The sequence below is a fragment of the Enoplosus armatus genome, chromosome 11 (genome assembly GCF_043641665.1).
Source record: "Enoplosus armatus isolate fEnoArm2 chromosome 11, fEnoArm2.hap1, whole genome shotgun sequence".
Taxonomy (NCBI): Eukaryota; Metazoa; Chordata; class Actinopteri; order Centrarchiformes; family Enoplosidae; genus Enoplosus; species Enoplosus armatus.
Genome location: NC_092190.1, coordinates 22926702 through 23055317, shown reverse-complemented (window position 1 = coordinate 23055317; position 128616 = coordinate 22926702). Strand labels below are relative to the sequence as shown.

Below are 128616 nucleotides of genomic sequence, written 5' to 3'. Positions count from 1 at the left end.
GATTGCAAAAAATATTCTCACAAGGCTAAGCTACAGTTTGCTGTACTTGTTTTATGTGTTCAATACAATATGCAAGATAAGTGAAGAGACTAGCGGTGCTAACCGGGAACACACACTGTAAAAAATGGCTCAGAAGGACAGACATAGCAACATATGTCTTTTTTTTTTTGCAGGCAAATTATCACAGAAGTACGGTGTGTTTAGCTTAAACTTCACCGCCATACAGGTGCTTAAAGCACTGAGGTTAATGAACATCCAACAAAAAAAACAAGCATGCATAAACTGATATATGTCTATTATGAAAAAACATTAACTGCTATTGCAGTTTATACAGTATATGCACTTAATTCAACTATCTTGCAGCATAAGGAATAAGCAAAGAAGTGCTATTGTAGCAACCTGTCTTGTGTACAATGTTGTATTGCTGGGTTTCATTGCCACCTAGACTTTGGAACAAAGGTTATTTGTGATTCTGAGCAAATTTTTCTTACGTTAAATGTAGCGAAAGTGTACGTTTTTTCTGAAATTTCACGAAATTCAAAGTGCAAATAATACTGTTCGACCTACTGATCAATTTACAAAATTAAGAATTTGACAGCCCTAGTTTAAAAGACATGGTTGTACAATATTATGATCCGCAGATACTAAGTGCTTTTTGATGATGGTCTGAGCTCTTGGGGATGGTACTGTAAAATCAGATTTCCTTCTTTGCCCCCTGGATCAGAGGCATTAACTCTCCATGGTCCCATTTCACAAGGGTAAATGATTGAAAAGGACAAGGATATGCCTCTGTGTTAGTCCATCAGGGCACACGAACCCCTGTGTTTGATGAGGAGCATTCTCTGAAAGAATATACAAGTACCTCTGTGTGTTCTCAGTAGAGATCCACTCCTAATTAACACATTCATACCACCCCCCTTCGCTGCACCCCATGCTTCCCCTGGGCTCTGGATGAACTGTAGAGAGTCCAGGAGAGGACACAGACTTTGATAATTAAATCCTGTTTCGGACAGGATTGGCGAACTAGCCCTCAGTTTTATTGTGTTTGCTGAATTTCTAAGTAGCCTTTACAATGTTTGTGTGTATGCTACCATTCACTTTTACTATGCTCAGTGTGTGTGGGTTTGTGCGAGTGTGTGTATATAGCTTTTGTACATTTCAAATAAACTATCTCCTCTTTTTCTGTTTAAGTCCCAGCGTTGTGTCTTCTTTGATATAACATGGTCGGAGGCCCCTGGAGGCCACATGAAAGTGGGGCTAGTGTGCTACAAGTGAAATTACATTTGGCATGTTCGCAAGACTGCTGTCGAGTACATCTCTAAGGGCAAACACCAGTATACTCACTGTATGAAGGCTGCACACACATGAAGAGGAGTCTGAGCACCACGTTTTAATGAAGTCAAGCAACAGATATTAGTGCAAACAACCTTGATTTGAAAAGATGGTACTAGCACTGCACATACACATATTTTCAAATGAATGCACAAACCAAACCATGAAGTGAAAAGTTTGACTATTTTTCATATTTTCTCCGGGGGGGGGGGGGCAATGCTGGAGTCAAATAATTTCTGTCCATTTCAAAACGGGACCATAATTGCAGGTAACCTCTTTACTGTACCTTCATGTGTGATCAATAAGTGGCAGTTATTAAAGGAATAATTCATTCATCAACATGGTTTAGCATAGTAGTCATTACACATCTTTAAATAACTGCAATAACAAAGTTTTCAGTAACAAGTTGTCATATTATACCCATATAAGTTAATAATGGCGAACTTGTTAGCAAGTAGCTTAGTTTCAGGTGATTATACACTCATTTCTGCCAATAGATCCCCCTGAATCCTATACACTGTTCCTTTATGTTGTTTTAACAAAGATATAACACCATAACTGATGTGGTGTCAACTTAAAAAACACATTCCTTTCTCTTGTCTTAGAGTTGGGTCTCTTTAGATTGCTCTATGATAACTGCAGCGCAATGTTTGTCTTTGCTTTGAAGGCCCGTCTTTCCTCTGTATACATCTGCGTATCTTTCTTGATGCTCTGCTTTCAGTAGTTGATTCATGATTGTTCACTCATGCATGCTGGACCAAAAGAAGAAGAAGAAAAAACTGAAAACCCAGGTGAAAAAGGATACTCCATACGGCGCAAAACGCATACAGAGCAGTTTCTAAAGTTAGATGGCATGTTGTCCAAAATTAACCGCGGCAGGTCGGCCCTGAAGAAATGGGTCTGAGAGCAACATAAAACAGGAAAGAAGAAAAAGAGAGGGAAGAGGTGGTGTGAGAGAAAGGGGGAGAGTTAAAATCAGGAGAGAGCTGCTGTAGAGTTGAACAGAGCTAGTAAGAGGTGAGAAGCAGGAGAAGGACTCAGGGAAGGGGGTGAGGGAACAAGAAAAGATGCAGAGTGCTAAAAGAAAGAGAACAAATCACTTTTAATTTGACAGCAAATTCAGCTGGGGACTGGTTAGAAGTGGAGCCCACTGATTGCTTTTGCCACTGGAATTCCTTATTCTCTTAGAGAGAGGATAGGAGAAAAATAGCCCCGGGGTAAGGAGCCTCACCAGAGAGGAGAACAAGAGGTTAGTGAGGCAGATATGGATGATTAGACTAAGCACACAGATGAGGAGCGATGGCATGCTCTGAAGCACACAGCTTCATACCAACAGGGCACTGACATACAATGCAGTGCATCCATATATATGAAAAAGCAAAGGGATCAACCATTGTACAACCTAGCATGGACTTCAAAATGAAGACAGTGCGAGATGTTAACTGTTGGAGAAACTGTACAGGGGTTAAAGCTTCGCAACAAAAAAAAAAAGTTTCCGAAACAGTCAAGTTGCGGGCCGTGAAATCAAAACAGTGAGTTAAAAAAGGGCTAAAAAGCTCTGTCGAGCTCAGGGGAGCTGCAGAGTCGGTTGATGGTTATCCGTGGGTTTGTCACTTCAACATTTCACCATTTGTTCATGTAAAAAATGCTTTAAAGATATATCTGTCTGTCTGGCTTGCCTATACTCAGCTATTCAACGAATGAATTTCACACAGAAATCACTCACATTGATCAAAGAACATCAGGAGCAAAACCCTTCAATCCCCCAGTCTGGTCTTTTATTATTGGTGACCATAATCCGAAGGTCAATTCTATCTCGAGATTAGAGAAAATACGCTGTTTTAACGGTCCCATTTAAGGTGATCATGCAAGTGTCGCCATCATCCGAGATCTGAGAGATGTGGAGAGGAGGGAAAGGGGAAGCGTCCGATCTCTATCTGTGGAATCCTATCGGCTCAGCTGTCCCCGTATCGGCCCAGCATCTCGCTGCAGGGCTCTGGAGTGCTGCTGCACGTTAAGTAGAAGGTATTCGCAGGACGTCAGCTGTTGGTTGGCGACATTCGCACCCCTACCAGACAAAACAACACGTGTCAGAGGGGCAGAGGATCAAGCGGATCCTCAGCTGACCCTCAGCTGACCCTCAGCAGAACACGCAGCAAAGCCTGACAATAGATTCTCATGTACAGTAAAGCGCTCGTAGCTTTAAAGTGCAAGTAGTGGGATTTTCATGGGCCCGCAGCACCAGACAATCTGCATTAGTCTGAAAAGGTTATTCTTGAGTAACAATTTATTTTGATTTTACAATCCTGCAAGAAAGTAAAGTTCTTGAAAAAGCAGTGGTATTATGTTATCATGAAATATTCCCTCATTTGTCTCTCTGTAGCCACATCTCAAGGCTCTATGGAGGGATGGCAATGTCAGTTGAATCCTGCTGAGCTTTGGTTATTCCCTGACGTTTCCGTGTTGGTTTTAGTGAAATGCCTCCACAACTATTTGGGTGGATTGGATTTAGTGCTATAGCGCAGCACATTTAGCATGCCATCATGCTAAATATCACCTTATTGTCACTGTGAGCGTGTTAGTCTGCTGGTGTTAGCATTCAGCTTCACAGAGATTTGTGATCAAATGCCAGCCATATTAGCCTTTGACACCAGTGACGCAACCTTTACTTACTTTAGTTACATTTATTTTATAGTTATATATAGAGAACGTTTTTCTTTCTCTTTTTTTTGTATCTTCACTCTTTTTCTTTAATCACCCCGATCCAGATCCATCAGGTCCCCGAAGTCTTCTTTTCCGCTTGAGGGAGCGTTTAGTTAGGCCAACTTAGCAGTTCACCAGTTCCCAGTGGTGTGTGAACAGTAGTTCATTGTTTGATTAGACAAGCTGCTATAGGCAGTTTTCAAATCCTTCCTCTTGTGGAAATGAACCATACAATTTTTACCAACATCTGTCTTGTCTCTCTCGCTCTCTTTAACTATATAAAGGATGTGTGTGTGTATGTATATATATATATACAGTGTATACATATATATATAGTTTTGTCGATGAAACGCTGTGCTAACATGAGAATACGTGATTATCAGATTCATCACCACCATCACCTCTTCTATGTTGCTGCCATGAATTAATCTAAATTGCTTTTGTGAAACTGTAATAAAATGGACCAAAATGTGCGTTTGAAATGTATCCCGAATGTATTTTCGGGTATTTGAAGAAGTATCGGAGTGTGTCACATTTTGCTCTTTGGCCTTTGGGGGTCAGGTCATCATAATAAAGCGATTCACTGGCTGGGGCTGTTGTGCCTTTCTCCCCAGGCTTGGCTCAGTTTCTCATCAAAGGCTTCCTGCGTTGAGCTCTGTGCCCACTGAGATCAGAGGGACGTGACCCGTGTCTGAGTCAGGGTTACCTACTGCTCCAATAGAGCTTTGGCCCGTCCTGCTGCTGTTGCTGGTTGCCCGAGGGCAGAACGTGCCCCGCTAAACTCTGGAAGTGCAAGAATTATGATCAACTCGCACAGAGCCTAGGGGACGTCCATGATGAAGGCCAGCATTGTGGCCTTCCTCGGGGGTGTAAGAGTCCAGGGTCAGTCCCTAACCCGGATCGTGACCTCCCCTAGGTTATCCTCTATTGCCAGCCAGACTGGAGGTCAGATGCTCTGAGAGGTTCGTCATGAGTAGGCCGTTGTGGAATGCAATCGTTTGATTGAAGTCAGGGGGGGATCTTCTGATTAAAGTCTTATGTGAGCGAGAGTGAGTGTAGGGAGTGGATGACCTCGCCTTAGCTCTCGGTTTTAAGCTCCTCTTTTATGCTTTCTGGACTTTTCCTCTTCCTGTTGCAACTGGCACAAAGAATGTACGCCCACTCATCTCGCTCACCAACTGCACGTTCCCTTTGAAATGAATGGTCTTAACAGTCCTCACAGGTCATTCTGATTTTTGAGGCATAATTTGCACTCACTGTTTATCTCCTGAATAGCATGCCATTGGTAGAAAACCATACAAACTCTTTAATATTCCTGAATGCATTCAAAAGTTAAAGATAGATCTGTTATTGTGAGAAATGCACCGGGTAAAGACCACAGGGAGTATGGGCTGATGTTCCTTTGGTTTTGGCTCACTCACATTTTCTTCAGGCAACATTGACCCAAACACCTCCTCAACACTGAAAACCTCATCCTAGCATTTTTCTTCTGGAGCAAAGGAGGCCAAAGGAGGTTTCCCGCCCTAAACCTGAACCCTTGACCTTGTTTAGGGGTTGGGGGACCTGGGTTGTAGCTGATGTTGCCACATAAAAGCAGCCAAGGCTGGACTAGTATTTTTGCATCCACAACACTGTAATTATGTTCTGGAAATGCCAACTAGAACTACAGTTTGAGTAGCTGAGAGACAGTGGAATGACTGGGCTTCAAAAAAAAAAGGCCTCTACAGCTGAATTTACTCTTACAACCTTGCAAACAGATATTTTAGCGTGTTTGTTTTCCGTAATAACATAGGCCAGGAATCCTTTCAAAGATTTCAGCACTGAGATAACCTCCATACCATCATAAATCAGTGGAACAAAGAGGATGTTGGTGCCATAAGGCATTTTAGAGAAACCAACCACAGCACGTACAGCTCTGGGGTCAGTTACCTGCTGCAAAGAGTCCCAGCTGGACTTGAGTTTAACATGAGGCCTTACCATCTCACAAGTATCGTATATTCACCCTTCTTTTCCCCCAGGGCGGGAAAAGGCAGGAAAGGGGGGGTCTGATGCAGCAAAAAAGAAAAAAAAATCGGCCCAGACAAAACACAGATTGTTTCCCTCCATACAATGCACAATGGACCACTTGCCGAATAAAGTTCCTCTTTTGAGCACACACAGCAGGTCTGTGTAGAATGGTAAACTGCTGTAAGAAGGAAGGAACAAGTGTTGCATGTATCCTGGACATAATGCCAGCACGTGGGATGTTGTCTATTTTGGGGAGCTACTGCTTCCCTCTTTCACTCTGTCACCTTCTCGTTTCATTTTAAAGCACTGGTGTTTGGTTAAACTGCGTCTAGAAATGCAAAGAAAGTTGCTCACCACTGTCTACTCAAAGGTCTTCAACGACTGGTTCGCAGCGAAAGGCTCTCACACACTGAAGGATGGACAGGCGCCAAATGCCTCTTCAACTGCGTATTTCATGTCAGCAAACTTATTAAAAACAGGTCATCAGTGTGCAATGACACAATTGCCCAGGTGATGCACAGTATACACCTTAAATAGTGTCCTTCATCTAGTCACTACATTGTGTTTTTGTGTTTGTGAAGTCTGACAATATTCTATATTTTCCTTATGGTAAACAAATCCCATGGAAAGACCGAATGTGCTGCTGTAAATACTCACCAGTGCACTAAGTGTGTTTTAATCCGCGACTGAAAATAGTCCCCAACAGATTGCACTATTTACTCCTGTTTGAGTAACACTTGACCACATGGGGGCAGTGCAACAGGCTGTGAACACAACATTGACATATTATCACCTTATTAGGTTGATATGGTGAACATGATAGCGAACAGTTGCCCATTTACACATCCAGCATTCATTCTGAGTCTCGCCTCTGTCCACCTGGGGAATGTAAGTCCAATGTTCACACTGCTTTTAGCTCTGTTTTAGACTCCATCAACTCCTGAGAGAAATATCTGGCTGCACCTGCAGGACAAACATGCATGCGATGTAAAATGGTTCGTCACAAAATGCAACCTGCAGTCACTGGTACACACACATGCATGCCATACTTCACATATCAAACAATATTTACAGTTATTCTGAATGTGACACTTTGTCATATATACTTTTATAAAAAGTAATCTATGGTTGACTCACAATATTACATGGAACCCCCAACAATCTGGTGCTGTAACTGGGTTAAAAAATGTGAGGAGTTTTTTGAAAATACAGCAATTAGACGTTTTTCTGATGGCAGATGGCAACATTATTTTGTCCACCACCTGTACAACCATGGGTGTCATGTGCACCTAATACTGTTATATGTATAGTTATGTACCTAATGCAAAACACTGCCTTTCAGTCTCTCAACATTTGATTGTCCTTAACATCTTTGCACCACAAAATATAAAATAAAATTGTAATTAAATAAGACAACCTGATGTCATGCCATCATCTAATCCTCTAATCCTCCATAGATGAGCACCATACATGTATTTTGTTCTTAGTTGCAACCTTACCCAATGGCAGACAGAAAACCACTCACTACTGGGCTTTTAGTGTAACTCAGGTAGTGTGCCAAAGTCCTCACTGATATCCCTGCTTTTAGCACTTCAAAGTGTCAAAAACGTCCCATTTTAGGTGACAATGCATTATCACACATCTAATCTCCGGCTGCATGGGTGGGGGTGACTAAGAGCATCATTTTGACTGACAACAGGATGCTCCTGCTAAATGCTCAAATAGCCAACATGGGGTAAGGGCTGCACAGCTATTCTGAGCCAATCATCACGCTTGACAGACTTGAATGTGCATCAAAGAACGCTGATCTGTATGTATCACTAATGCAAAAACATTTAGCTGTCTACACATGGTAAATGCATCATATATATATATCTACTGGTTCCAGTGGACAATTTTAGTCCTGACTCTCTAGACTTGAAGGTCTCAGATGTGGACTAAACAAAGTCATAGCAATAGCATTGTAATCATAGGCACATACTTCTCTGATATACTTTAATTCTCGTGTTTAAGCTGTGTGGAACACTATACTATTATATATGGTATGTTTATTGCTACACTGACCACTTGACTATTGTACTTAAAGTTTCTCAACACCAACCACCTCTGGATCACACAGCCATGTCAGAACTGTGATGGTCTGTTCTATTCAATGGCAGGGGGGGAGAAAAAACACGAGTGAGAGATTGATTTTCAAAGTACAACGTTTTGACAAAACCATTTTCCCACCCTGGCTTCACTACCGCCTTTTGCTATTTATGTCAACACATTTGTGGCTTTTCACATCTCGCCAGCCAGAAAGAAGCTTTTACTTTTGTTGAAAATGAAGAGACGGACTTTGGGTGAAACTTAGAGCCAGTACTTCAGGAAGTGGCAGCAGAGTACTTTAGTAAACCTCAGTTTCCATTTTTAAGCTGAATTGAGCGCCTTGTCTGTTTTTTAGCCATGCCAGAATCTGGCTCTGTGGATGGCAGTGTTTGTCTGTTGGACGATTGGCCAGACTGAAATATCTCATCAACTATTGGATGGGTTGCCAAGACATTTTGAACGGACATTCATGGTCTCCAGAGGATGAATCCTACTGACTTTGGTGATCCCCTGACTTTTCCTCAATTACTCAATCTCAATTACTAAAACTATTGGATGAACTGCCATGAAATTCAGTACAGACATTCATGTTCCCCTCAGGATGAACTGTAAGAAATTTGGTGTCAACTTTTCCTGTAGTGCCGCCATGGGGTCAAAATCTGTCCAACACTACTGGCAAAACTAATGCCTCTTTAACAATTAGCAAATGTTAGCATGCTAACACACTAAACAAAGAGAGTTGACATGGTAAACATTGTACCTGCTAAACATCAGCATGTTAGCTTTATCATCATGAGCATGTTAGCATGCTGATGTTAGTATTTAGCTCAGGACAGCCGTTAGCATGGCTGTAGATCCTTAGCCGTTTTAAACAGTAAATGTGACCTCATCTTGTTTTACAGCCTCATGGGAGGATGATCTTGGTCTGACCTTTTCCTCGAAGTCCGCTGTTTGAACAAAGTCTCAAAGGAGGGAAGGCTTTTTGGTCAGGGGCTTAATGAGGATGATGGTCCTTTAAGTGCACAAGAATGTCATGAGCGTTATACACACACACAACACACAACATCTTTGTAAGATGGAAATGGTTTTCTAGAAAATCGTAAGTAATTTCAGGGGCAATTCAGCTGATTATGTACGGTGCACCAGACGTCTTAGTTCCCTGCAGTGACTGGCCTGGAAAAAAAAACACTTGGAGCTTGAAATGAGCTCATTTATCTCAGCGTTTTTCCAAAAAGTAAAACAAATCTAACCCAATAATCATAACAATAAGTGCATTTTTCCTCCGTTGGCCGTTTATAAATCCATGCTGCCACCAGGGTATGGAAGCCTCTGACTGCTAGTCTTGATGGAGACGTCATGTGAGCTGGCAGCAGTACAGGGCCTCTGAGTGTAAAAGCTGTTCCCCTGTGTTCAGAGTGAAAAACCTGCTTTGTGCCGAATCAAAAAGCCCTCGCTGGTTTTCCTATTCTCTCCTGGCTGCGTATCTCTGTGACTGCGGTTCTAGGAGCCAGACCCCTTCCCAACCCCCAAACCCCCCTGCTTCCCCCTCTCATTTCTGTCCATTAGCAATCCAGAGGGGGAGGTTTTGCTGAAAACAAACAACAACAAACAAAAGAGCAAAGTGGGGCGAGGAGTGTGGACGGGGGTGCAGAGGGAGAACTTCTGTGTGAAATAATTGCGAGGAACAATTTCAAACAGATGTCTGTTTGGACTTGGCCCTGGGCTCGTGTCCCCGTTAAATATAGTGATTTGATTGGAAAACAAGCAGTGTGAGATGGGCTGGCGGCCAGCCGGACCATTCGGGGGCTCTCTAATGACCCCCGAGGGTCGAGGGGTCGTTGGAGTAAAAGCAGATCAGAGAGGATGTGGGGCCGGCGGCCAGGACAGGGCCCATAAATCTAGCCCGTTCTCAGAGGAAGCTATCTTTTTTCACTTCACCATCAGAATTAAAATACAATCACAAGCGTCACATTGTGCTCCCGCCAGTGTGCAAAGGTTATAATTCAAAGCTAGCAGACAGAGTCGGGAGGTTGGGTTGGGTGGTAGTGGACTTTCGGGAGAAAGGTCAACAGGGTCGTGTATTTTAGGCTCGATGAGAACTGCTGCCCAGGGGGTTGTGGGAAACTGTCCTACAGATCCACATATTAAAATCTTTGATTACTATGACTTGGCTGAAAAAGCCTGCCGTTAATCACGGAAGCAAGTGTGACAGTGCGATCTGTGGCGCGCCAATGTCTGCTATTCTGAAATGAATTCATAGCGACGAGTCATAGAAATATTTATACCAATCCTCTAAATCCAGTTCACGATCGCAGCAATAATGTTTCATGAATGGGATGCATTATGCAGCGGGAACATTTGTGAAGGCAAAATCTCTGAAGGCATAGCTGACCGTGAGTTTTCCTTCCAATTTTCAGCCGGCTCAGCTTTTCACAGATGTGTTGATGTAGGATGGACAGCTGCACTTTATGGCGGAGTGGTCGCAGGATGATCGGGATCATTTTCATCCCCGCTGGCCACTGAAGGAACACACGTGCTTTTCAGTTCGTCAAAAGTAAGAACTTCATCGGGCTGCCAAAGAAAGAGAGGGACCGCAACAAAGGGCTTAGTCAGACTTGATGGTGAGCTGAGGTCAGCGTTACACAGCTCTGATACGCTCTCTGCAGGGGAGGAAGTAGTGTGTCAGGATCACTCTGAGACACACACACACACACACACACACACACACACACACACACACACACACACACACAGAGGCCAAAGTTTGTACAGCGAACATGTACGAGTTTTTAAGCATGACAAATGAAAATATCTTGACTGAATATTCTCCCAAGCTTATGCTTAAATTCAAATCATTTTCTAATGAATATAAATAATAACTAGCAGACCGAGCTGTCTGGTTTGTTGATTTTTCTACTGATGGAAAAAAGAATGCAGGTCAAATATTAAGCTCGATGCTAATGGGAACGGTGTTGTATTATGATCAATACCTTGACATGAAAATCAGCTACAGTATAAATAATTAGTGATGTGTTATTCTGTGTCTCAACACTTTGCTGCTGGCACTCAGCTCAGAGCCCATTTGTTCCTAAAGTTGACGAAAGTCTTTAAAAACAGGTTGCAAATATATGGACAGCTCCTCAAACAGGAGGAAATAGAGCTTTAGATGGGGGACTATTTTCAGTGGGGGGATTTATACACACTTGGTGTGCTAGTGAGAATTCACAGAACCAGGAACATGCTTTAGTTAGTGTGGGTATTGTTGATAAATCTAGAATATCACCAGCCTTATTCTTTAAATTATTGTTAATGAATTAGTTTGTCTGTCCCTCCTCTTCTGGAGAATATTACAACTCAATATCCTGTTGTTCTACAGGGGAACTCCACCCATCCTAAGCGTGCTACAGGTCCTGGGGAGCCCAACATGAGTCCAATGAAGTTACAGGAGTTACAATGGCTGGATTTTAAATTCCTGAACCTTTAACGTTTTTTTCTTTAACATGTACCTTCTGAAGAGACGCAGCAGGATGACACAGTAACAGGCTCGCTTTCACTTTCCAACCCGCGTATTATGAAGATGTAGTAGCTCCGCTCTCTGACAGCAGGCGTATAATGTTTCGCTCAGTCACTCGGACCTTGTTGACCCTCCATGCCAAAGGTGCAGGTTTTCACTTTTGTGTGGGTGGCAGCAAATCACAGTGCTTAGTATCCGTCATGTAAATGTGTTTCATTTTTCACAGACAAAAGCCAATCACAGCACACGTGCAACAGTAACAGAGGGACGAAGGATGACCACCTGTATGTTGTTACTTTCTTTGAGTAAAAGGACATGTGTCCCTGTCTTCTCCTGAATCTACACCTATGTTTGGTATCCACTGCTCCCTTTCACTACAATATCCTACAGGGGGGACACACGTATCACCAGAATGACCTTTGACCCCCACATATACTTAGGGCTAACATCTGACTCAATCCATCTTGACAGGCGCGGCAGAAAGACAGAAACACTGCACACTAATGACCAAACTAGCTTGTTGTTGCCATTTTGCAAACCTACCATCATTTGGCATCTATGTGCTGCTTCTGCTCAAATCTGCACATACAGTCTCTTACAGGTGTTTTTCACTTGTTGAGCCAGCTGCTGCTTTGACATCAGCGTGACACAGACGGGGGCCTGTCTCGAGGCCGAGAACCTGCGCTCAGAGAGGCCAGGAGGCAACATACATATTCAGTGGCAGGCCCCGCACCTCCCTTATCATCATGACCCACACGGTAACACAGCGTCTGCAGCTCCCCTACAGGTGCTTGTGTGAGAGCCTGTGAGCAGAAATGGCTATGGGAGCAGCATTGTCCTGTTGACCAAGTCAAGACTGTCCATCATCCAGAGAGTTGGATGGTGACCCTGCGACTGTCTATTGCCTGCCGCAGGGACACACCACCCTCCTCCACCCTCGAGTTCACTTACAACCATCTGTGTGTAGTTATTATGCACCCTAAATGAGGAGATTCTAAAATGTGTTACACATGTACTTTTTGGTTTGCAGAACTATAATAATCATGTGGCATATATTTAAATATGTTGTATAAAAATGGTGTTTTCCTATTTTGTTCACTTATAAAGCAGTGATTCATTTCATATGATTAGTGTCCAGTGGCAGGACATCCAAAGTGAACCTATGCTTGCTTTGACATGATTTTTCTGAAACGTAACCCACTACCCTCTCTGTGTTTATGGGTTTTGGACACTGGAGCACAAAACACAACTGAATATTGTATCTCTTCAGTCATATTATGGGCAATAATACAATCATGACCACAGACACAGTGGAACACATAACCCAAGGATTTGATCATTTCTGCGCTCGTGGCGCCCTCCCCTGTGTGATACATGTAAGAACACCCTTAACTGAAAAACTTGACACAATGAAGTACTGTACTTATTGCAAATACCTATATATTTAATGTAAGCGTATCTTTATGTTGTTTTTGTAACTTCATTAGTGACTATGGCATGTAAACAAAATGAAACAGCTTAGTACACTGCACTGTTTATAGTGAGTTTTAGTGAGTGATGTGTTTGTGACGGGATGGTAACAGCTTGTGCACATGGTGCAGTAAATGGTAAACTGATTCTCACATGGTAACATCTTTATTAGAAAGGTAATGAAAACCTCAACGTCCATCATTGTTTTTCATGGAATGCAAAAAAAAAAGAAGCTATTTGAATAAAATCTCTAAAGTGATGTTAAATATGGAAGACAAAAGGTAAAAACTATTGTATTTCAACCATTAGATCCGTTAATGAATAAAGACACAAAATTAAAACATCAAACATAAAAAAAACAACATTTCAATCTTCAGTATCTAAAATAAATGCCTCGGTTAAATACAAGAGTGCTTGTTTTTAGGTAGAAAATTATTGTTTACAGGCAAATTAAAGCAAATCGGTTGTATCAATAGTGGAACATGCAGAATCAAAGACAGCGTGTGTAAAACTTTGCAAATTCATACTTAGTTCATACTTAGTAAAAGTAAATGTATTGTAACATTTATGATGCAGATTATTTCATTTCATAGAGCAATATATTGTAGACATTTACTCGCATGCAGAACATGACAAAAAAAATGATAGTTGAATTCTTTTTCATAATGTCATTACATTTGAATTTTCAGTAGTAAAATATGGCTCATATTTACAATGACTTGTGAGCTACAGTACACATTTTAATATCATAACATAACATTTTTAGGCATTTGAGGCTTGATATTAAGGTTATACTTGACAAATGTTTCCCTTGACAAAACAGTGGTATCAATAATGTAATATAGAGAGCCACAGGTACACACAGAAACGTACCGTTGCACAATTAATTACGATCCCTTTTCAAAGTATACAAGGGTGTAAAAGGATACACACATGCAATACAAGTAAGAACATCCTTAACTGAACAACGTAACTTGGCACAATGAAGCACTGTGCTTATTGCAAATAACTATATACTTAATATGTGCATCTTTATGTTCTTTTGGTGTGTTTGTGTGTTGGAACAGGCTGCTTTCAAAGTTTAGTTAATGTCGAGTGCAACTGGGCCTTTCATCGAGAAACCAACAAAGAATGAGACTTTTGACCCCTCGGCACGCCCGCTAAGCTGACTTCGAAACACTGGAGTGACTTCGACCTTCAGATCTGGGATACAAGTATCTGCCAGTATCAACCTGCTTTTCACCTCGCCAGTGACCCTGCAAAGGAGCTCCCCCACCTTCTCCTCTCTCCATATTTCGCCATTTTCCCACATGGAGGGAAACTGCCCAGCCCTGATGCACCTTTCGATTTTGCCAAGGTGTACCAGTCGTTCATAGCCCTGCTTCTTCCCCAGGAAGAAATGGACAATGGGCCTCTTGCCATTGTACACTTCCTTCATCTGTGTGTGATAGGAGGTCCTCATCTGGCAGATGTATTTCCCCAGACTTCTACATTGTGGATTGTGCTGCTGTGGCCACAACAGCACAACTGCAATGAAATGCAGAGGCAAATTATCATTTAATGGGATTCGCTCACGCAGAACATTGCAAAGGAGATCCATTAGCGTCTGGTATGGCCGAATGTGTGCTGATTCCAGTTTGATGACACTCAACACAACAGTGACATAGAGCAAGTTGATTCTCTCCTTCACAGTCGGGTCATTAGCACAAACAAAATCATAATGTTTGAAAATATTCTCCATTGTTTCAGGTGGCGTGCCATTTGAGAGACAATTCAGAATCCCAGAATAAGTATCAGCTCTTAACTTCTCCAGGTATTGTCTTGCCTGATGTACTCTCAGCTTGAGCTGCATGGTTTTATTCTTCAAAAGAGCCGCAGAATCTGTCTTGCAGAAAAGATTTGCATATATTTTGAAACATCTGAAAAGCTCATTTTGGGCCACTTGCTCACGACTGTCTTTCATTCCAAATCTGGAGCCCAAGTTCACATAGAAATTGTCAAGGAAGTCAATGTTCATCTTAATCCTGTATTTGAGGTTGTAAAGTACATCCTCAAACGGTCTGAGAATGATGTAGTAGAGTCTGTGTTTGTTGCGCCGTTGATCACATCTCTCTACATCCTGAAGTGTAACATCTCCAGAGAGAACTTCACTCATTATGTCATGGCGGACATTGTTAGAAGAAAATATGGGGGTCTTTGCCAGAACTTCAATGACAAGTACTCCGACCTGAATTTCTCCCAGGCATCCTGATGTATTGAAAGGGCAATTGTCAGCCTTGATTTGTAATCGCTGAATTGACTCCTTCTTTGCAAGGCTCTGTGTTTCCTTGAATGCATCTATTACTGACTTAGCCATTTTGAGAAATGTGTCCAATCTGTCAGGACTAATAGGCCCTTCCTTGCAGTTTGCAATGGCATTCTTCAGTTCATGCTTGATAACTTGTGCTGATGTGTCTGCAAAATATGAACTGTCTTTGGAAAGGTCTCTTGCTTTCCCTGCCCAATGTTTTGCCTCCAAGAAATCCTTCTTTTTTAGGTAATAGTACCTGGCTAGTAACTGAGAAACAACGGCATCTTTCTCAAATCTTTTTGATGCATTTCTTAGCACCATCTCTTCCAGTCCTGGGGTTTCTCTTGCAATGTCTTGAATTAGTGGAGAGAACTGAGATTCCTCTTCCATTGAATGATGTCTCTTCACCAAAATGTGGTGAATATCTTGCAGGAGTTTGTCTTTGCCTTGTGTGCTCTCATAAAGCTTGTCTGTGGTCAGCAGAAGGTCAGTAATATCAGCTTTGGTCACATTGTGTGTTGTTGTAAGTTCCTGCAAACAGTGCTTTGCAATACTTGAATGGATCATTTTCACAGCTTTGAATACTACCTTACCCTCAACTAAGCAGCTGGCAATTAAAGTGGAAAATTTCCCAAATCCTTCTTCGACTTTGATGGTTCCATAAAATGGTTTTGGTTGAAGACCAAGAAATTCCTCACACAGAGAGACGGAAAGACAGGCACCCTTGCAGTAAACACTCAACAGTACTAAAACAGCCAGGAGCTGTGCTTGTTTCTGATTCACGTTGAAGCTCTTCAGGGTGTTGTGGGCCACACCCTGAATGTACTCTGGCTTAAAGTTCTTCTTCATGATCATAAATCCATAGAACGTTTCAGCATTCTTGTGTGTTTTCTCTATTTCTACAAGTTTTTCCTCCAACAGTTTCTTCTCCTTCTCAGAGAGATCATTTCCAATGACTACTGTGTCAGTTGGTTCAGGCTGTTCAGAGGACTCTGACCTCATACAGTTCAGGAGAATTACCTGTGCAGACTTAGATTGAATGTCTTTCTTTGCGCATTCTTTTTCAATGAGCTGCTGCAAGTCAAATACTTGTTCCTTATCGTCAAAGTCATCTATCATCAGCAAAACAGGGACCCGTGGTAATTGCTCCTCATGGTCATACATTAAAAGCTTGACCACTTGTTCAGCTACTTCAGCAAAGTCAGCATTGCTGTCCCTGAGGACAGCACAACGGAATTTGTCCCGGAGAGCCCATAAAGTATGCATGGCCAAAGTTGTCCCACCACATCCAGGTACATGCATGAGGTTGAACAACACACAGGCTTTTCTCAGGGAGCACAAATCTGGTATGACTGTGTTCATGATGAAGTCAAACTTGTCTCGTTTGATAAACGGCGTGGATCCAGGCTGCTCTGAGAAATAGAAATTCCACCATGACACTTTTCCTCCTTTGTAGAAGTTCTCCTCTATGACAATTTTGTCCTCGTTTCCTCCTTCACATTGGTTCACGCACAGGACCTCTAAGGTATTCAGGCTACGCTCCACTTTCCTCTCAAGAAGCACTTTGCTTCCCCCACCACAGGGTAAGAAACGCTGCGATCTACGGTTCTTTGACAGAAGACTAAGGACAGTGCCATTGACTTCAGCAAAACTGAGCTCATATATGCATCTACCAGCGATATTGATTCCGCACCGAGCCTCAATTAGGTCCCTCCAGGAGGTAAATGCTTTTTCATTGTCACATATACAAAGGATTTGCTCTGGGCCTCTGAGCTCCTGCCAGAATGTACTGAAAGTCTCAACAAGAGGGTCCATCTTGTCACTCACTGTTGACAAAAGTAAGAAAACGACAAGGAATCTCTTGTTTGGAAGCACATCTTTCCGACACAAGAAAGAAATCACATCTCGAATGGAGGCTCCCTTGTCCATCAACCATTGGTCTATTTCTGAGGGTGCCTCATCCTCAATACCTCCATTGCAGAATACCCAGCTGGTGTTTCGAGTTAATTTCAACTTGCTTGCAATGTCCTCAACTCCTTCTGTGATTTTATACTGTGCTGGTAAATGGACACTTACTGTGCTCTGCTCTTTGAAGTGACACTGTAACCCATGTTTAGCTGATTCTGGATCAAAGTCCAAAACAGCTGTTGGGTTGAGTTCTACAAGAAATCCTAGTGATTCAAACTGGATTGAATGTGATTTGTTAGTTACTATCACATACCACTCAAAGTGTGACTTATCTAAAGAGAGGGTTCCACCAGTTATCATCTGACTTAATCTGGAGCCTTGAGTGCTGCTTTTTATCACATTGAGGTGCTTCTCTTCAGCTTGTTTTCGGAGTTGCGATAGTTGAGCTATACTGTCAACAAACTGGTTGTACTTTTGCAGAGGTTTGGCAAATGAGGTTGGTGCGAGGAGATCACTGCTGCTACCGCCATCTCGGACAAAGAAGCGTCTTGATGGTTTTGTTTCTTTAGATTTTTCTTTTTTCTTGGCTTTTTTTGTGTCCATGTTGAAAGTGTGGTAGATGTTTTCTTCACAGATCATAGAGTCAGGAACTATGTCCACTTCTATCACACATTTGTCAGATGATGTCATATTCTTATTGAGAACCCCAACAAATCGAGGAGGTTTGATGGAAATTTGAGCAGTCTGTTTGTGTTTATGCTCAAAGTGACTATCAATGGCAGATTTTAGTTCATTTGCATAAGCCTCTTTGTCCTTAACAACCACTCCCAACACTTGACCATGGATGAAGTTAGGCTTGTCCCCTATTCCAAAATGTATGGTGCCGTTGGTGCGGCTATTCATGCAGGCAGCTGCAAAGCGAATAACCTCATCAGTGAACTTGCTCATTTCCGTTTCATCTGTTGTCTTGGTGAAAGCTTTATACTCGTGGCAGGGTTCAATAAAGTCTGAGGCACCCGATTCTGTAATATCGAGAATGCCGCTCTCCATGTATCTATATGTCTCATGGTACCTACAAAATGGATAAGGCTTGCATGGTCTTCCAGGCTGATTTGTAGAGCTTGTTGGCTCTTCCTTCTTTAATTTCACTACCTCATCTCTGGAATGAATGATAAGTTTTGCTGGTCCAAAAGTCACACCCATTTTGTTTAAGTCTGCTGTATCTAACAGCAAAAGAGTACGCCCAGTAATGTCCTGCTCAAACAGTATTTCTGCCATTCTGTCATCCATATCCAACTTGAGAGCCCATCCTCTCACTTGATGTTTACTCCAATCCACGATGTCAGGTGACAGGTCCTCCTCCTGACTCTAAAATAAAAAGTGTTTATTTTTCCAAATTGTTGAACTCAAATTACTGCACGCTTCATTATTTGTTGATCATATTTAGTGTTGAAATATTAGGTGTGGTAATGCACAATGATTTGAAGTGGTGTACTACATAGGAAGTGAACAAACTTTACAAATCTGTGTTAGTTTGTTAACTTTATCTTTAAATGCATTTGAATCTAATGTAAGACCTCTTTTATTGTAGTTGACAGTTAAATGAATTATGGTATAGGAGCATCTAATCCCTAAAATGCTGATAATTTCAACTGTTATTTACCTTCATTTCGCCTTGATCTGCCATAACAGCGTTGGTTCCTCCTTCACAAACGTAGATCACCACTGCTACAAAAATAATTAAAAAAGAGCAATTCACAACAGAGGACTAGACACTGTACTGTAGCACATACAACACAAGATGTCATAGATGTCGGCTTTACCTTCATGTTTCCTGATAATCTGTGATAGCTGGCTCTCTTCTCACAAATCTTGACCACTAATGCTGCAAAGGAAAGTATAAATATTAATAAATTGATGTATATAAAATGAGCATATTTAGGACTCGGTATTGAACTGTCTGCAACTCTGAGCATCAAAAACTCAGCAAATGTCTATAGAACTTGTGACATTTTTACTTGTCAGTCACAGATGTAACTAACATTAGTAATGGCTCTCTGACTAAGTTTGGTTCCAGAGCCTTGGCACTGAGCATGATGGCTCGGTCGCGGGTTGTCATTTGTCATTTTGAGGGTCGGTCATACATTATATGAGCCGGCCTGATGGCAGATGCCAGGGGAATGAGAGGGAGTGGCATGCTGCTGCAAAAGATACTGGAGACCGCGGTAGACAATGAATGATAACCCTCATCCCTGAAGTATTTTGGTTTAGTTTTCTGTCTGTGTATTTGTTAACCTAAATGAACTGGAGCTCTCTGCATGGCTGTTGACACGAGAAGAGGACCGGAGCGGACCTGACTGGGCTGGTCTGACTATGCGGTCAAATCAAGCACCAACCTCCGGGTCTGAAAAGTGAAACCAATGTGGAGGTGCCTTAAACCTGCATTCTTTCTAATGGCCAGCAGAGGGCGACTCCAATGGTTGCAAAAATAAGTCAGATTGTATAGACGTCTATGAGACAATGACCTACTTCTCGCTTGATTAATTACCTCAGGGAACATTTTCCTCACGAGTTCATGGTCTCAATTGCTAGTTTCAAGTCTTCTCCAATACAGCCTGATGTTCATTTTGTAAATTATGTTTCCAAGAGTAAAATAGACGATAAAACAGGATATGCTTTAGGGCGGGGCCACTTTGTGATTGACAAGTCACACGACCTGTCCTTTCTTGTGTTGACAACCAAGGCTTTTAACATATGTATGGCCTGTTAGTAGCTGGTACAGCCATAAGGCGGCATTCAGACCAAATCCGGCGCTGCAGCAAAAACGGCAGTCCTTCCATTCATTTTGAAGGTGGGTGGTGTGTTTAGGCTGCGGCGGTTGGGACCACAAGGGGCTCTGCATTACCACCACCTTCTGGATTGGGGGTTAAAGTTCACAACATGACGTCACACGAATGGGCCACGTAGTATCGCTCCCACACCACGCACACAACCCTGCACTAATCGCCGCAACCGCTGGATTCGATCTGAATGCAGTCTGGAACACTTCAGTGAAATCGAAACCATTATGAGTTATGCCTCAGCTTGTTATGACAAGTCATGTCAGCCAAGAGAGAAGGCTATTGTCTCACAGTACGCCGTACTGATTTATCACCCAACTGTAATTGGCACTGGAATAACAAATCAAATAATACAATGAAATAGAGTATTACAATAGTATGATAAAACAAACCCTAAACAGGTATGGAACAGCATTATGTAATTACTAACAGATGGAAGGACCCGTTTGGTTGAGTGTTTTGTGGTTTTCAACAGATATTATAAAGAGAGTGGTCAGGTTATTTCTACCGGGACATCTCAATAACTTACAGGATTTGTAGTATCAGCACTGGTGTTCGTGAGATGTAAAACTGAATTAACTACATTTAAGTGTTAATGACTGCAATAGTTACACTTCACTTATGAATATCTAATTGTTTCACATCAACACTAATGCAATGTTTGAATTCCCTATCTAATCTGTTTTCTCAGTCTGATGGTGCAGTGAGAGGCAGTCTTGGCTGAATGAGAAACTCCTAATTTCACCAGTGTGCTCTCTGGTGCCGGCTGTGGTTAAAATAAAAAAACCAGGAAATAAAAAAAAACCAGGAAGAAGGTGTCATTTTAAAACTGTCTGTTCATTACACAATTCCAACGTAGGCTACTTCAGCAAACAGAATATTATTATTGTATTATTATAATTGATTAAGGGCTTTTCTATGGCTGTGATAGGAATGAATGCAATATCAAAGAGGACCAACCAATCTAAAAGCTGCAATAAAGCCATCAACCGAGCTGAGCCAACATGGGCTACATCATAAAACTGAGGATATATTGTTTTTCATGTCTCTCTGATCACGCACACACAATACAGACTTACCCACGTTTGCGTCCCTCGCTGTGTTCCGCGCAGGTCTTCATGCGGGGCTGCTGCTGCGACGAGTGAGGAGGAGTGAATAAGAGAGAGGAGAGAGATGATCAGTGGCGCCCGGTGCCCGGGGAGGCTGTCAGTTCAGAGGAAACGAAACACAATGTTAAGTGTGTGTGTGTGTGTGTGTGTGTGTGTGTGTGTGTGTGTGTGTAGGGGTGTAGCCTATCAGGGTTTAGTAAGAACTGCCTTTTGAAAACTGTCGACTTTTCACTGAACTGCGGTCAGTTCTCACCAGCAGGTTATTGTTATCAAGCTGCCAGTATGCTTCAGCTGAACATCTTCTAAAGAAGCACAAGAGGTCATTTTCTCTGGCGCGATCCTTATCCATGTGTCTTGTGGGCTCATTTTGTGTTTACATGCCCATATATACAGCGAAGCAGTTTTTGGTTGTTAAAGTAATTCATACTGGCCATGAAGAGAGGCAGTTCCAGTGTATGAGATGGGGGGACAAAATCCACAGTCCTCATTTTGTGCAAAAATGCATTCCACAATTCGGCCAAAGCTAATAAAAGGCTTAAGCATTCAAAGTAAGCCAAATCAAGAGAGCATCTTCCAAAGTTACGGCCTTTTTGGTACAAAATTCCCTCTTTGTGTGCATTCGAGAGCGATAATAATAACCTACTGTTGTTTCGTTAGCTGCGGGGTTGAGGAATAAAGACCACGCCTGAAGAAAATGACATTTGCAGGTACATATTTAAGCTGTTTCATGTGCTGCAGATGACAGCTTGCTACGTACCCTGGTAAGGTAGGGGGTCAAAGCCTTACTCTGAACTTGCTGAGACTGTCGACCACATCATCCCACGTCCCATTCGCTCTACAGAGCAGATATGTGTGACGCCGTTTAAATTCCTTTAAACAGTCACTGTACTTCCAACGTGATTCTCTGTGAGTGTGCCCAGAGGTTGGTCTGAAGGCGAAAGACTGAGAAATACTTCAATTCTGTTGAATCGCTTCTTACAAAACCCGAGTTCATACGTAAATGTGTGCCAGATGTGTGTGTGTGTGTGTGCGTGCAAGTAGGAGCCTGAGTGACTAATGTGGTGATCGGTTCATTGGCTGGGGGCCTCTCTTAATTAGGAGCCAAGCCTACCTGTGGTTGAGTGGCAGAATACCACAGATTCCAGGAGCAGCGTTGGGCTGCCATTTATGTTCACTTCAAGTAATTGTTTAACAATTCTTTTTTTATGCTTTACATAAACAGTTGATGAGGCCGTAACGCGCCTTGCTCACTGCCTGCATTTTCATATGCCTGAATAAAATCTGTGGACCCACAGACAACAGTGCAAAATGCTTTATTCTGAGTGAAGTGCACTCTGTGGTAGAGCCACGGTGGTCAGAATCCTCCTCCAAACGGTCTGTTGAAACGTACGTAAGTAGGCATGTGCGCACAAAACACCTCCCTCTTTCCAAGTTTCACATTACACGCTCATCGAGAACGGAGGCTTCATCACTGCGTTTCATAACTGGGGACAAGCATGAAAAACGAGCATTGCATTAAAACAACATAATACAGTTTTTGTTCATTTGTCTGCGTGACATTTGCTTTATTGCCACGAAAGTCATTAGCTTGCATTTGTAGGCGTTTAAGCCAAAAAATGTGAGCGCATGTGAAGGAGTAATACAGCAGGGTTTGCCACTAATTACAATGCATGAATCAGTAACTTCACAAAAACACAAATAAAATGAAAAGAAAACGAAACAAAATCAACAGTAAACTGAAGAATTAACAGCATTTACTGTAAATCTTAGTGAATGTCACACATTGTAGTCTAGAAGGACTTTTATATACAGTCTGTACAATTCCACTGATGAACCTCCTGAGTGCCGGTCGGTCATTTCAACACAACGTGGTAGCCGTCGGTGTTTTCATCTGTGTGACAGAAAGCAAGCCAGTAAAAGATCATTCAAAACCACCAGTAATCAAGCCAGGCGCCGAGCTGCTGAATGTTTTGCGGCGAGTTGTGAGGTGAAAAGGTGAACTGCAAAAACAATTACCCCTCATGGTGCTGAGGATGAAGCTCGTTTCCTCCCTGAAGTTCTGCACCATCTGAAACAAATGGATCGACCGGTGTGAGCACCTGCAGTTCATCATCATTTATAAATCCTCCCTCACGACCATCCTTTTACATGGTGTCACCATTAGCTTCTGCTAGCCTAGAAATAATGAAGGCGAATAGTCAGCGCGAGAGAAAAGGCGTGGCTCAGCAGATCTCTCTGCCACGGGGAGTTTATTTTGTTGTTGTCACTGTGTTTTGGTCAGCTTTGGCTGTTCGTCTTGTCTCCTCCCTGTTATTGAGACTGCAGTGCTATATTTCTTTTTTGTAAAGAGTTTCATCTGCTGATGCTCAACTGCTCATTGTTATTGGGATTATTTAGCATATAGCATGCATATATGTTAATTGCCTTGTAACACCTGAGTTATAAAGGGTTAGGGTTATTATTTATTGTATTGCTTGTTACTTATTTCACTTCTTCATGTAACTGAACTCCCTTCAGCACGGAGCAAGCACTGCGTCCTCAGAAAAAGTTGAACTCTCTCCAATGTAAAGTTTTCTCCTCTCTTGTCCATTTACGTTGCAAAAACCATCAACATACCTGTGTCTTTAACAGCGTGTTGCCATAGCAACAGAGCTCTCACCTCAGGCTTAGCCAGAGGGAGAGGCGGCTAACTTTCCTACCTCAAATTAAGTCTTCATATTTATGCAACAGGCTTAATTAGACTTGTCTAGACCTGGCAATGTAAGATCAGTCTAAGGCCAAGACTAGTCTTAAACTAGGTTTGTGCAACTGAGTGAGCACTTGTTGACTAAAGTTGCTCTGTATCACAGTGACAATACAACCTGATCAGGTGAGCGAGTGAAACCCGACCTGTTTATAGTTAGGTCGGTAACGCAACAGTGGTGTCCAGCGTAAATCCAGGATGGCCCTCATATAGCATATATATATATATATGTAGGGTTATAGGGTATATATCAGTGGATGGTTCAAAGGTGCGTGGAGTTAGTGGTTGACAGAGGAGATGTTGAGGGTACCTCGTCAGAGACTAAGACGTGGATCCCGGTGGGTTTTTGTCTGTAGATGTGTGTAATTTGCTGTGGGGTGATGCTGTACAGCGTAGCGATCTTTTCAGACAGGTCCAGCAGCGTCAGCTCCTCCAGGTACAGGGCGTGGTAGACTGCAGGGAAGACAAAGGAGACGGGAGGGCTGCGCATGAACGAGCTTCACGTACAATTCCACGACTAGGTCACATTATTCATTGTCAAAACGTTTTCCCTCGGTGAGTTTTTGTATGCTTCTCTGGCCAAAAGAATATTCTGATATTTTCCTATTTTAACTGTGACCTCAATCATAAACATGTGGCTGTTGTATTGGTTTGCATTGTACAGGTGTACCTAACAAAGTGGCGTGCACACTTACTGTCTCCACCCCCCGGCTTGATGGGAGGTTGGTGTCTGGCCTGCTGCTGACACACATAGATGGTAAGACGGGGCTGTATACACCTGAAACGTGAGCAGAGACTGTGAGCGACTGTAGGTAGAACATGCAGTAGTAACCGGACTCAAGCTTCTGTGTTTGCCTTCTTGTCTACCGAAACACAATTTTAGGGCTTATGTGCAGGTAATGGGAAGGTTCTTTACACAAATCTGCGTTTGTTTTCTTCATCAACTTTTCTCTAATCTTAGCTTTGTTGTGACAAAAATGAAATTGACCTCTTTGGGCCTTGAACTCTTCAACCATTTGAGAAGTTTACAGCAAATGTCTGTTTGGTTGGAGGTGCCTGAGAGGCAAAGGCCGGGGCAAAAAGAGCGCTCCTCCATATGCACATGTAGAAATGCTTGCTTTGGTTGCTGCTGCTCCTTAAGTTGAATGCTCTTGGTGCACAGTGACAACCGAGGAAGACTCAGACGAGTGTGTCAACGTTGTTATCAACTCAGATCTTTGCACAAAACACGAGCCTCTACGTCACCCAGCTTCCAGCACCACCTACAGTATTTTGCAAGCACAAAAACAACTCTGATGTGACCAAGCACGTGGAAGTGTATTACAATGCCCCACCTTCCTTTCATGGTGTTGAAGAGGCGAATACCGTCTGCTGGGCCGCAGACCTGGATCAGATCCTCCCTGCTCATCCTCAACAGATCAGCACCTGCAACAAGAGCAGAAAACCCATCCTGCTTCCTTCCTGCTCAAAAAACTGATCATTTCTCCCTGTGACGGAGCTCAGCTGTGTGCCTGCTCTCCCCTACTGTATAATTGTCCCATGGTTATAAGGTGTGTTGTGATTTTGACCCCCCCGTTACCTGAGAAGCTGGAGAAGAGCCTTGAGAAAGGTGAGAACCTGTGACGGTGCAGCCACTGCTGAGTGTCCTGCAGCGAGGACGACGGCAGGAGGTGCTACATGTCAAAAAGAAGAAGAGCCCTTGAAATGAGTATAGCAGCACAGCATCCACTGTCTCCAAACAATGGCCTAAAAGGAATAAGAGAGCAAGATTAACACTTTCACACTGCACCCGCTCGCCGCTACTTACATCAGAGCAGCCGGGCATGAGCAGCTCCCCCTGCTGGTTTGGAGAACAGTTGCTACAGAAACGAGCACACGAGGAAGAAAGAACAGATCGGGGAGATTGGTTGAGTGTCCTTGATCTCTGAAATCGCCGACAAAGCTACTGAAACCCGGTCCGACCCGATCGTACATTTTGACATTGTAGGCTTTGGCTTCACTTCAACAAGCGATGCGACTTTTAGTCCAGAGCTTCATTAAACTACATGAAGAACAGGTTTTGGGCGTGGATGCTGACTCACCCATCTGTGAAGCTACAGGAAGTTGGTGAGCTGTGGTAAACTGGTGATGGCATGCTGCTGCTGCTGCTGTGGTTGGTGAGATTTAGGGCATCGGGCCAAGGGGAACACTTGAGAGAGAGAAACAGAACAAAGAAGAAGGAAGTGTTTTTTGATTATTCAACCTGGCAAAGTTAATATTATTATATTATCACCCAGCTCTGCCCCCTCAGCTCTGTATGGCCTTTTAGCCTTTTTTAGCCCATTGTTTTGGTTTTTCCCGCCTGCAGTATTGAACAAAAAACCTTCAGTGAGCTTTGTTTTTTTTATTGTTTTTTAGCCCCCAGGAGGAGACACTGTCTAGCTTGGATGGAAGGTAAATTTACAATTTAAGTATTGTACAATCCTGAGGTGCTCTCTCTTTATGTTCCATTTTATACTTCACCGCTTTTCAAAGGGAAATATTCTACTTTTTACTACATTTATCTGACAACTACAGTTACAGTTTCATATTTTACTTGTGATCCATTTAGAAATATCCACTGATACGGATGAAACCAACAGTACATTAAGTAGTTAGCTCCACCTCAACCAATCACAGTATTGAATAGCTGCTTACACGTTTATGCATAAATAATAAAAAATACAATGATATTTGTCCCTATTATAATATAACATTCTGCATAATAAGCACTTTAAGTGCATTCTGCTGATAATTTGAATGCAGTATTTTTACATTGAGGTATTACTACTTTTACTGAAGTACAGGATGGTTTTCAGTGATCTCTTTTTAAGATCATTGAGTGCATGCTTTTGTTTTTCATGCATGTGAAGGGCAAACCGAATTAACAGAAACTGCTGAAGCACTTCACTCAAGTGACGCACCAAGAGTCCCAATCATTGACAGAGCTCAGCACCGCAGCAAGCGCACCTTCAAAAAGAATATCAGTATCAAACAACACATTAACGCACAGTGACGCAGCGCTGGTGGAACATGTACTGTGAGCATCCACACAAGAATGTACCACCGTGGGGTCGAGTTGGAGCATTACTCCACGGCTGACAAAACGAAAGCGATGTGCTCCGCCGTGTGATGAACAGTGGGCCTCACCTCTTTCAGCAGAGTGGTCTCGTGGGACGGTTGATACTTTTCTCTGTCTTGAAGAGCCTTTTTGTCAATCTTTTCCCTGTCTGTCTTCAGTTTGCGATCAGCTCCTTTAGGCTTCCCCCCCAAAAGACAACAAAATGACACATTAGAAGTGACATATATGAACCTGTCATAGATACATGAAGTTATATTTCTGATGGATCATATAGCCCGACGATTATTAAAGATGTGGACAGAAAACATGTAGGGAAAAAAGTTTCGTACCTTGAAGACTTTGACCTGGCAGCTGGAAGAATGGACATGCTCCATGTACTCCCCGTGTTCGTTGGTGGTGAACGTGTCCACCTGGATACGAAAAGGCACTCCTTTCTCCCCGCCATGCTTCCTGGGGGTGAACTCAGTGCTGATGCAGTTGACCTGAGAAGAAAAAAGAGGGTTAGGCTTAGCCATATTTGTATCATGAACTTCCCGAGACGTTTCACCAGAATCTACCTGTACCTGGATGAAAACAGAAGCGTTCTTGACGGGATCCCAGAGGAACTCAATGGTGTTGAGGTGCAGGGGGTGTGAACGAGGCTCCAGTATCCCCGCTGACAACGGGATATCTGCAAATAACCAGAGTCAACCAATTTACATTTGCAATAAAAACATATTTTCTGAAAAAAACAAAACATATTTTGGTTGGTCCACCACTTCGGTCCAGATTGAAGTAACTCAGACATCTGTGAGCTTTGATGTATCGGGTCATATGTTAGTACAAACAACTCACCTATATCCAGGATCCGGTCACCAGGTCTATTCCACCTCCATCCCTCCAGCTGCTGGTGCTCTATATACTGCAGTCGACGGTCATGGAACACCACGCGCACAATGCTCTGTGAACAGGCAGGATCAGGCGTTCAGGCCGGAGCACGGCTACAGCTCGAGCAGGGCAGCTCGCACAAAGCCGAACAGCCGAGCTGTTGGGCAAAGTGCGAAAAGGCTCCCCTCATTTATTCATTAAAACACACTGAGGTAGTTTCATTAGTCAAGGGTAAGGAGGAAATCCACTGTGAATTCCATCCCCATTCCTACCCGTTATACATCACTCATGCTCCATACCCATGAGGAAAATGACCCACTGCCAATGAGCTACATGTGATAACATGTGAGATGCAGCACCAACCGTGACTTTCCACCTAAAAATCAGAGCTCCCACATTCACTTGGACATTTAAAGCAAATTTAAAGATCCCTTGAAATTGACACTTGAGATTCCAGAGAAATTGCTATTTCCTGGAAAACAGTGCCCCTTCAGTGGTGACCTCATGCTGCACTAGTTGAACTGAAAACTCACTGCGAAACAATCCCGGCTTTCTACCTTTATCCAATCCAACTTTCTTTACCTCAACGCTAAGCCCATTTACTGAAGTACTGATTCAGTTTCATGGGACCTTTAAGGACTTTTCAAGGTCTTGTTAGGTGATATTCAAGCATACAATTTGGGGGTGCAAGAATCAGGCACCACTGAGAACTTATGATCAGGTTGAAGAAAAATGTTTGGTTCCATTTATTTTCCAAAGCTCATAAGACTTCAGACAAACTTCAGATGACTTCCAAGGCATGTGGGAACCCTGAACAAAGACAGTCCATGTCTTAAATCTGTCAACTGACCCATTTTATGTTGGCTGGCAATCCATCTTGTCGCCATATCAACCACAAATAAATAACATTGTCCCTGCTCATAGATCAGGATTTCATTAAAGGGGTACTCCACCGAAGTTCAGTTTACCCGACATGAGGAGTACCACTCACTTCTTAAGTTAGAGAAAATGCCCCTGGTGACGTCACCAGGTTTTTCTTGGATTGGGCTTGAGACCTCTCTTTTTTAACAGAAAGCCTGCCTTACAAACTGGGATGTAGTGGGCATTTAGGAGGCAGTGAGGGTCTAATTATGGGAAATGTAAAATCCCGTATTTTGCTGCTTTGATTTTGACATTTCTTTTTTGAATGTCTCTTGTGAGTCCCCTGTCTTCACGGAAGCGCAATACTAAATCACTGGGGTACAACCTTTTTAAAGCCTGCCAGGGCATGAAATCAATCAACGAATGAAATTAGGAACCTTTAAACATGTACCATTGGGATATTTATGGAGGGAGGCGCTCGCATGACTGAGCACCAGTACTCAAAAAGCCCTGGACCCAGCGCGTCATGTGTTTGCATAGATGCCACCTGTCCCATTCTCGTGTTTCTAGGATGCTACTGCTAACATCAGTCAGTCTCAAGCAATGGCAGCCTGACGACAGAGACATGTCAAGTGGATGCACTCGCACAGAAATGAAATAAAACGACCTCCCCTTACTCTGAAGTGAGTGTGCTGACAAACGTCTTCGCAATAAATGGAGTCACTTTCGACTTACATCTTACAGTAAAATTCCTTTACCTTTTCCTTTATTGTTTTTCCTTATTATATCTTGATTTTTCTTACTTATGTCTCTTGTTATTGCACTATCCTGTATGCTGCTATAACGATGCAAAAGTTCCCCGCTGAGGGATTAAGAAAGGACACACAACAACCTGTGTGCTGAAAATGAAAGTGGCATGACAGAGATGATGGGCGGCTAATGGGTTTTATTCAAAAAGGAATATGATGCTATGAATAAAAAAAAGGAAAGACACATAGTACCAGAAATAATATAGTATAGTACTAATAAAGTATAAAGATGCCCAAATCACAGTAATGCAGACAAAAGCAGATTGGTGTGTTCAGATGAATCGCGGAGAGTGTGTGTGTGGTAAAAACGTGAGGGTAAGATGAGTTGAGTGTTTGTAAGTGGTCAATGTGAAATCTAGGAGAGAGGAAAAGTAAGTTTGGGTGATAGTACCGAGCTCTCCGAGGTCGACACCCCACCCCTGAAGGGAAGTTGAGGGACCCTAGACAAACCAGGAAATGGATACATAAAAGCAGATAAGAGGAGAAAGTGAAAGTCAAAAACAGACAAACACAATACCTTACACCTACCTTTACATATTTGCTGCTTATATCTGTATACTCCACTAGTTTTCTGTTAAGCATACGGATTTCGTAGGACTGACCTACATTTTAAAACATTAAAAAAAAAAAAAAAAACCTGATTAAAATTGAAAAATGGGAAATCAGTCAATCAGAAAAGAGAGGCGGTGGAGATAGAAATGTAATCAAATTAGAAACTTTTAAGCCAGATATGAAGGCCAGCCACTAGAAAACGTTTACATCTCCATCCTGATCAACTATGATACATTAAGTTCAACATCACAAGAAAATATCATTAAAATAGCCAGCGAGGGACACTATTGGACTAATTATCAGTGCGTTTTCAGTATGGCAACAAAGCTAAGCTGAGGGCCCTGATGGCAATTAACTAATTAATACATGCCATCTTTACATGGCAGTGCAGATGTTACAGCAAGCTCACTTTCATTGTGTTTTTACTCCAACCAAATTACTGCACAGCAGATAAGCAGGGCAGACTTGTAGATAAAGAAAGGTAAATAAAGCACAAGTAGAAAACACAATGTCACTGTTCAACAAGAGAAACAATTAGAGTTTAGAGAATGATGTGAAGCAGAAGTGGAAAAGAACAATTTGGAAAGGATAAAAGACAAAAAAAGGACAGGTGGGTGAAGTAGACTAGAAGATGAAAGTCAAATGAACACAGATGTAGGAGCTCATGTTGCACAGATAAATCAGTCATAATGCCTTTCAAATCGTACTGCTGTGATTTCAGTAAGTTAGTTATTCTAAAGACTCAGAGGCTTTTTGTCTCACGTCTAGCCTGGTCTATATGTGTGACTATTAACAACTGTCTGCAGAAAGCTATGGAAGCAGAAAAGGGCCATAACAGTTGGAATTTCATAAGCAACTGAATACCGACTTGTGACATTTAACCATGTTGAAATTTAAATATCACTGAATTTATAGCATTTTACTTTGAAATCCATCTGTCTGAATGTATGAAATCCATCTGTCTGAATTAACCCTTTTTAGGGGTCAAGTCAGGTAAGAAAAAAAAAGAATCAGGTTGCTTTATATTGGTTAAATCCAGATGCCGCTGCTACCCAGGACAATTAATCAAACTTGAATAGAATCGATCAGACCTCCGCCCTATCAGGTTGTGTCCTGTCAGTCACGTGATCCAAGAAAGAAACGTTCAGATGGGTGACTGGAAACCTGGGACAAACTTTCTGAATTTGTGACGTTTTTGAAGTTGCGTTATTTGGAACAACCAAATTCAAACCACATGAATCCAGATAGATGGTTTTCAAAGTAAAATATCCGAATGCTATACATTATTATTATTTACTGAGTATATTTCAATATTAAGTATTCAGTAGGGGTGAAGTTTAGATCTGCAACGATGAGCCGATGAATCGATCAACAGAAAAGTCAGTCTGCAACTGTTTTGATGGTCGATTACATTTTTCTTTGTCATATATGGCAGTAAATTGAATATCTTAAAGTTTAGACTGTTAGTCAGACAAACATGCAAAATGAAGACATTACAGTGGCCTGTGAGAAAACAATCGGCGGATTAATCAGTAAAAAATATAAAAAATAATGGTTAGTTGCAGCCCTAGTCAAATTTCACAATTAGGTATACAGCTGCTTATAACGGTTGTAATTATTATGGCCTTTCTTTGCTTCCGTAGAACCAGACAACTTAGACTCTGTGAGAGCCTTAGCAAAGGGAATCTCTACAGGTGACTTAAATCGGGTTCATTGATTGTTCTGTTGCAGAATAAAGCTCATCTGGCAATCCAACTGCCCTCTGGATTTGATGACTCTGCATAAGTCTATCCCACCTGGTGTCTGTCTTTGTGTATATCAGTCGCAAGGGTCCCAAACTGCATGGGGTGTACATTTCAATTCATTCAAGTCACCATGGTTTAATTTACCAAGATCTAGCCTGAGCTTGAGTCATAATGCTTTTGAGTTCCTGCATCAGCGCTAATCTAACCCTGCCGGGATTACGTGTGACAAAATGAGCTCCGGTCCGTTTAGTCAATGTGGACATTCAGCTAGCAGGACAGATAAGCTACCTTGGTTGAGATAAGTGAGACTCTCCTCCTGCTGCTTCACAGCCGGCGAGGTGGCTGTGCACAGAATGTACTGGAAGGGGGTCCTCTTGGCGCCATTTTCAGCCATGAGCCTCGCTTCTTCGTTCTTCAAGAACGGTGCCAAGGCCTCTCTGCAAGAGACCAGAAGGAAAGAAGAGGGGCTGAGGGCGGGGATGATGAAGGTGATTGTCCTGTTAGTGCAAAAGGTTGATGTTGCAAAATACAACGTTACTCATCTGTATGTATTAGTTTGAAAAAGAGATCAAAAGGAGTCTATATATAATCTGTAGTCTAAATGTGGATTTTGAATGCAATGCTCCTTTAAAAGGAACCGTTGACATTCATTTTAAAGTTTGAATTTCACATGGCAGTTTAATGTGAATAATAAAAGACTTCAATGTGCTGCTGGAGGCAGAATGAATGCAACATTTTAAAAATACACTTCAAGCCCCTGGAGCACGACTTCTCTCCACATATTCTTGTGCAAGTAAAGCAAACATCACTGCTTTGCGCTGGCACTTGGATTTAACCTGTTGTCGATATAACTTTTCCCAGATGCAGGCGCCTTGAAATCCCCACGTTTCTGAAGCCTCTCAGCTTCTGGCTCGTGCTTTACCTAATGTAACTAGCCGAGTGGTGGTGGTAGGACTCAGGCTGGGAATGGCAGAACAGCATATTTTCCAGTGCGGTGTCTTCTTGTATCCCAGGACCACAAGGGGAGGACGTGGAGACAGACGGAGACAGCTTTGTGCCTGCTGAGAGTTTGCAGAGAGGATTGCAGCCAGGCCTCATTGCCTGCCTCTTATATACTGCCCCCCACCCCCTGTGATGTCATCAGGACTCTCATCAGCATACCTTGGATGACCTTTGAGAGGCGGAGTGTGCAGGGCACACCTCCCACTACCAATGCCTAGCTGGGTTGATGCATTAATAGCAGCTCCACTTGACCAGTTGTTGACACTGCCAACAGCATGGCCATAAAGCTTGACTTTAAACCCACTTAGGGTTATGATGTTTGGGGGTAAATTTTTGGAAAACAAACACACGGCAACGGCCACAGGTTTTATTCAACCAAGAGAAGGGCAAGTAGCCTTTAAATGAGGAGTAAACACAATTATCTTCTATGTCTTCTATGTGTGATTACAGGTCTGAGAACAGCCATGGAGAAGTAGTTCATGGCAGCTAAATGTCCCACCAGCAGTAATAATATGAGTAGTGATGGAGGGACTGCTGTGCTCTAATCCCAACATGCATTTTTCATCTTAACAAGTGCTAACAAACTAATGGAGGACATCAGGTTGAATACTGTCCGATCTCTTCAGCGCTCCTCAAAAACCAAAAACAAAAAGGCAGAGAGATTAGGAGCGGGTCAAGTGAAAGCCTGCTCAGGTTAATGTTTACACAGGGCTGTTAAGCACACCTCAGCGCTTGGATGCATGTGCTCATAAATGGATGGACAACTGGGCATTACCGCTGCCAGTGGCCCTGTGGTAGTCACGGAACAAGGTTCAACCTGCGGGGGTGGGTGGGGAAGAAAATTAGGGGAAGACATACAAGCTTCGACTGACTCTTTAAATCTCACGCAAGATTAAAACAACGTGTTAGCAAAAAAAACAACAACAACAACAACACACCTAGATCAATTTATTTTATAGTTTATTCATTTCTAGAGCAAACAAGTTCTTTACATTGTTGCAAATCTATCACAGGTGGAAGTTAACAAAAGAAAAAACCCTTCTGTACAGTTTATCATGAGAGAACAAAATAAAATATATAAATACAGGTTTGAATATCACACGACCGACTGAGACGAAAGAAAGACAGTGTACTGTAGAACATGCATAGTGAACAGTTTGCAAAGGAACACCGTCGTGTCTGTTTCTAAGACCAGTAATGTGATAACAGATGCTAGCGACCAGTAGTTTGCTGAAGGGGGGGGGGGGGGGGGGGGGGGGGGGGGCGTGTGTGGATTTCCTTGAATTGGGAGAAGCCCCCGTTGAAAAACAAAAAACAGGCTGATGAATGGTTTTAAGAGTTCAGGAGAAGGAAAAGTAGAGTGCAGACGGGCATATTACAGAGTGTACAGAGCTGCATGTTGCTGAAATCCTTTTCAGTACCAATACTTCAAAAGCTCATTATAACACATGTAAAGTCTGTACATTCATTCACTTAAATAACCACCATCGGCCCACGCTCAGTGGACCCCCTAAATGAAAACGCCACTCGACTACAACAGTGAGTCCCACCATTGGCCGTCCGAGGACTCGGGCTGTCCCCCCAGGTGAAATCCGGAATACTTATATTTCCTTATTGTTAGCAAGTGAGATAGCAGAATGGAAAAGGCAAAATGAGTCTGATCCCTTCCTACAGTAGATTCACTGCACCATGATGAACCAAACCATACCCAATAACAAGAACCTGATCAGATGGGGGGTATCTTCCCAATCAGGGATCTCTGGGGTAAACTACGGGAACCCGTCAACTTACAGGGTCATTTTGGTATTTTTAAACCAGGGCCCTATTTTTTTTAAACATACTTTGGGGTCTAAATGACTGAAAGGTACAAAAGGTTTTGGAATTGGTCCAGTAGATCGCCTCAGCTGGCAGCCAAGAGACGGGCTGCAACGTGATCCTTGGGGGCAACTGCGCCCCTCAAAGTACGTCCACTTGAAGTGCTCGTTTTTGCCAGTGACAACATTAAGTGAAGGATCCCTACAGAGACAGACCCTTTTGTTTAACCAGAAAAAGAAGTCTGGCTCTGAAATCTCGCGAGAGGTGAGGTTTGTCTGTCTCTGTCGGGGTCCTTTCCATGACGGTGTCAGACACTTAACACTTAACAATCTGACTTTTATCCACTTTGATGCACTTTGACAGGCGCCTGATTATGTTGCAGCCCGTTTTGCGGCTTCCTTCTGTACCTATTTGTCATTTAGACCCCAAATTATGGAAAAATAGGGCCCAAGTTTAAAAATATCCTTTAAAAAGAGATCTCATTTCAGCAATCCAACATTTTAAAGCTTCTTGATACCTCAAACCTGTCACTGAAATAAAAAACTCAGAGGTATGATTTCTCAACACCCTGCTTGGACACTTCTACCAGCTTAAATATACCAAAGACATGGTTTTGGTCACAGTCGTAGCCCCATTTTGTACCTTTTACATATGAGCATGGCTAATGTGACCACCTCCTTTACTGAAACATTAAGTCGGAGATGAGTAATCTGATGATGGTTCAAGTGCACTTTTAAAACAGCCAGAAACCCGGGCCCTTCAAAACAGCACAAAGTTGACGAGTGCTGCAGGTTACATGCAAGTTATTTTTGCTAACGTGCAAAAAAAGTGAGCGAGTCAAACTGTTCACATTTTGTTTAGTTTTTTTTGTCCATTGATATTATGTAAAATCTTGCGAAGCAGTGGTCCAAAAAGTGTATGTACAAAATACCTTTTGTTTGTGGATTTTCGGTTATTGCAGAAGCTGTGGTTACGTGAAGGGGAACTGAAGGAGATCAGAGGAAACAACTAATACTGTATTTGCATCAACACAGGTCGGGAACGCTACCGGGTCCCTCTGGCTGCAGATTCACATTTTTTGTTTTTTTTTGTTCTGAGAGCCAAGAGTTACAGTGCAGCACGTGTCCCGCTCACTCTCCGCAGTCCCAGTCAACAAACATTAATGTGTGTGAAGTGAATAAGGCCTGGTAATGTCTTGTCGACTTGTCTCGGATCGCTGGTCTCTCTCCCGACTCCGGGGGGGGGGGGGCATCTGCAGTATTTACAAAAAGGACCTCCTCTTTCAAACAGAGTCCCTCGACTGAGCAGCAGCCGAAGACATTTACAGGTAAGATTTGTGAAAGCAGCTTGAACAAAAAAGCACTGCTTTCAAACTTAATGCAGAAAGTTCAGTGTGAAAATACTGCCGAACCGTTCGTGGTCACTACTCCTGCGGCCTGCTGATTGTGAATTTTAAGACGAACTCAGTTTGACAGCGAGTTCATCTTCTGTACCTTAAAATAAAGATTAGCACAAAATTTGAACGATTGTCAATTCTGAGCTGGAAACTTTGCTACCTTTGTTCAGTGTAACGCTGTTTTCTTTTTTGTGAAAGGGGGATTCAATTGATTAAGCCACTCTTAATTACAAATCAGAAAAAAAAAAAAGATCCACAGGCTTCTACGAGCCATGCTCAGGACCAATAAACTTAAAACATGAACTAAAAATGCTCATACAGTACTCTCTTTTTTCCTGTCACATCGTTCCCTTACACATTTCATTACACATTATTTGGTTTTTATGCTCCCCAAACCAGAATTCATCCCAAAACCTATGGGCTTGTTACCATCACTGGGCCAGCCAAATGACATTTCATTCCAAACTGTAGTCGATTTGACAGAAATAACATTTCCTCCGATGATGAACGTTTCACGGCGTCGTGTATGAACTCCTTATTCTACCAGATCTGAGGGCTCGAGGAGAAACGCGCTTCCATCGACAAAAGGCGGCGCGGAGGTCGTGGGAACTGAGCATTTCCTGCAACCCAAAACTCCACGTGTGTTGATTCTCTCCCCCACCAGTCTAAAACCAATCCACAGTTACATTCAACAGTTTCTAGAGCAAAGGTGGGGAGGAGGAACTTGAATGAGCGATGGGCTGACAGGATCTCCTCGAAACAGCAGGGAAAGAAAAAACAAAAAACGCAGCGAAGCTCGAGTTGTGATGAGGAGGAAGGGGAAGCTCAAGAGACGGAGATGTCCCAAAGAAGCGCGCCTATGCCATGGAAATCCCTCCCAGCGGCGTCCATCCACGGGGGGGTTTCCGAATGAAACCTCCCTCCATTAACTGTGAGAGGAGACGTCTGAGGAGCTGCTGCTATTGCTGTTGGTCGTCTGGGCCCGCTTGATGTACAGGTTCAGTAACTTCATCTGCAAACAAGCAAAGACGAGAGATATTCATCTTGTACGTTGAGAAGCAGCATCACCTCTGACTGGTCTTAATACAGTTAGGGTCTTTAAGAAACCGAAGACATCGAAGAAACAAGACACGTTACGTCAAACTGGACGACGGGAAGCAAAAAAGGCACTTTCAAATAACCCTAACCCTAACCCTAACCCACAAGGGCAAACAAATCACTCTTTGGTTAAAATGGACGTGTGGAACTGGTGATGAGGGTTTGCAAGTAGACACTGCATTGCTTTAAAGTGTCATCAGACAAAATGTTTAGCAACCACTGATGTAGATTAAATCCCAGCATACTGGCAGTACTGGTTATTTTGACACAATTATAACCAGAATGTGTGTTCAAAACCCTTCCATTCATTGTGCTTCTCAAAGAAGAGATCTATTTCATCTCGCCTTTCTAACTTTAGGGCATCGGTTCAAAGGTTTTAAGACAAGAAGTCTTGAATTTTAGACCACCAAGAACAAGGCATCAACTGTAAAGAGCTGAAAATGGATCAACTATTTTTGATTAATAATGACTAAGGATGCCTTAAACACTGCAGTGCACGCTAATAATTAGCTGGAAGTGCGGCAGCTTCACAGGTTTCAGCAGTGATCTCTCTATAGCACTCGCTCAGCAGAGGCTCACCACGGATGTCTTCAGAATTGGGGGGCCATCTCTTATGAGAGGAAAGAAGAAGCTGCTGTGATGATGAGGAATGATGAAGAACCAACAGGTAACCTCTTCAGTAAATGCTCTCAAAGCTTATTTCCTCAGATGTGCAGAAGAGGAGATTGTTTTGGTACTTTATAATGCCTTGATGCGTGTTCAGGATGAATAAGCACAGAATTTCGTGGCCTAGTCTATGTTCAGTGGGACGGTCTGGTCTAAGCTGTTTGCACTAAGACCACGTCTCAAAGTACAACTTGAGAATGTGGCCGTGCTTCCTCAGCCACACACCGTGTACATCAGACCCCTTTCAGATAACCAGCTGTTCCACAGATCATAGGTGGACAGCGGGGGGGGGGGGGGGGTTGGGAGGAGGGTCGCTCCATTCAGGTGAACCTGACCCTCAACCCTTGCGTAACCCACGGACGCATGTTGTAGTAAAAGTAGGGCAAATATGACCCCGTGCTTTACAACAAACAACCGCTTGAAGCCTGCTGAGACATAACATGGGAAGATGATAAGGCTCAGCGTCTGTTGAGGAGGTTTTGGTAACCGTGTGTGTGTGTGTGTGTGAATGCAAAGACTTGGCGGCGGCCTCCAGTACCTTGCTGCCCGTGAGCTGTGCCAGGTGGGGTTTGAGGTCCTCGCCAATCACAGAGTAGATAGCCACGAGACAGAACACGCTGGCCTTGCGAACGCTGCTCTCTGTGTTGTCATAGCCCTGCAGAGAGACAAGGCAGCATCACACACACACACACACACACACACACACACACACACACACACACACACACACACACACACACACACACACACACACACACACACACACACACACACACACACGGGGTCAGCACGAATGTGGGAGGAGTCGCAAAGGGTGCAGAGTACGCACAAACATTTCCAGGGACAAATAAGGCAAATAATTCCCAGTGTCCAAATATGAACATTGTCCAAATATGCCTTTTTGGAGCCGACAAGGATGTTTCTGCTCTGTCTGTCCCCAAAACACCCTCTGTTCTCGTGTTATGTAATCCATATAAATTAGGACCAGCATTGCCAGTTTCATCAAATTTTGAGTGAAGAAAAAAATAATCTTTTAATTTAATCTAATTCTCAACTAATAGAATGAAATCTAATCTGATCTCATGCATAAACATGTGGATCAATCCAAATCCGTATTTCTCTGGTAACTGCTGAGCCAACAGCTTGAAGTGTTGTAGCCTCGGACGCAGACCTGCAGGAGTCCAGGAATGATGTCGGGCAGCAGCTGCAGCAAGGAGTCCTTGGCGATGCGCTCGATGACTTTGGTTTGCATCTTGATGGCAGCCAGGTTTATGGGGTAGTCGGCTGTCTGCACGATAGGGCACAGCACCTTGATGCACTGCTCCGGGTGGATGGAGCCGGCCAGCGTGGACGCCGCCTCCTCAGCTGCTCGCACCACCTAAAAGCACACGAGCGCGCACGCGTTAAGATCAACATAATGTGGAGGGGAAAAAGAGAATGAAATATTGTGTCTGACTTTGAACACTCTGTGAACAAACTGTGGATTATTATTGATCTGGACGTTCCATCGAAGGGTAGTCTCAGTGTTTACTGCGTATTTTATATTTAATTTGTTCCCAACATTTGATCTTTCTTCACCCACTCTCTGTACCCGCTGCACACCTGACCGTCCTGGTAGGAGGATTTCTCACTGTCATTTACCCACAGTAAACCCCCCCAAGGTTTTTCTATTGGTATTGTTCACTTAAAACTTTTTGACCTCCAGGCTGTCGTAGGCATGCCATATATTGGCATGTTTTTGGTGCTACACATTTTTCTACACAACTTCAAAACAAAAATAAAAGTTTTTTTACCCAATATGAAAGTTTGTCCAACCTTTTTTGTTGAAAACACAAACGTTGTGTTAAAGGTTTATGAATGTATCTAACAGAGTAAAACTGTAATGCACAATATGGAGAGGCAGTGATCGCCTCTGTTTGAAGCTGCACAAATATCTTTTTTTTATATTAACAATGGATCAAATGGCTATGTGTAATGTGGAACGGGTCACTTGTAGTGATGAGCCCAAACTCTGCAGCTCTCGACTGAGCCATTTAGCTCCTTTTAGCTCTTTCTTTCAGTTGGCAAACTCCGCTCTCATCAAACTCGATGAACGCATTGTTCGCTATAGCTAGCTGCTACACTGGTGAACACTCCACATAAATGCTAATATCGCTCCCTATCTGCTGGGTGTATAAATAGGCTAACAGTTTGCTAACACATTATCCGTAACATCAATAATATGTCAAAGTTCTCGGCTTGTTCCGCTGCGCCCAAGTGAAAAAAGGATATAATAAATGAATGCAGCTTTAAAATAATGCAATGTAGAGTATTCTGTAGTTTTCATGCAGGGGCTGTGTACCTCCTTGTGAGAGTCTTTATGAGCCTCCAGTGTCTTCATGATGGTTAGCTCAGCATAGTTTTTGAAGCGTGCCGGCTGGTTCCTCAGAATTTCCTTCAGCACACGCAGGGCCATGGCTCGGATGGTGTGCTGGGGGGAAAACGGCGGCATGGGCGGTCAGTTAAAAAGTAGAAATATCCTGCTATTTCACACTTGAATCCTTGATGAATGACATACATTCACTCCATTTCTTGAGATTATCAGGAGTGCGATTCACCACTGGTGCCTGTTAAGCTCAGTGGGAATCAATATCCTCTGCACACAAACAGTAGTTTGCAGTTTTATTGCATGATAATTAGAAAACCTCCATAGAAGCACACACACACACACACACACTCAGAGTCACACACACACACACACACACACACACACACACACACACACAGAGCCGTCGGAGAGCGTACATCTTTATCTCCCAGTGTCTCCAGCAGGAGCAGGAGAATGGTTTTAAAGTGTTCGTCCCACACAGCCATGCTGTCTTCACGTGTGATCTTCAGCAACTCCACCAGGGCGCCTTTACGCTCCTCACAGCGCTCGTTGTGATTGGACAGTTCCTTCAGCAGGTCGGCCACCAGGTCCGAGTGGTCCTGGCCGACTGCTCGCCAAGAGAGGATGAGAGGAAAGAGTTACACATCAAATCCAATACAGTTACTGACATCTTGCTGTGGCCAAAACATTATGTCATTGTCATTTAATCTGGAATCAATTCTATTGTTTTCAAGACTAGTAGAAAAAACTAGCAATGCTTTGGGAAAATATTGACCTGTTTCCAAAGCAAATCAATGTATTAGTGAAGTAATCTCTTGGTCAAACCGGATTGTAATTTAAAATCTCTTCTACTTTTAAGGCTGAAAATAAAGTGACATGGTTTGCCAAGAATGCAATGGAGGCCTCAAGTCATCAGCACTACGGGACTTAAATGTTCATTTTCAGAAATGAATTTTAATCCACTTTACATGGATTTTCACATTAAAAGGCCTACGAATTTGACCATTGGAAAAAATAAAAGTTTGCGTACACAGTGGAAGGATGGATGTGCAACTTAATTCTAAGATGTGACGTTATTCGTTTATTTTTCCAATGGTTGTCCATCCAGAAAGTACTTGCGCCCTTCATATTGTTATATCATATATCTTATTATATCGCTGTAGTGTGATTAAGCTAATATCCTGTGTCCTGTGACATTCAATTGTTGAGAACATAATGCTATTCATTATGCCATGAAGCTAGATGAGTAGGCGACGTATTGGACACAACCACCCAAACATTCAGTTCATCGCAGAGACCACAACCATTAGTGAAAGCCTCAACCAGCCAGCAAGGTCTGCAGTAAAAGCAGGATAGGTTGAACACACAGGTAGCGGGATGAAGTTAAAGGGATTTAGAAGACCGTGAAAAAATGGTGATGGGAAGTGAGAGAGCTGAGTGACGGCGCAGTCAGTAAATCAGTCGGGCAGGGGAGGCATCTTTACCGGGAGCAAAGACCTTGGGGAGCATCATCTTGTTCTCACCACTTTCCTGACGTCGGCCTGGAGAGGAGGGGAGGGGAGGGGTGGGGGGGGAGGAGGGATGGAGGTGGTAGGTGGGGAGGCGAGGGACAGAGGGGAGACGGGAGGGTGCAGAGCAAAGGATGTGATGACGACAACAACAACAGCTTGCTGCTGCAGACTCGCACGCCTGTGTGTCGTAAACAGAAAGTCTCTCCTTTCTTGTGTCAACATGTGTGTATAAATACGCTGTTCAGCCAACTAACCAAAAAGGCAAAGCTTACTACAAACAACTATTGCCCTGGCAGGCCGTCTTCCTTCATGTTGTCAAAACGACATGACACGTTACACAATGGGGGAATGGTGGACGACAGATAGGTTGGCAGGATGATAATGGAAAAGTTAAGACTGCGGGCTCGGGGCCCTTGTAGTTCTTTTCCACAGATGCACGAGGCGGACACACCTCCAATGGTGTGCAAACTTTAAAATCAAGCAGTAGCTTTGTTCCAGAAGGAGAGAGCTTCTAAAACTCAAAATCTGTGTGCTTTATACAAAATGTTGTGTGTAGCACGTTGTGATTGTGCAACAATCCCCCCGCCCCCCGTGTTATGAACTCACAGTCGCGGAACTGCTCCACATCATCGTCAAAGACGGCCTCCTTCAGGGCGCTCTTGTCATATGTGCAGATGGTTTCTCCGTAGCCGTACGGAGCGAACTCGCGGCTCCGGGGCCCGCAGAACGAGCGAGGCGACGGCGTGTTGAGCAGCGACGTCTTGTTGTCTAAGGCGGTGCGACCCCCTTCCACCATGTCTAAGCCCAGGCGGGCGTCAGAACCAGGAGAGGACGCTACGCCTTCCCTTCCTGCCTGTAAGAAACAAGGGCAGGAGGGAGAATATGAGGTGGGGGTTCACGACAATGTTTTTAATCAGAGTTGTCCCACTCCTTCATCTACAGCAATGCCTTATTTGTCTCAAAACATTTGTGTTGTCAATGCAAAGTCTACATGACCAGAAAAATATCAGTGCAACACATATGTACTGTGCTTCAGTGCAATCTTCAGACATGACTTACTGCATCGTCCCTCTTGCCCTCCTGTCTGATGGGCTCATTCAGGTCCTCCTGGCTCCGGTAGCTGAAGCTCTGGATGGCCTCCGTGACGCCGCGCAGCGAGCTGTAGATCTCTTCCGAGTTCATGTTCTCGGTGTCATACTCCATCATGCTACCAGACACACAAACGACAGAGAAACACAGATGTGATATGCACACCCCAAGAAGATACACAAGCATGCATTTGTGTTGCCATGCAAAGTGCTTTATCATTGCTTTTGACACACAGCCAGATTTGTTTTTTAGAAAGTTCAGCTGTAAGTAAACCTTAATTTCACTGTCTATTTAGAGTTGGACACACACCACAGCATTAGCCACACCTTTGACTCACATGCACTCAGTGAGAAAACTGAAAGATACTCTCAGCTGGTTTTTGAAAAGGGAAATTTGGATCAGGGTCTGGCTTTCTTGAGGGAATAATCTCCTTTGTGTCTCGGCTCGCCTCATTACCTGGGTGAATATGCTCTGCGCAGGACCCTTAGGGAGGGGGCGGCAGGGGTGGAGTGGGGCGGAGGAGGAGGAGGAGGAGCGGGGGGGTGCTTTGACAGTCCGTCAACACCCCAACCCCATAACCGACTGTTGCCACAGCGCAGCCGGGAGGGAAGGACGGACAGACAGACAGGAGTGAGAGAGTGGGGGCAAGGCAGATGGAAACAAGTGGAGACCACAAGACGAGACAAGAAAAGGGGGGAGAGAAGAGAAAAACAAGTTTGCGAGAGAGAGAAAGGGAAAAAGACAAACAGAAACTAGTCTGAGCTTTAAGGTTAAGGGAAAGGCTTCATTTAGAGGAGAGCATTGGAAAGTAGCAGAATCCCACAAAGAAAAAATCTCCCCATCATGAGCGAGGGGCCATTTTCCACGTTTTAGCCAGAATGATCCCAACACAAAGTGTACGTCAGGTTACGACCGGAAAATACAATAGCTCCATTTTCTATGTTTATGGGTTGGAGATAAAACGACTGTCCAGTGCCTCAGACGAATGAGCTGCTCAGTCAGAGAGAATTTTACTGCTTAGTCAATGGGCCACATTACACTGGCACAGGAGCAAGTAAAAAGGCCTTGTATATAACAGCACCAAAGAGCCTGGTTATCAATGCATTACAGGCAGTAAATACTGTATCAATTGTGGGTAAGAGGGGTTTTGTAAGTTGTATATGATCTGTAAAATTTAAAGTTTGGCTTCTTTATTTCTCCTCAAAAATGCTTGGAGAAGGTGTGTGTTATAACCTCTGAGAGCAACTCACTCAGTATGCATGCTCCTACCAACCCGCCTGTTAGGTCGTGCGTTAGTGCGACTACAAATGGCTGATCATGACAGCGGCAGTATCCATACGGTTAAACCACAGCCATGCATTAAGACGGAAGGTGTGTTGTAGAGAACAGTTTAATAACACATCGGTGATTAGCTACCTTGGAGACAGTCCTCCGTGGGAACAGTTTGTTGGAGAGGTGAGGGGGCTGGTTCTGCTGGGGGTGTGGCGTTGCGGCGTCCGGCCAATGGTGTTGCTCGGAGACCCCTGGAAGGCAAGGGAACAATGATGCACTCTAAATGTGGCGACCCTGCTGTCTGATGGTTCTGCTGACCTACAAACGTCTAGACGTGGTGTTTACTACTGTATGGTCAGCATTTGAGGACTGGTACGCAATCCTTCATCTGAGTTGGGCTTCTGTACTGTTAACAGAGGGAACTCTGCCTCTGTCAAAAAGGGAGGAAAGAGGGACCAGCAGACAACAGGATGTGGCTTATATGTTAACCACAGATAATGAACCAGCTATAGCTTCCTGCGAAATGTAACCGATGAAACTTATACCCATACTTGGACATTGTCTCCTGTACTGCCTAGTATATATAGAGGTCGAAAGAACGAGTAGGTAGTAGAGGTGTAGATTGCTTGACAAGCCTTGGTCCATAACCAGCCTGAGTGTGGGATCCATCAGAACAGACCATCAAATACTACAGTGTGTCATTTGACTTACCACACTGCTGCTGGTGTTGCTGGAGTTCTTCAGGTGGTTGTGCAGAAGTTTGGTGGCTCCGTCCTGGAACGTTTTGGGCAGAGCTCCCAGCAGCATGGTGAACTCCGGGGTGTTGAGCTCAAACAACGAGATCAGCACCACCTGGGCCGCCTGGAGGCAGTGTAGTGCAACAGGTTAGGATGGAGGACGCAGCAGCTTAGTTCAGATGGTCCCCTTGGTTCCAGAAATGCCTTGACCATGTGTTTCTAAGCCATTTCACCAGAGTGAGTCAGAGAAGCTGTACTGACATTTTTAAAACGTAAAAAAAAGCACAAATAGTACAGGTTGCGACTGAATTGTGATTTGCTGTAATATTTGACAATTTTTCCCGCACGGTCAGCATCCGTAAAACCCCAGAGGACCAAGCCGATGCAAAGGTTAATAAAAGGTCAAAACAATTCTAAAACCACGGAGACCAACTTTTCAGCTCCACAGTGCACTTCTTTGGTAGACGTACGTATACATTAGCCTGTGGAAAGAAACTGTTAAAAGGTGAGTGTTCAAAGCTGCATTCAGTGGAAAACTAATGAACTATGACGACTCCAGGACATCGTTGCTATATCGATGTTGCAACATGCAAGTGAATACAGATCAAACGTGATTTATACTTGCTGATTTTTCTGTTATTTAACAAAAATAAATACTGTTACTTCATGCCACAAAAAAATAAAATAAATAAATTGGATGTTGTTTTCCTTTTGACATGAATATATTTTGAGATGGCCAACAGGGTTCCCATCATGCTTCAGGTGTAATGTTGCAATGTGAGTTAGCTTTTGGGCTTTAGCTTGCATTTGTTTACATTTTGTCATGCTTCATTCGCTACCAGCGGCCCCTGGTTGCTGTAAGCATGGTGCGTACAGACAGCAATCGCCTTGATTTCTTTTGATACTAAGGAAAGAAATCAAATTTTGCTGATTATGAGGCAAAATCTTAAGTTATAAGAAACCTCTGTTTTAAGTGATTTCTGAGTGGGTTTACGGCTGATACTAATGAGTTATTACTCATTAGACTAAAGATTGAGTTAAAGATTGATTGACTAACAATCTGATAGTATTACATAACGTACATCAGGCCTGTGATAGTATATACACTCAGTGGCCACTGTATTAGGTACCTGTACCTACATATACATACATGGGGGGGGGGGGGGCTCTCAGTACTATACTGTAGGGATGAACACAATTTTAGTTGTTTGTTTGAGAGGAATGCACCTCTAATTTTTGATGACATCTAGCTCTTGTTCCTCTCAACTTTGAAAACACTTATTGTCTGTTGCTTTGGACAAAAGCAAATTATGTATAACTTTTGAATAGTTACTTGGCACTATACGTAACACTAATATTATTATAAGCCTGAGCTAAACTACTTTTAATACACATTTATGAGTCTCTCCTCTTGTTCAAAAATAAAATGTTAGCAGCATGCAGGTATGCAGGTGGATGAGAGGTTGTTAAGGTGAGTCGGACGAACAAAACGTGTTAGGCACACAGTAGTAACAAAACAGCATTCCTATCAATGTTGAGCAATAAAATTGGTCCATTCATACAAAGCAACAAGCATTTCCTGTCATTTGTACAAAAACAAGGTTAAACCCAAGTCTTTTCTGGTTGCACGACAAGCTGAATCTATTTGGTGAGTGATCAATTTGCAAGGCACAGAATGATTTTTAGGTTGTTACAGCAAAACAGCTTGAGCGTAAAATGGTAGAGGTGAGTCAAGAGATGCCACACTCGAGTTGTCACTGTCTTGAAGGTGTTGGTTAGGCACCAGGCAGGCGGGGGCATTGCGTGCTTATCGTGTCGTGTTGTGATTGGCTGTTGGAGCGGGCTCTACCTGCTTACACCTTTCTTCCTGGTTGCCCTCAGCGGACAGTAAGGCTGCAGTGCTGGACCTGCCAGCTAGCTCCTCGCTCACCCAGTTATGAAGGGTCTGGGGCAGAGTGGCAAGGCAGAATGGGCATTACGGCATGACACAGGTCCTCCGCCATCACACATGGATGCAATACTCAACCAATCTTTCACAACAACCTGGCACAAAAACCGATACTGTATGCATCAATCTCCCCAGAAAGGATATTTGTACTTCTTTTAGCAGCAGACACAACTATTCTATCCTCGTAGATTTATTTTCCGCTTGCCTGGAGAGTCTGAAACTATATCATTTGGAAGAACAGCAGTGGAAGAACAAACAGAAGGGGACACATAACACATGCCCTGCATCAGACAAGGGGAAGATAATGGGACGTTGACCCAAGGCCATCCACACGGAGAGTGCCTATTATCAAAGTTTACAACTGCTGCAACACCGCAGGCTGAGGAATTCAGATGAAAAAAACAAGATGCCGCTGCTTAGATTGTCGAGCAAACATTTGATCTTTTAGGGATGATTTGTTCTGCAAATAAACATTCTAAAAATCAACAAACAAATGAGTCTAATGAATCTCACACGACTTTGTGTAACCTCATACTAAACAAGCCTCCAAGCTATTAGCTTTGCAATAAGCTTGCTCACCCACTTGCGCTTATGTTATTATAATAGTTCAGTGTGGCATAACTTCCTTTGTAGATTAGATGTCCATAGTGATTGGTGTTAAGGCATAAAAAAAATTTAATCATAAAAGAAAAAAACATGTGCCCTCTTTCATTAAGCTGGAAGCATAAGAATTTAGTTGTGGGCCTTAAATGTCCTCACTTTAGAACGGTGACATTTCACCATATTAACAGAATTAGGATTAAAGCAACCATTATTTCCTGCATCACACCTTGTTTGACCTAAAACTAAAAGAACACATTCATATTCTCTACTTAAAAAGGCAAAGATACAAACATGTACTGAATATGTGCATCCTACTGAAAATGAGAACTGTTGTGAAGAAAGACCCAAACATTATTTCATGTTAAAAGGTAGATTTTCATCGTCAGCGCTGAATAGCAGGACAAACCAATCAGGGCCTACCTTCCTGACATCCGAGCTTTTGGGTTCAGTGGTCCAGGTGATGATGCGGGACACGGCCAGGCGCGTCTCGCTGGAGTTGACGAAGTCCGTCGGGTCCATCTGCCGCGCCAGGCACTCGATGTACTTCAAAATGGCCACCTTAACCTAAAGAGAGAACAAACATTCGGTCACATGTCTTGCTAAACGCCGACCAATCAAAATCATCTCGGCTAGGGACGGAATCAGTCTTTCCCGTCTTGCTTTACCTTGAGGTTAGGTGTCTGAGTCTGATCGACGATAAACCTCATCAGAATGTTGAACTGTTGGTCGAATGGGAAGGACTCCCTGACGAGGATAAAGACAGGAGAAGTTAGAAGATATTAGGCTGAGTATCCTACGCGGGAACATTATTGGAGGGGCTTTGGTTTATGAGATTATACTGCACCAGCCAGCTCAAAGATAAGGCTGACCACTAACTGAGTGGCTTAGGAAACTGTCACAGTTTGAATTTGAAAACATCACATAAGGATTGCGATGCTGTGACGTTTACACAACACAACGGCAGAAATCTCTCTCTCTCTATGGTCAGACAATTACTAAGGTTCACATTCCATACTAACTAAACAGATTCCTGGAAAACACCTTTCCAATAGTATGCACAACAGCCACTCATCTTTGCCCCCCACCCCCCTCCCCGTGACAGTCATGCCTTGGCGTGCGTTTCAGACCTTGTGATATCCAGGGCCTTCTGGACTTTGGCCTGGACTGAGCCCAGCAGGTCTGCCCCCATCTTCTTCAGCAGCTGAGTGAGCAGGACAAACAGCCAGTCCTGCAGGTCCTCCCTGTGCACTGTGATAAAGTCCACAAGAGTCTCCAGGAACATGCTAAACACCTGAGAACATGTGCACAGTTCAAAACGTTTATTACACAACAGTGGTTTAATAAGATCAAACTGCTCACGTTCAGTCAGATCCAGGTTAATGCCTGTGGTAATATGGATTTAAAAAAAAAACCCACACACTTACTCTCTGTTGTTAAATCCACAGCAAGGCAGACCATGCAACAAGAGACGCTTCATTAGTTTCAAGTATGTCACAGCTCCATCATTTCTTTCTTTTACACTTCAAAGTTAGTTGTAGTTAGCTGCAGTTAGTACAGTTCATGTGCTTTACCTTGCTATGTGGATCTGCAAACATCCTTGTGAAGATCTCACAAAGTCTCTTCAGCTCCACTCGGCTGCAGTGAACAAAAGACACACGGGAAGTAAGTAAAGCAGGGCAGGGGTTGCCCCACAGCTTCATATGCTTCTCGTGTTAAACAGGGTTAAAAGCACAGACATCTTTACACTGAAATGTTAATATTAACTATCTGTTCTAACACCGTCAACACAAATAAACAGAGAAATATGTTCAGACATCTTATCGGTCAAAATAATACCATGTTATGTTTGAAATTCAGTAGACCTGCCGGCTTTTAGCAGTCCGAATCAGTTGTGTTCCTCCTCTCAGATACTGAATGTGCATTTTTTTTTACTGTCATCTGATTGTAACAGGAATACTCGATGTATTTGTTCCTAGAAATAATCTGAGCTGGATCGAACCATGTGCAGTGTTTGCATTTGCGTGAAACACAGGATGTCTTTATTAAATCAAGCGTGTCCCAGGGAGTTCTGATAAACTTGTGGTCTTAATGGGCACTTTGGGCACTGTGGCCGGACACCTTATGGGGCTTTTTCAGTAGGGAGTAAACTGTGCAGGAAATCAGCCATTTTTCCAAAGCCGAAATTGGCCCATTCCATGTTCATGTTGTGTGGGATGGAAGGAATTGATGTTAAAGGTCCCCTTGGTTGCGACTCTTTCCTATCACCACCAAAAACCTGAGAGAATCTATGATGTGTGCTTTTATATCCTTGTGCCTTTACTCCTGTAAAAGGTAAGTAGACACAGGCAATAATGCTGATTACGTTGCCATCTAGAGACCGCTGCATGCTCTCTCTCTTGTCGTACGTCCTGTCGTTCTGTTTAGCAGACGACACACAGTTATAGCCTTTGGTCACACTTGTACCACACGAGCTCACATTTCCACTCTTGACCCTTTTTGACACCTCAACCCAATCCCACCTCAGTATTCTTTGGCTCTTGAGGAGATTCTGCAGGCCCAGCAGGCCCTCCTTCCTCTCTGACCAGTTGGAGCTGGCGCAGTGGTTCAGGATCTCCGCCACGTCCTCCGTCTGGCGCAGGTAATGGGGGATGCCTCCGTTCCTTGAGCCATACGAGCGCTCTGAGCAAGCGCTGGACGCGTCGCTGTTGGCGTCGTCGTCAGAGTACATGCCCGGCGATTCGTACCTCCGCCTCAGCGGCTTCCTCTGTGAAAGAAAGAAGAGCATGAAGGAAGTGTAAAACATGCACGCGTGATTCCTAAATGTTAACCAAGCTCTGCAGGAAAAGCGTAGGCAAATAAACTCAGCCATGGGGTAAAAATCTTTGATACAAGGTTGCATCAGGGAGCCATGCAGTCTTCTGTACTGCTGTGTGAAATGTACATTTCATGTTTCTGCTCTTGTGCTACTTTGAAGTTTGAGGGTCAATTTGATACATACACAGTTGTGGTGTGCAGTTCCTCAGTTACATGTTTCAGTTTCAAATGAACATCAAAAGCCAGTCAAGCAGTGCCAAGTAAGCAAAGGTCTTGACTACAAATGCAATGCAGTGGGGGGACACTTCAAGGACATGGACTTTTGAAAAAATAAACACATATGAATATTGTACCAAAACAATGAGGTTCAATACATTAATAGCACCATGTGGGAAAAAAAGCTGAGGGTACCATAGATGCACATGACTGGGATGCGATGGACAAAAACATTCATGGTCACATTAAATTAAAATTAAGACATAAAAAGGGGTTGGGGGCGGAGGGGCGCCATGAGCCGATATAATGAGGCAAGCTGCATCGTTGTTTTCTGAACTTGATTAGTGCATGATGGCGTGGATACATGAACAGCATGTAAAATGACCAACTACCTTATTCCTGGAGTCTCCTAACAGCTGAAATGGTAAAAAACAACCAAGAGGGAAAGAGGAGAGAGGGAAGGTTTAAAGGGGGGGGGGGGACAAAGATCAAGTACAGTCCTTCTGTGTACACAGAATTAGACATTTCACATTTTAATTGATAAGTATGGATGGTTGAGATACTCATCTTGATGTATTATTTATTATCCACAAATTCATTGACATTTACAGAAAATGTTGTCAGTCCTTCCCAGCTGTATATAGTTAATCAAGTCATAATAATACACTTAATCAGGATGAATCAATGAATGCGACCTGGGCCCAGATAAGTGGCAGTAAAACGATGAGCTTCCGGACTACTGTAGCCAGCAGTAGTAACACTGTTTGTATTGTACTGTCAATAACAACAAACGTAACTCACCAGAGCGTCAGCCACTGCTGCCTCCACCTCCGTGCCAGTGTTCAGGACCCTCATCGCATTGACTGACGCAGAGATTCTCGCTTGGTGAATCAAACCGTATCGGTCTAGACAGGAAGTGGGGAAACAAAAAGGTGAGAGGAAGACGGTGAGTGAAGTTTTGTAATAAACTAAATGTGGCCCCTGTAACTTACCTGAATGGACAAAAGGAAAAGGATGCTTATCTAACTTTTGAATATAAAGCAATAAAGTCTCCAACCACCACAATGCAAAATGAAAAAGATTGAGACAAAATCACAGGCATACACTGCAGCTATGCCGTTTCCGTGGGAGACGGAGCATATGAAGCACCAACGACGCACCAAAGAGGAAAAAACACAAATAAGGGCTCATGTGTTCAAAATTATAACAACAATTCACAAAGTGGTAAATAACAAGTGAGGCTAGGCAATTCCACGAAAATCACAGCTAAAATGAAAAATGTATAAGGCACTGAAAACGCAAAATGATGATTAAGGGACAAGCAGATGACAACATGCTAAACAAGTACAACGTCTCTATTCTCGCCTTCTTCCTAAAATACTGAATAAAATGCTCAAAAATACACAAGTAGGGAACATAAAGTAATGGAGGGATGGATGCCGCCTGCAGTCACGTCACTTAACACAACCACAGACGCATGCTGGATCAGTAGGCATTATTGCCTCTGAGATGGGGCATTTGTGGGGTGTGGGGGGCGAGGGAGACCGGGAGTGTTGGGGGGGGTCTGGGCATGCAGGTCACCTGACTGGCTGTGGGGGTCGGCTGTGGAGAGAGCACTGGTTGAACGGGAGTGACGTCGGGAGGCTGCGGGGGACAGGAGAGGTGGGCAACAACCGGACCAGGGGGTTAGTGACGCACACGACAGGTTCAACACCAACCTCGCAGGCAAGACTCAGGGACCATCACACACCGCTGCACAGGTGGCCTGTGGCCTTCACTGGCCTGACTTTGTCATGCTTTTGTTTTACTTTTGAAAAATAACTCACATCTAGATGATTTACATTCGGATATACAGTATAGTATAGTATAGTAGGGGGTGGTCTATTATTCTATGTCTGTTCAGAGTAAAACACCATGTCCGCTTCAACAGTGAACATTCATCAGTCTGCTGTTATAACATAAATAAGGCTTATTTAAAATAGTTTCTGTTGTTTCTACTTCTTCCCCGATCTATAATGAAGGCAGTTGAAATCACAAACATTTGTACACGTGAATCAGCAGTTTAAAATAAGCACGGTCTATTTGAGGACTCTTCATCTTAAAAACAAAACAAAACAACAACTACAAAATAAACAGGATTCAGAGGAGAAAGAAATAGGTTGTATCCCCCATATGGAACAGTAATGTCCCTTGAACCCAGAAAGACAGTCAGTGCATGCACAGAGAAAGACAAGCAGAGGTAGAAAGCAACAAGACACTAACAACAGGAGGGGGGCTCGTGTAAGCGTCTGGTAAAGACGGTCCGGCCGGGACGCTCACTGGGAGCGGTAGTCCGGGGCAGCTATTAGCTCAGCGGTACTCACCCAGAGGAGCAAAGCCCCGAGCGGGGCTGGTGTCGCGGCTGCTCTCGCGACTGGTGTCGCGACTGCAACCCTGACTCATGCTGGGGCGGGGAATGCGGCTCCGGGCTAGCGTGCGGTAGGGAAGAGCAGCAGGAAGAAGAGCTTTACCACACAGGCTGGCTGTCAGGACAACAAGTTAGGTGGGAATGTCAGTGTTCATTCATGGGGGAACGTGGTCAGAGTCAGAAAGGAGGAAAAAGAAGAGGGGCGGAGATTATGGGAGAAGAAGAGTGAAGGTGTAAAGCCCTGCAGACTGTAGTGTACCTCGAGGATGTAATGTTCATTACACCCAGCGCAGGTCTGGATGATACAAACAACAACCTGGTGACTTTACTACTCTTAGAACCTTCACTTGTGGTGGTGGCATTAAGAGGAAAAGGCTATCAGGTCATTAAAATCAAAAGGCTTTATTGCCTCGAACACATGAATGTGTCCAGTGAATTTCACATTTTCGTCATTTTAGAAAACGCATGTTGTGCCCCGAGAGGGTGCTAGATGAAAATTCACAGGGGCGGCCACGACAAATGTCTTGCCGACCCTGCCAACAGTTGCTGGCAAGACGACGGTCCGGAGACAAACTCAGAAGATGAAGAAGAAATGGAAGTGGAGAGAAGAAGAGCAACAAGCAAGAGTCAGAGTAAGACAGACAGAAGCAGTGGCAGGACGCTGGGTGAGTGAGTTGGTCAAACAGCACTCTGCTAGTAAAGGTTAGGACACTCTAAAGAGCGACTCCAGCTTCTGTTAGCGTGTGACAACCATCAGATACATAAAACGAGGATTATAGGGTTTGTAACTGATCATATTATAGGAATATTAGGAAGGTAACACGTCAAATTGTGTTAAAAACAGTAGTACCAACCTGTAAACATTAATAACCACTTTATTTGAACTACAGTCAAATAGAAGAATCTGCAATTAGTCAGACACATTCAACGTTTCCTCTCATTAAAGAGCCAATCATACGTCAGAAAAGATGTGCTCAATGTTTACTTGAAGACAAAAACACTATGCATGAAGTGTGTTTTATGTTTTTGACATAAGCCTTGCGTTTCTTGTTTTTTCCTTCGCCACACACACGCAGACAAACTCATGTAGCCAAAGGAATCAACTAAGTCAATGACCGATGTCATTGCTTACACATTCAGCATTCGTCATTTGGGCGTCGAAGAGTTTCAAACTCAAGTTTGTTTAAGAAGCAGACTTATACCATATAGGCAGTAGTCCTGCAGAGCTACAGCAGCTTGTTACTAAAGAAAGAGATTGACTTGTGTTCGTGGTGTGTGCCGGAGCCCTGGCCTTACCGAGGCCCACCCGGCTGGGGCTGGTCTCACGGCTGCAGCCCTGGCTGCGAGGGATCCTGCTGCGCTTGTCCGCCGGCGTGGTGGAGGCGGCGGACACCGTGGCTCGGGGGATCCGGCCGTAGCTGCCGTGGCCGAGCAGCTTGCCTGGGGAGCTGGAGCGACTGCCGGCTGTCGGGCGAGAGAAGGCAAACAAACAGAAAAACATGCGCCGCCGTTAGACAACATGAAGAGGGGCTGAGACACTGGCTGGGATGAGGGTTTAACTAACATGCTTGGACTGAGTCAAATCTCTGTATCAACAGACCCAGCAACATAAAAGGCAATGTGACATATTAAAACGTCTTAAGTGAAATGTTCTACTTTTATGAATCTGAGTGTGTGGAGTGTAGTTACATATACGTATAGTTACATTTGAATGAATCAATGAATACTATTTTGGTTGGAGGCAAACAGAACTTCACAGGAAATTAAAAAAAAAGAGTCTGAATGAACAAATACAGATGTTACAGCCTACACACACACGGTGGGAACTTCAACAGTGAAAACGGAAGACTACAAAGACAACAACAACACATTTCCAACTCCAAGCGGCTTCTCAAACTGTGGCGGGAAAGTAATCAGAAACTATTTGAATGTGATGAGCGGAGCATGCTGCTACTGTGCGTGGTGAAAAAGGCTAAAAGAAGGGGACAGCGTGCAAAGCTCTGTGTGCTAGGTGTGGCGGTGCTTGTGTGTGGGGGGGGGGGGCTTGTGATTGGATGAAGCTGAGGCCTTACCACTGATGGGATTGGCTGATCTGGATCCTGGGTGATGGAAGCAATAGGGCAGGACAGGATGGAGATCGAGAACGGTCAAAATGAGACAGAAGGGGGTTGTGTTTATTGATTTTACCCAGCATGCAGCTCTGGGAGGCTGTGAACATGTTAGCTGTGTACTGATCGCTGGCAGATCTCAAGAATATATAGATACCAACACACACACACTTATATTTACATACCTAGAACACAAGCACACATATTGTGCATGCATGTAGGCACACTTGCACAAATACACAAGATCTGTGAGCGACTGGAAGGTTTTTTTTCAGGGTGCTGTAGCGCATGAGAAACATCACACACACACACATACAAGAAAGAGCAAAACATCCAGTATGACCTCAAAGATCATACTGAAATATGAGCGACAGAGAGGTATGCAGTATGCACAATGTGTAGAATGTCACTACTGTCTGATTTCCTCTTCACCGTATGAGACCATGTGTGTGGATACATACGCTGGGATTGGGAGACAACTTTGGCTCGGCTGCGCCCCCTACTGTCCACCACCGAGGTGCTGGCCCCGCCCACGCTGCCCGAGCTTTGTCTCCTGGTACGAACACGACCTGCAAGAGAGGCAGTGGAGTTTTAATCCACTTTGAATTACTTAAACGTGTTCAACCCAACCCTGGACAGAGATGCTGGAGAGGAAACAAGTCTGGGGAGACAGAATGAGGAGACCTGGATGAGGGGATGGAGCCCCCCCCTCCCTGAAAACACACAGGAGGGAAACAGAAAAACCTGGGTCCATTAATATTTGCAAATAATTCTCAGCGTTCATTTTAACCAGCGACCTGTAAGCACAGTTAGTGCTAGCTAAGACATGAACCGCAGGAAAAGCACAAGTTAAGTGACTTTTAAGCATTCATGTCATATTCCACTTGTGTGCCTTCGTGTGCTAAAACAAACCAGGAGAAATATTGGCAAACTTTTTTTGACCCAGGTCTGGAGAGAGACGGACAAACACTGAATGTCCTCTGTAGCTGCCTATATGCTATGCTTGAAAAAGAACCTGCAAACGTAAGGAATACCCGGACATTTTGAATTGTCACATTACTCGCTTCTTATAGTAGTAGATAAGAACAACTGTACTGGAAGTTATGCTCCTAAAACATTCGTCAACTCTGTTAGCCTTCCCAATTCTGCAATTGTACTGCTAGCTGCAGGCCAAAAGGGATAGGTAGGCTAGAGGTGCCTGTGGGCTTAAGTGAGAAATGCTAACTAGTTGTTCTTAAAGGTAAAAGCAGTTTCTCGTGTAAGTGTGTGACATCAAAATGTCAGGGTATTGCTACATTACACATGCAGTGGGTGTGAAGCTCTAAGTCCCATTTAACAAGCAGCTTCATCGGCGTAACCCCACACAACTCCACCTGAAATACACTTGATAGTACAATCCGAGGGACACTCGTAAGAAGAACTAAAACATCCTTCAATTCAATTCAATCCTCTGTCTTCTGAAGATTTCAGGCATTTTGCAGTGAGAGACATTTGGATTTTGGTTGAACATGTGAAGACTTGTGTGTGAGGTGTGGCAGAAATGAGGGCCGCTGCCACCGGCGAGTCCGTTGGAGGATTCTATAAAAAGGCAAAGGCCACCTCACCTAGAACACCTAGTGTAGCCTGTTACACAACATAGTGGCTGGAAAAAAGCCTCCTTGAGGTGGAGAGGAGGTGTCGCTCTGTGTGCAACTCCTCCAAGTGCAAGTGCAAGTTTAGCAACACTCACATTCATATTGTGCCAAAGTACGCCTCATCTTCTTCCGTGCAGTGAAGCAGTGGACAAGCTTCTCTTGTTCGGATCATTAAAACTTGACAACTAGCCGATTTGACTTGTGAGTGGCTGACAAGAAAAAAAAAAAGGGGGACCTGTAGTATGAAACCTTACATAATGTCACAAAACAGATGGTAGGATTCTCATTCAGTTCTACGCCGCCTCGTAAACGCCAGAGAACAGTCCAAGATTTAGCAATCCTGAAGATCCTCCACATAACAAAGGACAGTTGAAAGCTTGTGTGGGATGTTAAATTTGGCACTCGTTTATTTCATGAAACGTTGCGGAGCACCGACTGTTAGTGGCGCATCACATTTCTGTGAAGCAAGAAAGAGAACAACCTTCTCTATCAACCTGAACGCAACCCTACGGTATGAAAGAGTGACTCGTCGGACTCGATCGCTGTGTGAGTAACAGAGTTGATGGACACGGTTGTTAGGGTTACAGTCAAGTGGAGAAAGTCCATGCAGACAGTCCATGCAGAGTTCCACATAACTGACGACCACTTGGGGGGGATAAAGAGAGGAAAAGAGGGCACAGATGAAGAGAGGAAGGATGTAAACGTGTAGCTCGTGACAGCTAAGACAAAAAAGACACAAGTCTCCACTCTCTTGCGCTCTGTGCAGTTTGCACAAACACACACACACACACACACACACACACGAACACAAGTCTTACCATCGCTTTTACCAGGAGTGCCATCTTTTAGGCATTTAAGAAAGGCGGTGCAGCAGCGAGTGGGAGGAGAGGTATAGAGGAAGACATTAGTAACAGAGTGAGCCTCATCATCATTAGTAATGGCCATGATCGAGCTATGGGGACTCATTGGATAAGAACAAGGGAGGGAGAGAAGTTTCTGCATGGCAAAACCATTGCAGCAAATGTCATATTTATTAGACGGCTTAAAACGTTCCCAATTGGCTTAAGATGTCAGTGAAAACATCCCTAAACAATGTCAGGGGGCGTAGGATTTAAACAGTTCCTGCTGACAGAGCAGTCTAATGACAAGCTCAGTAGTCATTAATAACCCCAGTCCGGCCCATGAAAGCCAGTGACTGGCTAGTTATTCCTGAGTAAATCTCTTCAAATGCAACATGTTTATTCTGAGAGTTTCTTAGCAAAATGAGCAAGTTAGTTAGCTTAATTCATTCAGGTTTATTAGCCCAGACTTTCATCTTGCCTCCAGTTTGCACTATAACTTCTCTGTCCTCCAACCTACTTGCATTGATTCCCTGAACACACACTATCCCACAGAGGGGTTTGTTTTTCTGCTTTCAGAGTGTTAGAGGGAGGTGACCGATGGATTACCTAATGAGGCGTAGGAGCCTGGAGGGAGGGCAGCCGCAGAGCTGAAACCTGAGGAGGCGGGAACGGTGGACAGACGCGACTTGGCACTGGAGGCGGCGTTTACGTCGATGTCGCTGCGGGAGCGCTGGAGGGAGCCCGGGGTAGTAGACGCCCTGGCGCTCACCAGCTTACCTGCAACAGCACAGGAAGGAGAAGAAAACAGTCACATGGGGCAGTTTATTTTAAAGGTCACATATTGTGCACATTTCAGCTCCATATTTATTTAGTCAGATTAGTGCTGGTGGGGACGTCTGAGGAAAAGCCCCACACCAAGGGGGTAGAAAGGGACTCAGGAAGCGGCTTACTTCTTGTTATGCTCCCTCCAATGACACTCTTCACAGACAAAGGCCGGCTGAAAAAAAAAAACAGGAATAGAAAAACACCTTTTAGACTTTATGTACATCACATTCTGGCCTAATTGAACATCAGTTATTATATCTAAGAATTAGGACAATTAATATGAAATGATGTTAAATGTATGGACGCATTGTATTGGAGAGACAATAATAATAATAATAATAATAAATGGGCCCACACAGCTCAACATGTAGCACTAGTGCCACTAAGTTCGGGAGCTCTATTCAACATGTTAGTTGCTGGAAACCATTAGCATCTGACTGAAAACCTTAGCTTCCTGTGAGACAGAAAAAAAATGTTAAAAGAAAAATGAGCTCACCCCCTCAAACTCAAATACCACCCCCCCCCCCAGGCACCCACACACACACACACACACACACACACTGATGACCACAACAGCTGCAGTCCTGATGGATTGAGTATGAGGTCATTAGGCAATGTGCTCCATTGGGAATCTATAAACTGGCTAAATGATGGCTATCGATCCAAGAGTGTGTGTGTGTGTGTGTGTGTGTGTGTGTGTGTGTGTGTGTGGATGCGTGTCAGAGTGCTCGCCCGTCTGCTGCCCATCTGACAATAATTACCAATGTTTTTACAATCAAAATAATCATCATAACAATAAGACAGATGCATTAGTGGTTTCCTCCAATCAATTACAGCAAACAGTTGTGCAACAGCTTGTCAGAACAATGGTGGAAGGTGGGAGATAGGACAGCAGAGAAGAACATTTAACAGAGAGAAACAAAAGGGAATAGGGATGGGAACACAACATGGGAAAGGAGGAAGGAACAACTTAGGGAGGAAACACCAGAAGATCTTACTTGAGACTCTCCTGGGAAGACGACGAGGAACGGTCCGACTGGGGTAGAGACACGATGCTGTCGGAGCTCTTCAGGTGAGACTGGAGGGCCTTCTGATAGGTGGACTCCAGCGCCTGGAAGAGATGCTCTGCCTCCCGGCTGTAGTGACCGTGGAAACCCCAATAGCACCTATAGGCGAGGGCAGGGAAAAGCAGAAGGTGAAGACAGATTTTAAACTTGGTGAAATACTGAGTCTTAAATGACACTTACTTTCTCGCGATGGATCTGGCCTCAGAGTCCGCATCGTGTATGCCTTTCTTGATAGTCTCAGTCAGAACAGCCACATGTCTGGGATAGTAAGGGAACATGGTGAGGAGGACACAAGCAGTCAACCCAAGATCACATCAAGATAAAACCAGGAAGCATAGGCGAACGACTCCCGCAATCTTAGAGCTCAAATGCTAAAATAAAAAAATATCTTTCTCTTTTTCTGTCTCTTCCACTTTTATTCCTCTGGCGGTCCACAGGCAGTGTGGCCACCCACAGCGGTTTTTCGCACGCTTTTTAAAGTCTCCGCTGCGGGTTGTCATGGTTACAGAGATGGAAAGTCGCCTCATCGCCGGGGGTCTTGATGCTGACGGCTCTCTCGGGACTCATCAATTTGATGGGCCTCATCAGTGGTGCGCCCAGCCAACGCGTAGCTAACTCAAAATGTTAGCCAACTCAAATGTCATCGTGTGGGAGGAGGAGGAGGAGGAGGAGGAGGAAGAAGAAGAGGCATTACCTCCACTACACCCACAAAATGTACCCACAAAATGCACCCACCAAAATGAAGGAGACAGCAGGAGGTTCAACTTACCTTTCCAGTGTATTAGTGTGCCACTCTTGTAACATGAGGTCTAGGAACTCGTAACAGCGTCTGGAAAGGGGACAGAGTTAAACTCTTCTCAAGTATGCAACAGCATAAACGAGTTACTAAGAGCCCCACTATTGAACACACTCATGTGCATGCTTACATGTCATGTCAATTAAAGCAAATATGAAAGAAAACAATAAGCTGTGAACTAGTGAATAATTTAAATGTATTTATATCATATTATATACTGTGCTTGATATAAAACTGACTTTTGACCTGCTGTACCTGTATGAACAGATATGCCCTATTCTCACTTGGTGGCAGCATTACGCTCCTCTTACCGTCTGACTGCGACTGATTTGGAGGTGCAGTTACTGGTGATGATGGGGATGAGACGTGGGTAGTGTGTGTGCTGGAGGAGAAAGGCAAAAAGACACGATTTCAAAACTCCAGGCGTAAGTCTTTGTCGTTTCTTGTTATCTTTTCATTCTCACGTGACGCCTCGTTGGTGGGCAACTCTCCCCTCTAGATGTCTTACCCTGAGGATGAGGCGGATGGCGGCCATTCCAGACGTGGCCATGACTTTGGCACTGTTGGGCACGAGGTTCAGCAGGGTGGGCATGATGCTCTCCGCTCCGTGGTCAAACTTGTTACCCAGCAATGCTGACAAATGTCTGCCAGAGGGAGGAAGAGGGAAGGACATAAGTGTTTAAATCCCATCAGATGATCCATTGGGGGTGTTTGTGTTACTGTTCTGTGACTGCGGCAGGTGCAGCTCCTCTTTCTGTGTTTTAACTAAGGGGTCAAAAGAGATGTACAGAGACGTCATTATCTGTATCTGTTCAACCAACAAAATGACCGGACGTCATGTCAAACCGGGCAAATGTTGTATTTTCTAACCTAATATTCATTGGCAAGTGTTCAAATTCAAATCAATTCAAATTGATTTAGTAATATATCTGTCTCCATTGCATTATTTGTGCATTCCCGAATAACGTATTCAGAACCCCTACTGCAAAAAGTCATTTTCTCAAAGAGGTAAAAAGCATATGCAAGATTATTAAGACAGTCGGGCAGTTGTCTCTTTTTGGAAAGAATCCTTCAAAAGATTAAAAAATATGAGAAAAATAAATACTGCATATCTAGGTTGTAATGGACAAAAACCGGGTCTACCTCGGCTGGGGGGGGGGGGTGCATACTGGATTGAAAGGCGAACCAGTGACATTACAGGAGACGACAGGATCCGCGTAGCTTCCATCGATTTATCAAACCTGCTGCTTTTTCAGCGCATCTCTGCTCTGTTCCACCTCATCACGGTGGTATTAAAATTTGGATGACGGATGTTTCGGGGGGGGGGGGAGTGAGGGCTGCTCGTTTCATACCCGAGCAGGGCTCACGTTCATTAGCTTAAGTATGTGGAAAGAAAACATTTGAGCTGGCTGTTTTCCTTGCATAGTTGGAGAGGCCTAATCAGTTAGAGGTTTCAGTTAATGTCACTGCTGCCAATCACAGCCATTAAGACGACCCTAGGCAAGGCAACTGATCCATTAATGAAAAGTGAACGGCTCTCTAATTAAAACTCAAATGATTACCATTTCATTAGCTGACATGTAACAAACACACTCCATACTTTACCACCAACTTCCTGAAAGTTTCTCACACTTTCTGATCTGATCCAAGACAAAGACAGTCTGAAAATATTGTCCAATAACAACACTCCTTCTGTGCTGTTTAGGAGACGGATTTCATTTTGATCTAAAATTCTCATTCTTCCATCTTTACCATAATGTAGTAATAATAATAATATGTTGAGTTAGTGCGAATCACAAAAGTCGTCTCTGTTGCAGCTTAACTTTTTGACCAAACTGTGATTGTGTGTCAGTGAAGGGAAAACTTCAAACAGAGGTCACCAGATTAAAGCTACTCTAAAGTGGTGCTTTACTGTGTAGAAATGTGGGCGGGACGGCGCAGCCTCCTCGGATCTTACCCCAGTGTGATGCAGGCCTCGCGGACCACCTGCGAGCGCAGGTCTTTCGCTGACAGTTTGAGGGGAGCCTCCAGGAGACGCAGCTGCTGAGGGAAACCCTCGTACTCGGCGGCCCCGGCCAGCATGAGAGAGCGGACCTTCTTCAGCTGGAGAGAGGAACGAGAAAGACGACACGTGTCAGTGTTTCATAACTGGACTCGTGCCCTTCCGACCCGCTTGTGGGCGTGCGAGCCTGCATCTGGTTCTGGAGTCTTACCGCCACCACTCGGTGCTCCCAGTCATGTTTGTCATCAGACAGCACTTCTCTGATCTTGGTCAGCTGGTCCTCCAGCTCTCTGTTGGAGTAGATCTGGACGCAGAAAGACAGGAGAGATGGTGTTATCCTTCTCATTAGAAGCAGCACTGATAGTCCAACAACAAGTGGAGTCTGATGCTCTATGCTCCTGATGTCTGGTCTCTGAAATGATCCTGATGTATAGGCAGCAACCCAAAAAACATTTTACATTTTGTAATAAACAAATCTGTTTTTCTTTTTGTTGAATGCCTTCCCGCTTGTGCAGGAGTTTACGTTATCCAACAAAACCAAAAGATACTTAGCGTACCTGGGCTGAGGGCGCGTCTTCAAAGGCTTTGATGAAATCCTCTTCATCAATAGCACCGGCACCTGCTTCTTTACCTTTGAAAAAAATGAAAAACATGAGATTAGAAAAACATTTCTAAAGAACGATCCAAGCAGTATATAGCTGTGTGGACTGATCCCCTCCCTCACCTGCGCCCTTAGCTGTGGTGGCTGAGCTGGGTCTTCTAACAGAGCTCACTACAGTCCTCCTGCCACTGGGGGGTGCTTTGGATGATGAAGAGGAGGAGGACCGGCCTCCATCCACGGAGTCTTCATCCTCAAAGTTCTTATCTGCAACAACAGAGGCAGAAAAAAAGGAACATTTATAATGTAATTGTTGGATTCAAACTCGATGACTGTGTGATCGGGAGATATTTCATGATCAATAAATCATCCTTCCCTCGTCATTCAGGTGCTCTTCCTGGGGTGACATGCATCATCATTCTCTTCTCGTAGATCTGCCTACAGTGGGCCCTGAGTCATCTCTGCATTGTTTGACCTCTGCCCGCCTCAATGGAGAGCGCAACGCAGTCGTTCTGTCAGGTTGTGTGTACGTATCCATTCAACCTTTATCTGTCCACCCATCTGACTTTAATCTGGCCTGGCAGCCACGCACGCACACACGGCCCCCTGTCACCTGCCCAACGTGACCATTCACACGAGGGATTAGCCCGGGGGGCAGATATGACAGCACTGGGCGGCTGCAGTCAGCTGAGGCGACGGTGACAACGGCGATGTTTGCAGCTTAGCTCATTGTCATACAACAATGCAATTGATTTAAAAACATTTATCGGACAGAACGCGTTAGGATGTGTTATTACAGTTGTAATAGGAGCTTACAGCCCCTTTTAGCTGCACATAAACATTGCTTTCATCAGTGGAGTCAAGCCACATCAATTGATACAAGTGCACAGAACAATGATCTCGTACACAAAAAGAAAATCAGCTCCCAAAATGTCCATTGCTGCAAAGAGTACCACGACCATGACGCTGCATCAATCACAGACAGAGAAACACAGCAACAAAGTGGGAGACGGGGACAAAGGGCAACAGGCTGAGAGAGGAAGAGGTGGAGAGATGAAAGACGTACACACCAGAGAGAGCAGAGCGACGACGGAGAGACGAGAGAGACAAAAATACCGAGATATGCAAGTGAAAAGGTAAGCGGGGAGAGAAGGAAGGGGGGGGGGGGGATGAAAGGCGTCGTTCTTACGAGCGCAGATTTTCTGGCACATCAGCTTCTTCAGCATGTCTCGGCTGCAGCCTCTAACACGCGCTCTCGTTTTCACCAGGCATCTCGGTCGACAGGGTGTGTGTGTGTGTGTGTGTGTGTGTGTGTGTGTGTGTGTGCGCTCTGTGTGAGCCTCTGTAGCACGCTGGGCTCTGACAAAGTGCCAGACTAACCACCCTTTAAGCCCTCCTCTCTGAGCTCACTTGTCAATATATGGGTGTGTGTGTGTGTGTGTGTCTCACAATGCCATCACTGATGATGCTGATGGACAGTAGAGGCTCTCATGGTGGAGAAGAGGGAGGGGGGTCTGTTGTTGTGAGATCACCTTTTTTTTTTTTGGTGCTTACCGAATACACACACTCATACAGCACCAGCAAGACAGAATATTACTACTGCGTTTTAAACAAATATCAGCACTGGATCTCATATGAGGTCACTACTGCAGACGGGACAAAGTAAAAAAGGGACATAGCATATAACATAATACAATGCATTATATCTCAATATTCAATATTCAGACAAACACAACAAACACTTTATGGTTTTTCATATCTGCTATTGTTTAGTATTATTTCTAGTGATCAGCCCCTAGAGGCATGTTCTCTCACCAAGACCAGTGTTTGAGGGACTGAACACAGCCCTGCTCTTGTGCTAGCAGCTTAGAAACAAAGCATAAAACCAGGGTGAAGCTACACCCACACAGGTGTTTTCAGTGCTTCCGGGTGATAAGACCTCTTGTCAGGTTGGTGTCAGGTGGAGCGACGCTGGGAATAAAATTATGTCACCTCATGTGCCGATAACGACGGGTGCTTTCCAAAACCTAAAGGGCGCAGTGCCTGTGGGAGCCAGTCGGTCGTGGTTTCTACGCCATGTCAATCGGGCACACAAAACGGCTCATGCTGACTCTGTAGCAATAGCATTGTAGACAATACAGGCTAACACACACATACAGTACGTTGCATGGCTTGTAGTGGCTGAAATGTACTGCTGCTGTTACTGTGGGTTGTTTGGTTATCAGCTGAAAGAGACTGAATGTCACGGAGAGCAGGCACTGGGAATAGCACGATTTGTCCTGCTCTAACAAGTGTAAAAAAAACTACTGTCAATCAAGCACAGACTGTACACGCCCCCACAGTCCTGAGAGGAGGTCTAATCGGGCGAAAACACCTGTGTGGGTGAAGTATGGGTGTCAGTGCTAAGAGGAGGCTTCCTGAGTCTGGGTATCGGTGTAATGCAGAAATATCAGCAACAAGAAACTGTGGCACATGAATGCCTGATGTGGGAGGTCTTTTAGAAACTGCAGAGCATACCACCCAGCAGGTGGTCACAGCCACAGCAGACATTTAGCAGGTGTTACTAATAACATTAACGATGGTTCTGTATATATTAAATCTGTATACTGTATAATCCGGAGTCCGTCAGGCTCCAGTTTAAAATGTATTCCTTGAAAAACGTGGTAAACTGCCACTAAAGCTATTTACTTTCATTATGGGCACAGTGGTGATGTAATGTCTATCGCTGCCATCTTGGTGGGAAAGTCGTAAAAACAAGAATGCAACGATTAAAGCCAAGATTGCAAACTTGCTGGGTACCAAAAGTGAAAAAAGTGCACAGCTTGCTACACAATTTTCACCAACCGTTTGTACCTCAAACTGCTTGACTGCAAAAGCCAGCTGGCCTCACAAGCCTATAGATGCTCGTCAATAACCAGCTACTCTCGCATAGCCCAGACCTGTCTCCACACTTTGGAGATGTGCAGGGGTGTCTTAATACAACCGGATACACAGGAGGAACTCAACAAATGAGAAGCAGGAGAAGATAAGGACGGACAGAGAATATTACAGTTGGCAACATCCTCTCAGGGGGGTAAAAGGATCCAATGAACAGCATCAATATTCTCTGGTACTGGCTTGAGAGTTACACACTTGAGTACGAGCACAGTCTACTGTTGAGGATATCTGATGTATCCATTCAGCCTTTATCTAAACCAGGAGGTCCCTCGAGATACATTATCTCCATTATAAGAACGACCTGGCAAAAATATATGAGGACAAATGAACCACAAAGTAAAATGTGCCACATCATACCATCATAAATAAAGCACTGTGGTGCTACAGAGATGCACCGGCCTACAAATCATATTATCCAGACGTGAGGGAGCATGTTTGTTTGGTACAGACCCCAGCAAAAAAAATCACATCATCATCATTTCTATATTTTTGTCAGTGAAAATGAAATGCAAAAATTACCCACAAAAAACTGTGACTCATAGCATATTTTCTAAATATGCTATATCACAGTATATATCCATATAAACCTCAAAGACCAGACTGTTAATAGATAAAATAATCAGATGGGAATGTCTGTTTCTGGCTGAACCTGACAGATAAAAAGGAACAGTCATTGATTTACAACATTGCCCACATCAGCCTACACTCAGAGAAATTAAAGGAATAAAAGATTGTATCATCTCACTGTTCATATAGTCACACATTTCTGACAAGATTTCCAGCACATCCTCATTTCAGATAGATGGCACATGCACCTCGCTCTGTAGTTTAAGATTCACAAAGCACAGTAAATGTGTTCTCAAACATCATGCACTTCCGGGGCTGGGTATTGCTTGAAATGTTTCGATCCATTGCAGAATCAGAGTTTTGGTACCGATACCGAAGAAAAAAATACAGTCTAAAATTGGAAAAAACTGATCAGATCAGACGTTTGATGCCTTCTTTAATCGTTTTACGGGAAACATAATCTCAAATAACGAGTCATTATTTTTCATTATCACAGAGTGCATGGTGAGCTGACCCTTTCAGGATCCCAGGGTGTGCTACCAGATATGTGCACTAGGTGTCAGGATGCGCCGTGAACTGCAACACACCACATCACATTGAAGCACTCAAAAGTTGCTGAAGCTGCATTGGCATCAGCAGAGTCACCAGTAATCTGTCTCTGAACCACAGATTTATATAATAGGGAGGATTTTCTCTCCCCTCGCTGTACTCTTTAGAAAAAGAATGAAAAAGCCCAAAGGCATGAGAGATTAAGAGAAAGTTCTGGAAAGTTAAGTTCTCAGAACGGGGGGAGATAATGTTCTGTACTGCCTGGCGGAGAGGGGGAGACACCTCTTCCCCATTTAACCTCTTCTATCCCTCCATCTCTCTCACTTCCTACATCTCAGTATTTACTCTCTCGTTTTCTTTTCTTTTGCCCAGTCTCGGTCCCTATCCTTCTGTCCTCTCCTGGTTCTCTCTGGGCCTTGTCCATCACACGGGCCGTGGTTTAGCCGCAGCCTCTGGGGTTACATAAGAGACAGATGACTGGTGATCGTTGTTACGTCATAACAAAGATGTCTTGTTTCGCTGACAAACCAGAGAGGCTGCTGGCAGGGCAGAAAGCATGCCTTGAAATGTCTCCCACACCAACTACACCATACGAGTGTCGCTCCCTCAGAAACCTCTACCTGTTTGATCCACGGTCCGTCAGATATCTACCAGGGGACCAAGATCTTGCTGCCTTGGCCTGCTCCATTGCTTTGACGGGTTTCTGTGTTGTTATTTGCTCTTCACCTCGATGCAGTCAGGAAGAACATCCTGCTGACATCAGTCAACTGACGCACAAAACCTTTATTCTCTGGTCTTTATGCGAAAGGTAATGATGTTGTAATGTGACACTTTTCTGATCCCAGTCAGAAAAAAATGTCTTTTTTCTTGCCCTCATTCCACATGAGAGTCAAAGCGACAGGGTGGATTTGAACTGCCTTCAAAGTTCCTCTTTAACTTGCAGTCCTGAACGCCCAAAAACTCCCAAAAAGGAAAGATATCAGAAGGCAGGCTCTGATTGGTTTATTTACGTCAGAAAACACTGATTGATCCACTGAAGTTCGACCTGTTCTGACAAGCACTGTTCTGAAGCCTCAAAGGCCCCGATCGTTAGAATACAAACTATCTGCCCGACTACAAAAAGAGAGAGAGACAGGCAAGAACAGACTTTACAAGGATTAGCCCATGAGTTTGCTGGGAGGAAAGGTCATGACAAATAGAACAAAAACAATCAACTCCGTGTGAAAAGTGTAGAAATGCCCATCTACGACTAAAACAGACTAATGCAGTGCTGCCAGTTGTGAACATGGTGTCCTATGCTCAGCAGCAACACTGAGGAAACCGCTGTTACAACTAATGATTGGTTTCATTTGTCTTTAAGTCTACAGGATGTCAGAAAAAGAACAAATCCTCATATTTAAAAACCTGGAACCAGAGAATGTTTTGCATTCGATAAATGACTTTTCTTTTGAATCGCTCAATCAATCAACTAACTGTAGATAAACGCCTCAGCTGCTCCGTTGTTTTTTAGAGACGAACAGCAGTGCGAAAAGACCAACATCAGCTTCCCACCGTCTTTTCATTCAAGGTCAGCCTGCATATGAAAAACGGAAGAATGATCTCCAAAATGCTATCTTTCAGATATCCAGTCGAAGAAAAGGGGCCATTCAGAGTGGGAGTGGTGTTTTCACAGAACTCAGACAACAACAGGAACACATCATAGTAGCCCGGCTTGTCCTGAGGACAATGAGCCGGCTGTCCCGCTCACACTTCACAATCGACTGAAGGAATGAGGAACACAAGCAGAGAAGTGACTTGTTGATTTCCCAGTGGCCATGTAAAGCCACCAGGCTCTTATTCAGACCAGCGAACCGCTGACTACGTTGATTCCTACGCCACATGCGAATGACTGTATTAGTTTGTGTCTTGTATTGTTTTGTTGTGTTTTTAAGGTACGTACCTATTGTTGAGTTTGTGTTTTGTACCGTCTCTTGTATATTTGTTGTTGAGTTTTATGTATTTTAAAAAGGCCCATCTAGCGACAGGCATTGCAAATTAGTTCTGGCTATACCTGCTGTGGTGTGTGCGAGCACCGTTCTCCGGGCCTGAAAAGTGCCTTACACCTGCATTCTGTCTAATGGGCAGCAGGGGGCGACTCCACTGGTCTTTTCTACAGTCTATGGGTGTATGGCATTGGTTTATGCTACATACTTGTCCCTATACAAATAAACATTAAATAAACCAGGTTGGATTTGGCTTACGTCTTTTTTACTAGACTGATTTTAAAGAAATTTTATTACTTTTTGGTCTAAAGTCTAGGTTTGGTCAGCCTTGTGCACAGGCTCTCACCACCAACATTCAGGATTTCCTTCTCAGCTTGTCCTAAAGAGCTTAAATATTACTGTGTTCTTATCTGCCTCAATAACGTGAAATATGGTCAGTACAAAACAAGGCAGCATTGTACTCAAACAGTTCTCATGGTGTTTATATTTCCACCATCCCATCACAAACGGGGATGACAATTTGATGAAAATCTGTCGTTTTATCACAGCCACCTGCTGACAAACGAGATTGGCAGTGTTACGGGGTGTAAAGTTGGTATTTGTGCCAATCTAGTCCTCTGAAAGCAACATTTGTCATTTCTATTCCATGAAGAGTCTGTTACCCTCCAGTCAGGTGCACAATGGTACATATCAACATGGCTCTTTATGCATCGTCATCGGGCTTTACTGACTCTTGATGGACGTGGGAGAACCACAGAGTCGACAAGCTCGAAAAAGAGAGGGAGAAACAGCGGAGAATAAAAATCTATCAGCCTCGAGTCTCTCATTCCTCTCTTCCCACACTGCATCCCTTCAGCGCTCAATGCTGCTGAGAGACAACCAGCTAGCAATCAGACGACAAATGTAGAGACAGAAGAAATGAAACTTTAGAAAGGCAGGAAAACAGAAACAGAGACTGGCGGGAGACAGGAGTGAAACGTCTTGGTCGTGGTCATTTTAAAGATTTGCGTTCACTTCGCCTGACAGCTGGGCAGAAACAGAGGCAGACAGAGGAAAGAAAAACAGAGCTTACGTCCAAAAACAAAAGTGTACCCGAACTCTCAGTCACAGACATTCAGTGCAGTTGGCATGGATAACCCCAGGCTGTGTTTTGGCAGAGGGGGTCACTGCTATAGCGGTCTCAAAGACTCCTTTTAATCCTCAGTCACTTGGACAGAGGGGCTGCTAGCCCATTTCACTTGGCAGAGAGCTTAAGGAAGACAATCACATCATTCAGTGGGCTGGCCACAGTTTACACCCTTGTCTTGTCTATCTCCATCTTTCTCTCTCTGTCTCTTTGTAGCATGCTAGCATTTATCTTAAAGTATTTAGGATTAAAATGTTGTTTCAGTAAGTCACTAAGAAAAATGTAATCAGATACTCCAGCGTGGGAACCTGTGCCTGCGTGGTTTATACAGTAGTTTGTTCCTGAGTTATCAAGCACATTACAACAATTTCAACACACACCTGGATGCCACGCTGCCCTAAAATACAAACACACACGAAGTTGTGTTGATTGAAAGTTTGAACTGTAGGGTTAGAGTTCCTATCTCCAAAAACGTTACCCCTAAATACTACTTAATGATATGTGATAACAAATAATGAGGGGGCACCTATCTGAGCCTTTTATTTCCCCAAGAAATCGCTCTCAACAATAACATCTGACTGCATCACAAACAATACACACAGTTAAGAAATACCAAATATAGGAAAGGTCCCTCTTCAGTGCTTTAAAGCCAGAGCCTCCTCCACACAGTGCAGCAGCCAACAGCAGCAGATACACAAGCACACACACACACACACACACACTCCATACATGCATATGAAAAACACGTTAAGCTCTTTGCAAAGCAGTGCATTCACTCTCTATGTGTGTGTGTGTGTGTGTGTGTGTGTGTGTGTGTGTGTGTGTGTGTGTGTGTGTGTGTGTGTGTGTGTGTGTGTGAGAGAGAGATGATCAAAGGTTCTCCTCAGAATAAGCATTCCTTCTTCAGCATTCAGCCCCCTCCTCTCTCTCCTGCTCACCCACTGGTGTTAACCATTTCCTACACGGTGCAACACATAATACTACACACACACACACACACACACATAGACATACACTTGCATGCACACACAGCGCTCAAGCACCCACGCAGACGCAGTGACGCTCGTGTCGTCCCAGATCCAGGAGACTGTAGCAGGCCACATGAGCTGGGTCGTGACAGTCTAATAATCCTGGGAAGCGATTTTCACGTTATTCCTCCTTTTACAGACGGGTGCCGATGTGAAAGTATCTTTCGTATTAACCCGAATTTAATAAAGGTGAAGTGCAAGTTAAGATTACAGTCAGCTACAGCAGGTTTTTCATATCATTCTCTGCACAAACCTCACTGCTGACATGACAGGGCTGAAGGTGACCGGTGAAGATCTGCACTGCTCTCAGACCCGGGGGGGGGGGGGGGGGCAGACTAGCAGTGTCTGCAACATTCACGTAACAGCAAAAAGCGCTAGAATTGAGGACGCTGAAGTGCACACAAAGCCTCAGGGGTCAAGCCAATTACAAAAAGGCGTTCAGTGACTGTGTTGAGGAAACTGAGAACCCATTGGCCGATTTACGACAATCCAGCCATATTCACAGTCTTCCCTGCGTGACTGCTGGCCGGCAGTCTTCTTCTGTGGTTATAAATACAGCCTCTATTTGAAGCTTCACTTTGCATTATGCATGGATCTGCTATAAATGGTCTAATACCAGACAGACCAAACCAGACGGACACAAAGAAAATCTGACGACACTGACCGTCCCACTGCAAACAGAAGTCCACTACGGTGATCAGACATCTGTTATTTAAGAGAAATATCTTTTTTTTCTCTCTATTGTTAGTAGCCCAGCTGTCAATAGCTACACAGAACTACGAATGTTCATTGGTGGAGGATTACATCTAAAATTCGTCACAGTATCATGCGATTTCTAGTGGAACTACAAATAACAACTGGCAACCATTTTAATAATCAATTATTGGTTTAGGAATTTCTTCATTTCTGATTCCAGCTTGTAAAATGTGATCTTTTTCTTGTTTTGTGTATTTTCTCTTCTATGATACAAAAAAAACGGATATCTTTGAGTTTGCTGACATTTTCGCAGACCAAAGAATTCATAGACAATAATCAGAGGATTAAGTGATGATGAAAATACTTTGTCAGTCCTTTGAGGACGTGGTGGTGTGGTGAGGTCATTCTTGACAGCGATTATAAAATTGCTGAATGCGTGTTCTCTAATAAATACCCTGATCAGTGCTCTGCATCAGCAGCCAATCAACCCTAATGGAGTGCTTGTTATTGAGCACTGTGCTGTAAGAGGCTTCTAATGAGCGCAATTCATGGCGAGAATAATCTTAAAATGCTGCGTTGAAGACAGCAGAGCTCAGACTCACAGATTCTTTCTGACAGATGTTGCAAAGCTCAATGTAAAAAAGAGGAACTGTAGAGACAGTGACACTGGAGGAGAGTTCAAAAACAAACAGATAAATAGATCATGCATGAAAAGAAGTAGACCGACATTACTTTATGCCACATGACTGTAGCTGGCGGTAAATAATGGCACTAAGGCAGTGACTTTATATGAGGCGGTAGAAGTATTCCAATGTAATAACAAGTAATGATGAAATGACCCAGATTACATGAATGGGGAGGGGGGCGGATTGCGTAACAAATGATGCAAATTATAGACAACAGTTTACATATTGACAGTAGCTCTCATCGTCTTGGCGAGCGATGCAGCAAGTGTTGGGATGCTAACAGCTAACGGGCAAGCTGTCGCTCAAGGCGCTGAGAGGAAACTGTTTCCACAGTCTTCATGAACAAGAGGACATGAGATGTGACATTACAGCAAAAACAACCACCACACAGAGATACAGTCCATGACGAGGGATACCAATGAGAATAAGGTGTACAGCAGAAAGAAGGAAAAAGAAACAGATCACATCAAAGAGTTCAACTGTCACTCGGGAGATAATCTATGTGCCATTCAAATCTCTTACACGTGTGTGATCTGACCTTAGCAAAGAGGAAACCCCGCCTTACCTTCTCCAGCTGTCATGGTGCAAAGCCTGAGCAAACCTCAGCAGTGAAGTCAGAGAGGACTGCTGCTACACAGCTGATAGCTCAGCTCCCTCTCCCTCTCTCTCTCTCTCTAGTCTCTGCTGCCCTTTATCTCTCGCCCACTGTTTACCTCTCTACAGCAATGGCTGCTTTGTTTTGCTCTCTATCCCTCCCTCCCTCTCTTCTATCTATCCCTCTACCCCCACCTCTCACTCTCCTTGCCTGGGTGACAGCAAAGCCACCTCCTCTGCCAGATGAAGATCTGTCCACACATCACAAGTATGAAGAGGACACAGGATTTGCTAATTAAAGTCCTTTGTGGATAAAGATGTCCACATACATTGAGCCATATAGTTATCTTTCGACTCTAACTCAACCTTAAACCTCCTCTCTCTTCTGTGCACAGAGTTTATATCGGAGCTGTTAGCACACTGTCAAACTGAGCCGAATGCCCGTGTAACACACATAAACACCAGACGTTCTTCTCGGCTCCGAGGCAAACGGATTTAAATTAAAATGCGCCGTCGCCAACGATCACAAAGTCGATTTCAGCGCAGCCGCGAAAGAGAGAAGCCGAGCCTGCGAGGAGCCAGGCGGCTGATGAATGTGACGCTCGCCTCGCTCATAACTGCTAAAATGAGTCATGTTTGCATGTTCCTCTTAGCTTTCCAAATGAACGTTTAGCAGCTCTGCTGAAGGTTGGCTGGGAGGGACTGCAGGGCAAACAAATCTTTATTCATGAGTACTCCTATTCAGCACAATGTTCTTAAAACTCAAATAACCCAAACGAGAGTCTATTAAAGCTATAAGATTATCAAGCAGCTCTACCCAGTAGCTGATTCTTGGACTTGTGTTATAAACTAAAGGACAAAGAATCATTTATTGGGTTTGTGTTCTATCTGCTTTACTCTCATTAAGTGATAAAATAATTAATGACTGTTATTGAACTGCCTTAAAGGGGTACTCCAGTTATTTAGTTGTGAGCTTGAATAAAGTTGGGGGTCTTGCCAGAGACAAAAAAAAAAGATCCAGCAGAATCCAGCAGAGGCTGAGATATCCTGACTGTAGTCTCTAGTATGGGTTAATGCTGGATCCTACAATTCCCATGGTGCAGTTCAATGGCATCTTTCGCCCTGTAAATTCATCATCAGGGTTATTTGTTTTCACAGACTGGGTAGTGACATGAGTAAAATCTGTGGAGGGCCTCTTTAATGCAGGTATAAATAGACGGGAGTCTGTTGTGCAGCACATTGTCAGATCAAAATATGTTACTAAAATAAAGTACAGATATAAATAGCAGGAAACAGCAGCGTGACAGTTTGGGGTTTTATGATGAGCCTGCAGAAAAGTCACTGCAAGTTAGTTTGGTCCAGTTCATAATGTTTGCTCTTATCCTCAGCGGGGCAGTGGGCAGTCCCCAACAGCCAAGCCATCAGCTTACACTGGCGCTCCTGAGTGGCAGGATTAATTAAGTCGTCGCGGAAGTTGGACTCCACGTGTGAAATGTTGTGGAGCGGCGGCTAAAAAGGAGATGCCGTTCTGAAATGCTGACTGCGTTCTCCTCTGCTCAGCTGTTGTCCCTGTCAATGCAACGTGGATGCAGTCAGCTGTAAAAAGGGGACAGAGTCAGCAGTGAGGGCTTCAGAGCCGTTCCACCTGCACAAAGGTCGCAACTCGACAAATACAGTTTGTCCCGTCTACTTTGACATAGTCACACAGTTCAGAGCGATGCCTGTGGAAGTCTGTTTTGGTCTTGGGCTCCACAGAGGGACATCTGAAAGCTCCAGTGGATGCCCAACCTCCTGTGGAGAAATCTCCTCTAGCCCCAGGCTGTCCGTCTGGCCTGCAACCCCCCCCCTTTCTTCCTCCACACACACACACACACACACACACACACACACACACAACATGGAAAATACAGTCTAAAAGAAGCTGACACACCCGAATGCAGCGTGACGGAGAGACGGGCGGTGATACGGGAGAGAAACGTTGACAAAGGGGATGAAAATGAAAGCCTGAATGAAGAAGCAACTGAACGCATCATAAAAACAGATCTACTGTCACAGAGAGTTCTTACATTTTCCCCCTCAACCACGAGCTGCTCAAGATCCGTTCATACCACGATACGCTGACACTACACTACAATAGCCCTGATATTCACAGTGCAGCTGCCCATCCTCACTTCCCACTGCGCTGGGGAGGAAAACAACAACAACAACAACAACAACGGTGACGTGAGCAATGAGAGGATAACTTAACAGCCGGGAAAACATTCCACATTTCACAGCGTCTGGACTATTTCTGAATGACTTGAGATCAACAGCAACGCCTGATTGTTTCATTGAGGGATTCAAAAGGCCTGAGCCATCTGGAGACCAACGTAAAAACACAACGGCAGCAGCTGAAGTCAGTAAAGAGCAGAAGAGAAAACTCACCTGAGCCAGAGGAGGAGATCATGTTCCCGGATCTTTGGACTTCATCAAATCTGCTGAAGATTACATTCAACCTGTGGACAGACGGAAATGAAACGTAAAGAGTCTGCAGGTGATGGCGAATACGTAGAGAGGGTACGAAATAAAAGAGTCAGAAAAGTGAAGCACAGAGACGGACGACGGACAGTGAAAAGGCTGCTGACTGCACCGTCCATCACTTCTGAGGTGAGAAGCTGTTCAGAAAGGGGACGGGCAGGACCAAAATAGATGATGTCCACACAAATGACACACTGGCAGCAGGGCCAGGGGGGGGGGTGCAGAGACATAGGGTCCAGTGTAGGACAAAGAGGACAAAGAGGACAAAAAGGTAACAGAAACGGTCTGAATATGTTTGGTAGCACGTGATATATATATAAAAGTAAATACAGAAGGTCCAAACATGAGCTATGAAACCCTGGAGCTCTTTTTCAAAGGGCTTGTTCACTATAAATCAGATCGAGTGGCTGGAAACATCTGAGCTTGTATCAAATATATCAAAAAAAAGGCATAAAGTAACTTCTGCCGTCTGTATGAAACTCGAGAAACCTCGTGCTCAAAGGGAATGGTACACACCCCAACTCCATCTGGCGCAGTTCAGCTATGAGAGATCCTCACAACATCCACCACACGGACAAAAAGCAGGTGATGAAACTCAACGTGGGAGGAAGAGTCGCTCCTCGGGTATTAAACATACAATATGCTTTTTCTTTTCAGTCGCACATGAAATGACAGTTTCACAGTTGGGAGCTTAAATAATTATAATCCCCAGGTTGTCTGAAATAATCTGGATTACATGGAAGGTGAAACACCTCCACAGTCTGTAGTTTTAAAAAACGCTCAGTTGCCAGTTTATTAGGTACACCTAGCTTAAACGAATGCAGTCTAACACACAAACAGATCCTGCGATGAAGCCGACCCTCATGAAGGTTATAATGTTCAGCTGTTAGAGAGGAGCTGATTCAACTGTGTGGTCGTTTTGGAGGCTGCAGTGTGTGCTGCTGTTGAATTGTACTGTATTATACTGAGAGCTGTTTCTATTATTTACTCTACCCTCATTGATACAAATGGGTTGGACACAATATTAGAAACGCCTCTCAATATTTCTAAAACAGACCAAAACAAAAACTATGATATAACAGAACAGAACTACTGTATTATAACCAGGACTGTTGCATTAGACTGCATTATTTTAATACAGGAGCACCCAATAAACTGTAAAATGGCACGTGACCTGCGTACACGGTGCACATTCGTGTCTGTGGGGAAGTGTAAGTGAGTGAGAAATGATGCAAAAGCAGAAAAGTTTAGAAGGAGACGAGACAAACGACAAGACGGGCAGCTCGTACCGTGACTGTGGCAGGCCCTTTTTGCTGAGATCCATCCTCACCCTCTCTCCCACATGTCTGTAGATCTCCACCAAGCAGCCCATAGCTCCGTCACGCACCTGATGAGGACCACATGGAGTCAGTAACAACTTCATGAAATGTTGGTTTTTCATTGATCCTACGCATCAATCTACCATAGCAGATCTGATAGTATCCTACAGCTGAATTACTTCATGTTGCCACTAGGGGAAGACCGACGTATGGGGTGTTGTAGCATGAATACTTAAGACACCAGAGAAAAATCATACTGACAGGAAACCACAAGATTCGATTAATTATGTAGTTCTTGAAATAGAAAAGAAGATAATTGCAAACACCTCACACAAGTAAAACGCTGCCAAATATTCCATTTACAGCAATATGACAGAATGAAAATGCTATTTGTACTTCATAAATGTCTTCAATGATTATCAAAATGGTCTTTGATTAATCACTGCTTTCATCATTCTGTGTCAGTTATTATCATTTCCCAAAAAGTATAGTCTTTTCAGACAGCACAAAATGTCCCCAAACTGCTCTGAGGTCCTTAAAACCAAAGACTGGAATACATTTCACCACCCTGGACAAAGTAGATGGAGGGACTGGACACACCTGGCTGGTGGGGTCCCCCAAAAGGTTACATATGTGGGGGACTATTTTACTGAGGGTCAGGCCGTGAGCTCCGTATCTGGAAGACAAGAAGTGAATCCACTAAATTTGACAGGAATTTCATGATAAATACTGTCGAAACACACGACTGGAAAGACGATTACATATCGAGGAGAATGCAAATGAGGAGGTTCTACCATCTTTACCACTAAGACCAGTATAAGTGACAGAGCAGGGAAGCATTTGGCTCACGTGTTCAGCGTGGCGATGAGGCAAAGGCACACTCCTTCTCTGCTCCTGTTGTTCTTATGTTTGAATCCTCCCAGCATTCGGTCCCACACATACTGCAACAACACACACACACACACCGATAGAACATGTGCTTTATTGTTGTTGGAATGGATCGCTGCAATAACATACATTATATAGGACGGGAAAGTTTGTTATGCTACCTAACTTGACAGCACGCCATACATTCTGTATCACTTTCATCAGGTTTTCAGATCCGGCTATTCAAAGGTTTAAATACTGCTGAGTGATTCAATCTATGTGCCGATACTGTTTACTGTAGGCAGTCAAAGTGGGGCATCAGCTGACAGGGGTGGGTTGTGTTTGATCACAACATCACAGGCTTTGACAATCAGATTAACTGCAGCAGCTCAGCAGTGAGTCTGGTTGTTCAGGAGAACAGCAAGAAAAAGAATACTGGCAGCAAATCTACATTAATCATCATTCGAATCACTCTGAAATCAGGAACTCGTGTGTCGCTACCTGCGGGGTGGCAGCTTGTTCCATGATCTTCAGCAGCAGCGTTTGGTCTTGGTCTCGCACTTGATCTTTCGCGTCTCCCAATCGATCAATAAGGCTGGGCAGAACTGGGGGGGGGGAACGAGGAAAGAAGAACATAACTGGTGGGCAGGAATGAATAAACCAAAACGCAGGAACACAGAAGCAGGAATCTCAGCTGTGAGGTCATTTATTCTGACTCAAACAAGGTGCAGAAAGAGGGGAGGGGGGGTGATAGTGAGGAGAGAATAAAAACACACCCAGGACAACACAATGTCATACTTCAGTTATTCAAATGTAGAAGAAGACGAACGTGATAATTAGAGTCTGTAAGTCAGTAAATCTGAGGCAAGAGGCTTTTAGCTGCAATAAGAAAATGATGGCAAGATAACACAAAAAAACAAAAAAAAGAATGTGAATCTTACCTGTTCCCACCTGGGTCCTGAATCGCTCCTGTAACCTTGTCACTAAGGCAGATAAGAGGTCCAAGCCGAGCAGAGCCACCTGGTGGAGACAGACGTTTTACTACTTTTTTACAACAAACTATGGAAATAACATTTCCATACAAATCTCCAAAAATGTCATGGATTATTCATTATCACAAATCAATGGAATAATCATTGCTGCAGCCCTGGACAAGCCCTGGTCGAAGGCTGCGTTCAAATCCTTCTGTTGCAAAGGATCATGGGTAACCAGAACATTTTTAGGTTGTAAGCTTCTGCTGTGCTCGTGAACGACGCCGGCCTCCTGCAACCTTCACAGCATCTAATTATAACACGATTGGGACTCAAATAGCATGTAAGTGACATTTACAGTCCCACACCGTGACTGTGCACCCTCCGACCAAGCCTTGATACATATTCACAAGCCCCTCCCCCAGCAACTTTCCTTGTCTTGGGGTGAGAGAGCTGCTCAATGAACGTCTAGTGAGAGTAGCCCTGCTAACACCATAACAACACTCACGCATCACCTGGACTCCTGTCCAGACTATGGTGCAATTTTTGGAAACTCTGATCGTGTTTAACAGGAAAACTGACCATTAAGGTTATAATGGAGCAGTGCAGCTCTACTGCCATCTGGTGGCACCACAGCAAACTAACAAAGGACTAATCAGATCCAGAAATACTTTATTGATCCCTGGGTGTACAGTACCAGTGCTCCCATTCAAGAGTAAAAAGCAGCATAAAAGTATGTACAAAATATAAAAAAATAAGAAATAGAAAATGAAAAATATACACATTTACACTATTTAAGTGAGAAATAAAAGTAAAAAATACATACAATAGCAATATGTATATGTATGTATTGCACTGACATTTAAGAATAACTAGTGAGGTAGTATATGTAGAAGCAGGTCCAGATTTCCAGTCTGTTTATTGTCTGACACTCAGAGGGAGGAGTTGAACAGTTCACAGTTGTGACAGTGCAATGGTAAACTCTTACCTAAGGCATGCCAGGGCAGCCGTGCTACTTCTCCCTGCTCTGGAGCCTGTGGTCATGTACTCATTTTGATTTTATGCTATCGCATACAGTATTTTCTTGGAGGGACAGGTCGTGAGCGTTCCAGCAGGCAGCAGGCCTGGTGTCTTCGGGCCTAATCCTCAGATCAGTCCCTTTGTTCTCCAACTGGAGGGAATTACAGTAATTAGACTGATGAAAGCCCCCCCCCCCAACAACAAAAGACTCGATGGGAGCTCTGAGAGGGGATCAGCGGAGTCTAACAATGGTGTAAACCTCCACAGAAACTCCACTTCTCAGTGTGAAACGCTAATCTCAAATCTAGGTTCAGCTCCTCTTGGGTTGGGTCGATGCAGGGGGTCTTTCTCCAACCTGTCTTAGTGCGACCACTGGAGCTAAACGCTCTTTTTTTCCTATTCCTTTTCTGAACTCGGGGGGGGGGGGGGGGGGGAGTCACAAAGGGACCATGGCAACAGCTGCACCCTGTGTTTGACTGCGAGTTCAACAGAAGAGAGGCACAGAGTAACAGTCCAGTCCAGTGCAGAGGAGGATGGACAGACTCTTGCTCTTTACAGACAGATGGCTAACTCCCTTTTGCCATCACCCACATCCGGACCCCCCAAAATACAAATACACACACATGACCCCCCCTTCCTGAGGCTCTAGACCCAAATCTCACAGACATCATCCCTTCCCAAATCCTCCTACCCGAAATCCTCTGTTCTCATTTCTCCTCCTCCTCTTGTCTGCAGTATTTCGGTGTGACATGACTCAGCAGACAATAAATACGAAGTCAAATCCTGACCTGGAGACTGAGCTACAGTTCCCTTTACCCTTTGAAATAAACAGGGATCGTCCAGGTTCGTTCTCTGCTAGCAGAGAGAGGTTCCTCTCCTGTACAAATCAGGAAAAACATCATTAAAAAAGGCAACAGCTGGTCATTTAAATGCGCTGTTTAGAATGAGTTTGATACGCCGTGGGAGGAAAAACTAGTGCTGACAACTTCATTGATTACCTTTCATGCTTAGGTATGAATGTGATACGGGTTTAGATGTCGCCAGAGCGAGGAAAGGGGACGGACACACTTCAGAAAGCAGAAAAGTCAACTGATGGAGCGGCTTGTGGCTGCTGCAGAGAGCTTCTCCAACACCGTCAACAAATGGTAGGAATTACAAATGATGCTAACTTTGCCCATTAAAGGAGTTCAGTCCACTCTCACAGTGTGTTACAGTCACCATGTACGTCTATGTCCCCTGCCCTTTAGTCTTCAGCCTAGGGTTTAGAGCAACCAGTAGCCAATGAAAGTATGCAAACATTGGGGGCCGGGGGGGGGGGGGTCTGATCTCTTTGCTCTGTACAGTGCTAGTTGAAAGTCTGTAAATAAAGACAAATATGTAAAAGCTGACAAACACCATGAAGTGTATCCTTGTTTCAGAGACAACTCAGTGCATACTGCAGTTTGAATGGTTTTCACTGGTGAAGGCAGAAAACCACTACAGAGAACCACTCCCAGACTCTTCTCCACAGTCTCACCGCTAAAAAAAACATGAAGTGTTCAGACAAATTCACACAAAAGAGGCTGGTTGTCTCTCGTCTATGGCCGTATGCACTGAGCACCTCATTTACATATCCAGCTCTGATTGGGCAGTTCCCCTCTGTGTATCTGTGCTGTGTAAGAATGTGTTTTGTCTTGTTTGGACATGGAACAACTTTTCTCGACCCGCTGTTTTCATGCTGTCTGTTGCCACTTGCAACATCTTGAAATGTTGGACCGACGTCCCGCTGCTTCTCGTGTCTTTGAGACAGTGAAAACGAGTGAGAAGCTCGTGTGGTAAAGGAAGGTAGGACAGGTCCGGGCGCCTGCTGTTAATCAGCAAAAGCTTTGTCACAGCGGCCAGGAGACAAAAGAAGCCCGTCTTCCAACTCTGCAAACAGCAACTACAGACACCACAACAGATCTGACCACATTTAAGATTTAAGAAACTTGCAGAGGGAATTCTTATTCCAGAAACGTACTGCTGGATCAACGCACTAATCCACTAACATCAATCCCAGTTCACTACGACACGTGTGCCCCTCCATCTGTCTCTGATGCAAAGGGGCCTTTGAATGAAATCAAGGATTGCCTGTCATCTCATTACCAGTGGAAACACCTCACACACACACACATGCACAGAGTTGTAAGCAGACTTAAGTGCAGACACACACAGAAACATGTCGCCATCTTGGCAGTGATTTCCTCTGAGTCAGGAGAACGGCGAGGTATGCTGTCCTCTTCCACCCAAACTTTAAAAGAGGAACATTTAACACCACGCAGAGCAATTCGGACTGTATAACACAAATCTACCTCTTCAAGAAGGAGCTCACAACACACACACACACACACACACACACACAGAAGGCTGTAGTTTATTGCAAAGTGCTTTATGATTATGCAGCATACCTGGCCCTCCCTCCCTCCCTGCCTCCTTCCCTCCCTCCCTCCCTGTCTCTCACTACACAATACTAACTTGATTCTGATGTCTCAGGCGTTCCCATAAAAGCTAGGGCTTTGTCTAGACCAGGTCTATTTTCAAGACCAACTGAAATTACACTGCAGCTGTAACTCACGAGCCAAAAACTCACAAGCCTGCATTTTCTTTTGTATGCAGTAGCATCGCAGAAATAGGACCAAATACTTTAGCATCCAAAGTGTTTAAAGTGCTTCTGCTAAATCACCGTTAGCTCGCTAACTGACAAAAGATGTGCACTTTTTCCTGGTGGATGTTTGTCGGTGGCTTGTTCACTAGGCCGCCGCACAAGACGAGACATGTGCCTACGTTTGTACAGGGACATGAGCTAGAAAGCTAATGTGTGCTGCAGACTACAGGCCGTCTCTTTTGTGTCTCTGCCGTCTCTGCCGTCGGCCCCCGCTGCTGCCATGGCGGTGATTTGTACAGTTTCAAATGAAATGTTCTGATTGTCTGTATGTAGATCGTTTCTCTGTCTAGGTAGACGGAGTTACGGCATGCTGACTGGTGATGGCAATCACCTTAGTTAACATAAAAGGTCACTCCTGTGTCATCTACTGTTGGTCATGGGGCAGCTGCATGATTATTTGGAGCTGCTCAAGGATAGGCTGAAAATACACAAATTGTTGCCAGAGGGGAAGAGTCTTTGGCTTTGACACAAGCCAACATACTGGAGATCATTGATGGACAAGGGATGGGTCGTTCTGTCGTCATGCCAGCATTTACAGACTGCAGCGTTGGTGTTATCATATTCCTGAGGTGCGATTAGCCGGCAGTGACCACACGGTGACTCAGCTTCATTCAGCAGAGCTCAGAGTCCCTCGGGGGGGGGGGCACGGTGGCAGATAAACGATGGAATGTACAGTAAACACTCATTATGGAAAAACACCCGGCAGCACGCATAAAGACACAGAGAGACACAGAGATGAATATAGTGCACACACACACACACACACACACACACACACAGAAAACAGAGTTGCACACAAACACATCAGTCTTTTCCAGTTCACTTCCTCCACAGACGCCACTTCATGCTCGACTTCCTGCAGTGAAAACACTGAAACGAGAGCATCCTCCTGCAGACACACTGTTACTGATACTAATACATGTCTCTCTCCCTCTCTGTTTAAGTTCAAGTGGATTTTATTTATATCTTTTTAAGCTTTATTAGCATTAATGTGGCAACAAATTAAAAAACAGAAACTGTCTTTGTGTGTGTTCGAGCATCACCAGCCACCAGGACCATTCTTCCAAAACATGTTCCCCCCATAGGTGTTTACTTGACTGTAAACAAGTGAAGTCAGTTATATTAATAACCACAAATTTGCCCCCCCCCCAAAAAAAAACATGTACAATCTGCACAGCATTCGACAGCCTCTGTCCTTACACCCTCGACCTTAACCCTCTCCTCCTTAGGCAGAGATTGTCCAATCACAGCTTAGCAACCGTAACTAGGCACAAAAGGCCTGTCAAGCTTTGGATTTCTACATGCTGAAGTGATGTGCACCGTGCATGGGGCTGTGGTAAGAGTGGTGCTCTGTATACAGACATCAGAGGTTCCTTCTTTTGTTTTTGTTTTTCACCTTTCCAAAACTAAAAGTACCAAAATAAGAGCGTAAGCATATTGCTGGCTAGCTGCATTGTTATGTGTTGTAGTAATGTTACATTAGAAAGGTCTCACTCAGGACTGCCGCATGCAGTACACTGAATGAGAGCCAGTTCTAGATGGTAGTATATACAATTTTAGGGTAACATTAGTGGCACTTTGTTGGGTTTGGGGAAGTTTACCCAGGATGACTTTGCAAACCTCATAGTGTCACACTGGCACCTGCCGTGTTCATTCGGTTCTCAGGTGATAACCCTGCTCTGGAGCAGGGCCAGCAAGTCCTCGGGGTGAGTTAGCCCACTTCTTACCCTGCAGGCTAAGTGCAGTGTGAAAAGCCTAAAATTATATTGTTTGAAAATACTAACAATAAAGCTCATAACACTTGAGTCTTACCAGGGTTATGTTAGGAAGACATAACAGTCTGATATTTGCCTGTGACCTGTTGGCCTTTAGCCTGTTACACAGCGCCAATTTGGTGACGTTACAGAGTCCAAAAGTCAGCCAGAGTTAACAGCTAACTCACAAAGTGGAAGGTTTTTCCGTTTGTTAGTTTTTCTATCATTATTTTTGGGGCATTTTACGGCTTCATCAGACAGCCGGCAGCAGAGAGATGACAGGAAAAGAGGGAGGAGAGAGATGGGCAATGACATGCAACCGAGGTCCCTAGGCCAACATGAACCGGGGATGTTGTTGTTTTGTTTTGTTTTTTTAAATCATCAGTGCCTTAACCTCGAGGCCACCAGAGCGCCCTCGCAGAGGTCGAGTGAATTAGCTGCTTTAGTCTGAAGTAAAAAAGGACCTATGGTTTCAAAAGTGTTAAATCGGAAAAGCTCGACGTGTGCTGTAACAGTAACAGTCAGTAAAGGAGTGAGGCCTGTGACTGTGAAGGCCACAGCATATGATTCCCATCATCTTCAAGCATCTTCAAGCTGCCCTGCATGCCCATCTGCATTCCACGTGTTCAGGTCCCGCCCTTAATTTGTCATCCATAAATATCAACCATCCTATGAACACATTAACGTAGCATCTACCACCGGGGTGAGGACTTTGGAAAGGTGGATGCTACTCTTTTTTTGGGGACTTCTTAATATTGTTGTGACAAAACTATGAGGTCTGACATTTCACAAGTTCTAAATATACTGAAGTCTAATTGTGCTATGCTCACGCAAGAGAGTGTCTCTCAGCTTCTAAAAAGGCTCTGCAAGTAAATAATAGTACACACACACACACACACACACACATACATACAAACCCAAAAACCCTGACTTCACACACAAGTAATAGTCTCTCTGAACACAACACAGCTGCGGGGGAATGCCGCTCAGACTGCATAGTGGATCGAAGATGAGAACACACGCGCGCATTCATGTGCGCACAGTTCGACACACAATCGCGGCCCTATCATTAGCGCCGCCTGATAACAGCAGTAAACTAACACTTCAGCTACGGCACATAGACGTTTCTCGGCAGACGAGACGCGCAGAAAAGAGGAGGAGGTCTTTGTAAAGGCTCGTATTGTGCTCTGAAGGAGCGCTCTTTCATTCCCCTGTATATGAGTAGTGTACATGGAGAGAGAATGACGATAAATTCTACCTTGAACCTTGAAAAGCACAGTTTTCCTCCCAGAGGGGCACGAAGACAGGGAGACAGACTTCCCAGAACTGCCAAAAATGCTCAACATTTGGCTGGCAGTTAGCGTTATATTGGCAAACCTCTGTGTAGTAACACTTCTCCTGCTAGACTAGAGTCTTTGCTGACAGACATGAAGAGACAGACATTTAGTGGTAGACGACACTCAGGGATTCCTTCACTGTGCTGTAGATCTTACTAATGGGAGACTTAAACCCTCAAACAGGGAGAAACGCATAAGATAGCAGTTCAGATGGAGACATTCACATCTGTGTGTATGTTACAGGTGGCAGCTACAAGACAAAGTTATAACAGCAGCTTGGTATTCCTATTTTCAGCCAGACTCTAGTATATTTAGCCTGTGGCACACTTGTTAAGCAACCAAATATTGAGAGGTCATATTCTATTCTCAAAATGCTATCTTTCAGGACGGCAGACACGGGAAAAAGAGATTGAAATCCAACTGTTTCTGTTCAGCCAACTGCAACTGTGTGTCCTAGAGGTACAGATGTCAGACGGCAACCACGGGACGGGCAGTGACGCCAGCTGAGGTGCTCATGAGTCCCCGTTTGCTACAGGCAGATGACTAAAAACAGCAGCAGCAGCAGCAGCAAACCTGGGCGGCAACTGACCACACTCAGAGAAAAGCACGCTCTGACGAAAGGCAAGGTACTGCACCAGCTATTATAGGTAGAAACAACCACATTCGAGTGTGGAGGACGCTGTTCACCACATGCGTCACTGTCACTCATACACATAAACAAACGCTTGTACGCACAGCTTTATCTGAATCCCCTCAATTCGTATTTACATAATATTCAAATATAACAACAGTACTACAACAAACTGAACTAAACTGAACTTTGGCTGCCGTTTTGTAGCCTTGTTTGTTTTTGGACTGAACTGCAATATTGAAGCGTCCAACTCAGAGTTAGTGTCTGAGGGTGCCATGTGTACATACACTGCCCTGGCACCTGCCAGACAGGATAGAGGAGGGCGTCGCTCTGCAGGCAGACAACGGTCTTAATCAAAGTGGCAGCAAAACCAACCCGGACAAGGGGGGGCGGGGGGGCAGAGAGACAGCTGACTCAGGGTGTCGCCGCGAGGCCGCTCGCACAACAACAACAACAACAACAACACAGAAGTGGAGGGTGGTGGTTTGTTCGGGGCTGACGAAAAGGTCACAGAGAGGCAAGATGCAGGTTGCATTAGAACGGGTCACCGGTGATTTACTGGGGGCTGAGGGAATTCTACCCTGATGACGCCATCTCATCATGTTACCAAATCACACAGCCATATGAATATTGTGATAATGCGATGATGATGATCTTTTAGAAGACTTGAGCTGCTCCGCTTCAGTTCGTCACCATGACCCTGCGTTACAGAGGGAGTCCTCAGTTTCAGAAACAAATCCAAACTAAATCGTGAACAAAGACGGCCCTTATTGTAAGGAAGTGTTGTGACAGCAGCGTGGCAGCTTGCAGGAGTCATGCGGACAGTGCTTGGAGGAAATAACTCTACCTATGAAGAGGATATTCTGTGCTCGCATTTCAGAGAGCATAGCGGCCATTGTACACTGTGCTGAAAGTGAGGTGTCTTAACTCTGCTCTTCAGTTCTGATGTCTGAAAACAGTGTTTGTGATGAGACGTTTACTGGTTTGGGGCCAATGTGGGCTGTTGGAAGTGAAAGACAAACTGTTTGTGCTGAGGAGTGGATTACGACCCAACATACGTGCTCAGTCACATTTTTATGGTTAACCACAGATACAAAAATAAGTACATAACTACAGTACTACTGCCACTCAATAGGTCAATAAGATTCAAGCTTTCAAACCGAGTACTTCATCAGTAACATCAGCTGTTAATCAAGCCAGCAATCGGCAGCACTAGTGTTGCTGCACCCCGGCAGTGTTTCATTCACTACCACATTGTCCCGGTTTTCACCCCAACCAAAATACAAGTACAACATTGTCCTTGTTTCCAGCACTTCCATAGACGTTTATCACGTGTCGGAATTCAACACTGATTGGTCTGTGCGTGTGTCAATCAATCAAAGTGTCCTTGTCAAGGCTGTTGCTAGGCTATGACAGAACCTGTCAAGAGAAAGTCTGCCTTTTTCCTCTTTTCTAAAGAGCTCCACGTGCACATGCGAGTGCATGGACGTGCTGTATACTTCAGGGTCCCGGTTTGGGGGTTTGAAAAAAAATGTTGATCGCTGTTTCCCAAAGATATTCAGTTCACATGTCATAGAGGACCAAAGAAGCCAGAAAATATTCACATTTGAAAAGCTGAAATCAGAGAATTTGGACATTTTTTTCTTAAAAAAAATGACTCAAAACAATTCATCGATTGTCAAAATAGTTGACAACTAATTGATTAATCGACCAATCGTTCCATTTAACAGCATCGTAACACACAAGAAGGACTCGGAAGTCACATAACAGCATCATAAATACAACTGATGGAGATTAATGCTAATTTCCCGTGAATGTTTTACATTTCAGTGTGAATATTCTCTGAATATCCTCTGAATCTCTTGCCGCCATGCTAGCTATCCGTGTGTGTGTGTGTGTGTGTGACATAGCATTTCTATGCTGTTTCTCTCATCCTGACACTGTACATACTGAGTATATAAAAGCTGTCTTTTCTCTGCCTCACAGCACAGTTCCCTGTAGTGTGAAGACAACCACGACGTTTCTGTATTGTCCATGACACAGCACTCTTCTGCAGCGCTCACTTTGGACCATGACAGAGCACATTAGCCGTGCAGTTCGCTCAACGGCTTCCTTCCTGGGCTCTGCTGACTCGGCAGAACGAATGGCCGAACTGATAACATGATACGGATGTCAGAGCTCCAGTGGGCGGACATGGACAAATGACATGGACGAGAGCCGATAAAAAGGACCGATATAAATATAAATATGCCGAGTGTTGCGGGGTTGTTGTCTCGTCACACACACCCCTCTGAGGGTGACACACTTTACTGACATGTTGACCACTGTGTACTGTTTCTTTGGTTTTTGTTGACTTCAATAAAGAAGATAAAATGACTGCCGTTGACTGCTAGCTGTATCTCATAATGCTATGAACCAATGTGCAGTGTTTTTCCCAAAGATGGTTTCTGTCATTTCAGGTAGTTCTTATCATGCTGACGTTTGTTCAAGTGTTCATTTTTCAGCTGCGTTAGTTATTTGATGCTATAAAAACGGGGTGGGATGTCATGATTGACAGCTGACTCTGACTGTGGTGTGCTCACAATTGGATCAGGCGGCTGTGTGGGCGGGACCTCGATGCCGTGGCGCCATCCCCCCTCATCACCACTGCTGCAGACTCTGGCTTCAAATGACGTCACCGGCACAAGATGGCAGCGGCCGCATCCGGGAGAGTTTGGCTTCATTTCTGTACAGTGGGGAAGTGGAGACGCGTCGGCCATCTTTGTATACAGCGTGTGGTCTCCACACCAGTCAGAGCACAACATCTCTTTGTTATGCTTCTTAAACCAGATGTATTGTTGATCCAGTGTGGTTAGAAGGTGTATGAACTGCCCTCATTGGGAAAGACTTATAGGTTTCAGGTCCAATAGGAAGGTGGGCTTTTGTATGCTGGTAAACAATCCAATCTAGCAGGTAATAAACAGATCACAGAGGTGGATTAGTCAGTGCTGTGTTAAGAGTTGACTGTCAACGTCATTGTTCAGGTAGGGGACAAGCTGGTGTCCTCTCTGGCAGGACAGGACTGGGTGCTGCACTGGGTGATGTAATCCAGTTGCTCAGGGAGAGGCTACGGCGTTATCTGCCACGTGCCTTGTTGCAACACACAGGAGTCACACTGTACAAACACCAGAGGAGAGGACGCTGCGATGACAACACCAAAGTGTGGGCTGACTGACAGGTTGCTGAAACAACGCATCAAGCACGGTATGGGGAAGGGGGGGGGGGGGGCAGATCAGCTCATTCTCTGCTCAGGCCGAGGGGGGTGAGAGAGTTCACCATGAAGACAGACAAGAGAGAGTGTTTATGTTGAGTTTCCTTCTGGGTCGACCTGAATGTGAGCACTGATCACTGAGGAACATGCAGCAACAGGGACTATAGAGCTACACACACACACACACACACACACACACACACACACACACACACAAACACAAGTGGGACGAGAGATCTGACAAGAACACAAACTCACACACCGACGCTCAGCTGATCAATACCCGCAGGCTCTGTTTTTTAAAGGCTCATACACACAGAAAAAGACACAGCTGTGACGAGTGAGAACAAAATAAAGGCCTCGATTCTCACAGCTGTAATGTGCTGCGACTTTGTCCCGGAGGGACTGGGAGTCGGTCCAACTATGGTGGAACAACTTGCATAATATGTCTAAGTAAGGGAATTATACACCAGCATTCGTGGCTTCAGGTGTGATCTCGCCCTCGCTGTGACCTCACCTGATGCTCTTTGGTATCCTTGCTCTAAATTTGTGCACTCGGCTTCCTCCTTGCAAAAGGCGGTGGTATGAGGAAAAAGCCAAACCCTGGCTTATAAACGTGTCGCTCACACACAGCTAGCTCTTGGATTGGACAGTAGTAGCAAAGACTCCAGCATCTTTGCCATTAAATAACATTGAATGTGAACATCAGTGGTTCTCCCTCAGTTCATTATATTTTGCTAGGATGGAAAACAGCAACGATCCGGCTATCAGATGTCCTCCTCCGCGTCCTCATACCCACAATGCCTAGCTTATTTGGCTGAGACAGGCCTGCACAAACAAACCTCTGTCCCATTTTTCATTTCGTTCTCTGTGCCCCTTCCCGTTCATGGAGATTTTATTGCTTTAATTCCCATGCATGCAACAACAGAACTGAAGGGAAGACGCGCTTTTATTTTGAAGTTTGCACCTCTACCTTCATAAGAGTTTCAAGCATCCCTAAGCATCCCTCACACATTCATCATGTTCACACAGTTTAGTCATTTTAAAGACGTTTTCTGTAGATCAAGTAGGGTTTCACTTATGATTCAAGTATGAGGCACTGGAAGCACGTTGGTTGAGTCACTAAGTGTTAAGATTCTAACATGCACACGCATCTCCCATCTCTAAATGCCGCCTATGTGCAATAGAAAAGGGTTGAAGCACAACAAGGTAGAGAGAGTTGTCGGTCATACATCCACCACACCAACCACACCATCAGTCTACCAACAGTCACCTTAGGATATGACGTTGCCTGCTGCGGCCCCTGATTCACCTCTCAGTGAGCTGCAGTGAGTCCACACTCTCCTCCCTCCATCTGACAGGCAGGTGCGCTCATTAATTGCCGAGTGGACTTTCAAATGCAATTTATACTCGCAGGAAGATAACAGTCCGACTACATCTCACGTGCATCAAATGGCACGCAGGGACCTGACGGAACGGGGGGGGGGGGGGGTTGCAACACACATGGAACTGCTGGCTTAACTCGGGGGGAAAAAAGGAAAAAAATCCTTGAGTTGAGCAGATTAAATAAGAGAGCAGATTATGACTACGGGGTCGGCGCCGCAAAGGGTCCCACCACGGGGCAGATTTTTACTGGGGGGGGGGTCATCAGGATTTACAGCTGCTGCTGCTGTTGGTGACAATGACGGTGGCAGTGGTGGGGGCGCACACAAAGAGATCAGCACTTTTACACAGCGCGATCTCTAAATAGGCCAGGAGAGCAGAGATTGCATTCAGCGAGAGAGATGAAGGAGGTGGGAGGTTTCATGGGGTTAGAAAGAGGGCGGGATGTGAAGGAGAACTGCAGAGAGAGAGAGAGAGAGAGAGGAAGAGGACAGGGAGAGCAGAGAGACAGAAAATATGAACCGGTAAAGACAGGAGGAGGGATGCTCAACAGGAAGCAGGGGGGGAAAAAAAGGGCCAGTTGATATGGATCCAGGTGCTGGGTGCTTTAACACTGGCTCCCCAAGCATCAGCAGGAAGTCCATCACTCCATCAATCCTCCTCCTCCTCCTCTCTGCTCCTCCCTTTCTATCCATTGCTGCGTCACTTACATCATGGCGCAGCCCTGTCGCCAAGCTGGCTCTGCTGTTGTTGGACCTACACACACACACACACACACAGCACAGGCAGGAAGCTAACTAGCTATCACATCTTTAGTTTCTACAGGATTAGACAATGTGGAGTTTTTCCTCCTACAACCCAGATACATGCAGGTTAGTGTGTTCGTCTTTACACACAAGCAGCAGATGAGGGTGTTGCATGTTTGTTAAGTTTATATCTGATACAGAACCATGTAGCAGGGCACTTCATTCATATATACTGTACTGTACGTGTTAGCTCTGCAGTAGACACATGTATGTCCTTGATTCAACAGTGTTCCTCTGCAGAAAACACGGAAATCGGAGGAGGCACAATGTTGCGCTGACCTCTCTTGAATTCTGCAGCTTAACCCAATTACAGCAAATATCACACAAAGGGACTAATTCCACCCATTAATCCCCGATTTAAACCATGTGCTGCCCAACACACTGTACACACAGAGCTGAGAGATTTCTTACCACATAGTGACAACATTTTGAAAATGACTGGTGACGATTTCACCGGATATTCACTCAAAGGAGAATCTTCATATGCAGTCAGTAGGAATATGAATATGATGACCAAACAAAGTCATATTCATAATAGGCTCAACAGTCGTCATGTGAGTCCTACTGTACTGTACTTAAGTACAGATTTGAGGTACTTGTACTTTACTTGAGTCTATTCCGACCACTTTCTACTGCGTGACATTTTCAGAGGGAGATGTTTTACTTTTTATTTCACTTCAGTTTTAGTTGCTGTTACTGTACAAATTAAGATGTTTGCATAAGAAACATATGAAGAGTTTATAAAATATGACGTCTTGAAATGAGGAGTCTGTTAAATTGTTTAAGTCATTTCATGGTTTCAGCTCCACAAACTTGAGGACTTGCTGCTCTTCCTTTTAATTACTTCAATATATTAGTTGGACAAAACAAGCACCGTGAAGGCGTCACTTTGGTAATTTGTGGATTTCTCAGTATTTTCAGAATGTTTACAAAACAATCAATCGATTCATGGAGAAAATAATCAGCAGATTAGTCCTTACTGAAAATAATCATTAGAAAATAGTTCAAAAGGAGCTCCACCTCAACCAACTACAACAGCAAATCCAGCTTTTACATTAATGCCTGAGTAATAGTCATCTAATGATTGGCAAGTTTCTGCAATGAGTACGTTTACTTTTCATACGTTGTACATACTTTTACTGAAATAACATTTTCCATGCAGTATTTTCACAGTGTGGTATTAGTACTTTTACCGAAGTAAAGGATCTGAGTACTTCCTCCACCACAGCCAAACCCAAACCAGATTGAAAATGAAAGCAGTTTCAGAACCCAAACCGAAAACCAGAAATCACAGACGATCTTAATTATACGATATTAATATTATATCAGTATATCACACAGCAAAGCCCCCACGACACACAAAACCTCCTGACTTTACACTTTACCCCCCCCCCCCCCCCACACACACACGTCCCTCACACATACAAACACGTCTCTTGTGCTTTGTAAAAATCAGCCAAATGTCACAGCGGGGGCAGAACACATGAGCTGCATGTTGGAGGCTTTCCTTCATCAGTGCAGCAGAGCGCTGCAGCTTTTCCTCTGAGCTCCGCACAAATCTCTGCTCTGCCCAGAGTTCACAAAGTTAACATGGTTTAGGATTAACATTTAACGTGGGGGTTCTGCCAAGGCTCCAAAGTCCCCCCCCCCCCCTCCCCCCCTTCAAGCTGACATGACCGGTTCCCTCAGGAAAACGGACCTTGACGTTTACCTGGTGCACGCTCAATGCACGTGGGTTCACACTGTGCACACAGATTGTGTGTGAAACATGTCACTTCCATAGATTTCCACTAACTTTGACAGTTTTCCATGAAGAGAATCAAGTACGCAACACGAGAGGTGTGTTTTTGTATCTATACGAGTACGTGTGTCCAAGGTTGATTAATCCAAAGTATTAGTGCGAGCTTTGGACAAAGGTTACAGAGGCTGCTCTATGGGTTTGCTGCTGTCATTCAAACTTCATTCAGACATGCACGCACTCTATATCCCACCTGCACAACGTCCTGACCCAGTACATGAAAGAGAAGTAAGCCCATGGAGGGAGGGACGGACAAACACACACACAGGGCAGCCAGGTCTCTGCAGGTTAAATCTGGCATTGGGACGAGAGGTCTTCACGGGACCACTCAGTGCCTAGTAGTCAGGTCGACTGCAGTTTGGGCCTGAACATTATTGGGTCTATTTGGACTGATTTGGACTGTCTCTTTTTGTTTTATTCAAGCGTGTCATTTTCCTGTTCCATACTTTCCATTCGCGGCTCTGACCGTCACCAGCCAGCAGGTCACATCAGCTGTCACTGATTAACGTTAAATCTGGGAGTAACTTGATGACAGGACAAAGTGAAACGTGTCTGACATGTGCAGACCCTGTCCGACAGGTCGCACTTTAACCAAAGACGCCGCAGTCTGTGAGGGAGGAAGCTCCACTCAAAATCACTGATTCTTTAGTTCCAACAACTCCCAACCGAGTGAGACGTCTTCTCTCTGGCGGTGTTTCGAGAGTCGCATTCTCCCAGTTAAACTTTCATTCATATCATACCAATAATTCAGACTTATAAACTTTATATTTTTGAAGAGGGGCCTCCCAGTATTTGGATCAAGTAGCTTAAAAATATAAAGTTAATATAAGTAAATATAAGTTTCGGATCGAGCTCGGTATCAGCGGATAACCAATATGAGAGGACTCAAAGGACTAGTAAAATTTTATCGTACACCCCAACATTTATATTTTTTACACACAATTACGGAAGCCCCGAGAGGCAAGTGAGAAATAGAAAATCTGGTGATCCAAGCGATCTAAGTTTCTTTCTCTCCTGTGTTAAGGTTTTTGCTAGATTAATCTTTCTAAAGTTCATCTGTGAAACAGGATTAAAAGCACTCTTTTTCTTCCAGGTGAGTTTGAATTTCTACATGCACTAAAAAGAAAAGTTTCACCAGCCAAAAACTTTTTCTCCTGTTTTCACAGATGGAAAAAAAATGATCTAAAAAGGACCTTTTTTTCACATGTTCTTAAGTCATAAACGCAGGAGAGAAAAACAATTAGATCGGACTTAGAAAATGGATCACCAGATCTTTTTCCCCCCTCACTTGCCTCTCAGGGCTTCTGTACATAAAAGACAAAATAAAAGACAAGAGAGAGAGTAAGTTTTCAGTGTTAAATATTCTGATGTTAACATTGGACTGTAGCTACATTACTTCTGCTTGTCTCAGGTAGCCCACTCACATTTAGCAGGGTAGTATACTGAGGCTAAAGCTAACCAAGGTGAGCACTCAGAGTGTCGCCAGAGGGAAATGGGCCTCCTCCCTTAATAGGCCACATTATTGGCTGTACAATATCCTGTTGAGACATCGTATTCCCCCTGCAGGGAAACCGAAACATCCTTTTATGACTACAACTTCAAAGTGATGTCATCCAGCTGCACCCCCGAGCATTTAGCTGCCTGAGTGTTTGAGTACCAGACAACTAATCATCTGCCCAGTCTTTGATGATGTCAGCTGGTCAGTCCTCCCTTCGGTCACAGACTACAGCCTGACGCAAACCAAAGGCTATGACTTTGCTGGACATTTTTTCCCCCCAGAAGCAACTTGCTGCACCGCCCCACCATGATTCAGTTCCAAAAGCCCCAAGTAAGCACATCACATGAAACTCATCCCTACAGTTTGAAAACAGAGATTTGTTTAGGTTGAGGAAAGGCAATGCTTTGGTCCTGTGCTATGATTCTGAGACCAGATAGCAGCTCTTTTTGTTGAAGGGAGTGAGAAGAAATGGCATTACCATCCTCCATAACAGTAAACAGCCACAAGCCTTAGAGGAAAGAAAGCATTTCCATACCAGGAAATAAACCACGGGGGCCGACCGCTCAATGGCTCCCCAAAGACAGCTCTACCCTGAATCTGAGAAACACAAGATTGGACACATTTCACAAACACTTCTAGCTGTGCTGACTGAAACCCTAGGAGGAGCCCAGCGCTGTGCAGGAGAGGCAGGGGCGGCCATGCTAGGGTCCTAAGGCATCTGTGGATCTGAAATTAAGACAGAAACTGAACACAGGCCGGGTACTTAGCAACTGTTACACTGTCCCTATAGCTAGAAGTAAGATAACACTCGCTGACGCAGGAATGATCCTGTAAATGCCTCGCCTGTGGTCTGCTCGGCCCAGATGTGGCCGAACAACAACATTACAGGTGGCACCAGGTTGTCTGAGCGATCGCTTTGAGGCTCGTCGACCCAGGAAACCGGTCCTGCCGCAGCCTTCATTGATTTAGCTCAGCTCCCGGGCTCTCAGCTGTGCGCAGGGCGAGGTAGGTAGGTAGGGACGAAAATGATGGAAGGGAGAGGCGACGTGATGGATGGTTACTGACGAGAGCCTAACTGGTCTACCGGAGGGAGGAGGGGGGAGTGGAGTACAAATCACATCCTTGTTTACTGTTTGTTTACTACTGTGTTGTGGTTCTGCAGCATTGTGAGCTGAACGTGGCACTAAATCTGTCAATCGATGCAATTGCTGAATACAATCATCCATCAAAATGTCCATCAAATGTCAGACATCTTGTTGTCTTTCAGAGTCTGCCATTATTGAATGGTAAACTGAAAGTATGAGCCAAGGATGCTCCCTCTTTCATTAACTCCTCGTTTGTTTTTAGAAAGATTTGCATGAAGCACCACCTTAAAACAGTCAGTCAGTGCCGTTGTCATGGTGCTTGGAGCTTTTTTTAGTGTTGTGCTTTTTGTATTAGGGTCAGCTGTATTAGGCTCAAATGGCATAAAATGTGATGAAATGTAACCGAAATGAATAAAAACATGTGACTCAGGACAGAAATGTGATGACACAAGTGCTCGTGGGATACTGCGGAAGTCTGAATCTTGAGGTGGGGCGTGGTCTCTGTGTGGAACAGTACAATTATGGAGCGCTTCACATGTCAAGCAGGGCCGTGCAGCATGAGCGGACACGCCCAGAAACACACTCTACACAACTACCAGACTACATTTAACCTTGTCTACAGACATCTACCATCATGATGAATTCAGCCCCCCCCTCCCCACCCCCGCATGTAGCCGATCATTAGGTGTATGCCAACATGTTTCGAGGTGATTCAACAGCTGAAACCACAGCTGGGATGCGGCGGCCGACTTGACACGCCCCGAGGAGGACACACAGGAGGGAGAACGGCTCTGGAAAACAACAACTGCATCAAGAGGTGTCCGTCCACCCATGCACACACACACACACACACACGGCTCTTTTCATTTGAAATTGCATGTGCATGAATCATTACATTTCAGTCAGAACCAGCCTGGCAACAGCAATGAGTGGTGCTCACGCTTTCTGCTGCTCTGAGAAGGGCATTTCCAAGACATCGCTGATCACAAGTTTGTGTGCTCGACTTCAGTGTCTCATCACAGTCGTGTGTACGTATTGGGGGCTTTAGGGAAGAGATGAAGTGGTAGCACATTATATATTTAGGTTGGATGATTCTTATAAGGGCATTTCATTAGAGTTTTGTAGGACTTCAGTACTGTCGTTTGTGTGGGCTATTAACCTGGCTATTCTTCCTTCGATTTATACATTTTATAACATTTTCAAAGATGTCAACAATCTTAGACAATTTGGCTTTTCCGCTTATTAAGTTGGCAGCAGGTTACTGTGGGCCCGCCATATAAAAGGATACTTAAGGAAAGTATCTTGTAATACTAGATTACATCGTCAACAGCTCGGCTGGAACAGGTACCGTGACAGAGGGCACACCTGAGACTAACCAAACAAAAAAGTCCTTTAAAGTATACTGTCAGTTAACATATGCAAACACACTGCGAGGCTTAAGTAACCATTTGACGCAAGCCGAACCTCACTAAGGTTACGGCACTGAAACATTACTGTGACAAAGTGCAAATGCAAAGTGTCCACCCGATGCACTCGTGCTGGAGACTGTAACGTAGTGTTTGTCTCTTTCAGTATGAGCTGAGACACAATGCCAGTGTTGCAGGAGAAAGTACTTCATTTTGTTCAAGGAGAAATATAATGCTTCTCGATCTGTCTCGTGTCGTGGACTTAAACTAAACTGTAATGTTAGAGCCCTTCCAGTCAGGGATATACAAGGAAGAGTGATTCTGTTCCTCTGCAAAAAAATGGCTTTTCACCTTCACTTGACTTGTCTGCTAACCAGTACAACAATCTAATGTTTGTTATCTAAACACAAAAGGGACGTGCAGCAACGCAAGCACACTGAACGGTACACAGACGTTTAGGTTAGGAGAGTGTAAAAAGACTGTAAAGCTCTTTCTTTAAACAGTTGCTTGGTATTAGAGGCATCCGCCCCAAAGCTCCATTTATGGCAAATGAATCCATCACCCTCTCTCTCTCTCTCTCTCTCAAACTAAATAGTTTCCACATTAGTTGCCAAGTGATCAGCTAGGCCTGTGCTGAGGATACTGCCTCTGCTGGGCGAATTAACAACACTTATGTGAGCGCCACTGAAAAAGTAGAGATGTGGCTTTCGACATCATCCATCACCTGCTTTTTGCACCCAGAAAACACACAAGACAGACAAAGAGAATACAACATGGACCCGAAACAAGGCTCCGTTTTTGTTTGGCACAATGTGTGGAGGTTTGTCTGCCACCAGTAAGTATTGACTCCTCTGTGTGAAGCCCCATATCTGACCGGCTCGGGCCTCCCCACTACCTTGAGCTGTACCCAGGCCAGATCCAATTAAGCCTTGCTCGCTCCGTGTCCTAGACTCACATTTCAAACTATCCCAGGCCTCTAATCACCATTTCTCCCAGGCAAGTGCCAGACTTCTGAGAGCAAAACACACATGGTAATTTGCAGCACACAAAAAAACAAACAAAAAAAAAACTACCATCCCAGCACCACACAGCATCACAGCACTGAGACTGCAGAGACACTAGGAGGACTACAAGCCTCCCTCGTCCTCGCTGAGCTACAGTATGGAGGGCATTGGGGGCAGGTTTGGCTTTGTTCAGGCAGATATCTCTGACATTTCCAGGCCCACATAAGAGCAAGAGCAGCATATCCCGACATGAAATCAGAGCTTTAGTAAACAATGTGTTCTTAAAAGTTATGGCAGGGAAAAGCAACCTGTGGTCGGGCACCGAAAGTACTGCTGATGTAATCCTGATTCGGGGTCAGATAGAATGGTGCCTTAGACTGAACTCCAAAATAAAAGCACAATCAATCACAGAAGGAGAATGTGAGCCAGCTCTATGGCGGAGGGAAACAATAATGCTGTGTGCCTTTGCCTGCCTGAGAACATTTTGCTTCAACTGCACAGCAAACAGTCAGAAAAACTGGAAATTCCTCCTTAAACAAACCAGAAAAAAGGCCATTATATGGCCGTACAATGATGTGGAAGTGCAGCGTAAACACAGAAAAGAAACAGACAATTCTGCAGCAAGCTTACACTGCAGCATAGTTTTTTTCCAGTTGCTATATTTGACTCAAAGGCCAGTAGTATCTATTATAAGTGTAAGGAAAACTGTCAATGTTCAGGCCTGTTTGGACATTTGAAAACAGACCATATCTCAGTGAATGATACAAACATGACAGCAGAATGAGCCGCAACAGACATTTCCTAATAAACTGAAGGCAAAACAACAGAGGAGAGTCAGTCCACAACTGACAGAAAATGTATGTAGGTAGAAAATGAGTTGTTAATTGAGGATAAGAATCACGCACAGAGATGCCTGAGTGCAGTAAAACAGAATGGAATGGGAACCATAAAGCTATTTGGTTATAGTAAAGGCTTAAACCAGTGGGGGTGCAGGTGTGTGGGAATCTGCCCAAACCTGATACTGTCCCATAAACCCTATCCTGTACTATCCTGTCTCGTCAGTGGAGTTTACCTTGAAGTTGCTGGAGTTGACCCAGGAGCTGGCGACGCCATCCACCATCTTGTCCAGTGCGGTCTGATCCTGCTCCAGGTCGTGGGACTTCTCCTTGTCCAAAATGTAATCAATGATCTCCTGCCCCACCTGCAGCCGTCGGCCCATGTCCTTCTGCAGGACCTGGGCCAGGCAGTTCTCCATGCTGGGCTCCATCATCCGGGCCTCTGACAACCAACCCCTGTGGCTTCCTCAGTCTGACTGGCTACTAGCAATCCTCCACTGCTCAAAGCCGCCGGGATGACAGCTAAACAAAAGGAGCCCCCGTTAATGAGTGTGTGGCTGGGTGACCCGGAAATGGGAGGAAAAAAAGAAAGAGGCAAGTGTACACAGTCTGCTTGTATTTTTATCCCCGAGGGCAGGCCCTGTCTTTGTGTGAAGTGCTAGCTCGCTGGCTAGCTAGCTAGTGGCCGTGCCCTAGGGATGGATGGAGCAGGGCTTGGGGAATGGCAGCAATGCAGCATGTGTGTGTGTCGGGACAGCAGCTGGGGAAAGTTTACTACTCCCTCCCACTTGGGTTTTCTCCCCCCTCTTCTTCTCTTCGAGGACGCTGAGCCAAACCGCTATAGCAGGGGTAGAGGAGGTGGTTTTGGCGAGCAGCGTGCAAAGGCAGCAAATGGAGATGGATGGAGAGGGCTAGCTTAGAGCTCCATGTCTTGTCCCGGGATCTGCCCTGGAGAGCCCTGGAGGAGCAGAAAGGACAGCAGACAACAGAACAAGAGTCATTCATTCATCGTCATCATCAGACATCTTCATTTAAAAAGCTAACCCAGTGTTATACACTATATGGCCAAAAGTATGTGTCCTCAGGAGGGAAATCATACTGCCACAGCATACAATAATATTTCAGACAGTCAGACAGCATCTAATAATCATTTTCATTTTTGATTAATCCCGCCAATTATTTTTACAATAATTTAAGTGGTCAGAAATTTTTTAAAAATAGCCCATCACTTTTACCACGTGCCCATGGTGACACACGGGCTCCAAATTGCTTGTTTTGTCCCTCCAACATTTCAAAACCAAAAAAGACATTCAGTGTACTATCACATAAAGAAATCAGCAAATTCTCATGTTTGGGAAGCTGACATCAGATAATGTTGGAAATGGCTTAAATTCCATTAGCAGAAAAAAGATTATTTCTCCCCTATCGACAGGAGTCAATCCCCTAATCAATGAATGGATTAATTGTTTGATTAATTGAGTGTTTCTCAGTTTAACATGACAGTGACCCCATGCACAAAGCCAGCCCCATTAAACAAATTGTTTTTCCAGTTTGGTGGTGTGGCCCTGACCTCAACCGCATCCAACACCATTGGGATGAGCTGGAACGCCGACTGCGAGCCAGGCCTTATCGGCCCAACATCAGTGGCCGACCTCACTTGTGCTCTTGTAGCTGGCTGAGAGTAAATCTCTGCAGCCCGGCAACCAAGATCTTGTGGAAAAGTCTCACCAGCAGAGCGGCACATTAATGCTCACAGTTTTGGAATGAGATGTGCAACAAGCACATATGCGTGTAATGTTTGGGTGTCTGGATACGTTTGGCCCCCAGTACTTCGCGGTAACAGCGAATGGTGGGTTGAATGAGGTAATGTTGCCGAACCACACACGAGCAACCAGTGATGAGAGGTAAAAATGCAGGGAAATGAACATTCAAATACAAAATGACAAGACAGTTGAATCAAGCCTCTCAATGAAATCCCCCCCACCAAAACACACATCCCCCATCTCTGACGGCTTCAAATGCTCAGCTTGACAACCCGCTGCTGCCAGTGGAAACACAGGGTGTGTGTGTGTGTGGGGGGGGGCTGAGGGGTTGAACTTCATTAGCTTTTTTTACTCCAGTTCCAAACTGCTCGATTATATGCTGACTTGGGCTTCTTCCCTTCAAATAACCCCAGGCTTTTATTGTGACAAGACTATCTACCAGGAAGGAATGCTTAAACAGCCTCTATATGGGGTAACCTCGAGGGCCTTTGTTCTGGGGAGTGAAAAACAAAATAAAACCTGCGTGTCTTGAAGATACGGGCCAGATATGGGCCCGATTCACTGGACTATGACCTCCTTGGTGCCATGACGTGTGAACTACGTTTCCCTCATCAGTGCAATCGTGTCGTTGAAACAATAAATAACGAGAGTTGTTTGTGTATACATGTGTCTGTGTGTGTGTCTGTGTGTGTGTGTGTGTGTGGGCACAGGTATTACTAATGTTGTGGGGACATCAATCTCTTCACACAGTCCTCATAATGTAAATCATAACATTTTAGTCTCAAGACTTGGTTTAAGGTTAGGTTTAGGCTTATGGTTAAAATGTGTAATAATAACATATAAACTCTATAATTATGTGTCTTTGAATTGTTAGATTGAAGCCACGAAAAAAGCAACCCATGTCAATAACGTCTCAGCTTGATATAGCACTGTCACGTGATTATTTGATTGATTATACCAGCCTAACCTTTGATAAAACACCCATCCATGTCACACAGATTTGCTTGGTGTCACACACACACACACACATCTCTCTCTGCTTTTTTATTTTTTTAACGTTAGCTGAGCTCCAGCTAGCTCAGAGCCTGACCATCACTAGCTAGTGATGCCAAAACGAAGGAGCGCCTTGACAGAGTCCAGACACTGCTAACACGAAACATAAGCACCCCCCTCCCCCTGTATTTCAACCCCCCCCCCCCTGTGGCCATGACACGTTCATTTTCTTTGTTTCTCTCCGACACAGCTGGCTAACCTTCCCACTGTACCAGACGAGAGTAGGTGTGTTGGGGAGTGAAAGCTAACGCTAGCCACTAGCCTTTCAATGAAACGTCAGTTCCCAGCCAGACAGGCAGCACAAAGAGAAGAAAATGTGACAGGGAGGCGAGGGGGGGCTCCTACATCACTCCGTTTTCTACTTACCATATCCCGCTGCAACGCCGCGGCCGGGTCGAACACACAGCTCGTGTTTCTTGTGTTAAATGTACAGTCCACGGCCTCAAATGTCTTCTGTCTTTCTCTGTCTCTCTCACTCTCCACCCGGAATGCTGCCTGCAGGACAAGAATGGGATCGTCGTGCGCACGCGCAGTCGATGCAGGGATGATGTTGGCACTTGGAAAACTGTCGCATGGCAATGCAAAAAAAAAAAAAGAAAAAAGGCCCTGTCGGTGTGTATCGCGGACTTATAAGTCGACGTGTGGCGACATCTACTGGACAAAGGGGGGGGTGGTTTGTGTGCAATGGTCGTTTCCACAAGCGTCAAGCGTTTACATCATTTTACTCAAACTGATGCATTCAGAGGTGAAGGCGAGGATTTAAAAAGGATCAGGGATACATTTGTAAAATGTAAAAACACAGTTCACACGTACTGTACATCAAGTAGCTAATTCTTTCTCATTTCTATTAAAGTTATGTGTAAAAATAAAAAAAAACAGAGCCCACTGTGTCAGGGACCAGCGCCACTACAACACAACCTAGTTTTCATTAAGTACAACAAGCAGTTTCTAATCTGACGATGATACAGGTCCCAAGCATCACATGCTATTTATGTAAATGACCCATTTTACAGTATCTGCTGAGAAGGACGGTGACTATTCTTTATTATCTATTAATGTGAAGCAAGAATACGCAGGTGTTGGAGCAACAACACCTTCCCTTTGGCTGTGGAAACAAAATGTCACTGGTCTATGCGAGTGTCCCAGTGAATCATGACAGTGCGACAGGAAGGCAGCGTGCACAACACCAGGACCCTGAAACTGAAGCAGCTAGAAGGAATTCTTTATTTTACACCTGTGCTGTTCCTACTGCGACACGTCAAAATGTCTTCTGTACAAACAGGGCCGAGTGTGCTGCAGTGTGTGTGTGTCTTTTTTGGTAGCTTGTCCTTCTGCAAAATAACACATCTTGTGTATTAAAAGGCTATTAAACTGCTCGAGTACATTCTCACATCATTTATTTTCAAAGATCATAGTTTACATAGTACAAATTTAACCACGCTTTTAGACTAGTGTGGTTCTTAAGCAAAACAAATAATGTTGCGGTATAGTGCATCAACACTATAGACCTGTATGGCAAAGGAAACAGCTTACTCCAACACTGAAATGCACATTTGCCATTGTCAAAGCAGTCCAGGCAAAACCGCTGCCCATAAATCAGGCTCATTATGATGGTTTGGGACCATCCATGGCGGCCACTAACGTAATACCCACAATCACAGTGGAGTCTTTCATGGGAGCTTCTTGTAAATGGGTCATCCACATACTGAAAGACACGCTGATTTCTAAACACAGTTCAAAGTCGTTCTGTGACTCTCAAAGCAAATCAAAAGGCCATACATGATCCTGATGTATGCATTTGAACTCTGACAGCCAGAGAACCGAGTCCACAATAAAACGAGGCTGTCACTCCGCCTCTGCGTCCTCTTCAGAGGGCTCCTCGTTCTTTGAGTCATCATCCTCATTGTCGCCATCGTCCTCTTCCTCCGAGGAGCACTCTTCATCTTTCTCGGCAGCTGGCATCTTAATGACGATTTCGTCATCTGCATCGTCGTCGACGACGACCATGGACTTCCTCCGCTCCAGGACAGAGGGGGTGCAGACTGGTGTGGTGTCCTGAAGTGGAAGAGAGGAGCTCATTAGCCGCACATGGTCATTCTGGCACAGAGGGGATGCTGATCTGGATTTAATACGGTATGTTGGTACATGGGTTTTATCACGCAGCCACAGAGAAACACACGCAATAAGCTTTATGCACCACAGTGTTATACGCACGGATATCTGACCCCAGATCACTGGCACACCTGGGGCCATTTTCAGTCTGTGCCAAAGCTAAATATCATAATATCATTAGTGTTGGCCTTACATCACTGCATGTAGACGCATTCATGGAGTCAGACAGCTTTTTCTTCTGGGGCACCTGGGCAACCTGGGAAAGCAAAGAGAGCACTGAAGGTTAACATGATGCCGACAGAAGGAAGTGTGAATGCCAGCAGAGCAGCTCTACGATGCTGTAGACCTATGAAAAGGACGCCAATTAACACAGCTCACTTGATATTTCTAGATTTTGACGACAGGCACTCACGACCTACCGATATTAAATGAGAAAACAACTTTGATACACTACGGCTAGCTGCCACTTAAAGTTACTGTTCCAATCTCACTTACAAATCCGGGGAAGTCGTAGTCGATGCCGTGCGCTGCGAGTCTCTTGCGGAGCTTCGATTCTTTCCGCACGAGTTTGTCTTTCAGTTTGACGAGCTGCTCTGCCGTGTGCTTCTTGTTGTAGCGTGCCACGGCGGGATGCGAGGGCTTTTTAAATTCCTTTTGGGAGCCGACGAACAGCTTCTCGTGCACCTTCTCCGGCGCCACCACGTGACCTGAGAATTGGCAAGAGGCAATGTTGTGCTGAGGAGCTTAAAGCAAGTTACCTAAAAAAAAAATTCAGTTGATACCGATTCTGTAAATCAAATTGCATGTTAGTATCGTGGCACTGACAGGAGCCATTAGATCAGTTTGTGTGTCTCAGCTGACACCCTCCAGTGCAGGAAAACAGGAATCATGCCGATAATTAAACAAACGTGTACGTGAACAATACTCACATTTGATGAGTCTCTCTCCCATGAGGTAATTGTTCATGGTCTCTGCAACAATTTTGGCGACTTCATCACAATCGAACTCTACGAACGCATAGCCTTTGCTTCCACCTGTCTGCAAGTAAAAGATATGAGACAGTGATTGACAGGAAAAAAAAAAGTTATACTGTAGATTCAAATGAATTATTTTTAGTTCTCTTCGTGTGCTTTTGTTGGTACATGGGTTTTATCGCTCTGCCAATAGGTGAGCAGGTGATAAGCTTAACGCACCACAATTATTTAGGCTCAGTTATCTGACTTCAGACCACTGTTGACATCTGAGATCATTTTCAGTCTGAGCCACATCTTCCACCATGTCCGGTCGAACCGATGGGGCTACTGCATCGTCTAAAATCTCATGCAGCAAACTTGAGAAAAATCTAAAAACCTAGCTTAATGCACAGAAACAATGAAGAAAAACATGGAGGTGAACCAGCTCAAAACGATCGTCTTAATTCTTATCAGACTAAAACGACGGCGGGGTTACTCTCCGGTGGAAAGTCATCATCTGTGGTACCTTTTTACTCCTGGACAGCCGCAGCCTCAGGACTTTCCCAAACTGCTCAAAGTACGATTTGAGCTGAGGCTCAAACAGCCCGAGTGGCAGGTGGCCGACATAGATCACTCCAGGGGTCAAGCGGATCCCCTGTAAACAAGAAAAAAAAAAACACCCACAAAGTTAGTTTCAGCATCCTGGTAATGTTCATGCTGGCTCACTGGGACAATAGTTAATAGTGACACCTGCACAAAATGTCTTGAAATTGAAAATTACTTATCGCCTTCCCCTGATATTAATGGCTTAATGATTGACTTTTAAAAAAGGACAAGAAACAACCAAAAGGAGCACATGGACATTACAGTATAATGAAGAGTCCTTATTTTACCAGCTGTATTCTGGTTCATATCGGTGCTGTCACTGTTGAATAATAGTTTAACATTAATGTTGGTGTCACTTCTCTCATGTCACGTATAATAATCTCTAAATGCACAATAATACACCTTGTATCAATAAAGAATTGGGGGGGGGGGGAATAAGTAGTTTTTGCTGAGGAATTTGACACAGCAGCACAGCCTCTGACCGAGCTTTGAATCGCCATTTTTAACTCTCAGATTGTGTCTCCAGAGTCAACGAAGGATGAAGGACAGACCCGAGTCACACTTAAGGCCACGTAACAAAAGTTTGTGACCCTGGCGACCGGAAATAACATGGAGCCACCATTTTAATGAATTAACAGCTGCGCTCCGTGTGGCTAAACACGGTCAACGCGGTCTTTAACAGACAGTTACAGCCAGACTGTTTGACCATGACTACAGAGGAAGAGACGGTTGCATTCAGGGCAGCTGAAATTTCTAATTAAGACACAAAATCCGACGGGCTACGGAATAAAGCGTAACACCAGCTCGCTTTGGTAGACAGAAGATGTTGTTGGATGAACGACGCAGTAGTAGCTCCCTCGTGTAATGTGAAGTCATGTTTCTGTCAGGGCCACATTTTCATCTCGACCCACCTTGCTGGATTTGTTCTTCTTCACCTCCTGCACCTTCTTCTTGAACTCAGACTCTTCTTTGGGGTTCAGAGCCAGCAGCTCTTTGGCCGGCTTGGAGGCCGCTTCTGCTTTGCTTTCAGTCATTTCGACGAAGTAACGATGCGAGACATACGTCGTTAGACTCTCTGCGAACCACGTTGGTCTCTTTATCCGGTTTGTGCCCATGTGGTTGACAACCGACGAAGCGCGGAGGGAGTGTTATCTACAGCCGTGCGCTCCGCACAGCGCCACCTGCAGGCACGGAGGACTCACTCTGTTTTAACAGCCGCAAGTAGCGCAACTACAGTAAACACAGAGAGGTACTGAAGCCCCTTTCTGCCACTTGAAAACCCTACTTCAGTATGTTTCTCGCATTATTAGGTGATAATTACTTATTATCTCCTAATTATGAAACTATCTCGTCATTATTTATTTTCTGTATACTGTATACACCGTAGCTTATTTGCACGATGCACAAATCATGTATATGGCCTCAAGTATTGTAGTTTAATTTCTTCAATTTCTTGTTTTATTTTATTTTAATAGTAAGTATGAATTAATAACATAGAACTATAAGATATTATGTCCTAATTATTAGATAATAGTTGGTAATTATGATGAACAGCACTTATTAATGAGACAAAACATTTTCACGTGGCGGAAATGAGCTTCCATAATAAGATCTACAAATAACTAACACCAGAATACACACGCACACACACATACACAAAGAAAAAAAACAACTCGAGGGGGGGTCACTTTCAGTGATTACTCCTTTTATGGTGGGGAGGGGGGGATGTTACAGTACAGAAGAAGGAAAGGGAAGGAGGAGCAGAAGAGGAGGTGGAGAGAAGAAAAACAAGGGGGTGGAGTGTTTACCAGCAAAATAATGAGGTGAGACAGACATTACATGCAGATCAGCAGTGCACACAGCAACATCAGTGGCTCTGAATCCACGACATGGCAACAAAAATCATCTACTTCACGGTGAACGGGAGACCAGAGCGGGCGGAGTTCCCAGTGGACTGCCCTGCTCAGGATGTCAAAGGTAGGAGCGGAAAACGATGCTGCTGCTTATTCACATTAGAAAAGTATTGTAGGGTATGTGTGGTGTGTCTGGATGCACACACACATCCACAAGTGCCACTACAGTGTTAAAGGCTTCAAATCTGCCTCTGTAATATGATGAAAGAAGTAATACAATGTGAATATCTGATCTGTTATTATAGACTCTACATTTGAATTGCATTCACGGGGGGGGGGGGGGGGGGCAGCTCAACGGCAGACAAATATTCTGACAGCTTTTTTCTGTAAACAACAAGTAAACAACCTTGATAAGTGCATCATTACACAAGCAGAGAATTGCACAAGTGTTTGGGAGGTTGTCTGAGCCGCAGGCAGCGATACAGCTGCCGCTGACAGCTCCTCACTTCACACACCGGCCTCACCTATTCTTTATGTTTGCCTTGTTTCAAGTGGTGAGGAAGGCCAGAAGAGAGAGTCTGATATATAATATCATAGATTCAGTCTGCATGCCTCTGTGGCAGCCTTATATACAAGTTATAAAAATTATGAGAAATCCCTCATTAATCCCTTATTAAGTAATAATGCAGTTATGGATGTTGGTAATCCATTAATAAATGCTTAATAAGTTGTTAAAATGAACTCTGCAGCCCTTTCCCAGAAGGTAAGAGGCTCATACAGTTTTTACTGCTTTGATTATAATAATGGTATATGATTTATAATGCTTTGGTAAATTATTTATTCACTACTAATAACTAACTAAAGCAGTTAGGTACAACTTATAAACCATTTATGAAGGGTACATTATCAACCACACGCCATGGTCTTCCTCAGGGTATTAAAGTGTCGCTCTTTCCAGATCTGTTCCGCTCGGCGGCCGAGGCGGGAGCCCACGACATCCTGAAGCTGTACAACCCCAAAGGCAGCATCATCAACATCTCCCCGGGCCTGGAGCCCAACAGCCCAAACTCCTGCTACAAGCTGGAGGTGGTGGCCGCCGACTGCAACAGTGAGCCGTTAGGTATCTTTGACGGAGCACCGCGGGAGTCACGGTGCTTGGGTTTTATTTAGAAAATAGAAAATAAAGAACAGACCGCTGACAGTCTCCCTCGTGTCTCGTCTCTTCAGGTGCGGAGCTTGCTGGTGCTCTCGGATTTGACCTCTCATCCATGGAGAAAAGGTAGGAACAGGACGCACTTAATGATGTTCTGGAGGGGGGGGTTGTATTATACCAAGAATTTGAGGCTTGGTGCGACGCAGTCCAGGAGGTGCAGACGGATGTCTAATGACTTGGTGCTGATCCCAGACTGCAGGGCCTGGAGAAGAGGATCCTGATCGAGGCCGGCGAGACCCCCGCAGTGGTGTATGAGATGAAGAAACAGGTGGATTCGTTCCGGGAGAAACTGGAGGTACAGACAAACACACCTCCACGGACAGGGGGACTTGTTGGTCTGATCTGCATGTTGTTTTAATCCTCGTCAGAAAAGAATGGGACGATGATAATGCTGTTGGTGAGGATTTGTAACCCCCCCCCTTTCCTTTTCAGAGTGTGGAGCACCTGAGCTGGCTGGGATTGTTCAAAGACCTGTCGGAGGGAACCCACAAGCCCTCCCCGTTCTACCACAAGAGGACTCTGCACAAGACCAGGAAGGAGTGTGAGCACGTGCGGGAGAAGTTCCTCCAAATGAGGCACGTTACGGACTAACATGCCCCCCCCCCCCAGTGTGTCATATCTTTGGATGTGTCGTGGTCATTCATGCTCATGCTGTCGCGTTTGCAGCTCCCTGGAGGTGTCAGACGAGGTGAGGCAGTACTTAAAGACCCCAACCTTCGATAACTGGTGAGTAGGGATGCTTTGCCGTCACCTGCAGCATCAGTGCCCCTGGTGCACCTGACAGCCGTGGTGCGTCCGCGAAGAGGACGGGGGCCGCCGGCCCTTTTCTTCTGACGGACGCGCTCATCTCAATATGAATGGGGGCTCGCAAATCAAAGGAAGGTCCTCACAAAAGGCTTAATCAACACACCATGTTTGAAGTGGGCTTCGTGGGGAGGACGTGAATGCTGCATTCAGTGAGGCCTGGTCCTCTTTTTATTTGTCCAAAAGCTTTTAAAGCCCCCCCCCCCCACACACAGATGATGGCGGTGGATAGATGTGTGGTTAAGCACAGGCTGCAGGGGCGTCACACAGTCAAAGGAAATTACAGGATTCCTTTGAAACGCTGATGAAATGTGCTTTTCTTCTTCTTCTTTTAATAAAGATGATGTGTTAGTCCATTTTTCATCACTTCATGTCAGGCTTTGGACACACACACAATACTTGTGTAATAATAATAATAATAATAATAATAATAATTGTGGTTGTGTGGAAGCTTTTCTAACCCCTAACCCTAACAAACCAGCTAGCTAACTGTGGCATCACTGATCTCATGCTGTTGAGTGAAAAATATACATTTTACAAATGTCTTTAGGTGAGATGCCTTCATTAACCCATTTATTCTTTTTTTTCTCAGCATTAATATCCGTGTCCATTTTCCACTATTTCATCAATCCATGTATTATGTTTTATTGTTTTTTTGTTTTTTTTGGCAAAGAAAAGACCAAAAACTGAAAGACTAAACATGCTGCGTGAAAAGGTGTCATCCAGGATGTTGCACGCTGTTTAAAACAAGTTTAATTATACTCCACCGTAGAGGAGTGGATCCATTAACGATGACTTTAAACGGTATGTTCTTGCAAAAATACAAGCGCTAGTAGGCTTCAAGCACTTTTACTACCCTTGTCAGTGGATTCGTCTGTGCAGTGGAGGAGTAGCCTGTTTGTCCTCCTGTGAGGAGAAAATGATTCACATGCAGTACCTTTTTAAAAGTAGCACAAGTTTGTGCTTCATTTGAATGGAAACCTGACAGGGAGGACAGATGACAGAGGATGGGACAGGCCACAGTGCGAGACACTGTGAAGCTTCCTTCCTTCTGTGTGAGTGATGCAGATGTACTGTAGGTCCACGCGTTCAGGGAATCAAACAGGAGCTGAACTCTGGGTTAACTCCTTGCCTTAAGGAAACGTCAGTGGAGACAGTCACGCACTCCTAATCTCCCATGGCGTTGTGTATTTTGTGTGTGTGTGTGTGTGTGTGTCTGTGCAGGCAGTGGGAGGACGCAGAGATCATGGTGCTCCTGCAGGTCATGTACACCGATTTAGATTTCATAGCGGCGTTCAACATTGAGCCTGAAGTGCTGCAACAGTTCCTGTTTGAAGTCTACCGGAGATACAACAACATCCCCTTCCACAACTTCAAGCACTGCTTCTGCGTGACCCAGATGGTGAGTGCGCATGTGTGTGTGTGTGTGTGTGTGTGTTGGGGTGAAGTTATAACAAATCATGGAGAGCCCAGTTGTGTCTGTAATCATGAAATCGTGCCTTGATGGCTAATTGGTGAAGGACATGTGGCCCTCAGGGTAGAGAGGTGACTCCAATCACTGGACAGCTCTGCATGTTGGGCAGTTACCTCAACACATCCATGAAGGAGGACACTTGATGGTTTGAAGTCTTGCCTTTAACATTGAAAAACAAACAGCTGATGCACAGAGGATTCGTTCTTTAAACCTGCATGAATCAACATGTTTATGACACATATCATATATCCTTTTAAAATAACCTGTTTGTAAAAATGATCTTTTTCGTAAAGCTATACTAATCAATATTTTTATATAAAAATGGATGAAATGAGGATGCCGTAATGTCAAAGGGGATTGCTTGTCCCTTAGCTCCATGGGGCATTTTAGCATCTTTCAGCTCATTTTTTGTTTTTTAGGCACGTAAAATTACTGAGGGAGCCACAGCAGGCAGCTGGTAAAACCCACTGTAGTCTACCTGCTCAGCACCAAACAGCAGTCAGACAAAGTTAGCAACTAGCTGGGGGAACATTTAGCAGCTAAAGAGCCGCATATTTCCCTCAGGAGTTTGTTAAAACGTTAACCGTAACAACTTTATATGTCAGGGTTGTGTTTATGGCTTGTTTCACTGCCCCCAAGTGGACAAAAAAAAGCGTTGCAGCTTTAATCTTTCCATAAGAGTAAATGGCCGCCTTCTTTTTCCAAACGATGTACAAGAGAACATCTCCAATTCCCACTCTGAGCTTCACGGTTTCTCCATCTCTGAGCAGATGTACGGTTTGATCTGGCTGACCGACCTGAGGAGTAAGATGGACAGCATCGACCTGCTGATCATGCTGACCTCTGCGGTCTGCCACGACCTCGACCACACGGGATACAACAACGCCTATCAGGTGGGATGTTCCCTTTACACAGAACTGTGGATAGACTGGAGTTTACATTGAATTTGTTGTAAGAAGGGATCTTTTCACAACTGCTATAGAGTGCTTCAAGGATGACGTATTTTAAGTTAGCGTGGCTCGGATTTAGGATTATTGCAAAAGCAAAAGTTTATGATACTTGTTTTGTTCAGCAGGATAATCTTCACCAGAAGTAAAAAGCGAATGTTTTAAAGGCTATGAACCAACAACACCACGGTCACATTACTTCTATGTCACCACCACTAAACTTTTAAGAGAATAGATATAGAAATATAGACAGACAGATATAGAGTATAAACACTACGAGGCTGTAAAGGTGGACTATTGAGCAGATGACTTTCCGTGTTCGGCATGAAGACGTTTAATGTCCGGGACAACCCCTGTAGTCTCATTTAGCCACCTGTTAGCAACCGCCTTTTTTAAGACACGTAAAAGCTTCAAAATCCACGAGTGGGATATCTACTGGTGTATTTTATGGCTAGACCTCTTCAGCTTGTGTTAACCACAGACCTTATTTCAGGCATCGAACCAAACCTCATTCCTGCAGCACTCTATTGGGCAGGAGGAACAACTACAGCGACCAATAACATTTTGTGTTTATCTTTCAGATAAATGCTCGGACTGAACTTGCTCTTCGCTACAATGACATCTCTCCACTGGAGAACCACCACTGTGCGGTGGCTTTTGAGCTACTGGAGAAGGTAGGGATGATCAGAACTGTCCGTCCGAGCTGCCACGAGACATTGCATTTTAGTTCAGGGATTTGAACTGAACCTGGACAACCTGAACAGGGACTATCTGCCTGTCAGCTCCAATGAACAGACTGATTTCCTTGTTTTTGCAGACAGAGAGCAACATCTTTAGAAACCTGCCCATGGATCAGTACAAACGGATAAGGGAGGGCATCATCAAGTGAGCTCATCTTTCTAATTCTGGCAGCATTTGTTTGTTATTCAGTCGCGACGGCACGACAGCATGTTTTTTTCTTTTATTCTGTCGTAAACTGCAGATGCATTCTGGCCACTGACATGACGAGGCACAACGAGATTCTCAACAAGTTCAAGTCCATCCTGCCAGCGTTCGACTTCACCAACAGGGACCACCGAGATGTGGTGAGACAAATGTTTTCCCATTGATTTCAGATTTCATTTCAAAGGACATATTGGAATAGGGAACCTTTTATTTTCACTCTTATTATTATAAGAGTAAAGAGTATTACAAGTAGTAGCTGTATCCTAAGGAATACAGTTTAGGGATGAAACATATGTTTGTGACCTATGTCTTTTTTTTAGATGACACGAGATTTTGAATTCCAGCTGTTTCCAAATTACCCTGGAGCTTTTTGGCCGGGATTCAGGTCACACAAATCCAATCAAATCAAACTTTATTTGCATGGCGCATACACTCATACAGGCTAGTGCAATTCAAAGTGCTACAAGTTGAGAATAAGACAAGTATGTCAGTAAACAACGAGGCGAATGCCCAGGAGAAGGAATAATAGTAATAAAAGCAATAAAGTAGGTAAAAGACCGTAACAAATAAAATAGATAAGAAGCAATAAAAATCACATTTTAAAACATGAATTCAGTTAAATAAATAGAATATAAATATTGGCCATAAAACATTCTCATGAAAAGCCAGGCCAGAGGGGTAGGATTTACATATGAAGGGATCCCCTCTATGAGCTGCTCTCACATCCGCGGGCAGACATGTAGAAGTATACTGCCGGACTCATCCATGAAATGACAGCTTTTGCATAAAGGCTGCCTCACCACACCGACCTGAGAGGCCGTCCCGGTTCATTTCAAGCAAATGCAAGCATGTCCCCATGTGCAAGACCAGGTAGTCCTTTAAAAGTCAACGCAAAAACCCCTGTAAAGACTTGAAAACGATGTGTGATGTGTCGTCTCCCCTAGGTCCTGCAGCACTTGTATTATAGCAAAATGAAGTTGTGTCTTTGACGTGTAGCTGTCTCCGGTCTGACTTCTTCCTGCTGTGTGTGCAGCTCATGATGATTCTGATCAAAGTGAGCGACATATCCAACGAGGCGCGGCCCATGGAGGTGGCCGAGCCCTGGCTGGACTGTCTCCTGCAGGAATTCTACAACCAGGTAGCTGAGTAACCCGATTGTGCGTAAAGACGTGTCTATTTGGATCTATTTGGTTTATCTAGTTTCAGGTGCAACAAAGTCAATCAAATCAAAAGTCAACACAAGCCAGCCCCCACACATGTAACCATTAATTCCAGCTGTGTCTGTGCACTCAGAGCGATGTGGAGAAGTTAGAGGGTCTCCCGGTCACCCCCTTCATGGATCGGGACAAAGTAACCAAGCCTTCATCTCAGACGGGCTTCATCAGATTTGTCCTTTTGCCTCTCTTCATCGAGCTGGCCAACCTCTTCCCCTGCCTGGAGGTAACTCATTTCCAAAAGATTCACAAGTATCCAGCAAATGCACGACTAACCCTGAGCCGGAGGGCCTCTGGGTTTTGAGTTAATCCTTCCCTCGTCCTGCAGCAACACATTATCAGCCCGGTACGGAAGGCTCTCGATTACTACACAGAGATGGAGAGAGCGCTGGAGAGGGAGAAACAGAACCGGGTTCAGAGCGAGAACGCAGCCAAGAGCAAGGAGGCGGCGGCCGACAGCCCGACGGATGCCGGAGCGGAAGCCTCGAAGCCCGACGCGCAGTGAGCCGAGCAGCGCCTGTCTGAGGCAACTGGTCTTAAAGGTTGCATGACTGTTCATTGATTTAAATGCATGTGAACCGTCTAAATGTGTACTTCTATTTACTGGGCTAAGCACAAGTTGCTGTTCTAAGCAGTTTCTGTTGTAGTTTTGGTGGTATGCAGTTTTATTAAATGTAATGTGACGACATGGAGCCTGACTGGAGAGGTGAATACACATTCTCAACACTGATCTATTTTAAAAGAGTATTTCCAAAATACAGTACAACTAATTATGAAATTCCCAGTGTTGTTTGTTTTGGGAGAAATAAACTATAAATACTGTTTGCTGCTTTGGTTGCACTGAATCAGCAGCAAACATGCAGGTAATAAAGTAGAACAGGTGGTAACATCTACAGCACTGAATGTTCCTGTCATACTTTTGCATTTGTTTTTTTTGTTTTTTTGGTGTGATAAAAGAAAAAGAAGACGTGTCCACGCTTGGTCTCGCATCCCTGGCCGACCCGGGATCAGCCCTCCTGGACAACGCTGGCGATGCACTTTGGTGCAGAGTCACTACTCAGTTTTCACACTACAAAAACTTTTATTCATTTAGTTTTTATTTGGCTGTAACTGCTTTAACTGCTTTAACAGAACGAATGTCTGAACAAACAAGTGTAAGTGACATGTTACAATTCTCCATTATTTGCATTTAGAACTACCCATGTGACTGAATCATGCTGTTTTGAAGATGAGGGAAGTGGGACGGTCAGGGGACGGGGAAAGGAGGGAAAGTCTGAGGGCAATCTAGTGGACCAGCGGAGAGGAGCACTGAAGGGCCTGTGTGGCTGAAGAGGAGGGGCGGGAACACAGACTGTGACACGTGTACACCAGCCCTAGTTGGTGCTATCAATTCTTCTAAAAAAAACTAGCCAACAATGTGTCAGCCGGGAAGATAGCCCAAAAACTTGTGTTCCAGTAGTTCACCCTGAAGCCTGCAGGTGTTAGCCGTGGACCACCAGTCCGCCTCTGCAGCTCCGTGTGGTGAAGAATGAGATTCCTCACAAAGCCAAATAAAGATCTGTTCTATTTTTAGGTCATAAGCCCTTATTATCACCAGCAGAGGAGACCCACCTGACTGACTGAGAGGGAGCCTCTGCAGCAGCCATACTGTGGCAGACAGAGCTGTGTGTGTGTGTGTGTGTGAGAGAGGGGGGGGGGAAGCAAAAGAAGACCAGAAAATCAAGTATTCTTGCTTTTAGCTTGAACACAACGTTGCTGTATTTACTCTTCATGGAGGCGTGGCGAGAAGCAGCTGAATTTGTGCTCTCACTAAGTTAATAAAACTTCAGCGAACGGAGCGCAGAGTTTGTCTGCCCTCATTTAAGTCTGCATTCAAGGATGTAGATTGCACGGTTGGTTTCCAAGTTTCTGGAGTGAAGCCCTGACTGACCTATGACATTTTGGAAAAGCACAGGTGTACCTAATAACATTAACGACGGCTCCGTTCCATTTAAGTGTCCCAGTGAGCCGGGACCAGGACCCTGAAACTGAAGCAGCGTAGACCTAAATATAAGTAAATATAAATAAATAATATATTGACCCCTTAAAATGTCCCGCAGTGATGTCTTCTTAACAGGACAATAAAATGCACGATTTCAATTGGTGCAGTGTTTTGTTTTATCATTGTTTAGTCTCAAATTTGAGTCCTGTGTGCTGTTGCAGTGTGCGTCACCATGGAGACGACCACTGGCTCACACAACAATGTGATACCACCAGCTGGTTAAAACGTAATCAATACTACAAAAGGGGGATGCAAAGATGTGGTTTGGCAACATGGAGGGGAAAGTGTGAAAAGGAACGTGGGAAAAGAGAAAACTGGCCAGAAAGCAAATGAGAGTTGTGTCCCAGTTTAAAAATGATATTACAACCCATGAATTTGAAGTTTTCTAAATTCCTGCAACCTCGGGACCTCCTCCTCCTCCTCCTCCTCCTCCTCCGAGAACGTGGCCCCAAACCCGATTGGACAGAGCGGGGGCCGACGCCTTCTGACCAGCAGCCAATCAGCGGGGTCAGCGCTGGCCGGTTCCGGTACATCCTCTGACACGAGCCACAGAGGGTCTGCCCGCTCGGTCGACCTACCCCCTCACGAGGAGCCGTGGCTGACGTTCAGCAGCAGCAACAACAACAACAACAACAACAACAGAAGGAAGACAAAACTAAAGTAGTCGTACCGGGGACCGCGGGTAGCGACACGAGACGAAAGCACGAGGATGGATCCGCTCGTGGCTGCCATTGACCAGGGCACGAGCTCGACGAGGTTTCTGGTGAGTGACGCGTTAACGTTAAAGTCGGCTAAACGTTAACGTACTCTGCGTTTTCCTTCCCCGTTATTTTACCACACAACTGACAACAAATAACAACAAACAGCAAAGCCTTCGACTGAAGAAAGCCTGTTGCATGTGGAAATAAGAAATAAAGTCAGGTTAGTGAGCTTCAACTTACACGACGAGGGTGACCCTGGTATCTGTGCTGTGTTGTGGCTCCCTGTAAGCTAGCAGCGTTTGTTTTCATTCTCTGAAACTATGAATTCAATACTTTTACTGAGCGAGTTGAATTATACACGTGAAGTGCGCCCCTACTGGTAAACGAGCACATTGCAGAGAGAGAGAGAGGGAGCCACTAGTGTTACAGTATAATACAAAAGATAGTTTTGATATGTTGATATATTGAATATGCTGTAAATATAGTGCGGTACACTCTACATCCATACAAGGTGAGAATAACTATTGTTATCTGTTCTATCGATCGTGAAGTTTGTATTTTTATTCAAGACATATGACACCAAATATGTTCAGTGACGTCTAAGTGTAACCTACAAGTTTGATTAGGAAATGCAGTAAAGCAATGCCTGTTGTGTGCTGGAAAACATGAAATGTCACAATACACTGTTAGAACAACTCTGTGTCTCTTGCGTTAATGTTTACAAACACACGGTGAATTGATTTATTGATTCATATGTGCATTAATAAGAATTTGTGTACGATATTAGGACTTAGCGTGTTATTTAGTGTTTTGCACTCTGTGGTAGAGTGGTTTGGTTTAAAGATAATTTAGTGCGTCAGTTTGGCTCTTTACATCAGGACCTTTGCTCTTTGCTGTTGTCATTGTTATCACAATGGAATAATCACTGAAATGATTATTAAAATGTCAACCACGTTTGCTTTGACGTGTGGAAACCCACCAGATTTGTCCACGTTCCCCTTTTGTTTTCGCCGTCGAGAAAAAATGAATCCTGTTTAGTGATCCATTGCGAATTCAATTGGGCTTCCTCAAGTAGGTCAGCTGGAAGATTTGGACTTTCCAAAGAACAGACTTTTTGTGACATGTGACAGCTATTTTTAATTTGGTTGACAGGGAATCATTGTTTGGATGGTTTCTGATTCAAAACACCAGAAACCTGCTTTTACTTTTTAAATTGGTTGACAGGTCTCTAATACAAGGACATTAACACTAACTATACACAAGTGTTGTCTGTAAGGCATTGGAGGGACGCTTATATTTAAGATCAAAATGATGGACGTCCACAGCAAACAGGTGCCGTAACTTTGCTCTGGACGTGTACCTAATTGGTGACCAGTCCTGTCCAAAGGGCCTTGGACCTGTTTGTCCCTGGCTGACTGCTGATCTGATGACACTTTGTTTCAAGCACAGAAAAGGCCCAGAAGTTAAACTTTAACCTAGAAGGTTGTTTTTTGCAGGTTCATCGTAACGCCCAAATGACGATAAGGGAACGCGTCTCCAGTCTTAGATGACGATGATGTTGAAGCGCTTGTCAATGTTAGAATAAATCCTCAACACAACTGGGCCTTGACTCCTGCATCTTCCAAGCTTTTATTTTGCAGATTCAAATTCATTAACCTTCCCTGACTCCTTATATACATATTTAATAGTGTCATAAAGACAGTCTGGACTTATTCAAGGTGATTTAGCTAGTTTGCATGTCTATATTTCACTTCATCACACACAAATCATCATGATCTAACCCATAGGAGTACCACAAACATATACTTATACTTATTTTTCCACTGTTCACCCCACAAGTGAGTTTTCTCAATTCAGAAACCACCACAGAAAATGTGAGCCCATCATACAACATTTGTTACCTTTTCCAGCTTATTACAGACGTGTAAAGCAATGCCAATACAATGACAACACAAACTTTGATCAAAAAAAAGAACATGGAGTTTAGAGGTTATATTTGTTTTAGGGTATATCTATTAGCTTGTATTGTACATGTGGAGTTTATTGTATATTATTATTATTATTGAGAAAAACCTAAACCAAGAGGGAAACGTGTTGGCGTAAGTATTCTGTGGACACAACTTTGAATATTAGTGGTGCAAATTTTGGACTCAAGTGACATCAGAGGTCCTGCTTTAACTGGCCCAGTCATGTGGTCTGTCCCTTTTCATGACGGGGGGAAGGATGTTCCTGTTTGCTGTCCAACTGCGTGACTTCAGCTGAATGTTCCCCCCCTTCCTTCGGTGCTTGTAGCCTGCGAGTATCTTGTCTGTCTGCCCAGCCTTTGTAGCAGTGAGAGGATCGCGAAGTTGAAAGAGTTCAAGTTGGTGGGAAACTTCTTGTGGGTCACGTGTTCCTTGAGGTTAATGTTTCCCAGTGTGGCATATTGCTGCCTGTGTTGGATTCCTATAACCTAGTGATTTGAGTGTTGTCTGTGGCTGAACTGCAGGGCCTGCGCTGCTGAGTTCACGGGAGGGCAATGCTACGCAGTGGTTTATCCTATTACCTTATTAAAAGAAATGCTGACTTCTCCCTGACTCTGTAGGCTGCCTCATGTTAACCCCCCCCCCGTAATAGGGAGCAATTCTTTATTTGGGACAGGATTAAATCCAGCCAATGATAATCATCTCCTCACTCTCTTCTCTTTTCATCATGTCGCAATTCATCACTGGAATAATGCAACTTCCCGTCACCACTCCAGTCCCGTGCATCCTTCGTTTTCTCTCTCTTCTCGGCCTTTTATGAATTCCTTTTCCCCACAGGTGTTCAATGCAAGAACAGCCGAGCTGATGAGTCACCACCAAGTAGAGATCAGCCAGAGCTTCCCCAAGGAGGGGTGAGTCTCCTTGAACTTTGATAACAGGGCTGCAACTAACTCATTGTTTTCATTATAAATAAATCGGCCCGTTGCTTTTCAGTTCATCGACTGCCAGAAAGTAATGAATAATGAAACAGCCTATTTTATATTATTATTTGCCATGGTGACGTCTTCAAGCGTCTTGCTTTGTCTGACCAACAGGCCAAAACCCACAGAAACAGTCAGTTTATGTGCCACAGTGAAAAGCATCACATCCTCACATTTGAGAAGCTAGACACAGCAGCTGTTTTGCATTTTCTCTTTAATGATTAATTATTAGATTATCAAAATAAATAAAATTCAATACATTTTCTGTCAGTTGATCATTGCAGCTCTATTTTCGCCGTAAGACGATATTCATAGATGCAGACAGATACAGATCCTAAAGAGGGTGGATGGATGTTTACTTATTTTGAGGTTCAGTATTTTAGCTAATTTCTAAACATTCTTTATACTGAAAATCTTTATATACAAAGAAACATTCAGAGATATAGTTTTAAATCCATACTGAATACATGAAAGGAAATGAGTTACAGAGTGTAACAGCTGTGCCTTCCTTTCTCTGAGTTACTGAGGTTACAATTTAACTGCATTTTAGATTCATCTCTTACCTCATTTGACTTGTGTTATAACATAATTGAGTCTAAGGTCCAGCTCTTTTTTTTCCCCCCTCTATTGTACGCCCAAAAGCTGGCTGGCTTGATACATATTCAGATCACTGTCTACTCCACGATGAAGTTGCTGTACAAAGTACCAGAGGCCATATATTTGGCTCAACCTGTGGAAGTCCAGGACAGAAACCTCCTATAATTTCAAATTAGGCACCTTACAATTTAGCAAACTGTAATCTTTGCTGTATGTTTTGTTACACAAACAATAGCTAAGTGTAAATCCTAGATATTCTTGCCTCAATGCACATATCCTGAAGCTTTTAGCCTCCGTTACTCCATCATTTGTGTTTCAATCAGCTGGGTGGAGGAGGACCCCAAGGAGATAATGCAGTCCGTCTACGAGTGCATGGAGAGGACTTGTGAGAAACTCTGCCAGCTCAACATCGACGCCTCCAACGTAAAAGGTGGGACACTTGTCGGTTGTCGGGTGCTGCCCCACGCCTAGCTGTGGGTGGAGACATGTTGAAGTGGGGGGTTTTATTGACATTCACGTCGTTGCTGTTTTCTCAGCGGTCGGGGTGACCAACCAGAGAGAGACGACCCTGGTTTGGGACAAAGAGACCGGAGAGCCACTCTACAACGCCATTGGTGGGTGAATTAAATATCATCTGCCAAATGTTCTTCTTCACACATATTACAGACACACTCTGTAACGTGGTCAAAATATGTAAAAACAAATGAATTATTTGTAGATACACCAGATTCCCTTTGCTGCAACTTCTTTGGTGAGCAAATGAGGAGATTATGTCATCTGGCAAGCAGCACAGAGCATGAGGAGGTTGCGTCAGATTGTAGTGTCCGGTGTCATGTCTGTCCACCACCCACCATCCCACGTGGCAATGATTTCATTGTAGGAGCTGAACACGCGCAGCCACCGCCCACTATGTGCTAATATTACTAGCAAAGAGACGCTTTCATTCTTACCCCCAAGGCCTCCAGTTGCAGCCTGAAAGGGCTTGTTTATATGCATGCTGTTCAGACGGCCCCCTGGTTGCTGTTTAGATGGAATGTGAGGGATGTGTCTGGGGTGGGGGGCCGACTGGGCTGGGCTGGGCTGGGTTGAGTTTCACATAAACCGGTGCCGCTGGTTCCTTGAAGGTTCACAGCTGCAGGCGACGGTCTCTGTTTGATGTTGAGGTGTAAGACCTTGGGAGGTGACTGTTAGTGATGGGTTATTTTCATCAGCTTCAGGTCTCAAAGAATAAAGTGAATAAAATGTATGTTATCTGAGCAGAATTTTAATTTCAATCTCAATAGTAAATCTACGTGGTCTGAAAATTAAATACTACAAGGAAAAAATCTAATAAATCTGAGGGGTCCGAGATTGCTGATCGGACTGTAAACAATGACCGGCATACGGTAGAGGTCTTGGACCAGATATCCGTTATTCTTTATCTGGATATCCGCTGGCTCAGAGGCTAAATCATCAGGCGATAACCGATGGGTTCTGAGATTGATAGACACGCAACCTGTGACAAGAGCTTGCACTTTGAAGTTGCTTTGTTTTTATGGGGTCGCAGGTCAAAAAGGTTATTTTGCGAATGGACTGAAGTAGTGTGGACATTTCTGTCCAGTCCAGGTGTTTTAGGTTCCTATGTGTCAGCTGTCCTCCTCTGCTTTTGTCTGTAGTTTGGCTGGACCTGCGCACGCAGTCAACAGTGGAGCGGCTCATCAACAAAGCTCCGGGACAAAACAAGAACCACCTCAAGGTGAGAGAGACAGACAAGATAGCCCTCAGTTGTTTCTGGCTTTTAGTGTTGAGACTCAGGCTGCAGCGATATGAACAGGACAAAGCTCTGTCATATATGGTGGTCACTGAGTAGTGCTTTACTTTAGATAGAAGTAGAACAAAAGTCTGGGAGTTTCTCTGTTTCTGATACTAAAATAAAACCGTTCATGGTTTTTTTTTACGCTCTAATCTGTTTCCTCTGTTCTCTCTCCAGCACAAGACAGGACTTCCCATCAGTACCTACTTCAGTGCAGTGAAGCTACGGTGGCTGCTGGACAACGTGGACGAAGTGCGGCAGGCAGTGCTGAGCGGGCGCGCCATGTTCGGCACGGTGGACTCCTGGATCATCTGGGTAAGAGCTGCTCGTAGCCTGCAACCAGCCCGCACCAGCCCTGGGTCAGATGGAGCAGAGACTAAAACTAAAGGAAACAGCTGCGCTTTTTATTTACAACGTTTGATGCATACTTAGTCCAGCGCTCTATGTCCTCAGTGCCTGACGGGGGGCAGGAGCGGAGGGGTCCACTGTACCGACGTCTCAAATGCCAGTCGCACCATGCTCTTCAACATTCACACCATGGACTGGGATCCTGAGCTCTGCAGGTAAACACACACACACACACACACAGCTTTGAACACACAGACCTCGAGCATACACGCAGTGGGCTTTGGTGAGAAATACTGAATGTAAACATAACGTGTTTGCAAGAAAAAAAAACCCCACAGGGCCACTTTAAAGACTTTAAATTGATGATGAAGCTGTCCACACGCCAGGCTGTACTGTACATCCATTGGATCTGTTCTGTCCTGTAGCAGCTAACTCCTGCATCCTTGCCTAAGTTGTATCGTGTGTGTGGTTCATTACAAACCTGCTGATTGTTGCTGTGCTGCCTCCAGGTACTTTGACGTCCCAATGGAAATTCTCCCCAAAGTCAGAAGCTCCTCTGAAGTATACGGCTGGATGGTAAGCTCAGTTCACCTCCCGACCTCACTCAGTGAGTGTGTGAGTGTGTGTGAGTGTGTGTGTGTGTGTGTGTGTGTGTGTGTGTGTGTGTGTGTGTTTCTGTGGTACTGTTTGTGTTTTGAGATAGCCCGGATTTGACCTGACCCACATGTATTTTTCACTTTTATTCAAGGACTCCAGAGCTGTAAATGAACTATGATCATAAACTATTCTGGTGAATGGTGTCACAAATGGCTGTATAACTTGATAAGATAAAAGAGCAATTGCAGATAATGTACTGATATCGTCTTCATGTGAAGTAGTAAAGGATTTCCAGCTCAAATGTTGCTGTTTTGAATTTACTTCTGAATTTCCGATTCAGGATTCTTTGTAAATCATGATCTAAAGAATTCATATTGATGAGCTGATATCTGTATTTTCCGCAGCTTTAAGCGCATGGTTATCACATGGTTGCAGAAATGATTGCTGTGCACTATTATTTCACATGCTACAAAGAGTATGTGTTGTTATTTAGTTTCTCTGTTTGTTGATTCTGGATTCATTCATTCAGAGTTACGACAGTTGAATCACATTCCTTATTGCGGTCTCACCCTGATAAATGTCCTGATGCCGTGTTGTTGTCTCACTGGCAGATGCTTTAAACAGATAACTTTTGAATAGACTCAGACGCTGCACTGGCAGATGAGCCCATATCCCATATTGATTTAAAACAGTAATGGCTGACCTTTGTCTTTTAAAGAGCAGTAAGGCTGCCTCTCCCGTGTGTGCTGGAGATCCTCGGCTGCTGCTGTTATCACGCGTCTCTGTTTGTCTATGCTCGTATCTTCCAACATGGTCTTATGTGTTAAACCTGTTTTAGGCAACATGCACCTTGCCCTGCAGTCTAGAGTTCAGCTAGGAAGCTCCGACCCACATCCTCCCAGACATACCGTTTTTAAATGGCAGCTTGTCCATTTGGGAAGAAATACTCCTCACAAACTGCAGCAACCTTTCTGGCAAATAAAATAAATGTCCTCATAAGAAGGCAGACAGGTTCTTTGGCTGTCACTACACTGATTTTTTTGTTTTTGTTTTTTTCAGGGGAAAAATCCCTAATCTTATGTTGAAACTAGATATACATGAGTAAACAAACTTTCTGCAGCGCTGCTGTTTAACCGGCAAGCTGTTAAAGCGATAAGGTAATAACTTCCAGAATAATCAATTCCCTGTTAGGTAATAAAAATGCTCCACCCTGATTGTGATGACTCTTTTCCTGTTTATGCAGTATGTATTACACAACGGGGGATTTATTGCATTAAGCTGGACGTTTGCACAGATAACGTTGGAATTACTGCATGATATTTAGCTTTAGCCCTGAGCAGCATTTCATCATGTTAAAGAAATGAAATCCTATTATGAAGATCTCTGTGACATAAGAAAGCAGTTCTGTTCATCAGCGTTATCTTGTTTGTCATTTATCCCGACTCTAAACTCGTGTGTGTTTCTGTCTTCTCACCAGAAATCCGGCTCTCTTGCAGGAGTGCCGATCTCCGGGGTAAGGACTGTGCGTGTACCTTTGTCAGGATAGTGACGTCTGACGTCCGAGGTTGTCTGCAGGCTGCGGTGTGTGTTACATGTGGCTTTCCTCCAGACATTCGAGGGACACATTTTCCACCAGAGCCCCACAATACTTTGCCCGGGCCAATATTAGCCCGTCGCCTGTCAATGCACACGTCAGCCTACAAGTAACGAGAAACTGATCTGTAGACCTGCAAAGGTCAAATGAATGTAATGTAATATTTACTATTTAGTTTACTTTTAGTCCCGTTCAGTACATATCTTGGTCAAAATTCTTTAACAAGCTCATTTAAGACGTCCTTATCAAAATGTTTAAGTCATTTCAGCTGGTATGTTGTTGCTGGGTTGTTAAATATTGGTATCGGCCTCTAAGACGGTACTGGCCAGCTTGATTTAGTTTGTTTGTGAGACACCGGGTAGTTTTTTTGGGGGGGAGGTTTGTACTCACTTCTATAGTGTGTGTATATAAATGGACCGTCCTGTCCCTTAACGGCGACCTTGTCTCCATCAGTGCCTCGGTGACCAGTCGGCCGCCCTGGTTGGTCAGATGTGCTTCACGGAGGGCCAGGCCAAAAACACGTAAGCCGTCCGCTGTTTGTTGTTTGCACTTAGGAATGGTTCTGTGTCACGTCACGCATTCTGCAGCTGTGTTGTTGAAACAAGACGGCAGCTGAGGTGCCAACAGCACGAGACATTAAGGACAGTTTGGTCATGAGTCGCTAGGTTATGTCACATGCTCATTTGCATGCACATCATAACGTAACTGTTTACATACATACATGATTTATGATAAATTAAGTTGACTCAACCTGCTTTATCATTATTTTCAAGCTGCCATCATCTCATCAATATGTACCAATAATCTACCTCTTATTTCTAAAATGAATGGAGAGGATCCTGACAGCTTTAATCATTTTAGAATGAAACACATAATAAGGCACGTTTCGCTGAATAAAGATGAGAGAGAACATTTTTTATTTATTTTTTAATATTGTAAAATATTTTCCCCCACTTATTTCCTTCATAACCTTTTCAATTGACTTCCAAAGCATATTGGGCATAAATAAGCCCATTCAGACTTCCAGTAATTTGTAAGCGAGCACTCAGGGGTCTCTAGTGTGTCTTACTCTTTTCTCATTCTTGTTATGTAAAGGTACGGGACTGGTTGCTTCCTGCTCAGAAATACAGAGACCAAGGTAAGCATATATATAAATAATATATGAATATTCCCTGGGACTAACGTTTTGAATAACGTCACTCTGTATAATGTTTTGTTAGCCAGTGATGTCAGACCACGGCCTGCTGACCACGGTCGCCTACAAACTGGGAAAAGACGAGCCTGCCTGCTACGCACTCGAGGTGTGTGAGAGCTTTGTTTTGTTCCTACGTTGGCCCCCACGGTGTTCCCTGGTTTGTCGTTTCCCCGAGTCTGGGTCCGATGGTCTTCTCTCTTCCTCCCCAGGGTTCGGTGGCCATCGCAGGGGCAGTGGTACGGTGGCTGAAGGACAACATGGGCATCGTGCAGTCGTCCTCAGAGATCGGTACTTACACTGCAGCATCACACCTAATCTGATGTGAAGACCACAACTCTTCTCTTCTTTCAAATCTGTCTGTAGCAGCTTCATTGCCTTTTTGATTATATAATGAGAAGGAAAAAAAAAACGTCTCACCGTGTCATTTCAGAGAAACTAGCAGCTGCAGCCGGCTCGTCTTACGGCTGTTACTTTGTGCCGGCGTTCTCCGGGCTCTATGCCCCTTACTGGGAGCCCAGCGCGAGAGGGTGAGCCAGTCAGCTGTTAAAACACATGTCTGAACTGTAATCGGCCGTAATTTGACTCTGAAGTGAGGAAAAAAGCGAGACATCTTGTCAGCAATAATGTGATACTTGTTTGATTCAACCAACCGCCTTAACGACGGCGTTACGGTTTGTGTATTTATGTTCATCCGTTTGTTTTCCAGCATCATCTGCGGACTCACTCAGTTCACCAACAGGAGCCACTTGGCCTTTGCTGCCCTCGAGGCCGTCTGCTTTCAGACCAGAGAGGTGAGCAGCGTCTCCTCTCTGCTTCTTATAGTAATTAGAGAAACAACAGGATACACATGATTTTGCCCAAAGGATGATTCGACCTTTCTTCACTTGGTCATGATATTTTCTTGGTTTAAGAGACGTCGCTCTTCTCTTGGTCATGCCGTATTTCCCACAAATGTGGCTATTGTGGCTCTGTGGGTCATGCTGGCTTTGCCCCCGTCATCTCAGCTGTGGAGATTTGGGGAAAACAAGGACTCGCAACAAAACAACCAATATCAGATGGAAGCTGCGGGAGCCTCCTGCAGGGGGAATATAAAATATAAAATATACTGGAATTTTCTATTTTAAATTGATGCAGTGAGAGGTTGAATGTATTCATTTTATAATTTTTTGCATGTAATCCCTTTCAATTGAATGCACCAACGTGATTTCAGCGACTGCAATAGTCACGCTGGGTGTGCAGGAGGTTGTTGTGTTTAAGTGGGTGGCACATTGTGTGTGTGTGTGTGTGTGTGTCAGATCCTTGATGCGATGAACCAGGACAGCGGCATCCCTCTGACGCAGCTGCAGGTGGACGGAGGCATGACGTCCAACAGATTACTGATGCAGCTGCAGGCCGACATCCTCTGCATCCCCGTAGGTAAGAGGACCCTCTCAGCCAATGACTGCGGTCTGGACCCTGGACTTTATACCCTGTCTGTCTTCCTGACTTTTGTCCCATTTTAAAGAAAGAAAAAACGCACTGATGTAAAAAAAAAAGATGTAATTTTTGCATTTCCATAAATTAAGTGATTTCAAGTTTTCATTTGGAGGAAAGGGACAATGTTCCTGATTATTAAACTTTCCATGTATTTGTGTTTGTGCCCGTGTCTTTGTCTCATGTCTGTCCAGTGCGACCCTCCATGTCAGAGACCACCGCTCTGGGTGCAGCCATGGCAGCGGGGGCAGCAGAGGGGGTGGAAGTGTGGAGCCTGAGCCCCGATCACCTCCCGCATGTCACGTGCGAGAAATATGAGCCTAAGATCAACTCTGACGGTGTGTGATGCTCTTCTTAGCTGCTCGATTCTCAAAGCAGGTCCGCAAACACTTTGTCATGACCTTAACATCCACGAGTCGGCAGCAAACAGTGTGTCTGTCCTCTTCACAAACAGAGAGCGAGTTCCGCTTTGCCCGATGGAAGAAAGCCGTCCAGAGAGCCATGAACTGGGAGACCACAGAGCCCTGCTGCAACGGTACACATTAGTCTTGTTTAAGAGCACGTGGGACTGAAGCGAGACGCTGTTTACATGTGTGACACACAGGAATAGTTTTTAATGTGGTCTTTTGTGCCATCATTTGTCCTGAACCTCGAGCGGTGTGAGCTGTGATCCATCTCGGATGCTCTCTCTCTCTCTCTCTCTCTCATTCGCTGACAACAGGTTTAGGGAAGAAGATGAACGGCGCCCCCTGGGGGGTCCCGCCTTCCCCTCCCCCCACCAGAGCCGACCCCTAAGGTCCGACATTTACAGCTGCTGCATGCCACGTGTGACTGTTTGACTTGCTTATGTCACATTTGTAGGCATTACTAAGCATGTGTTGAAGGGTTTGACCGACAGACTTTTCTTATCCAGAGAAAATGTAATTGAACTTGAAGAGGAAGCTCTTGAGCTGTCACCTCCACCAGCTGTGGATGACATCATTGTCGATTGAGTCAGCATGTGTTTGGTTCAAACCTGGAACTAACAGCTTTTCCTGTAGACTTCAACCAGAAAACAAAAGAAAGTTTTATGTGTCAGTCTGTGTGTGTTGTGGTCTCTCTGACAAGAATCTATCCTGACCTCACAGATCACCAGCAGTAATTTCACGGGGAACATGAACGTACGGAGCGAGACTGGAAGAGGAAACGTGATGACGGTGAATGAAGGACTTGACCTCTGCATTCGTTTCGGGTGGTGCGTAGCCTGCTAGATGTAGTATCCTGTGACTGGAAACAGCTGATCGTCAACCTCAAGTGCCAGCTGGTACGAAGAGTG

General features: G+C 44.3%; 6 protein-coding genes and 3 non-coding genes across 14 annotated transcripts; 3 read left to right on the top strand and 6 right to left on the bottom strand.

The window, feature by feature from the left end:
• Positions 1 to 13313: 13313 nt before the first annotated feature.
• On the bottom strand, positions 13314 to 21343 carry LOC139292464 (sterile alpha motif domain-containing protein 9-like). Its single transcript, XM_070914809.1, has 4 exons — positions 21232 to 21343; positions 19136 to 19197; positions 18976 to 19040; positions 13314 to 18680 (listed from the first exon to the last, which is right to left on the bottom strand). The coding sequence occupies exons 3-4, from the start codon at positions 18997 to 18999 to the stop codon at positions 14196 to 14198; spliced, it is 4509 nt and encodes a 1502-aa protein (XP_070770910.1). The 5' UTR covers positions 19000 to 19040; positions 19136 to 19197; positions 21232 to 21343; the 3' UTR covers positions 13314 to 14195.
• Positions 21344 to 23096: 1753 nt separating this feature from the next.
• On the bottom strand, positions 23097 to 32919 carry tfcp2l1 (transcription factor CP2-like 1). Its single transcript, XM_070914741.1, has 15 exons — positions 32861 to 32919; positions 32227 to 32375; positions 30170 to 30243; positions 27939 to 28044; positions 27668 to 27774; positions 27434 to 27586; positions 27173 to 27283; positions 26086 to 26192; positions 25812 to 25863; positions 25584 to 25677; positions 25339 to 25429; positions 24700 to 24782; positions 24315 to 24457; positions 23278 to 23329; positions 23097 to 23152 (listed from the first exon to the last, which is right to left on the bottom strand). The coding sequence occupies exons 1-15, from the start codon at positions 32917 to 32919 to the stop codon at positions 23115 to 23117; spliced, it is 1419 nt and encodes a 472-aa protein (XP_070770842.1). The 3' UTR covers positions 23097 to 23114.
• A 4033-nt stretch (positions 32920 to 36952) lies between these two features.
• On the bottom strand, positions 36953 to 99542 carry clasp1a (cytoplasmic linker associated protein 1a). 6 transcript variants are annotated; one of them, XM_070914209.1, is made up of 40 exons: positions 99319 to 99542; positions 78562 to 78640; positions 78122 to 78225; positions 77603 to 77694; positions 77354 to 77429; positions 76724 to 76821; positions 75342 to 75412; positions 62879 to 63019; positions 62712 to 62785; positions 62366 to 62458; positions 62110 to 62255; positions 60661 to 60796; positions 60464 to 60534; positions 60126 to 60185; positions 59537 to 59614; positions 59288 to 59455; positions 58415 to 58461; positions 58071 to 58241; positions 55450 to 55557; positions 54953 to 54979; positions 54177 to 54344; positions 52837 to 52941; positions 52055 to 52117; positions 51275 to 51378; positions 49963 to 50207; positions 49015 to 49078; positions 48868 to 48870; positions 48571 to 48734; positions 48109 to 48187; positions 47864 to 48007; positions 44867 to 45016; positions 44300 to 44406; positions 43340 to 43465; positions 42850 to 43001; positions 42401 to 42643; positions 40700 to 40890; positions 40257 to 40385; positions 39087 to 39293; positions 38454 to 38570; positions 36953 to 37163 (listed from the first exon to the last, which is right to left on the bottom strand). In XM_070914209.1, the coding sequence occupies exons 1-40, from the start codon at positions 99514 to 99516 to the stop codon at positions 37077 to 37079; spliced, it is 4686 nt and encodes a 1561-aa protein (XP_070770310.1). In that variant the 5' UTR covers positions 99517 to 99542; the 3' UTR covers positions 36953 to 37076. The 6 variants fall into 6 exon arrangements, with proteins under 6 accessions (XP_070770310.1, XP_070770317.1, XP_070770311.1 ...); XM_070914216.1 differs by lacking the exons at positions 43340 to 43465; positions 52055 to 52117; positions 52837 to 52941 and adding exons at positions 50866 to 50889; positions 57441 to 57464; XM_070914210.1 differs by lacking the exon at positions 52055 to 52117.
• LOC139293326 (U4atac minor spliceosomal RNA) lies at positions 79019 to 79145 on the top strand. The gene has a single exon (XR_011597942.1). It is a non-coding gene; the product is annotated as a U4atac minor spliceosomal RNA (small nuclear RNA).
• A 3736-nt stretch (positions 99543 to 103278) lies between the features above and the next one.
• nifk (nucleolar protein interacting with the FHA domain of MKI67) lies at positions 103279 to 106643 on the bottom strand. Its single transcript, XM_070914792.1, has 6 exons — positions 106481 to 106643; positions 105490 to 105618; positions 104940 to 105048; positions 104506 to 104717; positions 104204 to 104266; positions 103279 to 103953 (listed from the first exon to the last, which is right to left on the bottom strand). Exons 1-6 carry the CDS (start codon positions 106601 to 106603, stop codon positions 103744 to 103746), a joined length of 846 nt encoding a protein of 281 aa, XP_070770893.1. The 5' UTR covers positions 106604 to 106643; the 3' UTR covers positions 103279 to 103743.
• Positions 104032 to 104162, bottom strand: LOC139293328 (small nucleolar RNA ACA64). Its single transcript, XR_011597944.1, has one exon. It is a non-coding gene; the product is annotated as a small nucleolar RNA ACA64 (small nucleolar RNA).
• On the bottom strand, positions 105141 to 105271 carry LOC139293327 (small nucleolar RNA ACA64). The gene has a single exon (XR_011597943.1). It is a non-coding gene; the product is annotated as a small nucleolar RNA ACA64 (small nucleolar RNA).
• A 765-nt stretch (positions 106644 to 107408) lies between the features above and the next one.
• Positions 107409 to 128096, top strand: LOC139292090 (glycerol kinase 3-like). Its single transcript, XM_070914246.1, has 20 exons — positions 107409 to 107439; positions 116747 to 116823; positions 119563 to 119636; positions 120626 to 120732; positions 120839 to 120916; positions 121958 to 122037; positions 122272 to 122409; positions 122548 to 122657; positions 122952 to 123018; positions 124517 to 124552; positions 125087 to 125154; positions 125729 to 125771; positions 125854 to 125934; positions 126038 to 126116; positions 126259 to 126355; positions 126535 to 126619; positions 127124 to 127244; positions 127496 to 127639; positions 127756 to 127836; positions 128023 to 128096. Exons 1-20 carry the CDS (start codon positions 107409 to 107411, stop codon positions 128094 to 128096), a joined length of 1671 nt encoding a protein of 556 aa, XP_070770347.1.
• LOC139292562 (high affinity cGMP-specific 3',5'-cyclic phosphodiesterase 9A) lies at positions 107459 to 116724 on the top strand. The gene is made up of 15 exons (XM_070914922.1): positions 107459 to 107546; positions 108381 to 108530; positions 108650 to 108701; positions 108828 to 108930; positions 109068 to 109210; positions 109302 to 109361; positions 110664 to 110841; positions 111684 to 111806; positions 112442 to 112534; positions 112678 to 112745; positions 112843 to 112945; positions 113839 to 113943; positions 114099 to 114245; positions 114348 to 114520; positions 116442 to 116724. The coding sequence occupies exons 1-15, from the start codon at positions 107459 to 107461 to the stop codon at positions 116722 to 116724; spliced, it is 1869 nt and encodes a 622-aa protein (XP_070771023.1).
• Positions 128097 to 128616: the final 520 nt, after the last annotated feature.

Coding starts and splice junctions, on each gene's coding strand:
- LOC139292464 (XM_070914809.1), bottom strand. CDS start 18,999: ATGGCAGATCAAGGCGAAATGAAG. Junction 18,681..18,975: donor CAGATCAAGGCGAAATGAAG/GTAAATAACAGT, acceptor TTTTTATTTTAG/AGTCAGGAGGAGGACCTGTC.
- tfcp2l1 (XM_070914741.1), bottom strand. CDS start 32,919: ATGCTGTTCTGCCATTCCCAGCCTGAGTCCTACCACCACCACTCGGCT. Junction 26,193..27,172: donor AGACCACTCTGCTGAAAGAG/GTGAGGCCCACT, acceptor CTCTCTCTCAAG/TGTTCCCCTTGGCCCGATGC. Junction 23,330..24,314: donor ACGTCTTAGTCTCTGACGAG/GTACCCTCAACA, acceptor CATTTGTTTCAG/ATGGTGCAGAACTTCAGGGA.
- clasp1a (XM_070914209.1), bottom strand. CDS start 99,516: ATGATGGAGCCCAGCATGGAGAACTGCCTGGCCCAGGTCCTGCAGAAG. Junction 62,256..62,365: donor GGGAGCACCGAGTGGTGGCG/GTAAGACTCCAG, acceptor TCCTCTCTCCAG/CTGAAGAAGGTCCGCTCTCT. Junction 40,386..40,699: donor AGACACTGGGAGATAAAGAT/GTACGCTCTCCG, acceptor TTTTCCCCCCAG/CACACCATCCGAGCCATGGC.
- nifk (XM_070914792.1), bottom strand. CDS start 106,603: ATGACTGAAAGCAAAGCAGAAGCGGCCTCCAAGCCGGCCAAAGAGCTG. Junction 105,619..106,480: donor AGAAGAACAAATCCAGCAAG/GTGGGTCGAGAT, acceptor TCTTGTTTACAG/GGGATCCGCTTGACCCCTGG. Junction 103,954..104,203: donor ATGCGTCTACATGCAGTGAT/GTAAGGCCAACA, acceptor CTTCCACTTCAG/GACACCACACCAGTCTGCAC.
- LOC139292090 (XM_070914246.1), top strand. CDS start 107,409: ATGCAGATCAGCAGTGCACACAGCAACATCA. Junction 125,935..126,037: donor CTGCCTGCTACGCACTCGAG/GTGTGTGAGAGC, acceptor CTTCCTCCCCAG/GGTTCGGTGGCCATCGCAGG. Junction 126,356..126,534: donor TGGGAGCCCAGCGCGAGAGG/GTGAGCCAGTCA, acceptor TTTGTTTTCCAG/CATCATCTGCGGACTCACTC.
- LOC139292562 (XM_070914922.1), top strand. CDS start 107,459: ATGGCAACAAAAATCATCTACTTCACGGTGAACGGGAGACCAGAGCGG. Junction 108,931..109,067: donor CGTTCCGGGAGAAACTGGAG/GTACAGACAAAC, acceptor TTTCCTTTTCAG/AGTGTGGAGCACCTGAGCTG. Junction 114,521..116,441: donor GCCTCGAAGCCCGACGCGCA/GTGAGCCGAGCA, acceptor ATGAATTTGAAG/TTTTCTAAATTCCTGCAACC.